The sequence below is a fragment of the Euphorbia lathyris genome, chromosome 9 (genome assembly GCF_963576675.1).
Source record: "Euphorbia lathyris chromosome 9, ddEupLath1.1, whole genome shotgun sequence".
Lineage (NCBI taxonomy): Eukaryota > Viridiplantae > Streptophyta > Magnoliopsida > Malpighiales > Euphorbiaceae > Euphorbia > Euphorbia lathyris.
This window is the reverse complement of record NC_088918.1, coordinates 77,966,903-78,111,081: the sequence shown is the minus strand read 5'-3', so window position 1 is coordinate 78,111,081 and position 144,179 is coordinate 77,966,903. Positions and strand designations below refer to the sequence as shown.

At 34.4% G+C, this 144,179-nt stretch overlaps 8 protein-coding genes across 9 annotated transcripts; 2 read left to right on the top strand and 6 right to left on the bottom strand.

Annotated features, from left to right (window-relative positions):
* Positions 1–3,502: 3,502 nt before the first annotated feature.
* On the bottom strand, positions 3,503–10,044 carry LOC136206129 (cell wall integrity protein scw1). Its single transcript, XM_065997058.1, has 9 exons — positions 9,805–10,044; positions 9,521–9,700; positions 9,362–9,437; positions 7,859–7,988; positions 7,606–7,723; positions 7,279–7,370; positions 7,113–7,182; positions 6,906–6,988; positions 3,503–6,314 (listed from the first exon to the last, which is right to left on the bottom strand). The coding sequence occupies exons 1-9, from the start codon at positions 9,961–9,963 to the stop codon at positions 6,218–6,220; spliced, it is 1,005 nt and encodes a 334-aa protein (XP_065853130.1). The 5' UTR covers positions 9,964–10,044; the 3' UTR covers positions 3,503–6,217.
* A 35,321-nt stretch (positions 10,045–45,365) lies between these two features.
* LOC136207494 (uncharacterized) lies at positions 45,366–46,275 on the bottom strand. The gene has a single exon (XM_065998744.1). It carries the CDS (start codon positions 46,150–46,152, stop codon positions 45,718–45,720), a length of 435 nt encoding a protein of 144 aa, XP_065854816.1. The 5' UTR covers positions 46,153–46,275; the 3' UTR covers positions 45,366–45,717.
* A 4,681-nt stretch (positions 46,276–50,956) lies between these two features.
* Positions 50,957–56,103, bottom strand: LOC136206318 (transcription termination factor MTERF4, chloroplastic). The gene is made up of 2 exons (XM_065997335.1): positions 55,868–56,103; positions 50,957–52,892 (listed from the first exon to the last, which is right to left on the bottom strand). The coding sequence occupies exon 2, from the start codon at positions 52,606–52,608 to the stop codon at positions 51,061–51,063; it is 1,548 nt and encodes a 515-aa protein (XP_065853407.1). The 5' UTR covers positions 52,609–52,892; positions 55,868–56,103; the 3' UTR covers positions 50,957–51,060.
* An 11,997-nt stretch (positions 56,104–68,100) lies between these two features.
* Positions 68,101–69,777, top strand: LOC136207168 (cysteine protease XCP1-like). Its single transcript, XM_065998457.1, has 3 exons — positions 68,101–68,829; positions 69,173–69,313; positions 69,406–69,777. Exons 1-3 carry the CDS (start codon positions 68,140–68,142, stop codon positions 69,619–69,621), a joined length of 1,047 nt encoding a protein of 348 aa, XP_065854529.1. The 5' UTR covers positions 68,101–68,139; the 3' UTR covers positions 69,622–69,777.
* A 1,054-nt stretch (positions 69,778–70,831) lies between these two features.
* LOC136206956 (damage-control phosphatase At2g17340) lies at positions 70,832–78,720 on the bottom strand. Its single transcript, XM_065998164.1, has 12 exons — positions 78,498–78,720; positions 78,333–78,398; positions 77,231–77,297; positions 77,037–77,105; positions 76,398–76,538; positions 75,640–75,768; positions 75,433–75,519; positions 72,873–72,947; positions 72,723–72,800; positions 72,561–72,638; positions 71,211–71,273; positions 70,832–71,090 (listed from the first exon to the last, which is right to left on the bottom strand). The coding sequence occupies exons 1-12, from the start codon at positions 78,665–78,667 to the stop codon at positions 71,010–71,012; spliced, it is 1,104 nt and encodes a 367-aa protein (XP_065854236.1). The 5' UTR covers positions 78,668–78,720; the 3' UTR covers positions 70,832–71,009.
* A 7,243-nt stretch (positions 78,721–85,963) lies between these two features.
* Positions 85,964–89,104, bottom strand: LOC136207363 (uncharacterized). The gene is made up of 2 exons (XM_065998630.1): positions 88,680–89,104; positions 85,964–86,907 (listed from the first exon to the last, which is right to left on the bottom strand). Exons 1-2 carry the CDS (start codon positions 88,857–88,859, stop codon positions 86,734–86,736), a joined length of 354 nt encoding a protein of 117 aa, XP_065854702.1. The 5' UTR covers positions 88,860–89,104; the 3' UTR covers positions 85,964–86,733.
* Positions 89,105–95,069: 5,965 nt separating this feature from the next.
* On the top strand, positions 95,070–97,223 carry LOC136205163 (pentatricopeptide repeat-containing protein At2g03880, mitochondrial). The gene has a single exon (XM_065995652.1). The coding sequence runs from the start codon at positions 95,128–95,130 to the stop codon at positions 97,021–97,023; it is 1,896 nt and encodes a 631-aa protein (XP_065851724.1). The 5' UTR covers positions 95,070–95,127; the 3' UTR covers positions 97,024–97,223.
* Positions 97,224–104,218: 6,995 nt separating this feature from the next.
* LOC136206310 (uncharacterized) lies at positions 104,219–110,094 on the bottom strand. Of its 2 annotated transcripts, none has more exons than XM_065997314.1 (5): positions 109,411–110,094; positions 108,676–108,938; positions 107,435–107,572; positions 106,251–106,499; positions 104,219–105,283 (listed from the first exon to the last, which is right to left on the bottom strand). In XM_065997314.1, the coding sequence occupies exons 1-5, from the start codon at positions 110,030–110,032 to the stop codon at positions 105,170–105,172; spliced, it is 1,386 nt and encodes a 461-aa protein (XP_065853386.1). In that variant the 5' UTR covers positions 110,033–110,094; the 3' UTR covers positions 104,219–105,169. The 2 variants fall into 2 exon arrangements, with proteins under 2 accessions (XP_065853386.1, XP_065853387.1); XM_065997315.1 differs by having other exon boundaries at positions 106,251–106,490; positions 109,411–110,093.
* Between the last annotated feature and the right edge of the window lie 34,085 nt (positions 110,095–144,179).

Genomic DNA, 144,179 nt, shown 5'->3' with positions numbered 1-144,179 from the left:
TGATAAACACACTCCTAGCAAATATTGTTTGATTATTTTTTTTAATAATAGCATTTCTATAAAATAAAATGAGAAATGTAAATCAATAGTTGTATGAAAACTTTAGTTTCATAGATTTTAAAATTACATAATTTTATATTAAAGATATTTCAAATTAACATAATTATTAATTAATAAGTTCTTCGCAAATGAATTTCATGAATAGAATCGGATATAGATTCATGAACAAGTTTAATTACAATATTTATGAACACACTAATGAGCAAGTTTAATTTGATTTTTTTTTTAATAATCATGTGAAACAATGTAGCTCCGTTGAAACTTTAATTTTATAGGTTTCAAAATATATCAATAAACATTAATTAATGAGTTGCAAACTTTATTACAATATTCATTAACATGCTCATTCTGTTTAATTATTTTTTTAATAATAATATTTCTATAAAAGGAGAAATGTAAAATAATATAGTTTATAAAAACTTTAGTTTTATAAATTTCAAAACTACGTAGTTTTATATCAAAGATATTTCAAATGAACATAACTATTAATTAATGAGTTGTTCGCAAACAAATTTCATCCGCACATTCTCGCATTTCACATTCTTTTAACACGGTTCACTTTGTTTCCACAAATTATCTAGCTTTTCAGCGCTCATCTCTGATACCCACATTCTCTGATTCTTTAGAATGCGGTTATTTCTCATTATCAAATTCATCTCCAGCATCGTTTTTTCATAAATTCCACATCTTCTATTCAAAATTCCCAAATATTTTAGTCGATTGTGTATGGATAATTCTTTACAATTTCAGATTTTTCTACATTACAATTTTCATAGTGACAGAATATCTATAGGTAATTCTTTAACACGGATCCCCTTCTCATCCTGTATTAATTCGCTCAGAAATACGATTTGGAAGTATATGCGGTTACAACTGAGATTTTGGGCTCAAATGTTACAACTTATTCTTTCCTTTTGGTGAGTTTTTACTTTTTATACTTCCTGTTTGTGTTTCTGTTTGACTCTTCCTTGAATGCAAACGGTTTATAATTCTCTGCATTTTTACAATTTCACAGTGACAGATCCCCTTTTCATCATGTATCAATGCTGCATTTCCTCAATTAATTAGACATTTGGTAAGAATGTGCGGTTACAACTGAGTTTTTGGGCTCAAATGTTACAACCAATTCTTTCCTTTTGGTGAGTTTTTACTTTTCATACTTTCTGTTTGTGTTTCTGTTTGATAGTTCTATGCATTTTAACCATTTCCGCAGCCACAGAATTCTATTGGGTGTATTATATATTTATGGGTAACTCTTTAACACAAATCCCCTTCTCATCCGGTATTCAGTGGTGAATACTGAATTACTCGGTTAGGGGGCGATTTTACACGTGCGTTCGCAAAAAAAAAAAAAAAAAAAAAAAAAAATTGCTAAATCTAACTTGCTCAATTTTTTTTTTTTTTTTATATATGCGTGTTATAATTTGAATGGTCAATGATTAACTTTTAACTATTAATATATAACTTCACAAAATTAAGTTAAATTTCGTTAAGAGTCCTAACATGTAAAAAAAATTGGATTTAAAGAGACCTAACATGTCTAGAAAAATTAGAAATTTGGATTTAGAGAGTATTTAATAGGCCTAAAAATTTGAAATTTTAAATTTTGCGCCTGCCTGTATAAAACATAATCTGTAGTTTTGTACAGGTTTTTCATCAGACATAACATTATAGTTGAGGCTTATGGATGTACTGATCATGCTAACATCAGGTATTCCGTATTTACTTTTTTTTTCGGGAAAAGTACAAAAATAAACATTGTAATTTTGATCATTTTCAAACATAGAGAGAGAAAAGAGAGAAAAATTAACAAAGACGAGAGAGAAGAGAGGAAAAAAAAGAAAAAAATAAGAAATTAAAGAGAGATGGAGAATATTGTATATTTTGATTTTTATTTTTTATTTTAAGGTTTGTTTGTAATAATTAGACAATAAAGGGGTTAATTTATAAAATAAATAAATATAATGACAAAATAACTTTTTTAACACTGTTAGTCAATTTGGTATGTGTTTGCTAACAGAATGAACCTCAAGATACATGTTTGCCAACTTTTAAACCATACAGTCTCGGTTTGAAAATAACTCAAACCACAAAATTTATTTTTGTACTTTTTTTTTTATTCCCTTTTTCCCATCACTGATTTCATAATTTTAGCTAATATATGAATGCAAATTTCGCTCATGTTTTTCCCTTTTTTGCTCATCTGTGGTGATTTTCTCTTACATGGTTTAGGAGAGCATAACATACTGATATATGAATACAACGTTTGGTATGACGTAATGCAATGTAATGTAATCAACGTTGTAATGTAATAGAATAGAATAGTGATTCTATTATCATGTTTGATTGACAAAATTTAAAAAATGATGAAATTAAATTACCGTTACAATATTTATATTTGCTTACTTAAAATGTATTCATAAAATTTTAATTATACAATTAAAATCATCAAAAAAAACATGAAAACGTGAAAAATGAGAAAAACGCAAAAAAAAACAGAAAACATGAAAAAAATGCAATAAAAAAGACAAAAAAAAAACAAAAAAAAAACTCATTAGGGGATATATTTCATCACGTTTTCTGGGTTTTCCGTTATTCGTGTTTTCCAGTTTTCACGTTTTTTTTTTCTAGTTTTTTGTTTTATCATTTAATAAGAATTGTGCATAATAAGTGAAATAGTTGTTTTGCAATACAAAATACTCCATACATAATATAAGGCTCTATTTGTTTGGGGAAAATATTGTGTTCTAGAAAATTTTATGCATAGAAAATATTGTGCATGAAAATAAAATATTTTCCTGTGTTTGGTAACAACACTAGAAAATATTTTTCGATGTTTGGCTACAACACTGGAAAATATTTTCCAACCAATAAATATAGATTTTCTGTATTTTTTTTTTCAATTGTATATATAAAACACAAAAAAGAGATTCACATGTATTAAGCACAAATTCAACACCAAAAATACACATAAACTGTAAGATGTCGTTTGGTTCGCGGAATGGAATAGAACGTTAAAAACACGAAAAATGTTTTTTCACATTTTCGGCATTTTTTGTACGTTTTCTCGTGTTATTAACGTTATTGTGTTTTTTTGCATCTTTTCTTCATTTTTTCGCGCTTTCATGTCCAGTTTTTCCCTTTTTCAAGTTTTCTTTTTTTCGTATTTTGTTACTTTTTTGTACTATTCACGTTTTTTTCATGTTTTTCGTATTTTTCACGTTTTCGTGTTTTTACATTTTCGTGTTTTGCTAGCATTTTTCGTCTTTTCATGTTTATCGCGTTTTTCACGTATTGTCACGTTTTTGTGTTTTAGCATTTTTTGCATTTTCGTGTTTTTCATATTTTTTACGTTTTCGTGAGTTTTTGTATTTTTCACGTTTTTGTATATTGTGTTTTGTCACTTTTTCGTGTTGTTCATGTTTTTGTGTTTTTTCAAGTATTTGCTTTTTTTTTTTTTGCTTTTTGTATTTTCACATTTGTTCACTTTTTCATGTTTTTTGCGGGTTTTTTTTCATATTCTCATGTTTTGTAATGTTTTCACGTTATTCATGTTTTCGTGTTTCATATTTTTTAACATTTTTCCATTTTTCTCTGAACGCGTATGTTTTGGGAAAAATGTTTCTCTTTTGAAATAGGTAAAATATTTTCCCTTATTTTTTCTTTCATTTTCCATTGACTTACCACTTATTTTCCTTTGACTTATTTTTCTACCCAAACAAACACTCGAAAATTGGATAAATATTTTCGCCCAAACAAACAGGATCTAAGTAAAATAATATTTAATTAATTTGAGAAAAACGCCATTGCTTTTGGATTGACCGAGTTCATGGAGCATAATTTTAGGCATTGTTTGTGTTTGCTTTTTATTTTGTAAATTGTCACTTATCCGGTTGAGAAACCAATATCGAACAAATGGTCCGACATGGTATTTCTCCTCTTCTCTTATTTTTTCTTCTTTTTTTTCCCTGTTGGTCATATTTTTTAAAACTCATTTACCATTCTAAACTATGGATTAATGCGATGCTCATCAGATTTCCGCTCCTGCTCTCTTTTTCCTGCTTTAAAATAATTAATGGCTTCCGCATTTTACCTATTCATTTGGTAACATGCTTCTGCATTTTTACGTTCCCGTTTCCCCTTTTAACCCAAAAACTCGGTTTACCAACTCTATACTACTTTTGCTTGGGACTGATTGATATGCAGTTTGGTTTTACTATTACCTTTCTTATTGAAGGAATTCAATTCTAATTCTAGCCCTTAGCATTCTTATTGTGCATGCAGAATTTATTAGAAAACGATCTCCTAAATCTATTACAAACCGGATTTGACTCCGGTGCAGTGTTTGAGAGAAATTACATACTTTCACTAATTGTAAGGTTGCAAAAACAATCCTTCCATTTTTTATAAATTACCGGCAGTATCCAATCTATAATTTTCAAAAAGTGTAGTTTAACCTTCAAATTTCTTATTCAATGTTTCTCAACGCTTTGTGCTTTACCATTTACCATTTAACACCTTTTCCCTGAGTTATACCTTTTCCCTGGGGACATTGACACTACCCTCCACAAGCTCAAGAGAAACAGGCCAACAGTCTCTTGATGGAAAGGATCAAAGAACATGACTAGTAGAAGGCGGCGGTTTTCACCTGACCAAGTCGTTAGATCTAAGACTTAAAATGATTTTAATCTTCCACTATAGAATTCTAATAGGCCTAGATCTAACGGTGAATGACCAAAATTGGTCAGGTGAAAACTACTGAGTAGAAGATTACGACTCAATTGGGGAAGAGATATAACGTTCCATAATAATAATAATAAAAAGGGCGGCCCGGTGCGCTACGTGTCCCCGCTGAGCGAGAGTCCGGGGAGGGGTAATAATAATAATAATAATAATAATAAAAAAATTAATAAAAAAAGCCCTTCTATATAAGCTCCTAATGGTCTAATCTCACCATTTGAGACCAATGGTGGAATTAGACAATTAGGAGCAAAGAACAAGACCAGTAGAAGGCGGTTGTTTTCACCTAGTCAGTGACTGACCAAATCGTTAGATCTAAACCTTAAGATGATTTTAATCTCCGCCATAGGATTCTAATAAGCGTAGATCTAACGGTGACGGAACAAAACTGGCCAGGTGAAAACTACCGAGTAGATGGTTACGAAATCATATTTAAGACTAAGACTGTTGAAACATGACTTGATTTGACTTCAATTCGGGAAGAGATATAACATTCCAAGAAAAAAAACTTCTGTATAAGATCCTAACTGTCTAATTCCACCATTTGAGACCAATAACCTTGACAACAACAGAAGCTGAATTTACCAGATACTAAAGCAGCTGTACCACATGAACTCCTCGAATGAAAGGAAGCTTCTCACTTTCGTATAAAACCGCCTGCATATAAATGACAAGGACATATATTTCCTGACATCCTTCAGATTATTATGATTTGAACCACCTGAATGCTTTGTTTGATCAACTAATGGAAGGGAAAGATCTGATTGAGTTCATGAACAGACTAAAGATGGAAAATGACTACAGAACAGAATTGTTCAAATGGACCCTAACTGACCAAATAAATATGGCCAGTCACGCTTATTACATCCAAGCCTTAGAATGACTTTAATCTCCACAGTAAGATTCTCATAAACCTAGATCTAACGGTGAATGACCAGATTCATTTGGTCAGTCGGGGTCCATTTGAACACTACTGGGCTACAGAAACATGATTGATGGTATGAATTGGCTTGTTAGATTTGTGTCATGATATGAAACTCCGAACTGCCTTTGCATGTCATGTTAATGTTAGGTAATGTACTATCTAACTGAGCCTAAAATGAGAAAACCACAAGTAGAATCATGTGTATTGAGACAAGCATTTCCTAATAGTAAGTAGCATAAAAGAACATAGATAGAACACAAAACTTTAACCAAAGAAAAAAAACCGTTTTTAAAACTATTTAACTTGTCAAAACATCAAATATGCTTCTGGCAAATGCATGTCCTGGAGAAATTAGTATAACATGGTCAGATGGTGCTTTCATGCACATGAGAAGAGATGCTAATGTTGATGTTGATAATGAAATGGATGCATGCAAGAGCTGCAAGATGCATCCTATCATGTATTTCAAGATCAGAATACATCCCCATCGAGCTACTGGTAATTAATTGCTGGTGGGGCTCCATTAGCACTGGGAGAAGAAACCTGATGGACTGAATCTTTCCTCTTCCCGAACGGGTTCTTTGAATACGTAAGTTACAAGTCAAGGAAAAGAAATTATGGAATAGTAAAAAAATCACGGCAAAAAGCTTTACAAGTATATCAAATCAGCAATCCTCTCCCTCGCATTCCGTAGTACAAAGATTTCCCTCGGAATGATGAAAACATGGCATTTGTAGCATAATATACTTGCTGCTGCTTCCAGAAAAATAATAAATGTCCAACTTCGAATAAATTTTCTTCCCCATATTTCAGCAACATTTTAGTTCCTAAGATGTCATTCCATGGGAAAACATATTTACTTAATCTACAAGCGTTCTCAATCTAAAACCAAATTGCAATTTAATTTTGAGATGAAGGATTAAACTAGGGTCAAATTTCAAAGTAGTACTAGTGAACTTACTATGAGGGGGAAGATAACTTCTGAATAAGCATAATAAACTACGATTTTCCAAACACATCGTAAGCACGAGAATGAAGCAAGTTAAACAGTGGACAGTTTAACTTATTATAAGAGACTTGAACCAGAAAGAAAGATAAACTAAAATCCGAATTCAGAAAGAAATAGACAATCTATAAATTTAAACTACCATGGTTTAAAGAATAAGTGCTCAAAGGATATTGTATTCGCATGCCAACAGAACCAGAACTTGGGATAACAGCACCTTGCAAATTGCGGTGCACATTGGTTGCACTGTTCATATCCTGCAAAAAATGGAAACAAAAACATAGAACTCATTGAAAAGACATAAAAGGGAAAACAAAACTTCATCTGCATGTTCAGCAATATCAAAACAAAATCATATGTGGGTGGTTGATGATAACTTACGTCAAATTCGATAAAACAAACGGTATGCCTTTCTTGTCTCAAAACTTTCATTTGCTTAAAACCAGGTTGTCTGCATGACCCAATTGCACAAGATAATCAAAACGCCCTTGATATACTGAAACTAATTAGAGAATTGCCAAGACAAGCCAGACTAAGAAATTCTTACACACTGAATAGTCCCCTCAGTTCATCCTCATTGATATTTTCTCCAAGATTACCAATAAAAAGAGTATTGCAAGGAGGATTATCTTTTGTGTTCTGCAGTAGTTGAATAAAAATAATACGAATATTAGTAAAATCTCCTAGTGAATAAGTTCATCTGCTCACTAGTGAGAAGTGTAGTCACTTTAAAGCACAAAGTGATAATACATGTTTACCATTCTGGCTGAGTTTAGATTACCAAGGCACAGTAATAAAAAAAATACAGAATACTGGTCAGCATATTTCAATGAATTATCTTGATACATTGATGAAATTGGGGTATGAACATCACCTGAACTGGTACATAACTGCTAGGAGCTGGTATTGGTGCTGGAGCTGGCATTGGCACTTGAGGAACAGGATGGTAACCTGCATATGGATCATATGGAGGTGGCGTGGGGGCCATATACCTAGAGCATGCGAGGAAGTTACAAAAAATAAGGATCAACTCATTGAAAGTGTCATACATCCACAGAGGATGTTCTATATTATTCTACCACTATTAATTTAAAATAAGATATGCAGGATAGGGGCAAAAAAGTTACCCATGTGGTCCCCAAACAGGGGCAGGAGGAGGGTGAAATGGAGATGGGCTTGTATACGCAGTGTGAGAATAGTCGCCACCGGTTCTCAATCGTTTACTCTGATCATAAGCATTTGAATCTGCCACTATTCCTGTAAAGTGGAACAGAAATTTAAAATGCATAATGATAACTATACAAACCCTGAAAATTGCAAAGATGCGAGTAAATCAGTTTATGTAGAAAAGGTTTTTCAATTTTAAAATTCCATGACGGAGTTATTTTGTGATTAATGATTAGGGAGAACTATACTTTATGGAAGCATTAAGTATCAACAAGGCAACAACTCTTTAACATTTTTCTCAATTCAATTACAGATTGTGGTTAAAAATTGGCTAGTGTAAATATTTTCTACTAATGAAAAAATTGAAAAATTGCAGCATAATAAAGCAACTACAAAGCAGACTGAGACAGCTAAATTTGGCTATAATATCAACATAAAAACCTTACATTGATGTATATTCAACAACGGGGCATACCCAACCTAATCTAAGACCTAAGTGAATGGTTTTACTGATTTAGCATTTCCATGAATGCACCCAACAACTTGCATATAGTCTATAACCAACTTTTATTGAATCCTGGCGTCATTGTTGCAAATTGAGAAATAATATTATTTTTTGTTCTCATAATTTGGCAGCTATATTAAGACATAGTTTGATGTATATGATTATTACTCTATGTTGTTGACAGTTGAATGGTGCAGAATTCATTTAGAAGATCCATCAATTTTAAGAGAAACCATCCAAGGGTACTGATTTACAAATGAAGTCATGGCCATGGACACTACTTAAATTTTCTCAACAAGTATTAAGTTATCCATATCAATGTACACATATAAAGGCCTTACTGACTAACAGAATTTTAACAGTCTTATAGTTCTATCAGTTGCCTTTTCTTGCTCTAGTGCTCCTACTTCGCATGGAATCACAAATTCGCTGTCTACTTAAGCAAAAAGACATTGTCATAAGACCTTAATGGCCCATCCCAAAAAAATTCAATGATAATAAAACAAAGCTGAAAGATGAACCCCGATTCCACATCAAAAGTGCAGAAGCAAGTCCACTCCACAGAGAAAAAAATCATTCATAATCAGTTTGTTATCTTACTAATAGCCATCATCCTTTTCAATTTTGTTTCTTTCCTCCTTGATAACAAGCACTAATTTTCTGCAACCTAGTACTGGTACAGACAAACTGCATCCAAATGTCAAATCCTCAATGCAGATCAGTTCAATATTTTATTTGAGTAAGAGTACTCAGTATCTATCTCGTAATCCTTTCTATCCCTCTTCCCTTGTTTAAGATACAAAATATACAGACATTGCATCACAGAGTTCAACAAATGGAGAGAAACACAAAAAAAAAAAAAAAAAAAAAAACAAGAACAACCTACAGATTACATCAAACAACAACCAAATAACGATGGAAGCTCCCATGTAATAATTGCAAAAAACTCAAATCTCACCTCTTTTAACAAAAAGATTCTTCTTTGCCATCTCCGTATGCAGCACAGACTTGGACTCGGTATCAAAAACCATATCCTGATAACCCCAACAAAAAGGGGGGAAAAAGTTAACAATGAAAAGGCCAAGTCTAAATAAGCAAATGGGAAGTAGAAATAAACCTGAAGAGCGTCTTTGGCAGCAATAGCAAACTGTCCAGTGGAAAAGAGAGCAAAACCCATGGGTTTTTCTCCTTTGAAATTAACTTGTGAAGCCTCATAACCGGGTAGCCATCGCAACAAATTCAACAATTCTCTCTCTTTCACGTCTTCAGGAAGTCCAGTTATAAATATCGTTCGAACCTTAAAATAAGCACTCGAATCATCACCAAGAACTCAATACATCTACGCATTCTTAAGTAGATCTAAGAGATCGTAACTCAATCACACTTAGAGACAAATATTACCTCGTCATGCGTGTGAGCGCGATTGCTATTATCAACAAGTAACGGAGGAGGATGGTGGACAGCAGGAGGAGGAGCCGCAACCGCCGCAACAGGTGGAGGGGGAGGAGCAACTGCCGGCGGCCACTGCTGGTGATATGGATGGATTCCGGCGCCGGCCATGCTGTATGAAATTCTGCTAGACCACGAACAAAACCCTAAAAAGTCACAAAAATAGAAGACAGGAGTGTTGATTTCTTCAAGCAAAAGAGACGTTGAATTCTCAAGTTACGTGTTTTACTGTTCATTTGTAGTATAACTGTTCATGGGCTGGCCTGACTTGGACTGGGCCTAGGCCTAGCAGGATTTTGGAAAAATTACCTAAAAATTCATCTTTTAACAACTATTTACAACTATGTCAAGTCGTGATTTTTCTGTAAATCAAATTACAGTAAAACCTTTATAAATTAATAACGTTGGAACCATAAAATTTTATTAATTTATTGAATACAAAATTAGGGATCTGGCCCAAGTCGGGACAAGAACAAATTATTATTTTAAAGAGGTTATTAATTTATCGAGTATTAATTTATGAAGGGTTGACTGTAGTAAAATCAGTACTTTTAATATATTTTAAGGATTAGAATTTATAAATTAGAAGTTTATAATATATTTTCTAGGATTTATGATTTATGAATTACAGTCTACAAACTATAGTATAAAATCATAATATATAGAGAATAATGGCATATTAAAAATTAAGTTTGGTGATATGACTTAGTTGTAATTTTGTACTTAATTATGATATTCATGTATTTGACCCCAGGATTTTATAGTTTTTTTTTTTTTTTTGCAAAAAGCATAATTAAGCCCTTGAACTTTACATGTTTTAAGGATCAAACCTCTGATCAATTATTTTTCTACATTGAACCTTTGATCATTGATTTTGTTATGGATTTGGTACTTGTTTAACTTTTATGTCGAGTTTGGAGGAGGAGACGATTGATTTGACAATTCTAATACTGAAAATCACAAAATGGGAGAGAAGAAGATCGAGTTTGGAAGAATCTACTGAAAATTAATTTATCTAATTTATTGTTACTTTTTACTCTCTATCTATCCTCGCCAATAAGCTATGTCCACGTTAATAAGCCGAATCGTCTTAATGATGCGCGCCGATCCAAACTCGTCGTAAAAATTAAATAAGGATCAAATCCATAACGGAATTAATGAGCAGAGGCTCAATGTGGAAAAATAATTGATCCGAAACTTAATTCTTAAAATAAGTAAAGTTCAGAAACTTGATTATACTTTTTGCCTTTTTTATAATTTATTTGATTTTACGACTTGAGGTTCGTTAGACACCCTACAGGATTTTATAGTTAATAATAATTAAGTTAATAATAGTTATAAAATTATAATAAAATCATACTGCCAAAGTTAATTATGAATATGTTATTATTTTTTATATATTGAAAATAAAATATGATTTTATATCATAATTTAAAAATTCTACATTCAATTTATAAATACTAAACCCTAAAAAGTATCATTGACTCCTAATTATAAATTATAGTTTTTAAAATATATTAAAAATAATAATTTACTTAATTTGATATTATTCAAAATATTACTTGACATAATTATAGATAACTTTTTTAAAACTGAGTTTGTTTGTAAATTTCTCTTAATTATTTTGTCAGAGTGCATCTCATACTAATAGTTCAAAATGTATAAGAGCATCCCTAATGGTTGGAGGATTGCACACCCTCCAATCATGATATCTCACCAATTTCTCACAATTCTCGTTTCAAAATATTATTTATCAAAAGTCATTTACAATGGTTATTTAGGTCACATTCTTTATTACTTAATTTCACTTCAGTTTTGTAGCTGTTAGACGAGGTGCCGCGGCCTAATATCCCGGGCGGACCGGGGGGTGGACACCTTATGGCGACGTAAGCGGTGATTGGCGCCGAAAGCAACCAATTGTGGAATCAAGCTGCTCGGCAGGACCGGAGCTCGGAGATATGGAAGAGTCGCCACCCACGAATGGAAAAATGAACACCGATCCCTTGCGGGAGACCGGTGAGGGTTCGAGAAACTTAGGTACGAGCCGAGAAGGCTAGCTCCTTTCCGGAGAAAGGCTACTAGACACCCCGACATCGCCCGGTTATGAACCACCAGCCTCCTACTCAGCATGTTAGGCGATAACGGACTAATTGTATATTAAGTTTAAAATTCATTTGAAACCTTTTCTTTCTCATTTTAAAAACCGTTTTGAGCATATATTATTGAAAAGCCACTTTAGTAAAGAATCACCCATTTACATTAGTTCAAAATACATAGGAAAGAGAGGGGGAGAAGGAAGAATTGATTTATTTACAACGTGATTTATGTTTCGTGTTACATACTAATTCTATACTAATTCACTTCCCCAAAACGAGTTCATTTACATGGTTCGCACCTTAATCGCCGTTGGAACGATTTAGGTACGTTTAAAAACCCCGTTTAATGAAGTTCACTCGAATCGCCGTTGGAACGACTCAAGCGTTTGAAAACGTTGAGATAAAAGCCTTTAATAAGAAAACGTGGTTAGGCATACAAGTCAATTTATTTGGTACAAATCACTTTAGAAAACAGTTCAAAAACTCTATAATTCATAATGAAAACGTGATGTTTTAAGAAACGATTTAAAATGTCAAGAAAACACTATTTACACTTTAAGAATATCTAGAAAACTTTAAACTTAAATGAGTAAATTAAACTCTCTTTTTTGTGATTTTATTTTCCCCTTTTCACTCAATTAACCTTTAACATTATTATAATTACATCAATAAACCAACTAACACAAAACTTCTCAATTGAAACCCAATTTAAAACCATGTCCCCAAATGCCAAAAAGAATAAGGAAAAAAAGAAAGCATATACATATATATACACATATATTTGAAAATAATGATATACATATAATTTAGAAAACTAAGTAAAGGAGGCCACTCAATATAGCTAAATATATACATTATAATGAAAATAAAAGATACTAAATATACTTTTACCTTACTTAAAAAAACATGTAAAATAATAAACAAAATTCATTGTTAATAAGAAAATAAACCTTACATCCCAAAATGACTATTGTAATAAATATATAGGAGATAACTCTCCCAAATATACATTTAAACATCAAGATAACACCTAATTATCCTCAAAACCTCTCCTAATTAATTACCCAAAATGCCCAAATAAATAACCCTCCAAAATAATACCCAATATAGTTTAAATGAATTTAAAGAAAATATATATACATATACTTATATTAGATCAAATTAATGAAAAATAATATATAAACATTCTAAATAACTATATGTACCAAATATCTAAAAATAGTTTGAAAATATATATTACATAAATATACATATATATATATATATAAAGGATCAAAAGCTTAAAAGTTAAGAAAGAGGGACCAAAACAGCATTTTTTGCATTCCAGCAGATTTACCGACGGAAAATCCGTCGGTAAACAGCAATCAGTGACAGAAAACGGAAAATTACAGAATCGCTCCAACTGTTTTCAGATTTATTCAAAAGCTTTAAATTAAGTCTAATTCAATCGTTTTGGATTTCCGAACTACCAAAAATGGATCATAACGGAAATTCCTAAAACGATGTTTTTATTTTAAAACGTTATTTGGAAATATCTTTTTTCAAAACTTATAATTACAACGATGTTAATACCCGAACTACCTTTTAATCGGATCACGGTTCGTATTGGGATATCAAAACGAGGTTTTTTACTTCAAAAAAATAACCGAACGTTTATCTAACACGAGACGGGAATTAAATAAATACGAAGAATTAAATAAAACGTGATAAATAAATAAATAGCTAAATAAATAAAATCATAACATAAAAAATAAATAAAGGAAAAGAAATAAATTAAATAAAATAAAAACGAGTCTAGTCCTCGGATAATACCTCAAGTTCGGTATCTGACAGTCGAAGCCGATCGATTCCACGAGTCGTGATTTTCGGGTTTTTTTGTGTTTTTTAGTAAAAATTTAACTTTTGGAAAATTTGGAATTTTTAGAAAAAAAAATGTTTTTTCCCAAAAAAATGGATTTTCTCTCTCTAAAAATGTCTAGAGTGAGAAGCTCCACCAAAAGATCCTCCTTCAATGCATTGGGATCCGTGTCTTAAATAGGCCACGGATCTCCGGAACTTTGGGCGACGCCCAACTAAAATTCGGCGTCGCCCAAAGGGGATTGGGCGAACGCCCAACATATGTTGGGCGAACGCCCAACTTTTGTTGGGCGGCCACCCAACAATCGTTGGGCGTACGCCCAACAGATGTTGGGCGTTCGCCCAACGAACGTCGGGCGTTCGCCCAACAATCGTCGGGCGTCCGCCCGACGCTGTTGGGCGCTCGTCCGGCGGCGGCCGAGCGCGCACGCCCGGCAGCCATCGGGCGTGCGCCTTACGCCGTCGGGCGTGTGTTCCGCGATGCTGGGCTTGCACGCCCAACGGCCGTTGAGCGTGCCCCTCGCGCTGCCGGACGTGCGTCCAACTGACGTTGAACACGCGTCGGCTGCCGCTAGACGCTTGCACGATGTCGTTGAGCACTCGCGAGCCGTCCTCTTGACGACCGCGACTCCATTAACTCTTCTCTTCTTATTACATATTTTTGTGTGTTTTAAAACTTCCGGAATCAACCGCTTCAACTGTCTTGTTTACAGGTTTTCGTCATAGGTCCTCCGACTCGGTGTCTACAGTAGCATTCAGTTTCAGCATTCAATTTCAGCATTTTGTTTCAATATTTAGTAATTTATCATTATTTGTTATAATTAGAATTAATTATATATAATTAATTATTATTATTTATCTATATTTTATCGTTATTATTATTATTATTATTTATCTATAATTTATCATTATCTATACATTAGATAAAGGTCAAGAGATGGTAGTTTATTAAAGTATACATCGTTTAATAAAAAAAAATATGCATCCATATTTGAAAATTAGAAATTGCATTTTTTTCCCTTCAATTATTAACGGACAAAACTAGACTTATGGGATAGACTTTACAATTAATTGTAGAGTTAAAATACAAAGATACCCTAACATTTTGGGTCATGAACAATTTTACCCCTAATGTCTAAAATAATGCAATTATAAAACACAGATATTTTTGTTCCTTATTCTGTACCAATTGCATATCAATTCATTCTAAAAACTGATTCAGTATTTTTATAATTTAATAATAAAATTGAACATTAATATTTATAAATTCAGTGAATGTTTTGATTTTTTTTGTCCAATTCGTACAAAAGACAATATATTTTTTTATTTTTTTCACATCCCAACATATGTTTGTCATTTGTTACTAATAAAATGACGCACGTGTGAAGTGTATATGACAAGATTCATGACTGAGAAGACAGTTTGATGAATTATTTTTCAAATTTACCCAATTTATCAACGTTAGGGGTAAAATTGCTCTTGGCCTCATATTAAAAAAGTATGGATAAGTACAAACAAAATGCATGTGGTTTACACTTTTTACAAACACGAACCTGTGGTTTTTTTTTACAAACAGATGGCAAATTGACTAACAGTTTTAAAATTCAAAGAAAAAAGAGTTAATTTGGTCCTTATATTTATTTATTTTATAAATTAACCCCCCTAATTATCTAATTATCACAAATAAATCCCAAAATCAAATATAAAAATAAAAAAATAATAAAAAGAAAATTAAAATATATAAAAAAAACCCCACCATTTTCTTCTTCTTCTTCTTCTCTTTTTTTCTTCTTCTTCTTCTCTTTTTTTCTTCTCCTTCTTCTCTTCTTCAAATATATAAAAAAACCCACCATTTTTCTTCTTCTTCTTCCTCCTCCTCCTGTACTCTCTTCTTTTTTTCTTCTTCCTCTCTCTCTCCTCTTCTTCTTCTTCTTTTTTTTTTCTTTTTTTAATTTCTGGAATCAAATTCAAAAAAAGAAGAAGAAGAAGAAGAAGAAGAAGAAGAAGAAGAAGAAGAAGAAGAAGAAGAAGAAGAAGAAGAAGGGAAATAAAAAATTAAAAAAAGATGGTGAAGATGGTATTTTTGATTTTGGGGTTTATTTGTGATAATTATATATTTAGAGGGGTTAATTTATAAAATAAATAAATATAAGGACCAAATTAACTCTTTTCTCTTTGAATTTTAACACTGTTAGTCAATTTGCCCTCTGTTTGTAAAAAAAAAAAACCACAGGTTCGTGTTTGTAAAAAGTGTAAACCACATGCATTTTGTTTGTACTTATCCATACTTTTTTAATATGAGGCCAAAAGCAATTTTACCCCTAACGTTGATAAATTGGGTAAATTTGAAAAATAATTCATCAAACTGTCTTCTCAGTCATGAATCTTGTCATATACACTTCACACGTGCGTCATTTTATTAGTAACAAATGACAAACATATATTGGGATGTGAAAAAAATAAAAAAATATATTGTCTTTTGTACGAATTGGACAAAAAAAATCAAAACATTCACTGAATTTATAAATATTAATCTTCAATTTTATTATTAAATTATAAAAATACTGAATCAGTTTTTAGAATGAATTGATATGCAATTGGTACAGAATAAGGAATAAAAATATATGTGTTTTATAATTGCATTATTTTAGACATCAGGGGTAAAATTGTTCATGACCCAAAATGTTAGAGGTCTTTTTGATGAGTTGTCAACGTAGTAAAAAATCATATTATAAATATTTAATTAATTAAAAATAACAAATTTATATTTATAATATATTAAATAATTACTAGCCTATTAATTAAAATAATAAAAGAAAGCAAGAGTTACGGGAAGATGAAAAACAGAAAGCAAAGGAAATCCAAAAGTCACAAATAAACTTCTATATAAAGCATGATAGATAGTATTCCACCATTATATTCATTAGTCGCGATAGATAGTATTATATTTCTGAAGGTAAATATTCAATTTTGTCATATGTTGTAGTTATTTTGTTCTCAATTATATTGTTGTTTTATTTTTATTAAACAATAGTTGTTATAGTTTCATATTCATTTCTATTGTTACCCAGGTTCATACCTCTCGCTATCTTATCCATGTTTTCTTTTTTATTTGTCTTTTTTTTTTCAAACTGATAGCTTCAATTGAAGAAATCCGACAGAAATAGATGCATGAACAACTAAAACCGAAAAACACAAAAGTGTCAAAAATTACAAAAAATTCTTATGTTTCTCAAGGTAATTATTCGATTTTTTTCATATGTTGTAGTTATTTTTGTTCTCAATTGTGTTGTTTTTTCTTTTTATTAAACAATAGTTGTTATAGTTTCATTTTTCAGAGATGAAATTCCATTTCTGTCGTTACCAAGGTTCCATACCTCTCGCTACCTTATCCATGTTTTCTTTTTTTATTTGTCTTTTTTTTTTCAAAATGACTAAAATAAAGATTTTGTAAATTTGTATTCTTTTTTAGTATATATTGCTAGGTGTTATCGTTTTCGCTTGCTAACTCTTAACTAAAATTTAGATTTTCGACTTTATATGAACTTAATTTTTGGCTTTCTCAATTGTGTTATTGTTTTATTTTTATTAAACAATTGTTGTTATAGTTTCATCTTTCAGAGATGAAATTCCATTTCTGTCGTTATCCAGATTCCATACCTCTCGCTACATTATCCATGTTTTCTTTTTTATTTATTTATTTTTCAAAATGACTAAAATAAAGATTTTGTATATTTGCATTCTTTTTTAGTATATGTTCCTAGGTGTTATCATTTTGATTGTTAACTCTAACTAAAATTTAGATTTTCGGTTTTTTATGAACTCAATTTTTAGTTTTAATTGAAGTTAGATTAATTTTTCTAATTCGGAACATGTTGAAATCCACTCATTTTTTTAGTTTGAGTTTAGCTAATTGATATGGATTGCATTTTTTATATTTATGCATTTTGGTACAAATGGATTTAAAGTTTCACATGATAGTTGTTCATTGAAGTTTGAGACATATTAAATAAAATATTAAAGAGATATTGGAATATTGGTGCCTTCTATGGTTACTTTGTTTTTGACAAAGTACCATTACTTTGTGTGTTTTCACCATTGGATGATGGAGTATAAAATTCATCCAATGGTAAAAACACACAAAGTAAGGTTTACTTTGTCAAAAACAAAGTAAGCATAGCCTTTACCTTGGAATATTATACTTACAATGAAGTTTATTTCAATATAAATTATTTTATATTAATATTATTATTATCAAAGTTATTTTTTCCCAATTTTCTAGACAAGAAGATTGTAAGCGTCTAATACACTTGATAAGATGTTTATTCTTGAAGAATGTGGATTACGCTAGATACGAATTTAAAATCAAGGTAAATAAAAATAAATTTTGATGCTCAAAATCCTCAAAATGTACATTAATTATGGATATTGAGATAATTGCTTTTACAACATTGACTTATATAATTTTTAACTATTATATTATGGTTCGTACAAAATTGTTAGTATTTCAAGAGTTTTGAAGAGATGAAAATGAAATATGATCATAGGACAAATTATTGAAAAATATTAATTAAGAAAATATTATTATTTGAATCTCTTCAAATTCTCAAATGTTGAGCATAATGATTCTAATTAATATAATTACTTTCATATATTAATTATAAAACGTTTTTTTTATACTGAGTGGTTACAATTGCGATTTAATTCTATTTAACTAAAATTAATTTATGGACATAATATTTCATTAAGAAAAAATAAAATATTTATATAATGCACAAAAAATATTTTCACTCTCCTCTTTATACGCTTATGTCTCGATATTCTCTCTTATTTTAAAAAAAAAAACGAGAGGAAGATGGTTCTCTCCTAATTATCTTTTTCGTCCCTTCATTTTTTTCAATTCTTTTGTTTGTTTTTCTTACTTACAAAATTCAAGAATATATAATTATTAGAAAATATTAATGAAGTCAAATAAGTGATATCTGCGAGTATAACTGATATTCTATATAGTGAAAGAATGAAGAACAAATTGATCAAATGTCTTGATGAGATATTACGAGATGAAAATAGGAGAAATCATCATTTTAACTGGTTCAAATAGATATATTGGGTTATTGTAGCAGAATGAATAATTGAATTTGAATACTTGGTGATCATGAAATTCCATCAACCAAAATAATTATCATCAAGATGAATTTGTGACTAATTCTTATGAATTTTATTTTTTTATATGTAACATATTGAATTGATAAAGTTTCTTCATATGCAACATTAGAAAAGTATTGATTGTAATAGTTTATAGAATAATATATTGATGTTGCTTCTATTTTAATATAGATTGTAATTCTTTTGTATCGTAGATATAATATTTAATTTTAATTGTAGTTTAATTCAATTTTTGTTTAACCTATATTGTAATTCTTTTGTATCGTAAATATAATATTTAATTTTAATTATAGTTTAATTCAATTTTTGGTTTTTTATTATATTCTAATATATTTCTTAATTAATCTGCTATTTTATTATTATTGTTTCACAGAATATTTGGAATACGAAAATGTATTAAAATTCCTAAAAAGTACAAATCATTGAATTTTGTAAAAATAAATAAATCATTCATCTTTAGTTAAAATTCTATAAAAAAAAAGTAGTCAGTTATTTTTAAAATTAATTTAATTTAAATTATCATTAAAAAATATATATTAATTTCAAATATACATAATATAAATTTTTTTCATAACATGATATAAAATTATTTAAAAGTAAATATGTCAATTTATTTATTTATCTAAATTATATAAAAGTTTCATACCTCGTGCATCGCACGGGTTTTCGACTGGTATATATAATTACGGAAGCATAGAGAAATGAGAAGAAATGTTTTAGAGGTCTTTTTGATTTAGTAAAAAATCAGATTAAAAATATTTAATTAATTAAAAATAAATATTTAATTAATTAAAAATAAATATTTAATTAATTAAAAATAACAAATTTATATTTATAATATATTAAAGGCCTAAACCATACGCAGCCCTCTGAACTTGTCACTTTTAGTCACTTTGCCCCCTGAACTTACGGGACGACCTATTTGCCCCTTTAACTATTTAAAATTGGTATTATCAACCCCCTATTTTTATTATAACGGAAACAAAATGAAATTCTAACATTAGTACAAGTGTTCATGGAAGTATTGGAACCCGCCTGCATATATATAACCTCATTTGCACCTTGTTTTAGTAGTGCATAATCATATATGCAATTTTTACAAGAAAACTTATATACGGTTTATACTAATCTCATTTGCAGGTTATTTTAGTAGGGCACAACCCTTTTTATTATGATATTGGTGCTTGCAATGAGAAATGTCATAATTATTTCCGTTATAATGAAAACAGGGGGTTGTTAATACCACTTTTAAATAGTTGAAGGGGTAAATGGGTCGTCCCGTAAGTTAAGAGGGCAAAATGACTAAAAGTGACAAGTTCAGGGGGCTGCGTATGGTTTAGGCCTATATTTAAATAATTACTAGACTATTAATTAAACTAATAAAAGAAAGCAAGAGTTACGGGAAGATGAAAAAACACAAAGCAAAGGAAATCCAAAAGTCACAAATAAACTTCTATATAGCATGATAGATAATATTCCACCATTATATTCATTGGTCACGAAAGATATTATTATATTTTTGAAGGTAAATATTCGATTTTTTTCATATGTTGTAGTTATTTTGTTCTCAATTATGTTGTTGTTTTACTTTTATTAAACAATAGTTGTTATAATTTCATCTTTCAAATTCATTTCTGTTGTTACCCAGGTTCTATACCTCTCGCTATCTTATCTATGTTTTCTTTTTTATTTGTGTTTTTTTTCCAAACTAATAGTTTCAATTGAAGAAATCCGACAGAAATAGAAGATGCATGAACAACTAAAACCGGAAAACACAAAAGTGTCAAAAATTACAAGAAATTCTTATGTTTCTCAAGGTAATTATTCGATTTTTTTTCATATGTTATAGTTATTTTTGTTCTCAATTGTGTTGTTGTTTTCTTTTTACTAAACAATAGTTGTTATAGTTTCATTTTTCAGAGATGAAATTTCATTTCTGTCGTTACCCAGGTTCCATACCTCTCGCTACCTTATCCATGTTTTCTTTTTTATTTGTCTTTTTTTTCAAAATGACTAAAATAACGATTTTGTAATTTGTATTCTTTTTTAGTATATGTTGCTAGGTGTTATCATTTCGATTGCTAACTCTTAACTAAAATTTAGATTTTCGGCTTTATATGAACTCAATTTTTGGTTTTCTCAATTGTGCTGTTTTATTTTTATTAAACAATTGTTGTTATAGTTTCATCTTTCAGAGATGAAATTCCATTTCTGTCGTTATCCAGATTCCATACCTCTAGCTACCTTATCCATGTTTTTATTTATTTATTTATTTTTCAAAATGACTAAAATAAAGATTTTGTATATTTGCATTCTTTTTTAGTATATGTTCCTAGGTGTTATTGTTTTGATTGTTAACTCTAACTAAAATTTAGATTTTTGGCTTTTTATGAACTCAATTTTTAGTTTTAATTGAAGTTAGATTAATTTTTCTAATTCGGAACATGTTGAAATCTGTTAAGCTATACACAACATATGAGCTCACATGGGATTTATGAGATCAGTTGTAGGGGATTATTCCTTAATTGTATATAGCATCACTTTACTTGCTTTACCAAAACTAAGTTGTATTTTTGCATTCTTACTTTTACTGAATATACTTTTCTGAAACCCTTTATCATGGTATCAGAGCCTTCAAAAAGGTTTTGAGATCTGTATCTAGAAATGGTGAGAAGAAATCAAAGAGGAAGGGAGATTCCATATGATGCTTTTTTCTCTGATGAAGAAGAACAGGTTGATGATCAAGAAAGAGGAAGATCGGAAGATCGACGTGAAAGAAATGGTGGAGGAAATCGCCGAGAACGGAATGAAGATCGCCGAGAACGAAACGAAGAAGGAAATCGCAGGAATCGAAATGAGGAGTATAATCGGGAAAGAAACGGCGGCGATCGGGAAAGGAACGATGGAGAAAGGAACGATGGTATTCCAAATTTCTTGAATCAAATGAATCTGCGAGAAAAAGATGATAATCCAGGTTTAACTATTCTGAATTTTCAACTCACTGGTGATAATTACATATCATGGAGAAGAGCTATGATTCGTGCCCTAAATGTGAAGGAGAAGAGTGATTTGATTCTGAAAGATCCAATTATACCAGAAGAAGGAACTGTTGCTCATCAAAAATGGCTAAAGGCAGATTGTCTTGTTACAGCATGGATTATAAATAGCATGGCTAAAGATATAGCTGAGGGTTTTCAGTATGTGTCATCCTCAAGAGAGCTTTGGAAGGAACTTGAACATCGCTTTGGAGCAAGTAATGGCCCAATGATGTATAAACTTCAGAGAGAAATCAGTTTATTAACACAAGGTAATCTTTCAATCTTGCATTATTATAACAAGTTGAAAAGATTGTGGGATGAAATGAGTTTTTTAACTCCTATTCCTAGTTGTCACTGTGGAGTTGCTAGGAATTGTATATGTAATGCCTTCCAGAGAATGGCTGATATTGCAGAAGAGTCTAAACTGATTCAATTTCTAATGGGGCTTAATGAGTCTTATGATCATGTGAAGAATCAGATTCTTCTGATGGATCCACTTCCGAATATTAATAAGTCATATTCGATGTTATTAAAGGTTGAAAAGAACAATGAAATATCAATTGATCAAGTGCCTGAAATAGCCAATTTTGCACATAATGATAAGAGGAGTTCCAGTTTTAGAGGTAGGCGTGATAATGACTCTAAGGCAGATAAGCATTATGATAATTGTGATATGCCTGGACATGTTCGTTCCACTTGTTTCAAGATAATAGGATATCCGGAATGGCATCCCAAATATAAACAACAGAATCAGCAGAGAAATCCGAAAGGAAGATCAGATGACCGAAATGTTTATAAAACAAATAAGGCAAATGATGTCCAAATTGGTACATCTAAAGACTCTGATTACAACAATTCAGATGAGGATGAGTCAAACAGTGAAGATATGAAATTTATGATTCAAGAAGTTTATAAAATGCTCAAGGGTAAAGGACACATTGACACACCAATTCAGAGTTCTGATTTTACAGCTTTCGCCGGCTTTTCGGGTAAGACGAACCCTTCTTCCACTGATTTATCATTTATAAATGATAGTTATTGGATTATTGATAGCGGAGCTACAACCCATATGAGTCCTTTGAAATTGTTGTTCACTGATTTGAGACATTTACCAAACAAACAACAAGTAACATTACCAAATGGTGATGTCCAGGAGGTGTGTTTTTCTGGAACAGTTAAATTGAATCAGAAATTGGAGTTAAAGGAAGTTCTACTTATGCCCAACTTCAAATATAATTTGCTTTCCATTGGCCAATTATTAAAGCAATCTAATCTTGAAGTGGTGTTTTACACACAATATTGCTGTCTGCAGGATAGAGGCACACATGAAATTTTAGCTGTTGGGTGGAAAGTTGATGGTCTTTATCTGCTGGACCACAATTCCTTTTCAGAGAGAACTATAGATAAAGTGAAACATTTTTGTTTCTTGTAAAATAATTCCAATATTGAACCAGATATTTGGCATATGCGCCTTGGACATGCTTCTTTTGATGTGCTTAATCATATTGATAGCATAAATATACATTGTAGTTCATCTTCTTGTCATATATGCCCTGTGGCTAAACAACACCGCTTCCCTTTTACAAGAAGTACAATTACTACTAAATGTGCCTTTGATTTACTACATTTGGATTTATGGGGACCATATAGAAAACCATCACTGACTGGTGCACGTTATTTTTTAACCTTGGTTGATGATTTCACAAGATATACTTGGGTTATTTTGTTACAGTCTAAGTCCCAAGTTCCTGCAGCTATCGATAATTTCTTGAAATTAGTACACTGTCAGTATAATCACAAAGTCAAGATTGTCCGGAGTGACAATGGTACCGAGTTTCTTAATCAGAAATGCAAAATATTATTTCAGAGACAGGGTATAATACATCAAACATCATGTGTATATACGCCCCAACAAAACGGGGTTGTCGAAAGGAAACATCGACATTTACTTGAGGTGGCACGAGCCTTACTTTTTCAGTCCGGTTTATCCAATGATTTTTGGGGGGAAGCAATTCTTATGGATACCTCAGTGATAAATGTATTGCCTGTTAGACTGTTAAATTGGCAGACACCACATGAGAAACTTTATGGTACTGTACCCAATTATGATATTTTTCATGTGTTTGGATGTAGTTGCTTTGTTACTAATGTCATTCCAGGAAAGGATAAATTTGGTTCTAGAGCTCAACCAGGAATTTTTGTTGGTTTCTCTCCAAATAAAAAAGGCTATAAAGTTTTTCTTACAGATAGCAGGAAAATTGTGACTAGCAGGGATGTCAAATTTTTTGAACAAGACTTCCCTTTTACACAGCAGCCCAAATTCCCCGAAATTACCCAATTTTCTACAGCTCCTGAACATTTTGAATCATCATCTTTCAACACTGTTGAACCACCTTCCTATACAAATAAATCATTTCCCAATACTACTTCTACATCCACCTTTTCAGAACACTCATATGGCCATACACCACCTATCTCTCCACCACTAATTTCGATGCACCTACCTCACACATCACATGGTGATCCCATTTCCCTAAATTCCAATTTTCCATATCCCACTAATCCAAATTCAACTTTACCAGATACATCACTTTTGAACCCATGCCAAAGACATACCCCACCACCACAAATCATTCCAAATAATTCATATTCTCCAAATCACTCCACTAACCTTCCAATTTACCTTTTGATCCTTCTACTTCACAAACTCAATCACATTTACACACTTCAACTCAACCTGTTATTCCAAGAAAATCCACTAGACCAAAATCTCAACCTTCTTGGTTACAAGATTTCATCATTGCTTCCGCCAATCACCACCCTCATCCTACTATCAATTTTTCCCCTCAACATTTAGCTTCTCTTTCTACACTTATGCTTATCCCAGAGCCAACTCACTATCATCAAGCTAAAAATAATCCCCATTGGATTGCTGCCATGGAGAAAGAGCTTGAAGCTCTTGAATCAAACCACACTTGGGATATTGTTCCTATTCCTCCTGGAAAGAAACCGTTAGCTACACGATGGGTTTTTCGAGTCAAATATCAGTCTAATGGTGAAGTGGAACGGTACAAAGCCAGGTTAGTAGCAAAGGGCTATAATCAAATCTTTGGTGTCGATTATCATGAGAGTTTTAGCCCCGTAGCACGGACAGTTACAGTTCGTATGTTTTTAGCAATTGGAGCAGCAAAGGGATGGGAGATTCATCAAATAGACGTTAATAACGCCTACTTGCACGGTCATCTTGATGAAGAAATTTATCTTCAATCTCCTTTGGGTTATAAGAAAGTTCCATCTGGCTATGGTTGCAAATTAGTTAAATCTCTGTATGGCCTTAAACAAGCAGGACGACAATGGCACAAGGAGTTATCTGAACAACTCACTACTTACGGATTGGTTAGGTCTAAAAACGATCATTGTTTGTTTACTTTACCCTCTTCTAACCCAGATTCTTTTCTAGCTATTCTTATATATGTAGATGACATATTGATCATGGGTTCTGATCCTATTCAAATTCAAGCTATCAAGGATTATCTTCATTCATTATTCACTATTAAGGATCTTGGACCAGCAAAGTACTTTCTTGGTATTGAGATTGCTAGATCAGATTCTGGTATTTTACTTACACAAGCAAAGTATATCAGAGATTTAATACAAGATGCCAAGTTAAATGATGCTATTCCAGTCTCTAGCCCACTTCCATCTGGTCTCGCCCTTGATACAAAAAACGATGATGTTGGAACCGAACTTACTGATCCTTCTCCTTATCGAAGACTAATTGGACGATTGCTGTACTTGGGCTTTTCACGACCAGATATTGCTTATGCTACAAATCAATTGAGTCAATATATGCAAAAACCATGTCAGATACATCTTCAAGCTGCATTACATGTTCTAAAGTATCTAAAAGGCACTATCACTTATGGTCTTTTCTATCCCAGTTCTTCAAATATTTCACAACTTACGGCATATTGTGATGCAGATTGGGCCAAATGTAAAAACTCTCGAAGATCATTAACCGGATTTTGCATCTCACTTGGAAAGTCACTCATTTCATGGAAGACAAAGAAACAAGTTACTGTTAGTAGATCTTCTGCCGAGGCCGAATATCGTAGTATGGCAACTACAAGCTGTGAATTGAAATGGATTAGCTATCTTCTGTCCGATTTTGGTATTTCTCTATCGCTTCCTATTCCGATGTACAGCGACAGCCAATCTGCTATTGCTATTGCACGAAATCCTGTTTTTCATGAAAAAATCAAACATGTTGATATTGACTGTCATGTCATCCGTGAACATATTGAGGTCGGGTTTTTGCAAACAACGTATATCTCTACTCATGATCAATTGGCAGACTTATTCACAAAACCTTTGAGCACTAATCACATGATTCCAGCTTTGGGCAAGATGGGTCTTATTGCTTCACCTCCATCTTGAGGGGGGACTGTTAAGCTATACACAACATATGAGCTCACATGGGATTTATGAGATCAGTTGTAGGGGATTATTCCTTAATTGTATATAGCATCACTTTACTTGCTTTACCAAAACTAAGTTGTATTTTTGCATTCTTACTTTTACTGAATATACTTTTCTGAAACCCTTTATCAAAATCCACTCATTTTTTTAGTTTGAGTTTAGCTAATTGATATGGATTGTATTTTTTTATTTTTATGCATTTTGGTACAAATAAATATAAAGTTTCACACCATAGTTGTTCATTGAAGTTTGAGACATATTAAATAAAATATTAAAGAGATATTGGAATATTATACTCACAATGAAGTTTATTTTAATATAAATTATGTTATATTATTATTATTATTATTATCAAGAAGTTATTTTTTCCCAATTTTCTAGACAAGGAGATTGTAAACGTCTAATACGCTTGATAAGATATTTATTCTTGAAGAATGTGGATTATGATAGATACGAATTCAAAATCAAGGTAAATAAAAATAAAATTTGGTGCTCAAAATCCTAAAAATGTACATTAATTATGGATATTGAGATAATTGCTTTTGCAACATTGGCTTATATAATTTTTAACTATTATATTATGATTCGTACAAAATTGTTAGTATTTCAAGAGTTTTTAACAGATGAAAATGAAATATGATCATAGGACAAATTATTGAAAAATATTAATTAAAAAAATATTATTATTTGAATCTCTTCAAATTCTCAAAAGTTGAGCATAATGATTCTAATTAATATAATTAATTTCACATATTAATTATAAAATATATTTTTTTTATACCGAGTGGTTACAATTGCGATTTAATTCTATTTAATTAAAATTAATTTATGGACTTAATACTTCATTAAAAAAATAAAATGTTTAATTAATGGGTAAAAAATATTTTCACTCTCCTCTTTATACGCTTATGTCTCGACATTCTCTCTTATTTTCAAAAAAAAAAAACCCGAGAGGAAGATGGTTCTCTCCTAATTATCTTTTTCGTCCCTTCATTTTTTTTTCAATTCTTTTGTTTGTTTTTCTTACTTACAAAATTCAAGAATATATAGTTATTAGAAAATATTAATGAAGTCAAATAAGTGATATCTGCGAGTATGACTGATATTCTATATAGTGAAAGAATGTAGAACAAATTGATCGAATGTCTTGATGAAATATTTTCGAGATGAAATAGGAGAAATCATCATCTTAAACTGATTCAATTAGATATATTGGGTTATTATAGCAGAATGAATAATTGAATTCGAATACTTGGTGATCATGAAATTCTATCAACCAAAATAATTATCATCAAGATGAATTCTGACTAATTCTTACAAATTTTATTTTTTTATATGTAACATATTGAATTGATAAAGTTTCTTCATATGCAACATTAGAAAAGTATTGATTGTAATAGTTTATAGAATAATATATTGATGTTGCTTCCATTTTAACATAGATTGTAATTCTTTTGTATCGTAGATATAATATTTAATTTTAATCGTAGTTTAATTCAATTTTTGTTTAACCTATGTTGTAATTCTTTTGTATCATAAATATAATATTTAATTTTAATTATAGTTTAATTCAATTTTTGTTTTTTATTATATTCTAATATATTTCTTAATTAATCTACTATTTTATTATTATTGTTTCACAGAATATTTGGAATATGAAAATGTATTAAAATTCCTAAAAAGTACAAATCATTGAATCTTGTAAAAATAAATAAATCATTCATCTTTAGTTAAAATTCTATAAAAAAAGTAGTCAATTATTTTTAAAATTAATTTAATTTGAATTATCATTAAAAAATATATATTAGTTTCAAATATACATAATAAATTATATAAAAATTTCATACCTCGTGCATCGCACGGGTTTTCAACTAGTTTTTATTTAATTTCATATGCTTTTATCGAGCCGAACTTTTATTTGATATTTAATTTAGTTTTATCTTTAATAATATATTTATTTATTATTGATATTATTATTATTATTAGAACCATTATTATTATTATTATTATTATTATTATAAGCTTATTAATGTCCAATATTATCATTAAAATTATTTTAAAGTCTAATATCATCATTATTGTTAAGTTTGGTTACGTTCGGTAGCATTCAGTTAAGTTCAGTAGCATTTAGTTAAATTCAATTCAGTATTCAGTAGCATTCAATTAGTTCAGTTTAATTGAGTTCAGTTTTTTTCAGCGATAAAGAACAGAGCTTTATTATCATCATTATTCAATAAATCACACATGTCATATAATATTTTATTCTCTTTATTTTTAATCAATTAACTTATTTTGTATTAATAATATAATTGATAATAATATTTAATTAAATGAAAAATATCTATTAATATGTAACAATATTTGGCAACGGATTCTTATTGGATTTTTAAGTTGTTTTTATAAGATATTACAAGAAAAAACAAAGTCAAATATATTTAGGATTAGAGCGCCCTTAAATCAGAGGTATTAAGTGAAATATATTTTGAATTGGAAATCCCCGTAAATCGGTGGCCCTAGCTCGGGGCAATATGTTGTAGTTGATTGTAGATGATCATTGCTTTGTATTCGAAGAAATTAAATTGGCGAGAAGAAGAGAATGTCAGTTAGAATTGATAAAAGCCACATCAACAAGATTTGGCTACTTGTTGTTTGTTGATAAAAGCCACATCAACAAGATTTGGCTACTTGTTGTTTGTTGTTTGTTGTTCCTGTTTGCTCCTGTTTGCTGGTTACTATTCATGTTTATTGGTTGCTTTTCCAAAAAGGGAAAAATTACAAAACTGGGTCAAATGGGAGGCCCATTTATATATTTAACCCATTTACTCATCCTACTACATATCTAGACTGATTTTGTGTGACTTTCCCATAATACCCTCAATAATTACGCGCGTCTCACCCCCTCCCGTCTTACTTCGCAAATTCAATATTATGCGAAGCCTGCGAAGCTAATGTTCATAATAATTGTTGAATTTAGTTCGCATATGCGAAGCCTGCGAAGCTAGAGTTTGATTTATTTGATGAATTTAATTCGTATATGCGAAGCCTGGATATGTTTTGTAGCTAATTCGTGAAGTGGTATATAACAAAAAAATGGCAAACAACAACAGATTCTAACATTAAAATCATAACATTATCAAAATTTACAACAAGATTGCCACAATAAACTCCTAACAAATCACCTCATAATACATGGGCTACTATTCACTAAGATTGCCACAATAAACTCCTAACACATCACTTCATTATACATAGGCTATTATTAACCACATAGGAATGGAAGTCCAGGCGTTTTTGAATGGATGTCTCTCATGGCACCCTAACACACCGGCTTCCAGGAATGAATATTACGTATTCAACCACCTTCAGAAAAATTTAATCGTGTTATTCAGAAAAAAGGAAGATTTGGCTTCGCGAAACGACGATTCGCTAAGTATGCGAACATAAATGTATAAGGAATGTGATGCTCTGACTTCGCGAAACGCTGATTTCACGGAGTATGCGAGAGAAATTTATCGAATTACTTCGCAAACTTCACGTAATCAGCGTTTCGCGAAGTGAAATCGATAAATTTCTCCCCGAAGACCTCGCGATAACCTCATATGCTAAGTGGATTTATGGGGGAAAACATAGAAAAAACAGCATATACTTACAATTTTTTTTTGATGAGCCCAATATGATAAACTGGGAAAAACGCTGAAAATAACGTAGAATCACCATTTCTTCGAACGAGCAGGAAATGGAAGATCAAGAACCATGACTTCGTTTTCTAGGATTAGGAAGTTGCAGAATCAAGAGATGAAGAGATGAAGAAGAGAAATTCATTGTGATTTGGAGAAATGAACCAGATTTCATGGAATTTAAAGGAAGATAGGAAGATCAAAAGTCTTGGAATCATTAATGGAAGAGCTGCCACCGTTTCGCGCAACCAAGGAGAAGAGGGGAGAGAACGTTCGCGTAAGGGAGGAAGTGGGAAGGTTAGGGGTATTATGGGAAAGTCACACAAAATCAGTCTAGATATGTAGTAGATTGAGTAAATGAGTTAAATATGTAAATGAGTCTCCCATTTGACCTAGTTTTGTAATTTTTCCTCCAAAAAGTATAGATTCTACGGTAAAAGGCAAACATGAGGAGTTTAACCAAACACCTAAAACGCTGCCTTTTAAAGTGAAAAAGAAAACATGGGATGAAAAGTAGGTAAACAAACACCCTCTAAGTGATTATTTGGGGAGTTAGCCGAATGTAAGTTTGATTGTTTCTTTCATGTATTGCCACGATCTATATAGTGTTGATCGTTAATGAAATATTCATTTGTCCGTCTTTCTCAATACTGGTTTATAGTTATTGTTATTGTTATTTGTTTGTTGTTATGATTAGTTGTTTAATAATTAGTGTTTGATAAAATTGTGATGAATTATTATTGTATGTAAAATGCCTAATAAGACGTGTTTTAAATTAATCAATATATAATAAAAGAAATTAATAAAAATAACCTAAATAAGTAAATAAAAATTAAAAATAATAACTTATTGAATAGGAAAACTTTGTTATTTCATCAATGGTATTAAAAAAATCGGAATAAGAAAAAACTTTGTTAAAGAAAAAACGTATTTTATGGAAATAAGAAAGATAATTTATCAAAATTAAATAAATATAGATAACTTTTCGTTAAAATCTCTAAAAAGTTGATTGCTTCTATAGAAAAAAAAAAACTAAAAAGTTGTTTTGTTATAAACCTAACCCAACACCGCATTTATGTTGTTTGTAGTAAAAAACTAAAAGTAGCTCGGAAAGCTGAAAAAAAACATCCCTTGAATCAATTTCATGCGTTTTGACAAGTTGTTTGTAAGTAATTACGTTAGTAACATAATAAATATTTTAAGTAGTTTTTTTTCATTAAGTTCTATGTGACAAATTTAATTCTTTAAAATGAAATACGTTAGTAATTACGTTAGTAACATAAACATTAACTTTCTCTCTTATAAAAAACAACACCTAAATGACTTCAAAATTTGCTTAAAATATCATTTAATTCTTTAAAATTTTATTTTGAGATCGTTATCGACCAAATTTGAAAAAATGAAAATTTTGCCAACCAAATATATCGATCTGAAAAAAATGTGAAACCACAGAGTTTTATTTGAAATTAATCTAATAATTTATTAGTCCTCTCATTTTTACCTAACACACTGTTTAGTTCTCTTGTTTTGAAAAATATATTGATCTCTATCATTCGTCATTGTTAACATTTTGGTCATTCTATCTATTTTTCTTAGATTTTTAACCATTATATTATGCATAAACACACACAGACATAAAAATAACATAGTAATATGGTCTTTTATATCGCACTATGACTTTTCTGAAAATTAAAATATGTTTGGTTAAAAAACTAAAAAAATAGACAAAAAGACAAAAAAAAAGTATGAATCTTATAATGAGTTTTCAAAATAAGGAAATAAATAATGTGTTAGGTCAAAATATAAAGACTAATAAATTTTTGGGTTAATTACAAATAGATGACATGTAGTTTCACGAATTTACAGATTGGTACATGTGATATTTCTGTTATAAACGCAATCTTGTGAATTGCAAAATTTTTATTTTTTTTGTTGACTTTGCTACATTTGGCCGATAATTACCTCAAAAAAAAAAAAATCAAGAGTTAAATCTATATCCTATTCTAAAATCATAAATGGTGATTACTTGATATGAACTGTAATGATTTCTGTGTTGGTTCAAAATGAGTTGTGGGAAAAGGGTATGAAACTATTCAACAGAATGATTTTCAATCAGGCTTCAATTGATGATTTTTGCTTAGAATGAGAACTCAATTGATGATTTTATTTAGTTCAAAGAGATATGATGATTTTAATAGGAACATGTATTGATGTACCAGATCGGCTAATACTCCCAGGTTGATGCGATGTATTCCACCAGTTGACTGAAGACTTGATTATTGGTATATCGATCGGTCCAGCACGGATTGAAATAGAAGCCAGTTCGACAGGTATTGTTACCGGGGATCGAGGCGAGAAGATCGGGACAAGGAGTAAAGCAGCTCGACCAAAGGTATGGAGGTGGGGAACTCCTAGTTCCCCGGAGTTATTTGATTTCCAAACTTACTTTGGAGAAGCAAAATAGGGGTTAAATGCTCATTGAACTTATATATATATATATATATATATATAGTTGTTTCAAAATGACCACTCAACTTCAAATTGTTTAAATAAAATCATTCAGTTTTGAGTTTTGTCTTAATTAGATCATCTGGTGATTTCAGTGATTAAAAAACATCAGAATTATGACATAGATTGACTCATCAGAACGAGTCAACTCAGGTCTCTCATCGAAACGACACATGAAATCCACGTATGTGCCATCTGGTTATCACGTGTAGTTTATTTTTAAGAAAAAAATTAGTTTTTTTTATAAACATAACTGACATGTGACTGTCACGTTTCGTTTCGGTCAAAAAGTTGAGTTGATTCATGTTGACGTGTTACACATGTCATTATTTCGATGCTTTTTAACTATTAAAATCGGCGAAATGGCCTATTTGAGATACAATTTAAAATTAAGTGACTTTATTAAAACAAATTAAAATTAAATGATTATTTTAAGACAACCATGTAAATTTAAGAATGGTACCTTTAACTAGGGGTGAGCAGAACCGAACCAAAAACTCAAAGACCGAAAAAACTGAATCGAAAAAATCGGACCAAATTACATTTTGGTTTGGTTCGGTCCTAATTTTTAAGCTAGTTTTGTTTTTAGTTCGGTTCAGTTCAAAACCGAACAAAACCAAACCGAAATACAATATGTACTACTTTTAGTTTTAAAGTTTTAAATTAATTAACTAATTATATAAAAAAAAACAATTAAATATGTTTTTTTCTCTCAACTAATTATATATACAAAAGAAAAACTAATTATATGATTATTGTCTTTATATAATTGTTTAGTTAGTTAACGCGCAAATAGTTGTAGGTCTCTAATGCTTTGTTTAGTCCAAACATGAGCCAAACCGAACCAGACTGAAATAATACGGTTCGATTCAAACTAACATTATAATTTAATCCTAAAAAATAGAGATAATTCGGTTTAATCCAATTCGGTTTTTAGACCGAACCGGACCATGCTGACCCCTTAACCAGCAAAATAGTTATTATCCTAAAAAAAATGTTATCTTCGTCGGTGACCGACAAGAAGAGGATGAGAAACGTTTTCAAAGATTCTTGGAATCTGCCGCCGACACTTTGTTATTTATTGGCTTCTAAAATACAACACTACTTTAAAGTCATTAATTCTTGTCCAATTCCACCTAGACCATACATGAAACGTCATTTTAAAAGATGGGTAAATTACACCCATGGCCTCAGAAATTTACAGATTTTAATATTATGGTTACTAAATTTTACTTAACGCCTCAAAATGACCGTTGACGGTTTCAAAATAAAAAATTGGAAGAGTTAATGATATTCTAAGGAACTTTAATTCTTGAAAATTTTCATTTTGAGGTCATTTAGGTGTCGTTTGGTTAGGATAGAGAGTGAACTTTTAGAGAGAGAAATCTCCAAAAAGTGTGGTTTTGGAAAATAAAAAATGTGGTTTTATGGTAAATGTTGTTATGAACAACTTTAATTCTTGAATATTTTTATTTTGAAGTCGTTACCTGTAATTTTGAGGAGTTAGTTAAAGTTGAGTGGTCACCAATATTGAAAAGTATAAAATTTAGTGACTATACCGTTAAGAATTGAAGTTCAATGGACACAATGTTAAAATGGATAAAGTTCAATGGCTATGGGTGTAATTTACCCTTAAAAAAGATGGATAATGTGAAAAAAATTTCTAACGTATTGGCAACCAAAATAATTTTACCTCTAACATTTATAAGTTGCTCAATTTCATATATTATTATAAAACACATATATTTTGTTCCTTATTCTTCACAAATTACATATCAATTACATATCAAGTGGTTCTAAAAAAATATTTCATATTTTATGTGATTTAATAATATAATTGGAGATTAATATTTATAAATTTGACGAAATACTTGAATTTATTTTATCAAACTCGTACAAAAAGACAATATATTTTTAATTTTTTTTTAAAATTCACGTCTAATCATATATTTGTGATCTGTTATTAACGAGTGAATAAATGGCGCACGTATGAAGCGGAGATGACAAGATTCATGACCGATAAAACAATTCGATGAATAATTTATCCCTTTAAAAGAAAGGCTTAGTACACATTTGTGTATGAATTTGTAAAAAAAAATGATTAGCCTCTTGAACTTTTAAAGTGCCTAGATAGTCCCCATCAACTTGCATAAAATGTTCAGTTAGCCCCCTAAACTTGCGTAAAATGTAATCAACTAATCATTCAGTTGCAAAAGTAAAGCTACATACAGATAATATATTGCACAAGCCTTAGAATATCATTACATGATTCATAAAATGTATTAAAAAGAAAATTCGTATTTGCTCAACGGTAAAACTTGTCTTCTCTAATATTAGAACTGCATACCTGACCTTGGTTTTTTTTTAAGACGCTTGCAATACATCTTCCACATGTAGCTACTTTTTTTTAGCAATTAGGTGATTAATTGATTATATTTTACGCAAGTTCAAGAGGTAACTGCATATTTTATGCAAGTTCAAGAAACTTTTAAAATATTTTAAAAATTTAGAGTGGGAATCAATTTTTTTTTTTTTGACAAACTCAAGAAGCAAATTATATATTAAACCTTAAAAGAAATAAGGGATAAAATGAAAAAAAATAATAAATAAATAAATACCTCCAACATTAATTAGGAGCACTTTTGTTAGAATTATTTCTAAAGTTGTAATTGGGGACTCTTTGGTTTACTTATTGTTTGCTGTTTGTCGTTACGATTTGTTGTTTGCCGTTACGATTTGTTGTTTGTTGTTGAAAAAAACTGTTTTTCTAAAAAGCAGGAATTTCATGCTTTTGTAAATACTACTTTTCAAGTATAAAAGGTCAATAGACAGTCCATAACCAAACATTTTAAACTCTGCGTTTTGAAGTGAGCAACCAAAACATTTAAAACTTTGCATTTAAGACATTGTTAAATAGTACAAATATTTTGTTCTTGTATTAATTGTTTTTAATTATATTATATTTTTATAATTTTATAATAGAATTGGAGATTAATATATTTTAAAATTTGACAAGTGTGTAGAGGTCACTCAGAGCATTAACCATTTCATTTCTGAGCAAGGGTAGTGACATTACCTCAGTTGAGTGTTCCTCATCGTCAGATGCAATGGAGGGGTCAACATGCTCAGAAGCACATGGCTCAGCAAGTTCGTCAGCCATGAAACAAATCTTTGCTGACTCAGTGGCATCAGCTTCTGATGATGAAGACTCATCACTGTCGCTCCAAGTTTCCACCATTGCCTTCTTGCTGTTCTTTCTTTCTTTCCTCAGCGTGGGACAACTTCACTTGATATAGTCAGTTTGATGACATTCAAAGCATGTAATGAGCTTTGAGCTGTCCTTCTTGTACTTGTTGTCGCTCGACTCAGCTTTGTACTTATCAAACTTCTTGTAAGGCTTCTTAGAATATTTGTCATTCTTTCTGAACAGCCTCTTCATCTTTCTAGTGAACATAGCCATTTTTTCATCGTCTGTTGAGCTCCCATCAGTGGAGTCAGCTTTCATGACGAGAGACTTTTGCTTATTGTCTTCAGACTTCTCCTTCACCTCGAAGTTCTTCATTGATATCTCGTGGGTCAGCAGCGAGCCAATGAGTTCATCATACTTGTAGGTGGTTAAGTCTTGAGCTTCCTCAACAGCAGTTTTCTTTGCTTGACAGCTTTTAGGAAGACTCCTAAGAATCTTCTTGACTTGCTCTTCCTTAGTGAAGATCTTTCCAAGTCTCTTGAGCTCGTTGATGATGTTTGTGAACCTTGTGTTCATGTTAGAGATTCCTTCATCATCATTCATTTCAAACAGCTCGTACAACCTCATGTGCTGGTTGACCTTGGATTCCTTCACCTTGTTGGTTCCTTCATAGGTGACCTCCAGCTTCTTCCAAATCTCCTGCGCTGACTCACAACCTGAAATCTTGTTGTATTCTGCAGCATCTAAAGCACAGTGAAGCATGTTTATAGCCGAAGCATGATTTTGTAGCTTCTTGAGATCATCCTCTGTCCATCTAGTCTCAGCTTTGACAACCGTTTGACCATCAATAGTTTCAACAGGAACAAATGGGCCTTGGACAATAGATAGCCATGCACTCATATTTGTTGACTGAATGAAATTTTTCATTCTATTCTTCCAAAAGGTATAGTTAGACCCGAAGAATAGAGGAGGTCGAGTTATGGACAGACCCTCAGGCAAAATCTGAGTTGTCAGATTTCCTGGGAGAAACTGAGTGCTGTTCTCAGCCATAGTGGGGATCAGCTCAAGGTAGTTAAACCTTGCATAGTGAGCTTTGAAGCTCTGATACCACTTGTTGGTCCCTTATAACGTGACAAGTTAGTTCCAAGGGGGGGGATAGGAACTATTTAAAAAAATTATCCGTTGAGGCTGACTTCTTTTCTTATGAAAAGGTTTACACAGCGTCACTAAGTAGATTCAAGACACAAGCTTAGTCAACTTGTGAATAAGTCTGCTTCTTTACTTGAGTCAGGAAATAGCACTTAGAGTCTATTCCTGAACTCAGCTTCTTAGTAAACTTAACTCAGCGTGAGTTCTTTACTTAGTCAGTTTTATAGCAAGCAATATATATTAAAGGAGTTTAAGGGTTAGAAAGATGTTACTCAGTAGACTTATCTTGGTTCGGCCTCTCCGTCTACGTCCAGTCCACGGAACTCGTTCCGAGCTTTTTGAATTCTCTACTGAGCTCTTTAAAGGTAGAGCACGAAACCTTTTACAGATAGAAGCTGAGTATAACAAGAGTACCTTCCTCTATACCTCTACTCACTCCTATATCTACGTTGAGTACTATAACTGAGTACTCAGCCCCTCCTTTCTATTCTTCTAGAAATGATAAAATGTTTGTACTAAACAACGATTGCTAAGACACTTTAGATGATTGGAAATCACTCTAGACTTTTACACAAAGATTAAGAATTGGTGTAAGGTATTTGCTTTGCTTTTCTCACAGAAACTTCAAGTATAAATTTGGTCAGCGTTTCGACTAATTGAAGATCTGCATCGATTGAAGCAAATGGATGGCCTTTATATAGTGACACTTGAGGCACCTAGTTATTTCGAATTTCAAAATAACCGTTGGAGGGAAACGACTTCCTGTCGTTGTCACTCTGGGCGTGCTCAGCGTCGTTGGCCAATAGGATTATTGCATCTTCTGTCTTCGTCAGTCTTCGGCAGAATGTTTCGACATTTAAGGAAAAGTCCACGAGATAGCTTCCTGCGCCTTCTGAACTTTTTCCAAAGTAGAAATACTTTATCTAGAAGTTGAACATTGTCTGCCGCTGTCCAGACTGCATTGTCGTCCAACTCAGCAGCTTCCACTTGAAGCTTTTGCCTCGAAGGCTTCTCGATCCTTCTCTTGCTGAGTCGTCGTTTTACTTGATACGGCTTCATTTTGAACTCTTGAGCCGAATGGTCTTGATGTGTTGATTTGGGCTTGACTTCCACTTTATGGGCCTTTGGGCTTTTTAATCTCAATGTCTTATAAACAATTAAACTCAACATTGAACAAACACATTAGTGTAATAAATCAAAGCATTTAAATTTAATGTGTTAGAATATTTTTATCATCACTTAAATAATTTTGTCAAATCAAAATCATGTGGAAAGGTGTTTCAACATTAGCTTTCCTAGGCTAATCCCGGGTTAATTTGTTGTGGTGTTTGTTTTGTCTTTACTTTCTTTTCCCTACAAAAAAAGGGGTAAATTATTAGAAGAATCCGGTTCTCCATGTCAAATGGAGGACATTCCATACATATTTTGACACATGTCCAAATGTGAATTTGAGACCCTCCGAGTGACTTGGAAGATCCGGTACTTAATATAAGAACTCCTATGTCACACATATACAAGTTAATTACATTTTTTTTGTCAATATATCTAAAATGTATATTATTAATATAGTTACAAATAACCAATAAAAAAATGTATGTCTAAAATTTTCAGTAATGTATATTTAAAATTGAGTGCCTTATATGGTTATTTTGTTTTTGATAAAGTACCATTACTTGGTGTGTTTTCATCATTGGATGATGGAATATAAAACTAATCCAATGATGAAAACACACAAAGTAAGCTTACTTTGTAAAAAAACAAAGTAAACATAGCCTTTACCTTAAAATTGATATGTTTGGAAGAATTAAGTTTAAATTTGTAAAATTCCATACGTTAAAATAAATCTATACTTCCTCGGATCAAATTTATTTATTTTATCCCAATAAATAACTATAAAACACGAGTTTAAAATAATAAATAAAGGGTTTAATACATCATTTGCCCCCTGAACTTGTCCACAATGGTTGATTGGTTCCCTGAACTTTTAAAGTGTCTCGATAGCCCCCTGAACTTATATAAAATTTTCAATTAGCTCCATGAACTTGCGTAAAATGTAATTAATTAATCATTCGGTTGTAAAAAAGTAAGTCAAATGCGGAAGATATGTTACACATGTCTTAGAATGTTATTACATATTTCACAAAATAGATTAAAACATGTTAAAAAAGAATTTCTTACTTATTCAACTATAAAACATTTTTTTCTCTAATATTATAATCGCATACCCCGATCTTGGTCGTTTTACTTTTTTTAAGAAGCGTGCAACATATCTTCCGCATTTAACTTATTTTTTTACAACTGAATGATTAATTGATTACATTTTATGCAAGTTCAGGGGGCTAACTGAACATTTTATACAAGTTCAAGGGGCTATTGAGATACTTTAAAACTTTAGGGGTCAATCAACCATTTTGGACAAGTTCAGGACACAAATGATGTATTAAACCATAAATAAAGTGGGCTGCTATATACCGCATCCAAATTCCGGTCCACCATCCATTTTTGACATATTTGCCCTCCTCACTTTTTCTAACAAAAAATTAAAATTCTCTCAAATCCTCTCTACCTTCTTAGGTTTCTCAAATTTCTCCAAATTTTTTACCTGAACGGGCAGCCTGCCCGTTTCACCATGGGTGGAAACGAGCAGCGCATACTGCCCGTTCCGTTGGTGAAATGGGTGGCTGTACCACCCATCCCGTAGGTGGAATGGGTGGCGCGTACCACCCGTTCCATCGGTGGAACGGGTGGCACATACTGCCCGTTCCCTAGGCCGAACGGGTAGTTCATCCGTTCGGCCTACGGAGCGAGAGTACGCTCTACCCGTTCAGGCAAAAACCGATTTTTAAAAAAAAAAAAAAAATTAATCAGACACATATTTAAGAATCGTAATATTATCTCGTGTTCGAAATCATTATCTTCGGGAATGCTTGGGTCCATTTTGGGTCCATTTTTGTAAAATCCGAGATTTGTGCTCGAGAGAGAAAGGGAGAGAGAGCTTTTAAGGTTTTGGATGAAATAAAATGAGAAAGACAAAAACGAGCGGTGGACCGTGGACCGGGATTTGGATGCGGTGAATAGCAATACTCTAAATAAATTATGAAATGCAAAAGTCACATGTATGAAAATGGCACATCACGTTATGTTCCTAGCTGGCATTCATTGGCTTTCCCCAATCCAACCTGTGCTTTGACAAATGCCACCAATCTTCTTTTTTATTTATTTTAATTATTTTTAATATTACAAATTAAATTGGTGATATATATATATAGTAAAACTTATTTTTTTTATTATCAATAAATAATTTTTTATTTATTTTATATTTTGAATTATACCGACTGAAAATTCTGAATAATAAATCGTTTTTATTAATTTCACTAATTTTTTCAATTTTACCCTTACTAAAAAATTTCAATGTGATAATGCATTTTTAAGGAATATAAAAAGTTTATTAGAGAATATTATATCACTTTACGAATTAATCCATTTTAATTGTATTTAGACCTATTCACTAGATACCTGTCCGACCCATGTCCCCTGACCCGGGTTTAGACATAAAAAATTATCATCCGATCCAGGTATGTTAAAGCCCGTCTATTTTTTACACGGGTTTGAAATTTATAAAAATAGCACGGCATGGTCAGTATGAGGTAAATCCTTAGTTTGTTAAAAATCATGGCGTTAACGATGTCATTATCGAAACAGACTCACATCTCCTAACAAATGATTTACATTGTCAAGATGTGCCTGCTTCTAGTTTTAGCGTGATTGTATCGGATTGTAAATCCACATTATTGGATCTTGAGAATAATAATGTATCTTTTATCAAGCGGTCTATAATCAATGTTGCTAATATGTTAGCCAAAGCGCCTTGTTCTGTGTCAGATTAGTCAACGAACAATGTTAAAAAAAATTGAGGTCGTGCTTCACAATAGTAAAAGCCAGTTTCGTGGTGCGTTTTCTAAGCTTCTCCTAGAAAACTATCGAGTCAGAGATGAAGAAGCAGTGGGTATAAAGGAAGCGATAAGTTGGTTAAAAAATAAAGGTTTAGAAAGATGTGAGATTGAATCAGATGATGCTACGGTAGTTAATCTTAGGGAATGACCTTTTAGGTCTGCTTATGGTTTTATATTAGAAGAATGCAAATCTCTGTTAAGTTCTTTAAATGACGTTAGTGTCAATTTCGTTGTGAATAGTGTAGCCTATGAGTTTACTCGGACTGTCTAGTCTATATCGGAAAACTTTCTTTTTTTTTTGGTAGAAACAGGAAAGAAAACAAACCAACACCGAGACAAAAGCTAACCTGGGATCAGTCTAGGAAAGCTAACCCCAACTCTATCCTCTAAAAGGAGAGAAGAAAGATAGATAGGAGGATCAAAAAGGGTGGAAACACCTAACATCCCCTCGTGCCCAGCCGCCGCCAAGCGATCCGCAATTCTGTAGATGTGGCTGAACTCTAAGGACTCAAAGGAGGAGCCAAGACTTCTTATTGCTTTGATAAGGTTATGGCTACTAAGACAAAAAGCATGATTATTAGAGATCATACTAATAGCCTCCATATTATCAGACTCCACAGCAAGCCTTTTAATACCCAGATTTCTGGCAAGCTTGACTCCAGAAAGAATACCCCAAAGTTCCATTGAAAAGGATGAGCCCAAACCCAGGTTATGGGTGAATCCAGACAACCAGACACCTACCGCGTTCCTGAGCACGCCTCCAGCCGCGATCTTTCCATTATTGAGACAAGAGCCATCCGTGTTCAACTTAACCACCCCATCCTTCGGCCTACACCACCCAACGAGTTGAACCTCTTTATTCTGGGTAGAATTGGCAAGGGGGTCCCATTTGAAGCTCCCCGTAATGGTAAGGAGCTTTTTAGAGAAGAACTCGGGTAAGTTCTGAATAAAAACGGTCTTCTCACCAAAGATCTCCTCGTTTCTCCACTTCCAAAGGTGGTGGCAGATAATAGCAAATAAAATGTCTCCCTGCTCCATGCTAGCCATTAACCTACCTTTAACCCCATTGGAGAACCAGTCATTCTCAGGATAGGCAATGAAGGAGGGGAGAATGTGGTGCGGAAGAACTTTCTGCCAAACCTCCTTACTCTTAGGGCAGTCTTTAAGGGCATGGCACAAAGATTCAACTTGGCCTCTGCATCTACTGTAAGCACCTGAATCCGCCAAATGACGTCTATGTCTATCCGAATTAGTCAGCAACCTGTCCTTGACTCCAAGCCACAGGAAGCTCCTCATTCAGTAAGGGATTTTCAGAGCCCAAATGGATTTTCAAGTGTCCGAAAGAGGGTCGGATCTGTCAAGAGTAAAAGCTTCAAAGGCAGACTTGCAAGAGTAAGCTCCATTTTTTGTCAGGGCCCAGCAATGCCTATCCTTGTCCTCCTCAAGGTTACTAATCTTCACTCCCCTGATTCTGAGGAGAGAATCAAGGCTCAAGAAGGAATCAAACATAGACCAAATCCAGTCCCCATCAGAGTCCACAACATCAGCAATCCTCCAGTTGCGGAAATTGCTAGGCGGGGGAGAGCAGCAAACCTCTATAAGAGGTTTATCTCCGATCCAGGTGTCATACCAGAAGCTTATGGACTTACCATTACCCACCTCCAGGCCAACCCCCGTGCAGAACTCAGCAAACACAGCACTGAGCCCTTTCCAAAGGAAAGAACAATTGCCAATCCTCTCTTTAGGGCCCCAAAGATTTTGTCCTTTCGATACTTGCCACAAAGCAATCGAACCCAAAGAGAAGAAGGGTTCTGCCACATTCTCCAGAGGAGCTTCATCAACAAAACCTTATTGTTATCTTTAGCTTGTCTGATGCCAAGAATCCCCCTGCTTTTAGGCTGGCAGACCTCCTTGCAAGGGACTAGGTGAATCTTCCTACCCTCTCTAGACTCACCCCAAAGAAAACGCCGGTTGATTTTATCAAGCTCATTGAGAACCGGCTCAGGCAACTTACATGCTTGCATGATATGATTGGGAGCTGCGCAGTTGACAGACTGAATTAAGGTTAGACGGCCAGCCAAGGAAAGAGAATTGGCCTTCCAACTAGCACACAACCCATTAGTTTTGTCCAGAGTCTCCTTAAAGGAGGCTTTGGAAACTCTGTCACTATGAAGGGGGATCCCAAGATACTTTTCCAAGGATTGGGTAAGAGGGATACTCGAAAGATCGCTAAGCTTATTACAGAGGCTTCTATCCATGTTCTTAGAGCAAAGCATCCGGGACTTGTGGACATTGATCTTCTGGCCAGAAGCAACGCAAAAGCACTCCAGGATATTCATGACCACACCAATTTGCTCCTCATTCCCTTCCACAAAGATCATCACATCGTCAGCGAAGAACAAGTGGGAAATAGGAGGGCAAAATCTGTTAATGGACACAGGATGGAGACTCCCCTTATTCACAACTTCTTGAATTATAGACACCTTCCTTCACCGAGTCCCAATGTTTATGGTAGAAACTAGCAGGGATACCATCGATCCCTGGAGCTTTAGTAGCTCCAATACTGGTGAAGGCAAGATCAATTTCTTTCTGGTCAATAGGATGAAAGGCATCAACAATTACCTCCTCCTCCAGCCTAGGAAAGGTGACCCCAGAGTGGGCTTTGTCCAGATCCACAACTTCCTCTTTAAAGAGGTTTTTATAGAACTCAAGAGCAAGGCGACGAATATCTTCTTCCTCATAAATCCAGTCACCATTAGAATCTTTAATATCGGAAAACTTTCTGATTTTATTTGTTATATATTATGACTTTTATTAATAAAAATTTCTTTTTGTTTCAAAAAAAATTATTTAATGACTTCTTAATTTATAAAATATATATTTCCTAATGGATGGAGTATTATTTAAAATAAAATTAAAAGTTAAACTATTAATAATGGGGAATTAATTGCTGTCTAACAAAGTTACAAAGACTAATTAATTAATTCATTGATTGTAATGACAATCCATCTATAATTTGTTGAAATGGTCTCATCAATAGCTTCAAATTGCATTTTCATCAAACATTCATCTTTTTACTAATTGGGTTTATTTATTATCATTTATAACAAAACTTTGAGTAAGAATTCAATCCTTATTTTATAATAAGGCATAATTTTAGACTTTAAATTTATCAAAATATTTTATTGAGGGGTGGGGTTATAAATGGACCGAGTTGTTCATGAGTTGTTCGGTATTCGGCTCGGCTAGAAAGCTCGCGAGCAGACTCGATCATAGGTTCATGAATAAATTCGATTATAATATTCATGAACGCTCTCGTAAATAAGCTTGGTTCGTGTGTAAAATTTGGTTTGTAGGTTTTAAAATTATGTAATTTTGTGTTAAATTAATTTCAAATCAATATAATTAATGAGTTATTCGCAAGGGAAGTTTTTGAACTAAAATAACGAGCTGCTCGCGAACAACCTCGTAAACAACTCATGAGCAGTTCACGAATAGAATGTAGAGCTCGATCTCGTTAATTTTCTGACAAACCGAGTTTGAGAAATTGAAAGCTCAACTCGGGTAGATTACAACCCTATTGAGGGGTAAATTACACGCATGGCCATGGAATTTTACTCATTTTCACGGTATGGCCACTAAACTTCAAAGCCTAATATAAAAGTCACTCAATTTTACGTTTTATAATATTATGGCCACTAAATTTTGACCAACGCCTCAAAATGACCGTTAACGATCCAAAATTTAAACGTAAACTTAAAAAGTAACATAAAAATCACTCAATTTTTATATATGGCCACTAAACTTCAATTTACACGTCAAAATGATCGATGACGATCCAAAATGAAAATGTTTAAGAATTAAATTTGTTTATAACTATATTTATCATTCAACTTTTTTTTTTCCAAAACTTGTCTCTGCGGACCAAACAATACCTTTATGATCTCAAAACGAAAAATATGAATAATTAAAATTACTTAAAATATCATCTATTCTTAGAATATATATCATCAACAATCATTTTAAGACGTTAAGTGAAATTTAATAACTATAATTTTAGAAAGAGTAAAATTGAATGAAATAGTTTAAAATTCTTAACAGTCGTTTTTTATTATGTTTTGAAATTTAATAATCGTATTGACAAAAAAAAAAAAAAAACAACCAATGACCCCTTTAACATATTTCATTTTGGAGTTTATAAAGTTTCCAATGACATCATTTCAAAAAAAAAAAAAAAAAGTTTCCAATGACATATTTTTGTACTTTATTCTACCATAATACTATAATATATACATGATCATACATACTATAATATATAATACTATATAATACATGATCATTGTTGATGAACCAACCAATAATTAATTAATCAGAATATTTCTTATACTCTTCACAAACTCACAGGTCACAAATAATAATACATATTAATAGCAACAAATTCTAATACATGTTCTAATACATTATAATTACATTTAATAATGGACAAACATTGGAAAATTTCCAAAAAAATACAAATACAAAAAAATAATCCCATTACAATAAAGAATCCTATAATTGCAACATCATGAACAATTTTGTTGCATTTAAGCAACATTTTTCACATCCGTTTCCGTTTTTAAATTTCCGATGAACAAATATTGAATTACAGTAAAGAATCCTACAAATTGCAACATCATGAACAACTATATTGCATATAAGCAACATTTGGTATCCGTTATCGTTTTCGATTCCGATATCTATGAACAAATACTGAATTCATCCTTGAAAATTCTTGTTATAATTGAAAGAATTATACCTGTAAGTTTGCGGCAAACCGACTTTATTATCAGATCTAACAATCTTCTTTAACTCAGATCTGACTTTGAGAAGAACATGTCTCCAACTTCCGCGATTATTCGAACCGATAATTTTAGTTTCTTCTTCATTCAACTCCAGATCTTGAGCGAAGATAGGTTTTCTAGAAAGTATCCAAGACCAGCTCCAGTCCCACCATTTTCTGAGAGAAGTACCTGCGTATTCTCCCATTGACGACACCGATTTGGATCTCTGAAACGCCCATGAGTATGTTGAAGACGAAGCTATCGGCTGGAGTTTTAGCGAGAGTGAAGAGAGCCTTCTCCGAATTCCTTGTTGTTGCTGCTGTTGTTGATCTTGTGAGACTGGAATTAGAGATGAGGAAGATCTCTTCATGGTGGAATTGGGGGAAGAAATTGAGAGTGGAGAAGAAGAAATGGAGATGGAGAAAATAAAAGGGGGGAGAGAAAGAGAGAAGAGGTGAAATGGAGTGTTCACAGCTATAACACAGGCTGTTTTATTCTTTTTCTTGTGAGGGTTTTCATTATTGATGGGTTCCACTTTTTTCTATTCACACATTTGCTTTGTTTGGACTAAATTTTTGAAGGTGTCTTTTTCAAATTATATTGTTCATGGTTGAATTGGGTCGGGTTGGGTTCGAGTTTGGTCTAACGGGTTGAATTGGTCGGGTTCGAGTTTGGTTCAACGGGTTTTTGTTTATAAGTGTTTGATTTAAACTCATCTAGTTTGTTGTTAATTAATTGGGATAAAGCGAAAACATACCTTTTTTTTTTTATGAAAATGCTTATAACTTCATTAGATAAAAACACAACAAGAAAACAAAAGTAAGAAATCAATTCTTACAAGATCTACAAAGAGACTAAAACGGCTACAGAAAGCAAAAAAGGCCATAAAGGCATAAAAAAACACAAAACAACAATAAAACATATATTTATCGTAAATCGAAATCTGCAGAAAAGTAAATGCAATCCAATCTTCAGAATTTAGGTCATTCCGAACATTCGGATCTGAGTCATTTCTTTTGATGCAACCACGTAGATATATTGATCCACGTACAAGATAAACCGTTTTCGCACTTGCTAAATTCGAAAATGATATAAATGAAAGAATAACAGAGAGCATATACAATTCAAACGGATGAAGAGATCCAATAAAATATATGAAAACTGATTAAAAAGAAAAAAACAATAAAGTAAAACACATAAAATCTAATCCGGTGTGGTAGGAAGAAGGAAGACAAACTTCCTTCCTTCTTCCTACTCAAAGTAGATCTTTAAAAGAGGACAATTTGAAACTCAACAGATGATGAAATTTGGACAAAAAATGAAAAAAGAATGGTGGAAAACAGAGAAGATTGGAGAGGAAGATTGGGAGCAGTTTTGCAGGTCTGTGAAAAAATACCTTTAATGTTTACAACAATGTGTAATTTTACCTCAAACATCTAAAATTGTGCAATTTTATCTCTGATGTCGGCAGTCAAGAGTAATTTGCAAGTTGGGTCAATTTCGGACATTATTATAAAACACAGATATTTTGTTCCGTATTCTGCATCAATTGCACATCAATTTGTTTACAAATTTTTTTTCATATTTTCTATGATTTAATAATAGAATTGAAGATTAATATTTATAAATTCGGTGAAATATTTTGATTTTTTTGTCCAACTCGTACAATAGACAACATATTTTAAAAAATTAATTTTTTTCACGTCTAATTATATTATATGTTTATTATTTGTTACTAATGCGTAATAAAATGACTCACATGTGAAGTGTAGATGACATAATTCATGATTGAGAAGACAGTTTGATGAATTATTTTTCAAATTGACCCAACTTGACAATATTAAGAGTAAAATTACACAATTTTAGATGTTAAGGATAAAATTACTTTTGACTGTAAACGTTATGGGTATTTTTGCACATTATCCCTTATTAATTTAGGTGAACTTGAATCGAGTTGGAGTTAAACTTAAAAATAGAATCATAAATTTTTAACGTTAAAGATAAAATTACTTTTGACTGTAAATGTTAGGGGTATTTTTACACATTATCCCTTAATAATTTAGTTGAACTTAAATCGAGTTGGAGTTAAACTTAAAAACAGAACCATAAATCTTAACCCGAATAAGCTAACCTAAAGTAGGGCTGAAGCTTAAATTACCGCTACTTATTTATTTTTAGATGTTTTTCCATATAATCGAAAATAGACGTCTAAAAGCCATTGGTCATCTTTTTGTTAACCGCATAAACCATATGATTTTTTTTTTGTCAAGTTTGAAACTACAGAACTATATTTGTAAGTCAGTCAAACTACAAAATTTATTTTTATATACTTTTTTGGAGAAAGTTCAAATAAAACCCCTATGGTTTCACTAATTTTCAGATAAAGGACTGTGGTTTACTTTTTGTCAAAACGAGGACTGAGGTTTCACACTTTTACTAATGCTATTAAAACTATCTTTAACGACCTGAAAATGAAAATTTTCAAGAATTAAAGTTGTTCAATGTCATATTTTCTATGGAACTACATTTTCGATTTTAGAAAATAATCTTTTTTGGAACTTTCTCTCTCTAAACATTAACTTTCTCTCTCTTTACCAAACACCATCTAATTAATCTCGAAATAAAAAAGTTGAAGAATTAAAGTTGCTTAGAATATTAGTAGTTCTTAAAATATTTCATTTTTGAAGTTGTTAATGGTGATTTTAATAGTATCAATCGAAAAAGTCCTTATTTTGCTAAAGTTGAAAACCTCAGTCCTGGTTTTGATAAAAAGTAAACCACAGTCCTTTATCTGAAAATTAGTGAAACCACATGGGTTTTATTTGAACTTTACCCTACTTTTTTCTAATAAAAATTAAAATTTATAATTAAAAACAAATATTCAATATATAAGGTAAAATACACGCAAAAAAAAAACTTGTGGTTTGCTTGATTTATAAACGCGGTCCAATGATTTAAAAAGCTTGTAAATATGGTTTAAGATTTGTGCAGTTTGTAGTTGATGGATATAAAAGTCAAATTTTCAATCAAAAAAATACTTATGGTTTAGTTAATTTGTAAAATAAAACCTTATATATGAGGTATTTTATAAAGTTGGTCTCTTCAATTGCTCTAAATTGTTAAAAGTCACAACAATAATTTTTTATAGGATTTCGGAATTACGAATTACCCCGAATCATTTCGGGAATAAGGCTTTATTGTTGTTGTTCGGAATTTACGAATTGTACAACTTACCCGCTTATATTATAAGTTTTTAAACTACGAAATTACGTTTTTTTTTACTTTACCTTAATATATAAATTTAATTAATAATATTAATAGGGAGACCGGTTCTATTTTATAAATCTCAAACTCAATCTCAAAATAGACAAGTCTAGTTTATCAAAAAAAAAAAAAAAAAAAAAGACAAGCCTAGACTGAATCAGATCAAATATTAATTTTTCGTATCCAAGCCGAGCCTGACCAATTAGACATGGCTTAGACATCCATATTTTTTTAAGAGATAAATTTACTTTTGAAAATCTATCTACAATTATATTATTTTGAATTATATTAAACTAATGAAATCAGTACTTTTTAATATATTTTAAGAATTAGAATTTATAAATTAGGAGTCTAAAATATATTTTTTAGGATTTATAATTTATGAATTGGAGTTTAGAATTTTTAAATTATAGTATAAAATTATAATATATAAAAAATAATGATATATTAAAAATTAAGTTTCCTAATACGAGTATTTGACATTTTTTTATTATTATCAAAGTCTAACTGATTGGACATGGGCCTAGTGATCAAGCCCATTAACATATCTAGTTCAAACTATTGTAGGTATTAACTTATTTTCTTTCCAAAATATTTCTCAAAAAATTATTTAATGACGAAATCCTAATAGTTTATTGTTTACAATAATAATAAAAAAAAAGACATTCACAAAAGAGACAACAAAGACACTTAATATTCAAAACCAAGACTGTTTGGATCATTTAAACACTCAAAATCCAAAATCCATCCCGATTTTTTCCGAATAATCCTTCTTACGTTTTTTTTTTTAACTCTTAGATGATTTTTAACCTCTTAGACTCTGCATATTCGTTGCCTAAACGACTATTAACAAAAGCATTATTATTATTATTATTATTTATTACATAGTTATTCGTGAATTATATTTATTATTTTTTAATATTAATTTTAATTTAATTGCGTCATCCAATTATTTTAATGATATGATTTAAGACTTATAGTGAATTATATTATTCGTGAATATATATTTGGGTAATTAATTTATTAGTCCCTATATTTTGACAAAACATACTGTTTAGTCCTTGTATTTTCAAAAACATACGGTAAGGTTCCTAATCTTTTTCTCGATGAACTGTTTAGTCCCTAGCGTTTTTCTCGGTGAACTGTTTAGTCACTGCCATTAGACTCTTATGAAGATTTTGTTAGTCAATTTGGATTAGCAGAAACATTTTTCGTCATCACTGAAGCAGTTGGCAGTAAACATGAGTTGAGAATATGGAGGAAATTAAACTCACCATTGAAAGTAAGAGGATTTCCGCCTTTAATTCTAACAGGAAGAGTAAGCGAGAGAGAATTGAGTCGATTTCTACCTTCAATTCAAACAAGAAGAGTGAGCATGAGTGATTCGATTATGGATTAGGGATTCAATAATTTCTCCATTTTTTTTGTGAGCGCGAGTTGTGAGAGAAAGACATAAATGTGTGAATTGCTTTTGACTGATAAATAGTAAAGGGTAATTTAGTCATTTCCAAATTTATAAACGGTAAAAAATCTAACAAATAGACGGAAGGACTAAACAGTTCACTGAGAAAAAGGTTAGAAACCTTACCGTATTTTTATTTATTTGAGTTATTTCAATGATATTGTTATTAAAATATCAATATTTACGTATTTTCAAAAATATATATTACAAATATACATATTTTTAAATATTATAATTCATAGTTTAATTTAATTTATATAACAATTTTATTGATTTACAAATAAAAAATATAAACATACAAATTCAATTATTCTTCAACTAATCCCCAACCCCAATTAACCCTCTAAAGTCATGTCAGTCCGACTTGCGCCTATCATTTTTTACAACCTTGTACTAAATATGTGTGACATGGTATAAAATACTACAATTGATTATCTGCTTGTTTAAATTAGTCAATAATCCATTCACAAACAAGCCTTTATACCTTAATATATAGACGTAACGGGTCAAAATATTTCAAATTTTCATAGAAAATATCTAAACTACAAATTATTAAAGCGAAACAGTCCGCCTATAAAGTACTTCCTCACCATCACTCTCATCCTCCTCATCTGAAATAACCTCAAACCCGGGTAATTCTAACTTCCCGCCCAAAAAGAACGATGGACCAACACGCTCAGGTTCGATACAATCACCTTCCAGTCTCTCCTCAAATCTCTGATCGCTACAATTCAGGAACCAGTTCAATGAACACCTGATTCCCTTACTCTGTAACCTCTGGTACCTAGGCTTGATTCGTGACTCCAGACTGTACGTAAAGTATTCCGGGAAATCCACAAGCTCTTTCAACGGTCTACCCATCTCGGTTTTATAGAAGTAATAGCTGTTTTTCATGAGCAGAACGGGCAATGCAACTAACTGCGGACATTTAACAACCATCTTCGCTACATCCTCCGATGGGATTCCTCGTGCTAAAAGGAACGAGATGGGTTTCATGATCACGTGTTGGTTTAGGCTAACAATCTGTGGCATGTGTTCTATTACCTGCGCAAACCCTTCAGGATCGATCTTGAGCTTCAGGTTGAAGAAATACTGTTGAGAAGATAGTTTAGCTTTTAAAGGTAACCCGATAATTTGCGGATACTGTGCTATAACTGAAGGAAGACTTTTCTTCGTAATTCCGAAACTAGTTAAACAATCCACATTTGGCTTAACAGTCTCTTCGAGATCGTATCCGAGTATATATGGCCGTTTCTCCAGCATCCTAGCCACTATTAGCTTTGGCAAACCCAAAGAAAGCAAATAATCAATAAGTGGCTTAATCATAGTGCCAACTCTCATCCCCAGTAAGAACGGGAATTGCGTCACCATCGGCCCTATATCTCGAGGATTTACACCGATGCTTACAAGATAACCCACAGAAGTACTTATTGTACCTTCAGGCTTAAACCCAAGAAGCTGAGGATACTTTTGAAGAACATATCCCATATCCTGTTTCTCCACATCTAGTCCGCGAAGAAACTTAATAACCGGCATAAGCTCAACAACAACACTAGCATGCAGCACTTGCGGATAACTCTTAATAAACTCACCAAGTTTAGGCCTACTGATACCAATCTTTTCCAAGTAACCCAACACAGGTATGATATTTTTCCGGACGCTACATCCTAACATTAAGGGATACTCGTTTATATCATCAATGGTTAATCCCAACTTCTGCAAAAATTCAACACGACCCCTCATCACCTCCACAGTTGACGGAAGTTCTAGATCTTCTAATTCATCAGGAATTATCCCCAAACTTTTCAGGTAATCACATATTATAACACGATTAACGAGCTTTTCTCTCTTGCCTTGGACCACGCCCCAAGTGACCGAAGGCATCTCATATTCAGGGTACTTAGAGGACTGTGTTGAAAACAAAGCACATGGCTGTAAAACCCTAAAAGAGTTATCTAATTGAGGGCTTCGAGAACATGGGTTTTGTACGGTTTTAAATACAGATGATACTGAATTAGGTTTTGTGTAGAATATTTGAAGAGCATCAAGGTTGGAATAAAAGATTAATGCTTGTCTTCTTCTAAGCAAGGATAAGCTCATATTATCAGAAATGGAGCTCAAATGAATGAGAATTACTAAAGAGAAGTTAAAGAAAGCAAGAATATGAGGTTGCTTTCTCTTTTGTAGCCAACTGAAAAGCGAAGAAGAAGAAGAAACGAGTTCACCTAATTCTTGCAGAAAGTATTCCTTGACTGGGTGTTTGTTGTTGCGATAAACGCCTTTGTTGGCTTGTGAATGTGAAAACCAGAGAAGTTTGGCTAATATAAGCAAAACGCTAATGGATCAAAATTACCCTCGTTGTCCATAGGATATAAATTGTGTACCTATAAACCAAAACCATTATGATTATCAATTTCCAAGCACAAAAAAAGTACAGAAATATAATTCAAAACTGAACCGAACAGAAATAACCGAATATCAAACTATTAAAGTAATTTAGGCAGAACCAAATAAAAAGAGAAAACTTTAATATAACTGAACGTCTGACTCGAATTGCTCAGTTTCGTTTGGTTTCAAATCGATTAAGCTGAAATAATATATAAGATCTGTTGACAATAATTCATGATAAATCATATACTACCATTCAATTTAGTGACTACACAAATCCATGATAATTCTTATACCCACCAATCTGTTGACCTATGTTACATGGACTCGTTGAAACTGGCGACGTACCGGTGTCGACACGACACGACACGGATCCGGGTACAAAATCCGTGTCGGATTCGTGAGTAACCTCTCGGATACGGCAAGCTTCGAAGCTCTGCTGCAGGCCCACCGCTGTATGTAGAAGATGTGCGCCGCCGTTGAAGTTCAAGGTCTGCGGCTGTATGAGATCTCAACGAAGAAGAATGTGCCCAGCCCTAATGGGCTGGGCACCATTTTAAAAAATAAAAATTGGGCCCAAATTGATTAATTTGAGCTTTTTTTTTATAATTAGTTCTGCACTCCAAAAAGACATAGTTTTTGAGTGCAGAACTAATGAGAAGAAATACACCGCCTCCTGCAGCAAATTAAACTAAAAAAGATCCCTAAATCCAAAAGGTTTCGCCAGAATATCCCGCGTCTTTTCTTCTCAGACTCTTCATCTCCCATCTATGCCTACCATCCTATGCTATCCTTAATTATTTGCTTCTTTCTTCCTTTCTCTAATATAAAAAACCTTCTGCATAAACAAACTATGCACTTCTCCAACTCTCAAATAAACCATTTTAATTAATCAGTTAATGGATGTTTTGGTTTTTTTGGAATTTATATATATATATATATATATATATATATATATATATATATATAAATTATTCCCGTATCCCCGTACCCGTGTCCAAATTTAGGACAGAGTCCCCGTGTCCAAAAATTTTCAACTTGCCGTACCGGATACTCGGATCCGCACCCGTGTCGGACACTTGTATCCGAGTCCATGTAACATAGCTGTTGACAACTGACATGGCCACTACCACGAACAAGATTCAAAGTCTGATCTATCTGTAATTAGATGCAAAGCAACTCTAATCATAGAACCACAGCTCAACCAAATATAAGATCTTCCATCTATCCAAACTAGGATCAGACTTTATAGCACAATGCCTTAACAGTGATTAACATTAAGTTTAATTGGCTCAACTCTCAAGTTGCATTTAATTACTATTCCTCATACTAGGGTTCAAATCAGCAGACTGAAATATGATACAGAACCAAGAAATAAACATTCGAAATGGTTTCAGTTAGAGATCTTCAATTCATAATCAATACTGAAATTCACACAAATAAAAATAAAATCAACACACACCCAAGTATTGGTTAAACAATGCTAACAAACAATTCCTCAAAGATGGAGTTCGAAAGATTAATTTCTACATTAATTAAAAGAGATAAGAATCTGATAAAGCAACTATATATCATCTCAACTTTCACATTCACTTGAGACAGCTATCTAAAAAAGCAATAATCTAATGACAGGCTAACAAGAGCTAAAAAGTTGTGCTAATTATCGGTAAATCATTACATGGTTAACTTCTTATCTAATAAGAGGAACTAAAATGTTTCGCTATTTTGTTTGTTTAGATATAAATAAAAATGAAACCAGACGTTATGTTTTTTTTTTTTTAATGCTTTATCAGACCCCTTGACGTATAATGATTTTTTGGACTAGCAAAGATTATTACATTATTTGGAATCTTAACTAATATTTTCAGAACTGGACTAATTGTGATAGCAAGTTTGCATTGATGTTAAATACTATTCACTCAGATGCCCACTGATGCAGATTTAAAAAGAATATATATATATATATATATATAGAATCAGTCCCTCACCAAATACAAAATTTGCAACCTATGTTGCACAGACACTTCTATTTAGTAGTTGTTTCTGCATTTCGTGTCCGTGTCATGTCTGTTTTTGTTTGAAGGCTATTTTATCGAGGTTATGTTTTAGAAATAACATTTCCGGTGTACATTCCGTGTCCATATCCATTTCCGTGTCCGTGCAACATGTTTTGCAACTATCCCTTTCTCTCCTAGTAAAATACAGGTAAAGACAATCAATTAAGAAAACAAAGGCACGGCTTAAAAATTGTTGTTAAGGATACTTAGTTCATTTGTGCAAATTTTGTTCACAAATAAACGTGAACAAACAGAAGTCCATCTTATTACCCTTCTTATTTCTCTCTTACATAAAGTAACAGGTTACCCGATCCAAGCCCATCTACAGTTATTAAGTTATACAGAAGTAAAGCTTGTCTGTGTTGCATTTTCAGCAACCTTTTTCTTTCCTCTAAGTACAGAGGGAAACAAAACAAAAGGTTGATTACAGAATAGCAAAAATTGACACCAAATACAATCTAACAAATCCCAAGTACATGAATCAAGCATGAAACATCTACCTTTCATTAGCTAACAACAACTGATCAAGTAACATGTAACATATTTCAGTAAACAATAAACTAGGAATACTTTTTTATAACCATCTCAATCTCAGTAAGCATCATTTTTCAGCTTCTTCCCTAATGAAGCCTCTAATTCTATTTTTATTTCAAAAAAGCTTCTCCTACAACCATAAATCCACAAAACAAGATAATTAAATAAACTACAGAGTTGCGGATTTTTGAAAGCATGGCTTCGAATTTGAACAGCAGTTTTTATACCTATATGTTCTGCTTTAGTAAATTAAGCACCTGTAACTATAGACATAAAAATCAATTACTTCAATGATTACAATCAATTGCTACAGTTAACCTAAGTACAGAGAGAAATGAGAAAGTTCAAAGACGAACTAGAATGCCAATGGCAAGAAATACCTTGACTGGAGCTGTGATTGACGAAGAACAGAGCAGATAAGCACCGATTAGTTCCAAAGGGCGGTTAAACGGCGTCAAACCCACAGAGAGATGGATATGAGAGAACCGAAGAGAATGGAAAGCGGGAAAAGAGAGAAAACAGCGGTGAAGGAGGCGCTCGACCACTCGGATAAAGAAGACGAGACGAGGCTAAACGACGTTGAAGGTGGCTAGGGCAGAGCAACGACTAGCGCCGGTGCGAGTTTCTTTATGTATATTTTTTTATTCTATTAATTATTCACTTTTTTATAAAAAAAAAAAAATTATTCACTTCAAAATTATTTTCAATAATATATTTTTATTACTATTTTTTTTTTTTATACTTGCATTATAATATGAATTAAAAAGGGATGCGGGAGCTCTGGGGCGTTCTCTCTGGGATCCAACTGGCGATTAGGCTGAGTGTTAAGAGACTTTCTGTGGAGTCAGATAATTTGGAGGCCATCAATATGATTTTGGGTAGTCATGCCATGAGTCTTCGTAGCCGCAACCTTATTAAAGCTATTAAGAGGCTTAGCCCCTCATTTGATATCCTTGAGTTCAGCCACATTTTTCGGGAGATCACTTGGCGGCGGCAGGCCATGAGGGGGTGTTAGGTGTTTCTACCCTTACCGTTCCCTCTATCGCTCGTTCTCCTCTTCTTTTAGAGGATATGATTGGGGTTAGCTTTCCTAGGTAATCCCGGTGTAATTGCTTGTTTTGCTTTGCTTTCCTTTTCTACCAAAAAAAAAACATTAAAAAGGTTTTTTCTGTTCCTACCAAAAAAATAATATGAATTAAAAAACGCATATATATAAACCAATTTGTATGTTCTTTTTTTGGATCAATCAATTTGTATGTCAATTAATTATAAAATGATAAATTTAGTATTTTATATAAAATTTGACATTGGACTAGTAGAATTATGAATAAACAAAATAAATAGTTAATTAATTATTTTATATTATATTTTTAAAAATAGAATGACAGATTAATGTAATATGTATAAATCTACAAACTAATAAAAATATTATTTTAAAAAATATTACTGAATTTTATGTTAAATATTATAAATATTGAAAAGATATAGTTAGATAAACAACAAAAATAATGTACAGAATTTAAGTAAAATTATATTAGAAAAATTATTAATTATTTTGATGTAAAAGTTTAACAAAATATATTTACAGAATATTCAAATCATTATTTATTAGTGATGGTAATATTAAATCTAAATTTAAAATGAAATATTTTGATTTATTAAAAATAGGTGATTTTTTCTCTTTAAAAAAGTGGTTTTTTTTTTCTAATCTAGATTGATTTGAGTGGTAAAGACCTCAAGTCACCTTAAATTAAAAATATCGAGTTCAAATTCTAATACATATAGTAGACTTTAATTTTAAAAAGGCACTTAAAAGTAGATCTGTCCACGGGCGCGGATACCCGTCCAGCTCATCCGGACCCGTGTCCTTTTGGTCGGGCTTGTACAATATAAATTAAGTTTAGGCCCAGTCCAGCCCAGACCTGTTAAAGCCCGTCTATTTTTTGGACGGGTTTGGGATTGATTAAAATAGCACAGTCCGACCCGCCTATTAGTATTAACTAATTAATTTATATATTTATATATTAAATATATTTTATTTTTTATAATTAAAAATTATGTATATATATTTAGGTGGGTTTATATGGACTGGGCTTGAGATTTGATTTTTAAGCCCGAACCCGTCTAAATTTATAGCGGACTAGGTTGGGCTTGAACTGCGTATTTTTACATAAAAGCCCGATAGGCCCGGTCTAGTCCGGTCCATGATCATGTCCATGATCATTGTTGCTTTCAGCTAGAGAACGGATGTGATTGATTCATGGAGCTCAGGTGTCTCGCAATGCTCCAAAAGTTTCCCACTTATTCTTTGCCGACGACATTTGCCTGTTCTTTCGGGCAAATAAAAGAGAAGCCGAGGAGGTTCAATCATGTTTGAGGTGTTACGAGCAAGCATTTGGTCAATGCGTGAATTTCCAAAAGTCGTCTATATTTTTTAGCGGCAATACGACAGTTGAGGCCCGCTCTGATGTTTGTAATGAACTCAGGGTTGGAGAATTTGAGGATATGGGTTTCTATTTGGGGGCGCCTATAGTTGTTGGTAGAAGCAAGATGCAAGCCTTTGGTTTTTTAAAAGACAGAATCTGGAAACGTATCAATAGTTGGAAAGAAAAATACTTGTCTCGAGCAGGGAAGGAGATTCTCATCAAATCTGTGCTACAATCTATTCCCACCTACATAATGAGCATTTTTCTTATGCCAAATGAGTTCTGTAATGATGTTAATAATATGTTGAACAGGTTCTGGTGGAATTCATCGGGCTCTACATCAGGTGGAATTCACTAGAAAGCTTCGGATAAGTTGTGTTGGCCAAAATCAAATGGAGGATTGGGCTTCCGTGACATTCACAAATTTAATTTTGCACCGTTGGCTAAGCAAAGTTGGCGGCTTGTTCGACATCCGAATTCATTGGTTGCTCAATTACTGAAAGCACGTTATTTTCCTAATGTTGATTTCTTACAGGCTTCCTTAGGGCATAACCCTTCTTTCATATGGCGTAGCATCATGGCGGGTCGTGATTTATGTTGGGCTTATGGAGACTAAAATATATAGGCCCAACTGAAGCGATGGGCCCAAAATTTTTTTTGGGCGATTAGGGTTTCAGACGGTTAGGGTTTCAGGAGTATAAATGTAACCTCTTTCTCTGTAATCCGCATCTCATTCATTATAGTGAAATATCCTGGCTTGGTAGTGCCCCCAGACGTAGTCATTCTAATCGAGTGGCGAACTGGGTTAACAATTCTTGTGTGTTTGCTTATTTTTCGTTTATCGTAATTTCAATTATTCCTAACAACTGGTATCAGAGCGAGGTTAATTACGATGGGAGACGGAAAAACCCCTGTGGAGAAATTCGATGGTTCGGATTTTGATTTCTGGAAGATGCAGATCGAGGATTACCTGTACGGTAAAGATCTGTACCAGCCTCTGGGTGAGCAGCCGGAGGATATGTATGATGAAGAGTGGAAGCTGTTGGATAGAAAAGCGATGAGCGTGATTCGCCTGTCGCTGTCCAGAAACGTGGCGCATCACACGGTGAAGGCAAAGACCACGAAGGAGATGTTGGAGATCTTGAGTTCGTTGTACGAGAAGCCTTCCGCGGCAAATAAAGTTCATCTGATGCGACGACTGTTTAATCTGCAGATGACAGAGAATGTAGCAGTGGCGGCGCACCTGAATGATTTTAATATGACAATCACTCAATTAAGTTCTGTAGATATTGATTTCGACGAAGAGGTATTAGTCCTAATTCTGTTATCTTCTTTACCAGAGAGTTGGAGCGGCACGGTTACTGCCATAAGTGCTTCAACAGGGAAAGAAAAACTTAGGTTTGATGATGTCAGAGACTTGATTATAAGCGAGGAGATTCGCAGGAAAGAGTCAGGTTCCACATCTGGATCAGCCTTGAATGCAGAGAATCGGGGCAGGTCAGATCGCAGGTCAAAGCAGAATCGTGGCAGGTCTAAGTCCAAAGGGAGAGGGAAACCTGTGAAGGACAAGAGCCACATCAAGTGCTGTAATTGTAATGAGAATGGTCATTACAAGAGTGAATGTAAGGCACCGCAGAAGGAGAAGTCAATGAATTCAGCCAGCGAGGATTTTGGTGATGCGTTGATTCTGAGTAATGCAACTGCAGAAACAGCAGCAGAAGCCTTGGTATTGAGTGTAAGAAGTCCTTTGGAGTCTTGGGTATTAGACTCAGGAGCTTCGTTTCATTCATGTAGTAGTGCAGATTTGATGGAAAACTATACCCCTAGGAAATTCGGAAAGGTTTATCTTGCTGATGATGAGCCTTTGGTGATTGTAGGGAAGGGAGATGTTTCGATCAAATCTCCGAATGGATCTGTGATAAAGCTGTCTAGAGTAAAGCATGTTCCTGGCCTAAAGAGAAATCTGTTGTCAATTGGGCAAATGGATGATGAAGGTTATTGTGTAATCTTTGTAGGTGGTGCTTGGAAAATGACCAAAGGAGCCATGGTGGTCGCCCGTGGTGAGAAGGTTGGATCGTTGTACTTAACAGACAACGTTTTCAATAGCATTGATGTCGTGAGGGAGAATGTCAATGCAGATTTGTGGCACTGTCGTCTTGGTCACATGAGTGAAAAGGGGATGAAAGTGCTGTATTCAAAGGGTCTGTTGCCGGGTTTGAAATCTGCTGATCTTGGGCTGTGTGAGGATTGCATCTTTGGGAAGCAGAAAAGAGTCAGTTTCTCTAAAGGTGGCAGAACTTTGAAGAAAGAAAGGTTGGAGTTAGTTCACAGCGATCTATGGGGTCCTGCACCTGTGAAATCTCTTGGTGGAGCTTTGTATTACATGACCCTTATTGACGACTCCACTAGGAAAGTGTGGATCTATTTTCTGAGAAAGAAATCTGATGCTTTTGATTCCTTTCGAAGATGGAAGGCCCTGGTTGAGAATGAGACAGGTTTGAAAGTAAAGTGTTTGAGGTCTGACAATGGTGGGGAGTATGAGCTTAAGGAATTCAAGGAATTCTGTGCTGAGAATGGAATTCGCATGGAGAAGACTTTGAAAGGAACTCCTCAGGAGAATGGAGTTGCAGAACGAATGAACAGAACTCTGTGTGAGTGTGCTAGAAGCATGAGGCTGAAGTGCGGACTTCCGAAGATGTTCTGGGCAGAAGCAGTTAATACTGCAGCATTCTTGATCAACAGAGGGCCATCGGCTCCCTTGTAGAGCGGCATTCCAGAAGAGGCTTGGAGTGGCAAGCAGGTAAATTTGTCTTTTCTGCGAGTATTTGGATGTGATTCATATGTTCATATTGCTCCCCTTGAGAGAAGTAAGTTAGATGCGAAGTCTGTTAAATGTACGTTCATTGGATACGGTGGTGATGATTTCGGATATCGGTTATGGGATAGTTAGAACAGGAAGATTATCCGCAGTCGGGATGTTTTTTTCAATGAGCAGATGATGTACAAGGATGGTCTGGGAGCATCTGATACTGCTGATTCAGAACCAGAGGTCGTGGACCTAGACATCACGAATTCTGGTGGGAGCAAGGAGGTAGTTATGGAGGAGGCAGTTGTGGAGGAGGTAGGAGAACCCCAAACTCCACCGGTTACACTACGCATATCCACCAGAGAGCGTTGAGCACCTGACATGTACACGCCTACAAGCAACTACATGCTGCTGACAGATAGTGGTGAACCAGAAAGCTACTTAGAGGCATCTCGTGGAGAGGATGCGAGCAAGTGGAGGCTTGCAATAGATGATGAGATGGATTCCTTGATGACCAATGGCACCTGGGAACTTGTTGAGCTTCCAAAGGGTAAGAAGGCTCTACAAAACAGGTGGATCTTCAGAATCAAAGAAGAGGCTGATGGTAGCAAGCGCTACAAGGCAAAGCTGGTCGTGAAAGGCTTTCAGCAGAGGTATGGTATAGATTATACTGACGTTTTTACTCCAGTGGTGAAGCTTACTACTATTCGTTTAGTGTTGAGTATGGTAGCTGCAGAAGATTTGGAGCTGCAGCAAATGGATGTAAAAACATCATTTCTTCATGGGGACTTAGATGAAGACATCTATATGAAGCAACCTCAGGGCTATGAGTCTGATAACGCTGAATTGGTGTGCAAGTTGAACAAGAGCTTGTATGGTTTGAAATAAGCTCAAAGACAGTGGTACAAGAAATTTGACGGATTCATGCACGAAATTGAGTTCATGAGGAGTGAAGCTGATCATTGCTGTTACTTTAGGAAATTGAATGAAGGCTACATAATTTTACTGTTATATGTTGATGATATGCTGATTGTAGGGTCGAGTGCTCGAGAAGTGAGAAAACTGAAGAAGCAGTTATCTGAGCGGTTTGCTATGAAAGATCTCGGAGAAGCTAAGCAGATTCTGGGCATGAGGATTGAAAGAGATAGGAAGGCTGGAAAGTTGTATCTCTCACAAGCTGAGTATATCAAGAAGGTCTTAATTAGATTCGGCATGCAAGATGCCAAACCAGCTACGGTTCTTTTGGGTAGCCATTTCAAGCTATCTAAACATGACTCACCCAAGAGCAGAGAAGAGCGAGTCCAGATGGAGAGAACTCCGTATGCCTCAGCAATTGGCAGCTTGATGTATGCAATGGTGTGCACAAGGCCGGATATTGCACATGCTGTGGGAGTTGTTAGTCGTTTCATGGGAGATCCTGGTAAGAAGCATTGGGAAGCAGTAAAGTGGATTTTGAGATACCTGAAGGGAACCACTGAACAGGCCTTATGTTTTGAGGGCAAGGAAGTTATGCTGACAGGATATGTGGATGCAGATTTGGCATCTAGTGACCTTGACAAGAGAAGAAGTACAACCGGATATGTCTTCACATTGGTTGGTACTGCTGTCTCTTGGGCTTCAAAGCTGCAAAAGGTGGTGGCTTTGTCTACTGCAGAAGCTGAGTATGTTGCAGTGACTGAGGCCAGTAAGGAGATGGTATGGTTGCAGAATTTCTTGCGTGAGTTGGGAAAGAAGCAGAAGGATCATGTTCTGTACAGCGACAGTCAGAGTGCCATTCATTTGGCAAAGAATCCCGCCTTTCACTCAAGAACAAAGCACATAGAGTTGAAGTATCACTACATACGGCATCTCTTGGACATGAAGATATTGCAGTTGATGAAGATTGCAGGCACAGAGAATCCTGCAGACATGTTAACTAAGGTTGTAACCTTAGAGAAGCTGAAGCTATGTATGGCTTCAGCTGGCCTTGGTAATTAAGTTAAAGGCATGGCACTACCATCAGATGAAGGATTTAGTCTCCAGGTGGGAGATTGTTGGGCTTATGGAGACTAAAATATATAGGCCCAACTGAAGCGATGGGCCCAAAAAATTTTTGGGCGATTAGGGTTTCAGACGGTTAGGGTTTCAGGAGTATAAATGTAACCTCTTTCTCTGTAATCCGCATCTCATTCATTATAGTGAAATATCCTGGCTTGGTAGTGCCCCCAGACGTAGTCATTCTAATCGAGTGGCGAACTGGGTTGACAATTCTTGTGTGTTTGCTTATTTTTCGTTTATCGTAATTTCAATTATTCCTAACAATTTATTGATTGAGGGGCTGAGACGGAAGATTGGCAATGGAGAGTCCAGTTCCATCTGGAATAGTCCATGGCTTCCTGACGATCAGAATTCGTATCCCACGAGTTCGGTTGCTGCATCATTACAAACAGGCCTTGTGAAAGACTTAATGAATGAGTATGGGGGATGGAATGAAGAGATCATCAGCAGTAAGTTTAATAGTCGTGATGTTGCGCTTATTCGTTCCATTCCTATCAGACGTAGGAGAGCAGAAGATGGATGGTTCTGGCCGAAGGATAAATCTGGAGCGTACACGGTAAGAAGTGGATACTTTCAAGCATTGGGACCAATACCGATGTCTCTGATAAATACAAATCGAATCAACCTGGAATTTAATTTGGAACCTGAAGGTAGCACCGAAAATTAAGAATTTTCTATGGAGAATATTTACCAACGCTAAACAACCTTGCATCCCGCCATAGCTCTCTTCCTAATTGCTGCCCCGTTTGTGGCGCATTTGGGGAAAATGAATTTCATGTTTTCATCGGGTGTCCACGGCAAATCAGGTTTGGCAAATTTTTTTCCAAGATAATCGAATGGATCAGATTACCAACTTCATTCAGTGGTTTATCAATCTCCTTGAAGATGCAACAGGCGATTGTAATCGTATCGCAATGATATGTTGGCCATTATGGAAGGTGTGAAATGACAAAGTATGGAACGATAAGCTTCACACCCCTGAGGAAATCTGTCATTCGGCAGCAACAGAACTTGTGGCTTGGTATGCTGCACATAATTGTCATCCAAGTCAGGCTACTCCATATTCAAATGCACATAGTAAATGGAAAAAGCCCAGCATCGGCAGCTTCATATGCAATGTTGACGCGGGCATTGATAGCCAAAACAGTTTTTGTTCATATGGTTTTCTTCTACGAGATCACCAAGGGCGATGTTTTGCGGCTCGTATGGGCTATCTTACAAATACAGTTAATCCTCCCTTGGCAGAGGCTATGGCGATCCGCGAAGCGTTATCATGAGTCAAGGATTTCAATCTAGGACACGTCGAATTTCAATCTGATTGTTTGGCGGTGGTTCGGGATATTCAACATCAAACCATTCGATTATCATATCTGTCTGATGTTATTTGTGAGTTTGTTATTTATTACGAGATTTGAACACTTGTTCTATCTCTTTTGTGAAACGATCAGCGAATTTAGCAGTCCATAGTCTTGCTAAGGCTGTTACTTCTAGTTATGTTCGTGGTGAGTGGGCTTGTCCACTATCGTTTATACTTGATATTCTATCTTCTAATTTAAGTTAATAATAAGTTATGTTTTATTTAAAAAAAAACGGTCATGAACAACCTTAAATCGATTAATCCGGCCTTATAACTAAAAAAGTGATTTTTCAATTTAATTTAAATTTTAGTATTACAAATAATTAAAAATAATAATCCATTAATTTTAAGTGGCAATTAAAATTATTAAACACGTTTTTTCCCATTTCAAAAATAAATTTACAAGGGTATCTGTGCTATTTTTTTTGTTACAAAAAAATTCACTGACTTTTTTTTTTGTGATGAAAAGTGGAATATATTAATCAACCATGTGAATCAAGTCATTACAAGCGAGGTCCCAAATTGAGTCGGGAACGTCCTCAATAAGAATTAAAGGCGAGACTAAAGGCGTAGCCCACATTGCTAAAGAATGAGCCACCTTATTACATTCTCTGTGAACAAAAGAAAAGGTGCATGAATTAAAAATCGAACTCCATGCTAAAACATCTTCATATAGGTATAAGAGCCGAGATTGTGGTAGGAAGCCTGTTTGTAGAGCGTCGATAACATATTTCGCGTCTGCTTCGATGATAATATCATTAAAACAGCAATTCTTGGCTAGTGAGATTCCCTCTAGTATAGCAGACAGTTCTGATTCTTCAACGGACATGCAATTTTGGATTGGAATTCCAGCAGATGCCATGATCAGTCCCAATGCATTCCTCACTACCAATCCTACCCTACACGCATGGCCATTAGCACCAAATTTGGCGTCACCATTAATCTTGATAACGCCGTTTTAGGAAGGACGCCATACTCTTGTAGGGACTGGACTAGCAGTTTGAACACATCTGGTATGTTGATCAAGGATCGGGGTGCCAGTGTCCGTGTATGTTTGGGTTAAAAGCAGTTCCTGCACTTGTTCAATTAGGCTTGAGTCAGGGATCCATTTCCATTCGTGTACCCAATGGTTCCTACAAAACCAAAGCTTCCACAACAATGACGCCCAGCATACCAGCTCCACGGTGGGAAGGATTTCCACACATTTCAGCAACCAATCGTGTACGTTTGGAGATGGTATTTTATCCACCCGCTCCGATAAGCCTGCAATTTTCCAATAGCTCCGAGCATACATGCAAAACAAAAAAACGTGAAAACTATTCTCCTCATCACAGTTGCAAACCGGACACAACAGCTGCGTGTTAATACCACGTGAATTTAACTTCACAAAATTTGGTAGTATATCATTCGAGAGTCGCCTCAGGAAATGATCAATTTCATTGTTAATGACCTCAAAATAAGAAATTCCTAAAATTGATGATATTCTATCAATTTTTATTCTTCAACTTTTTAATTTGAAATCACTTAATGATCAAGTTCATTGTTAATGTTGTTTGTTTAGGAAAGATAAAGTTAATATTGAAAGAAATAAACACTCAAGAATTACGATTTTAAAATATAAAAAACGTGATTCATGATAAGTATGACACTAAACTAATTTAATTTTTAAAATTTTCTATTTTGAAATCATTAACGGTCAATTTGACAATTTAAAAGTCATTGATTTGTAAACGGATGAGAATCTCAATCCTTTTTTTTGCAACAAAGAAAAATACAAGCACTCATCTACAAATCAACAAAAACAAAGAGGTTATTTTCAAAATTATTCCTTGTGTGGTAATGAAATTCATGATTGGAAAAAAAATCCTTATTGTCACTTTATTTGCCAAAAATATTGTGAAATAAAACTTTTTTTCTGATTTTTCGGTGTTTGTTTGTTTAGAAAAACAAGTCGGTTAGTAAACAGAAAAATTTATAAAGAAAGTGAGGAAAATGTTTTACTAAATGGGTAAGACATTTTCCTAAACCTTTTCAACTTTACTCCATTCCTTCTTATTATTTTGAAAACAGTAACCATCCATCAATTTTTTTTTTTTTCGTTTTTCAGTGTTATAGACGAACACCCCAAAATATTTTCTTTTACACAAAAAATATTTATACTTGTTTACACCTTTTAATTATTTGTATTGTTGAACTTAATGTATAATTTAATTAAATTTTTATTATATGGGTAGACTAATTAAATAACATCAATCCATTAATAATTATTTAATTAAATTAAATTTTGTTAATTGGATGGTTTTCAAACTGGCAACCTTCTAGCCTGTAAGAAAGCCGAAGTCAAGCAAGAAGGCCGAAGTCAGTCAAAAGGGTCGTTTTTCTGTTGAGGTCTCTTAGAAATTAGTGGGAAGTGACAGTTAAAAATCATGAGTAGTTATTCAAGAAATGGGCATCATAGAGGGTGGTTAACAAGATTTAGAAGCTATAAAAGCGAAGTTAATCTTTATTTTGAGAGACAACAAAAAATCTATAAAAAAATCAAACCTAAACTCTATACAAGTTTATTTTCAATCATAAATTTATGCACTTTTCTTTCTTTTAAGGCCCAATGCTCCCTCAGTCCACTTAACTTGTCCAAATTGGTCATTTTACCCTTCCAACTAATCGAATATCCTATTTACCCCATTAACATCATAAAAATGGTATTTCTCGCCCTCTTAACTTGTCCAAATCAGCCATTTTACCTATCCACTTCCCAACTCATCGAATGTCTTATTTTCCCCTTAACTTCATAAAAGTGGTATTTCTCACCTTTTATGATCTTATTTACCCCTTAACTTCATAAAAGTAGTATCACGTACCCCTTTGTAGTGCAAAATTAATATGACTTATTCAAATGAGTTTGAAAATATATTTTTTTAATATCAACTTTTTTATTTTGTTTTAATTTGATAATTATATTGATCATTCATATGTTTATTACAATAATATTGTATTACAATAATTAGATGATCAAAATTTAACTAGCCAAAAAATTAAAAAGAGAAGGAATGAATAAAAGATACAAATAACAAGAACATTAATATAAACAAGTTAAAGACATTATATGTAAGGATAATGTACCAAAATAGGCCTATGGTTATTGGGAAAGTATCAATTTAGGTTCCACGTATAAAATAGCACCAATATAGGTTTAACGTTTAAAAAAACGTATCAATTTAGGCCTCGATAACGGATTGCAAGGGGTGAAAAATACCACTTATGTGGAGTTAAGGAGGTAAATAGGACATTCTATGAGTTGGGAGGATAAATGGACAAGTTAAGGGGACGAGAAATGCCACTTTTATAGAGTTAAAGGGATAAATCGGACATTCGATGAGTTGGAGAGATAAAATGACCAATTTGGACAATCGCACTATGCCTTATTTCAACTAATTTTCTTGTAATTTTTAGTTTATTAAGCAAAGTTCTTGCACTTTTTATTTCTAGCCTTCTTACAATTTAGTGACCTTCTTGTAATTTATTATCTTGTCTTTGGCTAAACTCTTGATAATTTGGACCTTAAAGAATTATTCGGTCCCTTTTATTCATAACAATCGTTTGACAGTTAGATATGACGCATTCCGAAGTTCACAGGTACTATAAACTGCTGATACACTCTTAATTTTGTTTTCACCACAAAAGGGTCACACCAATATTTTTCAAAACACAATATTTTCCGACAGATAATCCGCTATATATCTATGTACTTTACCTTTAATTGTTTTATATTACCTTAAGACCACCTTTGAAAAACAAGTTCTAAAAATATCAATTTTCAAACTCTCCAATCAACAACATTAACATCATACTTCTAAAAAAAGCATACAGAAAAGAACCAATCTTTAAGACTCATCATTTAAATTTAAAAATTAATTAATCTACTTCACTTGAAAGCAACATATAAACCCCAAAAAAACTCTATATAAACAACTACCATTTCCTCCCCAAAATTCATCCATCCATCCATCTCTATTCATCTCAACAATGGCTTTCTCAATTTCAAAAATTACCCTCCTCGCATTTTCCGCGTCTCTCTTCATTTACTCGGTCATAGCTCACGAGTATTCGATCGTGGGTTACTCACCGGAACACCTAACTTCGACGGAAAAAGTGGTCGAATTATTCGAAACATGGATGTCTAAACATGGCAAAATCTATGAAAGCATTGAAGAGAAGTTGCATAGGTTTGAAGTTTTTATGGATAACTTGAAACATATTGATAGTAGGAACAAGGAGGTTACGACGTACTGGCTCGGATTGAACGAGTTCGCTGACTTGAGTCACGAAGAGTTCAAGAACAAGTACCTCGGATTGAACACGGAGATTCCTAGGAGGAGGAGTACCACGGAGTTCAGTTATAGAGATGTTGAAGCTCCGAAATCCGTTGACTGGAGGAAGAAAGGAGCTGTTACTGCAGTGAAAAACCAAGGCTCATGCGGCAGTTGTTGGGCGTTTTCGACTGTTGCAGCTGTTGAAGGTGTAAACCAGATAGTTACTGGAAATTTAACTTCGCTTTCGGAGCAAGAGTTGATCGATTGTGACACGGCGTTTAACAGTGGTTGTAATGGTGGTTTAATGGACTATGCATTTGAATACATAATCAACAATGGAGGACTACACAAGGAAGACGACTACCCGTATCTAATGGAGGAAGGAACTTGCGACGAAAAGAGGGTAAACATTCGAATAACAATCAAACCATTGGCTATAGTTCTTACTACTCTAAGGCCCCATATGTTTGTTAGAAAATATTGTGCAACAAAATATTTTCCCGGAAAATTTTATATTAGTCAATACAATACAAAAATATATAAAGAAAGCGAGGAAAATGTTTTACTCAAAAGAGTAAAACATTTTCCTTTACCTTTCGGAAATACCAGCCCATCACTTCTTCCCATTTTCCGATTGTATCCAAACACGAGACAAATTTTATTTTTCAACCGAACTTTTTCCCTCACCCAATATTATCCAACACACAATATTTTCCGACAAACCTAAAACTGTTTTTTTTAATCAGGGAGAGATGGAGATAGTGAAAATAAATGGTTACCATGACGTACCGGAGAACGACGAAGGAAGTCTGTTGAAGGCACTGGCTCACCAGCCTCTTAGTGTCGCTATCGATGCGTCCGGCAGAGATTTCCAGTTCTACAGTGGGGTAAGAAAACTTAAAAAAACTTATATATCAATAAAATCAGATGCAAATGGCATAGGAAATTTCGAATTTCAAACATTTTTCGGGTTTTGCAGGGAGTGTTCAACGGACCTTGTGGAACGGAACTTGATCACGGAGTTGCAGCAGTTGGATATGGAACAACAAAAGGATCAGATTACATAATTGTGAAGAACTCATGGGGACCAAAATGGGGTGAAAAAGGTTTCATAAGGATGAAGAGGAACACAGGAAAACCTGAAGGGCTTTGTGGAATCAACAAAATGGCTTCATATCCTACCAAAACCAAGTGAAACGACTAACCGAAACCACGTGAAACTGCACCATTTCTAAAAAGAATAGTTTCTTTTTTTCTTTTATTTTCTGGCAGATCCCTAGCTTGATGCAATTGCTATGTTAATCCCTTTCAATGCACTCTATCAATAAAATGAGATCAAAATTCAGATCCATCTACAGGTGTCAAAATTGATTGGCCGGTTGTAAACATGTCGTGTTGACCTAGGTGACTCGTTGAGGATAACTATGACATGAACTATTTAATAAACAGGTTGACACGACTCTATGAAATTTGAACGGGTTGCCACGATTAAGTAAACAAATTGAATGTGTAAAAAATAAAGTGATCAGCTTGACACGGTTAACCTGCTACGACACTTTTAGTCAACTAAATGGGTTACAAACCTACCAACCCATTTAACCAATTACAAAATTTATTAATAAATTAGAATTTGTAAGAAAATGAGAAGAATATATATGCTATACACTAGGATAAAATAACTTATAAACCCATAATAACATACATATTTTTACAAATATATTTAAGGTCAAAAGGATCGAGTTGACACGACCCGCTAACTCATAAAAAATTATAGTCATAACGAGTTATAAGTCGACCCGCGACATGACCCATTTAGTTTGCAGATTAAACACATAAACCTGTTTACGACCTGAAGGCATTAAGTTTTAACCTTATTTCATCTAATTTACAGATTACACGAATTTTGTTATTGTGTCATGACCCATTTTGACAACCCTGCATCCATGAGTTCCTCTAAAGCTCTAGAATGGCAACAAGTGGTAGTTTTTTTTTTTTTTGTGCGTGTCTAAATCAGAGGTATCCTTATTGAGATAAGGAGGGGATGGCAATTTCTGACACGAAAAACGATTTACAGAGACAACCCTACTGATATGAAAATCATTTTTCTATGACTTATATATAATATAACCATATGAAACATATATATAAGATACACGATTTTGATACGAAACACGAATTGCCACCCTGATTGAGGCTTAATCAGGGTTAATGCTCCTCACCTCTTCCTATGGATGTATTTAATGAGAATCGAGTCACAAATCTATTCTCACAAACTCAATCTGTGGTGCCAACTGAACTACAACCCGTAGGTAGTTGAAGCATACGAATACGCACAAACAATTGACGCATTCATAACTGGCGGATAATCAGGAAAAAAAAAGCTACATATATGGCAAAAATTCAAATGCAATAATCAGTTCTAAATCCTTTTGTTTGTTATTATTAGTAATTGAATGAACATACTTCCATAATTTAGGTTTTTTAAGCAATACATAAGTGACATAGTGATAAGACCTAAATTTGTGTATATTGAATGATTTGCTATAAATAACAAATTAACAGTACAGGTAAGAATAAAACCGATCAGTTCAAGACTTCATTGTACTTGAAAACACAGTCGTAAAGCCGTCCTCCGAGAAACTGAGCAACTTCTGTATGCTTCACCTGATTAAGAAGCAGCCAGGAAATGAAAACAAAAATGAGTTTTATCACAAGATTGAATTCATCAAATCAAGGCTTACATATACAGATAATAGTAATATAACTTGAGTCTTAAACACTTACCATTCCAATCTTCAGAGAATCACACTTAAACTGTGCATAAAGATTTGTCTCTATCCCCCGCCCCTGCCAAAAGTAAACAAAAATGATAATCGTGTCAACAGGGTCTTGTTAGGCTAAGTGTTTGTGTAAATGTTGTCATGTCAGAAATTGTGAGTCTTGGTGCAACATAGAGGAAATGCAATGTTCTTTTATATTAGGGTTAATACACATATTTGCCCCAGTGTTTTCGCGGAAAAACAGATTTGCCCTTAAATCAAATAAACCCACAAAACTATCTCTGAATTTTCCATAAACCTGCAATTATACCCTAATCTAACAGAGCTGCTAAACGGTGATGACATCAAACCTTCTTGTCTCCAAAAAAATTGGATGACGACAATCAAAATTCATTTGGTTTCTTGTTGTTTTCTATTGCTATTGCTTTTGGATTAATTAGGAGGTTTAGACGCCGTTTTATTAGGTTGATTGAGTTTTTATGAAAATAAATTTTGACCAATCTGTTCTTCTAATTTGCTTTTAATCGAAATTGAATGTGCATATTTTTTTCTGTTTGTGATTGGTTGTTCTGGAGACAAAAAGGTTTGATGTGGACGCCTTTTAACAACTCTGTTAGATTAAGGTATAATTGTATGTTTGTAAAAAATCCAAGGATAGTTTTGTGGGTTTATTTGATTTAAGGGCAAATCTGTTTTTCCGAGAAAACACAGGGGCAAATATGTGTATTAATCCATAAATATTATTATGCTGACCTAGGAAGCTCCGAGGAGGTTAACATACGTGTGTTGAACACTCCGGGGACACGCGCCCGAGACTCCAAAATAAGTGTCCCCTCTTTTTCTTTTCTTTTTTAATAGGGACACTTCAGGGACACGGATTCTAAGTTAATTAAGTAGAATATAGGGGTACTTTTTTTTAATAATTTTACATAAAAGAGGGGTTGATATATACAAAAATAAAATAAAACCCCAATAAAAAGAAGAAATTAAAATCTAATCACTTTTTTGGTAGTTTAAAGTATTAAATGTTTCTTTTGGATGAAGTAATGACTTATTATGGATGTTATTTATGGTTTATAATGACTAATGAACGTTATATATATATATAAATTTGGCATGTCCCTGCCGTTCCCGTGTCTCATATTTTTAAAAAATGCTGTTTGCCGCACCCACACCCACACCCACACCCGTACAAGTATCGTGTCAGTGCTTCCTAGTGCAGAACAGAACATTTCTTTCTCCTTTTTTTTGGGGTAGGGTTGTGGGATGACATATTTGAATGCCGCCCAAATAATTACGAATGACAATAATTCTTTCTTTCTTCACATCGATATTTATTCAAAGGTGAACTTACCATCCCTTCACATATGACTAGGTCTGCATCACTAGCTAAATAGGCCAACTCTTGTGATACTCTTGTAAGATCAATAACCTGCAGATTGTGGAAACACGAAACAGATTTATTACGGAATAGCTTCGTTATCCAATATTAAGTTTATAGCATATTTGTTCTTACTGGTAAATCATTCCCAGAATTGGCAATCAGAAGATTGGAGGTATCAACACCCACAAGCTTTCCGCTTTCATCTTTCAACTGCGAAATTGCAGTTCAGTCAGAAAACTGTGAATCCAACAGAAACATTTTAATTATCTTTCTTTGTATCACCTTTGATATGATCTCGATTAGTTCAGGGTAAGTGACATCATTAATTGATGGCAAGTCATTGGCAGCCAACACAACCTACAAAGGACAGGAAGTTAAGATGGCAGTGAAATAAAGAGAAGCAATGCTGTAAAACAAATAATATGGAAATTGATCTTTCCCGCACCCATCAGAACATATAGGAATCAAAATGAGAAGCTTCTCAAAATTTAGAGGGGGTTGATGTGGTAAGGTTATTTTAGGGGTTGACATGGCATGTTAGCAAGAAAAAAAAAAATCTAATATGGCGATCTGTGTCAAGTAACATGTTAAAACAGTGAAACAATGGCGCTATATGGTGTTTGAATCACACAGCTGACCGTCCAAGAGGGACTTAATGTGTTAAAAAAGAATTGATCAAGGGCATAATGTATCTAGTTAAAAGATTCGGAACTTAATCATTAAAAATTGAATTGATCAAGGACTTTCCCAACAAAAATCCCTAAGTGACACATATGAGTCTCAATTCAATGCTTGAGAATATTTAAGAGAAAAAGAGGATAGATTAAAACTGAAGCCCACCATCTATAAGCATCTTCCACCTTAACGAGGCAGTGGAGATTATTTGATCCAAAAATGGAGGTTGAGCTTATACATTATACAAGCTTCCCATGTCCTTAATATGGATAAATAATCCCTATTCTATATTCTTTACAAGGATACGTATCCCCAAAATTCTCCTAGTACGGAACCTTTATGCCTACACCCAAAGATTGCACAGACGAGCAAGCAACAAAGTATTTTTCTGAAGCTATTGGGAAGTATTTGTGTATATGCCTGTGAGGGATCAAGATGCTTCACAAGTAAGGGTGTCAAAAAGGGTTATTGTGTGATGTGACATATATATTGCACGTGATTATATATGATATAAATGACACAAAAATGATAATCCTGTCAAACGGGTCATGTCAAGTGAGTTGTCTTTGTAAATCGTGTTGCCGTGTCAAAAATTGACAGTCATGTTCACAAGGAGGTTTTGAACTGAATTTTTCAAACTACTGGGCATTGACCCTGGATTTTCGACAGCTATGCATTCGGAAACTAACAACAAATGGAGAGGGTCAATATTTTGGAGCTATATGTAAGGCACTCGCACTACTGAGTTAATCAATAAGATTAGGCTGAGTTGCTACATGTCGCCCGGTCATTTTATAATCTCAAAAGCAGAGAGAGTCCACATGACGAAGCATTATCATTTGGAGAGAATATAAAAAGGAATGAAAAGGGGTTGACAGAGGGAATAGCAGGAAGGGGTTGACACAGAGGGAACTCCAAGAAGATGACCTTGTGCTTGTGAAGCTATACAAGCATGCCTCAACTCAAGGTTCACATTGAGGTTGTGAAAGAAGATATGAAAGCTCATTTCTGATATAAAAAAATAAAAAATGAAAACAAGCATATGCACAGTTGAGCTTCTTAAAATTGAATCCCTTCCAGTATGTGTGAATCAACCAAATTCCTTTAAGGACAATCATGAAGATCCAAGATGAAAGGTTACACAAAGACCATTGACAAGGATTCATATAAATGATGACAGGGAAAGACGGAAAAGATATAGTCCAATTACTTGCACATTCATTGTTAGTTAAGTGGAAGGTGCTTCCAAATAATCAAGCATACAAGGAATGAATTCAAAGATTAAGTAAGTTCAAAGGCAACAAGGAGGTTGCTTGATTAAGTGGGATGATGTCACAGACCTTCCTCCTTTGCACAATTTTTGAGACACTAGAAATATTTTCTCAAGCAGCCTTGTGCAAATACATCAAGAAAATTCTAATGACATGTAGCCTTGTAAATAATAATATTCTAAGAGATATTCCACAGTAAGCGATTGTATGACTTGCACCTAGTTAAGATTTATTGTCTAACTCGTGATGAGAAACCATATTTCATGCCGAGGCATTGATGATGCAGCCGGATGAGCTTTGAGCCCTAGACGCAGCTTAAGAACTATGATTGGTAAGCTGAAACTAAGTCCACCTTTCTCTCCACATCCTTACCAAATGTGAGAAGACTAGCTATGTTAAGGTTATTTATAAGGTCTCGTAAAACATAAAGGTATATAATAGGATTGAAATAAAAAAAGTCAGTTCAAAATAAAACCAAGCAATGCTATTAGGAGGCAACCAATAGTCTTGGAAAGGACTTCCGAATATTTATACATCTTCTTTTAGAAGTAGTGAACTTTAAAAACAATTAATTTTAATCAAAACCCTTGAGGATATTTATTTTACATGACTATTTAGGACATTTTTGCAATTGAGGGGTATTCTTCCATATAAGATTGCAGCCTTAAAGGCATATTTAGCTTTTGGTTGAATTTAGATATTTTGGATCTAAGGACCTAAAATTCTACGAATGCCCTTATATTTTTGCAAGCTTATAATTAACAGAAAATATATAGGAACTTGCCCTAGGTAGAATTTGGTCAAAAACTTGTATAAACAAATCAGTATTCATCATTAAACTACAGTAAGCAATGGAAAAAAAAAAGCTCTAAGTGACATGCAAAGATAAATCAAACCTGAGTTCCCCGTCGAAGAAGCTCTCTTGCAAATGGCAAGATACCCAAAATTATATCTGCACCAGAATTGTCAACAAAGATGATGGCCTATTACAAAAGAAAAACAAAAAGGCAATCAGGACTATTTTAGCACGAGTCAAAGTGAAATGAGTATGTGAGTCTTTAAAAGGAACGAAACCATGAAAAAAAATTCCATGTGAAACTTGCCTTTTTCCAAGATTTCTTGCTCCATTTTGTTTTGAAGTTGTCCAAGTCATCAATAACCCAGGGCCTAGGAAGAAGATTTTGGCAACTAGCCAAAAAGGACATTCCATCCTTCGAGAAAACCTCAGCAAGCTTCAGGAAATTGGAAAGTGAACTGTGATTCGTCATATTTTGACATAGAAATTACCAGTAATAAGTATTCTATTTGCTAGAATTATATTATTCCTGTAAGGATTCCAGAACCTACTAGTGTACGAAATTTAGCATAAACAGAATAAAAGCTTTTTCAAAAGCGAGAAGAAGTGACAATTCAAAGAAATGACTACGAGGTGATAGGATAATCAACCAAAAATAAAAGGTGACTTCCTTGGTTACTTTTGTCTTTAACAATATGAGTTATATCAAATTGAGCCAAGTGTTATCAACACAAAGTAAAAATAAAGCAAGAAAAGAAAAGGCATGATGCAATTCACCGAAACAAACAAAACATCCAGCCATGAGACATGATATCAATGCCTAAGAAGACGCATGGAATGAATTTCAGATGTCACACTGAAGAGTAACATTAGGTGATTAAAAGTAAGGATCTGCATACAGGCATGCCAAGTAGAGCCAAAAAATAACCAAGATAAATCCCAGAAATCCAAGTATTGTAGATTTTCCAATAAATTTACTCTTGCTTATATGTACACCAGTTATGAACAGACTTGTTAAGCAAAAAAGAGAGAGATCACAAACTCTTCTATAAAATATTGACCAACCTGTGCAGATCCAAGGTCAAATATGTTTCCTGCAAATATTCCTTTAACCAGATTTTCTAGACGCTGGTTTCCATCTTCAATAGCATCGTTAAGGCGAATAACATCCGTAAATAGAGATATAGCCTTTGCGTTCTCCTCATCCTATTGCATTACAAAGAGAAACATCTTTATTTGAAGGGGAAAAGGAAGAAGCACATCAGCAATGTTCTTATGAGCAAAGGACAATTGATCAATGGCAACAAACAAAAGTGGGTGCAATCCAAGTATAAAATAGAGAATTGGTAACAAATAATGACTATTCAAAATCTAAACAGCAGTCTATCAGCAACATATGATCATCTATATCAGTGTAGGAAGTTTAAGCCAACTTTTCAAATGGTCAAGATAGGGGGTGAGTAGTCTCCTCTCCTCTAACTCATATTTCCTTCAATTCATTTCGCCCCATGGTATCAAAAAGGAAGCCGCTAGCTGACAGGGTAAAATTTGATCTCTGTCCTATGCAAACACGTAATCCCCTCACAATCCCCAACTTTCCGTCATATTAAACCTACCCTGACTCTACAACTCACTATCATTTGAACAAGTACAATACAACATCTGTATACCATATCATTGGACACTAAAAAGAATAAAACTGACCTTGACTTTTTTGAATATATCTCTAAATCCCAATTCTCTGAGGATTTGCTCCCGCAGTCTGCAGAGAAGCTACACTCCAAAAACAGTAGAGAGCGAAAAGTGAGAAGATAGTACAGAGAAGGGCACATCTTCAAATTATATACATACTCCTGAAATGGCAAGTTAAAGGGAAATAAATTTATGAAATTTCTTACAATACAATCGGGTGGACCACCATGACTCTCAGGGTCTTTCTTCAAGTCATCCAGGATTTCAGAATACCTTTAAAAATCAAGACAGCGCCAAGATTGGAATAAAAAACAGTTGACATTAAATAACAAACTCATGATGATGATAAAAAAAAAGTGTTAGGAAATGAGCAAGCATATTATATCAATGGTCTGATATCCAGGTCTGCAGTGCATTCGATGAAAATTATTCATTTGATTTGAGAGAGATTACCCACTGACACGACAACACTAGAGAGATAACACACTGACACGACCCGTTTGACAAGATAATCATTTGTGTTGCATTTGACACCCATCATGAAATGTGTAAAGGAACTCCACACTACATCCAACCATAATGAATTAGACTCACACTTCATGTTCAATTAATACAGACAAAACTGGTTTCGCTGTCAACATTTGCATCTGTTCAGCCTTCCTAGCCGAACTTTGGGGGTGTTATATTGGTTTCAAGCTTGCCTGGGACAGAGGTTATCATCGTGTTATTATTGAGCTTAATCTGCCGTGGTGGTTAGTCTTATGAAAGGCACGGTGACTTCCTGACTTATCTCTATCAGTACCGGGATCGTCAGTGGGAGTGTCGTTTTGTGTTCATAGCTACCGTGAGGGCAATAAGGTTGACCAGAAGGGCATCATGAGTTTCATGTGCCTTCTGCAGGCATCCTGGATATCCTTACTGCTGACCAGAGGGGCGATTGCAGTGATAGATTTATCTGTTCCTAGCCTTTTTTTTTTTCCTGTTTTTGTTTGCTCTCCTTTTGTTACCAAAAAAAAGAAATACAACCAAAACTCTCTCTTCATAATTGCATGTTAGTATTTCAGTACTAAAATTGCATCAAATTCATTATAAAACTAGGGTTCATAACAACCTAAACGAATTGCACATTTCTCTACTTCCTATAAACTAACTACAACAAAAAGAGATACACTTATCAACAAAGAAGAGAAATAAACTAATAAATCAATAGCACAAACAGAGGAAAAAAACAAAACGAAGTGAATAAAAAGTCGAAGTAAATTCAGAACCAAAAAATTTAGCAAAAGTTGAATTGAATCAGTAAATGACCTTTGAGCAAATTTTTCAGCTCTAGAAGGAGCATCAGGAACAGTAGTATCATCTTCAGCACGTTTCCTGTAAAAAGAAGCAAAAATTGAAGAAATGCCCAAACGAGATTAAAGAAGAAGAACAATGCATGCAGCTCAGAAGGAAAAGGAAAAGAGAAAACGAAACTTGAAAGAAGGAATTGAATTGGAGAAGAGATTGATCCATTGAAGCTCAGTAGGAGTAGGTTTTCTTGGATTATCAGATGGGAATCGGTAAGGAATAGTGCAAGCCCTGTAGTTGGATTCAATCGGCGTTGTTAGCAGCGGGAACGCCACCAGTTCTGACTCGCTCTCCATTTCTTTTTCTTACTTTTTGTTTTCGTCAGTCTGTACTAAAAAGGCTAACTGAAAATGTAGCTTTCCAAAGCATTTATATATAAAAGAAATTATATGATTTTTTATATTTCTTTATATGAAAAATATATTCGCAGCTCTGATTTTTTTTTTTTTTTATTATTATTTTTATTGAAGAGTTGCTGATATTTGTACGTATAAGGTGTAAAAATGCCCTTTACCTTGAGGGCAATTTTACCTTTAATATTTAAAATTGTACAATTTTATTCATATTATTGGCGGCTATAATTTTACTTCTAAAATTGTGAAGTTAGATCAATTTTAGAAATAATTCATCAAATTGTACTGTCATTTATACTTTATACTTCACATGTGAGTCACATCACTCATTAGTGACAGATTATAAACATATGATGAGACATAAAAAAAAATTAAAAAATATAATGTCTATTCTACGAATTGGAAAAAAAATCAAAATTTTTCGCCGAATTAATAAGTATTAACCTCCAATTCTATTATTAAATCACAGAAAATATGATTTTTTTTAAAACGAACTGATATGCAATTAGTGAAGAATAAGTAACAACATATCTGTATTTATAATAATATCTGAAACTGACCCAACTTGCCAACATTAGGGATAAAATTGCTCTTGGCTGTCAATGTTAGGGGGTAAAATTACTCCTAGCTGTAAACGTTAAAGGTATTTTTGCACTTGATCCCTTTTTTTACAACTTAACGAGCTACGAAAGACAAACAAAAAAACACAAAACTAAACACAAAATAGAGGGACACTACTAAGAGGTCACCTCTCTAGGTTAGGAAATCCACTAACGTCTTGTCAGAACTCACGACTAACACTAGGGAGACAATTTTGAAACACACGGATGCTTCTCGCAAAGTCAACGCATAGCTAGTTAGATTATCTGTCACTCTGTTACTTTCTCTAAAGACATTAAGAATTCTGACAGTGAATTACTATACTTAGCCTAGGTTTCCCACAGTTAGCCTATAGCAAAGACGCATACGCAATGGATCAAGGGAGGAGCGGTCGCGGAAAAGGACTCATGGTACGTAATTTTGTTCGAAATTTTGTTTTATTTACGGTTGTTTAGATTAAAATCGATTGTTTTTTTAGGTGGATTTTTCAGCGTCGGGGCGTATGAGTATTACGCCTCCACCACAGAGGAGGCGTATGAACAATACGCCTCTACATGTGTAGAGGCGTATTGTTCATACACCCCACTATTAATTAATTTTTAGTTAGACGAATAATATTTGTAAATGGTTTCTAATTTTATAAAATAATGTGATTAATACACGTAGAGGGGAAGTGTAGCTGGGAAATCTCTCCAGTGAGGCAGCTAGATATGGGTGATATTCTACACCACGTCATACGAAAGCGCGTGGTGTTGACATATCAGCTCGTAGGCAAAGAGCGGCTGAGATGCAGCAATTGCGCACGCCTGTGATAGATCAACATGAGTTGGAGTGGTACAGACGACATTCACATCCTCGTATGCTTCGTGCCCCTCAGGATGCGTCGTTCCACTATTCTCGCTCCAACAGTGAATATGTAAGTTTTTTTTATTTATTTTTTTATTATTGTTTTATCTATATTGTTTTTTTATCATTTAATTTTGTGCGGTGGGTTAGCCGTTTGGCAGACGTTGCTCAGCAGGTGATCGCATCCGTGCCCGCCGAGCAGGCTCCACAAGTTAGGACTCAATTAATGGATCAGATTATGAAGGAATGGAACCAGACAAATGGACTTATTGTACTTTTTTAATATTTAGAATTCTTTAGCACTTATTGTTTTTAACACATTTTAATACATATTTAGTACTTTGTGTATATTTTAACATATACGTCCGCGTTCCGTACAGAGAAAAAAAATCATTTTTGCTTCCCCAAAACAACAAAGGGCAGTTTCGTCATTTCTCCTAGGCTAAGTGTAGGAAACCATGACTAAGTATAACAAAACCATTCAGACATCCCGGTTTCTATTAATGAGCTATGTTAAATATACTCGAGTTATCATCTCTATTGTTGATCCAAGAAACTGCTAAATTAAAATCACTCTCCACGACAAGATGATCAATATTTAAACTTTATATAAACTCTAATCTTTTATAAATAGCTCACAACAGCGTTTGAATAGTTGAACAACGAATTTATAATTTAAAATGATGATACAATCTTAAATTTTTAATATAAAAGTCACTTGGATTTACTCCACCCGTCTCTTTATATAAATTATTTTAGAATGTGATTTTTTTTCTAAAATATAAATGTTTTCAATGAAACTATTTAAAAGATGAGCTCGAAGCGTAACATTCCACTTTGTAAGTCCCAATTAAGTTATACTCTTTCAATAAAGTAACATAGTAATTAATATCCATGTTTATTTTCATAGTGATTAATGGATTTTGATAATAAAATAAGAGGTTTTATATATAGAGATTAAGTACGTGGTCCAATTGTTACCGCAATATTTTTTCCACCTACCGCACTTTTTTTTTTGACAATTTTGCCCTCCTCATAATTTAAACTCAAAAAATCAAAACTCTTAAATCCTCTCTAGCTTTTTGGATTTTCAAAAAACCCGACCTAAAACGACATGCCGCCAAAGGCATGAGCGGGTAAAGGCTTCACGAATGCTCCCGTAAGGTTTTTTTTTTCTTTTAAATTACTCCGAAATCACGGGTTCCGCCTCCGAAATGGAGGCGGAATCCATATGAATTTAGCCTAAATGGACGTGACGTGCCGTTTCCACCACGGGTGGAATGGACGAACTGCCCGTTCCACCCGTGGTGGAAATGGCACGCGCCGTTCGTTCCACCGTACGGTGGAACGAATGGCGCTTCCGTTCCACCGTACGGTGGAATGGTGTGCGCTGCCCGTTTAGGCCAAATTCATTTAAAAAAAATTCAAAAAGAGAGGAAAAAAAAGTTTTGGTTTTTGAGAAAAAATTATGATAAGGGCATAAATGTCATAACAGTGCGGTAGGTAGAAAAAATATTGCGGTAAATAGCATTACCCTTATCTAATTAGGGATCAAGGTTATCAAACCCGAACTGGTCTGACCGGTTCAATCCGGTTCGATCAGAACCAGTCACAATTTCGGATTGGAGGTGGTCTGATTGTTAAATCCTTGAAAACCGTTTAAAACGACCGTTCAACCATGAACCAGTTGATCCAGTGCCGGTTAAGCGGTTTTCAACCGATTTGTTTTTAGATATGGTTATTTAAAAAAAATATAAATTTTAACAAAGGTAGGATTCAAACCTTGGACTTTTGGCTTACAGACTCTAATGCTCACCATCACACTACCATTTCACTTATGTCTAATATCAGCTATTTAAAAATAAATAATAATGTTATAAGTTAAATAATTAAAATATGATTTAGTATTATTTTTTCTATTTAAATAAATATCATTAAAAAATTATTATATTTTCTCAATATTAATAAAGTTTAATTAGCATTTAAATTTTAAATATATAAAAATAAATTTTAACAATCTAATAAATTTAAATTTAAATTGAATTATAAAATATATATCCTATTAGCATATTTACATGTTAGTTATTAATAAAAATAATCACTATTAATTTTAAAAAATATATATTTTCTTTAATTTTTATATTTATTTGTCATATTAAAGTTATTAATTTGATACCATATTTTGATATTAAATAATTGTTATTGTATTAGTATAACTTTTATGAATATATAGTTGATATTATACTATGTTATAAGATTAAATACAAATAGAAATATAATTTTCACATGATTTTTGAATACCGGTTGAACCCCGGTTGAATCCGGTTAAACCTCAAACCTTTGACTCTTTGCCTTTTCCGGTTCTTTGACCGGTCCGGTTTTGACAACCATGCAAATTATATAACTGAGAATGCAACTTTAATTAAAATACTTAGTGTGGGAGTTTTACCTTCCGAAGAAGACATACCTAACTTGAATCTGAATTAATCTGGGTTGTCGGCTAGGATACCCGATAGTTAGCCAAAAAAACATGTATATAAATCTTTTCAAAGGAAACACTATCTTACTTTAATAACACACCATACCAAAGAAAGGGTAAACAACATCAAAATGAATGTTGACTAACTCAAAACGTAATATTCTAGTTAATAATTAAAGTTGTTTAGAATCACATTTCTTATAGAATCATACTTTTTTTATTTCCAAATCATTGTTTTAGGATATTTCTTCCTAATCAATCATTTCCCTTTTATAACCAAATAAAAACTAAATGAACTCAAAAACAAAAGTTTATTAATTGAACTTGTTTAGAATATAATTTAATATGTTAACGATTAATGGGATAATAATCAAATTTGACCTTAATATTTTTCAAGAAGTGTAAATTTAGCCCTAACCTATGGAATTGTGCAAGTTAAATCCTAGCGTTTTCAAAAATTTGAAAAACTTGATTTTTTTTACTGTTATTTAACTATTACACAAAATCTTCTAAACAAGTTTATGATAAATTGGAACAATTTCATAAATTTTTTGTTGATTATTTGTAACTATATTAGTAATACAACAACAACAACAACAACAACAACAAAGCCTTAGTCCCGAAATGATTCGGGGTCGGCTAACATGAACCATCATATAAAACCGTGAAAATCAAGTCGTGTCAGCGACACAGATTCGCTCCCTCCACTCCGTCCTATCCACTACCATATTTTCCTCAATTCCCAATAAACTCATATCACTCTCGATCACCCTCCTCCAAGTTTGCTTAGGTCTTCCCCTACCCCTCACCACTACATCCCTTTGCCACTCTTCGGTTCTCCTAACCGGCACATTTAATAGCTTAAACGTAATTGATATTTGGAAGGTTCGATGTAACAGTTAAATAAGAGCTAAATCAACCTTTTCAAATTTTCGGTAGGATAAGGCTAAAATTGATTTTACTTGAAAACAATAGAATTAAATTTAGATAATCTCTTATGTTAGAGCTAAATCTGCAATTCACCGAAAATATTAGGATCAAATTTGGTCCTTATTCCAAGATTAATTTAAAAATAGTACTGTTTTAAGTTTAAGCTGTAAGTGGAAATGGTATAGTCGCTTTGTATCAAAGCCTCTTAAGATAAAGTAGTCCAATGGCTTTCAAGTGTGAGGGTATGCAAGCGATTAATATAAAATTAATTATTAATAATCAATTTAAACTTTTAGTTTAAATGGTTTATTGTTATTGTCGGTTACCTACTATTAAAATGGTCAAATTGTAACGACCCAATTTGAAGTGGATGACGCCGAGATAGAAAGTCTGAACTAGTAGCAGTCCTAAGGGATGATGATGATGGACACATTAAGGAATGAACTAATCTCAAGAGAAAAAGTGTGAGACTTATTAGTAAAATGAGAATCTGATATATGAAAACGCATTTTAAAACTATGAAATTCAATGCGTTAGATTTAAACCAAAACGGATAATATTTACATAATATTAGTACATGTTGTTATATAAATATTGGATTTTTATATTAAAAAAATAATAAGTAACTTTTATATTTGATTTCAAAGCTGCCTATGACTATCGTGTTAATAAAGAAAAATTTGAGTAACCATAAATAATTTCTCTTAAAATTTAGTTAAATGGACATTATTTATTTCATCAAAATTTTTATTTTTAACCTTTACTAGCACCATCAGTGTTCACCTTAACTTAACCCACATCAGGCGAATGCCATTTAATGAAAATCTCCCGTATATGACAAGAAGAAGACGTACTAGAAGCCACAAAAGCCCGAGCAAAGTCCTAGCAATGCGTGAAAATAAACTCCACCTTATTACCATTATAGGTTCGACCATTTCCAAAGATTTGCTCATTCCTCCATCTCCAATACCACCAAATCACCGTACAAAAAACAATAGACCTGCAAAACCCCGCATTTTGACATTCTTTTCTAGATTCATACCTACCCAATTAATATAAGATATTGCTTTCTCTATTAACAAGTTGTATCAAATCCTCCACTGTCCTAAATATTGGAAAGGAGTCAAACGCGTTCTTCGCTACATTCAAGGCACATTTGATCTTGACATTGTTTTTTCATCTAAACCAATTCGTGTTATACATTATTACTCTGATAGTGATTGGAAAGGGTACCCGAATGATCACCGTTTCACAAGTGCATTTTGTGTCTATCTAGGCAATAACCTCGTCTCCTGAGCTACTCGCAAGCAACCTATGATTTTGCTCGATCCTCCACTGAAAGCGAGTATAAAGCAATCATCAATGCTACATCTGAACTTCTTTGGATTCAATCTCTTCTTCATGAAGTACGACTCCCTATTCCTCATCCCATTCAACTATGGCGTACCAATATCAATGCTATCTACCTCACGGTTAATCCGGTTTCATGCACGCACGAAGCACATTGAATTATATTATCATTTTGTTCGGAAACAAGTAGCAAATGGTTTCTTATCTGTTCGTTATATTCTAACTAATGATCAAGTTACAGATATTTTGACCAAACCATTATATCCTTAGTTACTATAAATGACAATTCCACAAAAATAATAATAATTATACCTATATATTTCTCTTAGGCAAAAAGCATGATTAAACCCCTGATCTTTCATTTTTTTATTCATTAAGCCCTTAATCTTTTATTTAGATACATTAAGTCCTGATCATTTATTTTTGGTCTCATTAAGCTCTTAATGACCAAATTAGTAAGTTGTGAACATCCAATTCGGTTAACAGACTGTTATTCATTGCACCTGCATTTGAAATTTGTATTTTTTCACTGTTTGAAAGCAGTTTTGGATGTGTAATATCGTTGTAGGAAAACTGTAAAAACCTTAATTAAAACTGTAAAAAAAAAATTTGATAATTTCAAATACAGATGAAATTAATAACGTATTTTTAACCGAATTAGATATTCACAACTTACTAATTTGGTCATCAAGGGCTTAATGAGACCAAAAATAAATGATCAGAGGAATAAAAGATCAAGGGCTTAATAAACTAAAAAATGAAAGATCAGGGGCCTAATCATGCTTTTTGCCTTTCTCTTAATATATACTTCACAATTTACTGGTAACTAACTTTCATATCAGAGTCCATAGAAAATCTTCACTTCCTGTTTCAGCATATGATTTAAAAAAAGTTAATCATATCACTTTAAAGCAATTTTGAGAGGCTAATAAGCTAAATATATCACTTTAATGTTAACTTCGAGAGGCTTATCGGTCACTTTCAAAAATGAAAAAGTCAATAGACTTTCCCGAACAAGTTTAAGAAGCTAGAAATGTATCTGGCGAAAAAGGAAAATAAAAATAAAAATGAAAGGCAGAGCTAGTATATTTTTTTAACACATCGATAATAAACGGAGGTGGACAAACCCACTCTCCTCGCAGACATAGAACTAACAGCTCGTGCAAGATAATGAGCTACTAGATTCACTAACGACAAACATAAGAGCTTCTAGTTAATTACTTCATCATAAATCACAAACTATCTCTTTCATGTAATACTAATGCAAACCTACATCTACACATGAATGCACCTGAAACATATCAAATTTCCTATCAGCATTGGATAAAGAACGAAAATATAATTACACTTGTCATCTTTGTCGCCTCGTTTGCTGCGAGCCACGTGCAAAAGGGTAAAATACATTCATGACCTTAACACTATAGCGCTACTATAATATTACGACCCCTAAACTTCATTTTGTAAATGTAGAAAACATTGAACCTCACATTCTATAATATTAAAGTCCAAATCAACACGATGAGCTAGACAAGTTTAAGTACATCATGTCATCATCGACTTTCTTTTATCATGTCACCAAAAATTATGGCGGAATACCTAATTCACCATCATTCTTTAGTTAATTTTGTAACGATTTTTGTCGAGTTAAACTTTAATGTTATAGAATGTAAAGTTCAAGGATTTTTATGCCAAAAAATGATGTTTAGGGACCATAATGTTAGTAGCATTACAGTTTAGGAGCTACGAATGTGATTCACCCAACTGCAAAAGTACCGGTTTTTTCTTCGCAAATTCTCCCAACACTTTACTTCTTAGCTTTTGCAAACCTTAAACATCTATACTTTTCACCACTTACAGTGATTTCTAGAGCTCCATCTTGATTGTCCTGATTTGATGCAGTTCCCATCAGAACACTTTTCTCTTTCTCAAGATTTTCTTTCTCCATCTTCAACCTTGCTTCTTGCCGAGCAATCTCTGCCTGAAAAAAACATATCATGTTTCAGAAAATTATCGATCATAGGAAGACCGTTGTCATAATTGGAGCAGTTTCCTGACAGAGCAAAGTCATTTTGAAGCAGCAAATAACTTCATTAAGGAAAAGATTGTTCAACATTTGTTTGATAGAGGCATCAAGAATCACTTCACAAGAAGCATGTAATGTAGGCAAAATTATCTATTGCATGACCAACACAATTACTGACCAAGACGAACTTAGGAGTGTCAAAACGGATTTTCATGTCATAATTGTGTTATGTGATCTATGTACTCCAAATCATGATATATAATATATACACACTGAAAATGATAATCGTGTTAATGAATCGTGTCAGGCGTATAGTCTCTATAAATCGTGTTTCATGTCAGAAATTAACAGCCCTAAATGAACTTAGTTTTGATTGTTTAGTAGTGTAGCCAAATAGAGAAACAAGTAGAAATTAACTTGTACTTTCTGGACAAAGTGGCCTAAATTAACTTTTAGGGACATTAAATTTGAGTCGGAACGAATCACAGAGAGTACAGGAATTGAAAGTGTGACAATCTTTCTAGTTCACTAACATGTGGAAGACGAGAGAGATAGCATAAGAACTGAAGAATGAAATAAAAAGACAGATCCTCAAGGAGCATTAATTTAAATCATAGAACGAAATTAATTCATCAAGCTCAATCTAGATACATTCAACTTCTGTGTGTTTCAGCTGAATCCTAACATATCTATCTTTTAATGCTCTGTTATAATGGAGAGATGTAACATCCCTATCTTTCGCATTTAGTTCACTACATGTACACAAATTAGACAAACTGCTCAAATTATAATATTATCAATTCAAGTTTAAGGTTTTAACATAAAACAATGAAGAAGCAATTGCAATTTGTCTATTCCTCCATTCACATCAGTACTGGCACGAACTCTGAAAATGTTCTATAAAATTTGGTACTATTTGCTCTAGAGCATGAGACTACCAAGGTAATGTCTAAAACAAAATATGTTGCAACCAAGTGATGGTTACTTGTACAAAATGAAATGAACATGGGAGAAGTTTGAGTGCTTTTTAAGAAACATAGAAAATTATTTGTTGACTTGAGATAGATATCAGTAGCTAGATGTTTCTATCTACAAAGGGTGAGCTTTACTTAGGATTGTCAAAATGGATTATCATATTACAATCGTGTTAGGTGATCTGCATATTCCACATGATTATATATGATATAAATGCATAGTCAAATGGGTCTTGTCAAACGAGTTGTCCCTGTAAATCACGGAGTGGAGGGAGAGAATATATGTAGCTGATAAGACTTGATTTCAATGTATGACGGTTAATGTTAGCCGACCCCAAATCATTTCGGGACTAAGCCTTTGTTGTTGTTGTATACATCACTAAATGCACAAATAAACCAAAAGCAGAGGAACAGTTGCAGATTCAAAACAGTAATTAACCAAAATCTTCTGCTCAATCTCAAGCATTGACATACTAAAACCCTATCCTAATTCTAATTTCTTCTAAAATGAAATCCTCAACATTAAAATTACAGAAAAGTTCAGCATGATACACCAATAAATGCACAAAACAAACAAAAGCCGAGAAGAAGAAGAATACTTGCTGATTTCTGCCGATTCTCAGAGACTAACATACTGAAACCCTATCCTAATTTCTTCTAATTGAAATCCTCAACATCGACATTACACACACATATTCAGCATGAAACATCCCTAAATGAACAAAATAAACCAAAAGCGAAAGAAGAAAGAACCTCGCGACGAGAAAGCTCAGCCTTCCAAGCAGCTTCACGCTCAGCAACTTCCCGTTCACGCTCTTCAATATAACTTTGCATCTCTCTTTCCTTCATTATCCTGTCTTGAATATCGGCATCTAAGGCTTCCTTCAGCTCCTGCACGAACTTATCTACAACAACCTTAATCCTCAGCGACATCTTTTTATCTTTCTCTGGAAACAAGCAAGAATCCAGGAACAGAAAACCTCAACTGAATCTGTAATTCTACTAACATGAGCATTCGATGTAACTGCTAGGGATTACAATTAGCGGAAGAATAATAGTTTTACAGTCTCGAACCAGAGAGAAAGAGTTTCCAGGAAGAAAGGGGAAGAAGAATACGTGAACGGACGGGGAATGATCAATTCAATTTTCACGCCTTTCGAATTTGTGGGCGATAGTTGCCAAGGCAAATTATTATTGGGGCTTAATACATCATTTGCCCCCGAACTTATCCAAAAAGCTTGATTGCCTTTAAACTTTTAAAGTGTTCTAATAATCCCTTCAATTTGTATAAAATATTCAGTTAACCCTCTGAACTTGTGTAAAATGTAATCAATTGATCATTCGATCGCAAACAAGTAAGTTAAATGTGGAAGATGTATTACACGAATTTTAAAATAGTATTACATAATTAAAAAATAGATTAAAAATAAAGTTATTGTTTGCTCAATTATACAACTTGTCTTCTCTAATATTAGAACCATATATCCAATTTTGGTCGTTTTACTTTTTTTAAAACTCGTGCAATAAATCTTCCGCATTTAACTTATTTTTTTTGCAACCGAGTGATCAATTGATTATATTCTACGCAAGTTTAAGGGGCTAAATGAATATTTTATGCAAGTTAGGAAGGCTATTGGAACACTTTGAAAGTTCAGAGCGCCAATCAAGCTTTTTGGAGAAGTTCAAGGGGCAAATGATGTATTAAGCCTATTATTGCTTAATACATCATATGCTCCATAACTTGTACAAAAAGTTTGATTGATCCTTTGAACTTTTAAAGTGTCTTGATAGCTCCCTTAATAAAACATTCAGTTAGTCTCATGAACTTGAATAAAATGTAATCACTTGATCACTCGGTTGTAAAAAAATAAGTTAAATACGGAAGAATTATTGCATGCGTCTTAAAAAAAAGTAAAATGATCAAGATCGGAGTATGCGGCTCTAATATTAGAGAAGACAAGTTTTATAATTGAGCAAGTAATAACTTTGTTTTTAATCTATTTTTTAATTGTGTAATAACATTCTAAGATGCGTGAAATATATCTTCCACATTTAACTTTTTTTTTTGCAACCGAGTGATCAATTGACTACATTTTACGCAAGTTCAGAGGGCTAACTGGATTTTTTTATACCAGTTGAAAGAGCTATCGGAACACTTTGAAAGTATAGAGGAATCAAACTTTTTGGACAAATTGAAGGTGCAAATGATGTATTAAGCCAATTATTATTCCATATCAGCATCTTCCTTCTGAAGAGTCTGTAGAATATCCTGAGACAGTGGTGAGATGGTTAAATGTGGAGGCCATATTGAAAAACATAAGTTGTTTATCTTTTGAGGGCCTTTGATGTTTTGGCTCTGCAAAATCTTCTTCAAATGAGCTGGAAGAAGATAAAACTTTTGTGGGTGGAGTTTGAAGTTGTTCATGAATTATCTAAAAAGGAATATATTTTGACAATAGTTTTATTTTCGAATAAGCTAAAACTTTAGCATTGTGATAATAATGTAAACGCTGTTTTTTTACACTGTTGTGTAAATCGGGTTGGACCGGTCAGTTCGACTACAAACTCATCATATCTTCGATCTGGTTAATGTTGGGTTCTTGAATGCCAGATTGAATCGCTTAAATCAGCCGAATTAATCGTTAATCAACCTGATTTAAGTTTTTACTCATATTTAATTAAAATTATATATATATAAATGCAGGGTTAAAAATATATATATAAAGATGTAGGGGTGAACTTGAGCCACCAGATGACTACTACACATGTATCATCCAATGTACATTAAAAAATGGGAAAATTACACAAAAATTCATGTTTTAAAAAAACTATTTACAACTATGTCAAGTTATAATTTTGGATTATATTAAACTAGTAAAATTAGTACTTTTAATATATTTTAAGGATTAGAATTTATAAATTAGAAGTCTAGAATATATTTTCTAGATTTTATGATTTATGAATTGGAGTTTAGAAATTTTAAATTATGGTGTAAAATCATAATATATAGAGAATAATGACATATTAAGAATTAAGTTTGGTGATTTAACTTAACTGTAATTTTATACTTAATTATGATGTTTATATAATTGACCCTTAAAAAATTTGGCCGTGTCGATTTTTTCGATTTTAAATAAATTATTAAATAACCAAAAATTAAAAGAAAATACTTAAAACTATTAAGTGTTATTTTTAATAACATTAATACTATTTTTTGGCACATTTTTGTTATTAATGTTATTTTGTTAGTGTATTTTTTATTTTTTAAAGACATTAATATAATAAATATTAAATATATATGTTTTTTTATCTTAAATATTTTATATTATTATTTTTACATAATATCATATTTTAATTGTATTTATATAATAATTTATTTACTAAAAATTATAAAAATATAAAAATACAAATCCGATTAATCTCATCCTCGATTATTTTTTCGAGGGTTCTATCCGCCCAATTAGTGTCTATCATTTTTTACAACGATGGATTACTATTAAGTTAACTTTCAACTTGCGACTATTACAACAATATAAATTTATATATTATACTAATACTTACCTATTAAAAAGGTAATGTGTTTGCAAAAAGCTCAAACTTTTTTTTATATAATTACTATAATAATAATATAATCGTTAACTGTTTCATTCTATATTAATAGTCCTAATGGTTTGATCTTTATTTGATTTTCCTTGTTCAGTAAAAAATTAATTTAATTTTAATTTATAACAAAATAAAATGTAAAATTAGCAGTCTAGAGCCTCTCAAGTACTAGAGTCGCCCCTTAGTGTTATCTACCTGATTGATCATTCTAAATAAGTTTGTCGTTAAACTGAAACAATTTTGTGTGTTTTTAGTTGATGATTACTATATTAGTAATAACGTAAGCATTTTAGATATTCTGACAAAAACTTTTGTGTGATTAACTTAAATGTGTTAAACATAATTGTTAGTATTTTAATCAGTTTTTTTTTTTTTGTCTTTGTTAGTAACAAACTAAATACCTTATATACAATTAATGTTTGAAATATTCAATGTAACACTTAAATAATGGTCAAATTAACATTTTGAAATCTTCAGCGACGTGTTTTGAAATTGATCTTACTTGAAATTAACACCATTTCATATAGGCTAAATATGTTAGAATCAATAAGGTTTCTATGGAGGTTTGGATCGAGGTGAATTTGAATTTTGTTGGCATTATTTCTTTTATTCCTTGGCCTACCATTTTCTCAAATATTTTATGGTGCCTTTGGAGGTGACAGAATGACGTTGTTTTTCACCATAGGAATCGATTGGCGGGTCGGTCTCTCTTTCTTCTCTCTCAGGCTAAAGATTTCGAGTGCTCCCTTCTCTTCTCGGGTTAGCCGAACGATTTGGATCCATAGGGATCCCCCTCCTAGGGGTTGGATTAAATTAAATACTGATGGTGCGTGCCATAGTAATCCGGGTGTTGCTTCGGCCAAGGGTCTTTTAAGAGATGATTAGGCAATTGGAGAGTGGGTTTTGTGGTGAATATTGGTACTTGTACTGTGTTCATGGCGGAGCTGTGGGTTTTTTTTTATTATGGGATGGAGTTGGTTTGGAAGAAAGACTATACACGCGTAATTATGGAAATGCATGCAAAGTCTATATTTCATTTTACGGAGAACAGGGTTCCTTTACATCACCCATGATATTGGCTTATTGACAAATGTTTGGAATTGCGGGATAAATGTTGGGAGATTCAGTTCAAGCACTCCTATTGCGAAGGAACACACTGCTGACTCATGGTCTTTTTTCCTAGGGCATCACGAGTGTGATACGTCTCCCACATACATTGAGGATATTTTATTTGTAGATCGCAACGGGTCATTTTTAAATCGTTCTGTTGCTATGTAGTTTTTCTGATTTTGACCCAAGTTTGTTCCTTCCGGACCTAGTACCCTCCTTTTGAAAAAAATTGGGGCTTATCCTTTAATTTAATTTAGGGAAAATTATACAGAAATTTATCTTTTAAAAACTATTTATAACTATGTCAAATCATAATTTTGGATTATATCAAACTAGTAAAATCAGTACTTTTAATATATTTTAAGGATTAGAATTTATAAATTAGAAGTTTAAAATATATTTTTTAGGATTTATGATTTACGAATTGAAGTCTAGATTTCTTAAATTATGATGTAAAATTATAATATATAGAGAATAATAACATATTAAAAATTAAATTTGGTGATATGATTTAGTTGTAATTTTATACATATTATTTTATGTATTTGACGAGTAAATTACACCAATGGTACATAAATTTTACTATAGTTCATAGTTTGGTACTTAGATTATATTGTCCCAAAAATATATATGAAGTAACAATGACCGAACAATTTAGTATATTTTACCGGTCTATGGCCGGTCAATATGAGTTTGATGAGTAAATTACACTGATGGTACCTGAACTTTACCATAATTCACACTTTAGTATCTAGATTTTATTTTGTCCAAAAAAATACACTACAAGTAAAGATGACTCAATATTTTGGTACATTTTACTGATCAGTTGATCGTTCAACGTGATTTTGACCATTTTAAATTAAAAATTAAGCCGAACCGAGACCGAACAGGGGCAGGCTCGGCTCGGCTCGAGACATGTTAAGATCCGGCTCGGCTCGAGCTCGAAGCTCGTCGAGCTTGGAATTTTAGAGCTCGGCTCGAGCTCGATATGGGTTCGGCTCGAGCTCGAAGCTCGTCGAGCGGTTCGACGAGCGGCTCGAGCTCGAAACTCGTCGAGCGGCTCGTCGAGCGGTTCGACGAGCGGCTCGAGCTCGAAACTCGTCGAGCGGCTCGTTTCGATTTTATTAAAAAAAAACAGTTTTAAATAGACTTAATTTTGCTACAAAAGCCTTGTTGTTTATGCTCTTTGTTTTAATATATATTTCTCTCTTTGAGTCATACATCTTCTTGGTGTGCTATCAATCTTTTTCTGGAAATGAACATGAGTTTTGAAATTGATGCTACTTGAACAACTAAAATTGCATATATATACCAGCAAAAAATGAAATTGATGCTACTTGAACATGAGTTTCCGAAAGTGACTGCCTAATCTCTAAGGTTGTTAATTTTGCAACCAATAAAAGCTACTTGAACAACTAAAATTGCATATATATACCAGCAGAAAATGGAGTATTTACAGGCCTTCAAAAATGGAGTATTTACAGGCCTTCAAAAATTAACCAGACTAACAGAGTAATTTCAAGACAAAAAGCAAACATATCATGGCAGAGAGAGAAAGCCTTCTTCCTAGATCAACCGCAAGGAGAAAAAACCGAGATCGGTTGTCGGCAGAGATATAAAGCTGGAATCGGGTGTTTATGTGTATGTAGATAGAGAGAACGAGAAGAAGATGGGTGTGGTGTGGATGGCGGCTATGTGAGAAAGAAGAAGACTGCTGTAGGTTTTTTTTGAAATAATACTGCGGTAGGTTAATGAACTTTTTATTTACGTGTTCAAATACGTTTTACTTATTAGCCCAATCCAAACTAAATGGACCCTAATTATAAATTGGGCCACTCCAAATTTCAACGTTTTTTTTATAAACTAATCTAGCTTACATGTGTTTCTATTTTTGAGGGTAAATCAAAGAATTATTTTTTTACATTATAAATTAATTATTAAAATATATATAGTAGTTAAAAAATCAATCGAGCCCACTCACGAGCTTTCGAGCCGAACCTAAGGAAACTCGGCTTGTCTCATGAATGTTTCGAGCCGATCCCGAACTCGAACCGAGCTCTATCGAGTCGAGCTTTGACCGAGCTTGGACCGAGCCGAGCTCGGACAGTTTGCGAACCACATTGGCTCGCTTGCACCCATACCCATCATACACTCAATTAACATAAAATATTGTAATTTTATGTTAATTGAGTATATGGTGAGTCTCAATAAAATGGTCAAACTCACGTTATCCGGTCACTAACCGATCAAATGAACTAAATTTTTCAGTCACTTTTACTTGAATTATGTTTTTAAGATAAAATAAAATTCAAGTGCCAAAATGTAAATTATGGTAAAGTTCAAAAACCATTGGTGTAATTAATTCATTAAAATCAGGTCAATAACTGATGAGGTGTTTTAAACGTAATTAAACCCTTCTCCACAGTTCATACATTTGCTCGCCCCGGTTTCGCCGAGCTATGAAGAAAGACATTTCAAAGGTGAAACAATGCAAAGAGCCACCGGCTTTGCTATCAGAACTTTCCGTTCTCAGGCTCCGGCGGTTTCAAATTATCCGAACCCATCATCTTCCTTACTTCATGAATTCACCGAATTTTGCTACCAAAAAAACCTCCCCAAAGCTATGGAAGCCATGGAAACTCTCCACAAGCACCGCCTCTATGCTGATCCCGTCACCTATTCTCTCCTAATCAAGTGTTGCTTATCAAATGGCGCCGTTGAACATGGAAAAAGCATCCACAACCATCTCTTCTCCGCTAGGTATCACCCCGAAACGTTTCTCGTCAACATTTTACTCAATATGTATGTGAAATTCAGTATGTTAGACGAAGCACGGAAAGTGTTCGAGAAAATGCCTGAGAGAAATGTGGTTTCGTGGACTACGATGATTTCAGGTTACTCAAATGCGAAACTGAATAATCAAGCGATGGAGTATCTTGTTTCGATGTTCAGAGAAGGTGTGAAGCCGAATATGTTTACGTATTCTTCAGTTTTGAGGGCGTGCGAGGGTTTAATTACTCTCCGGCAGCTTCATGGTGGTATAATTAAGATTGGATTAGATTCTGATGTCTTTGTTAGGAGTGCTCTAATTGATGTTTACTCAAAATTGGGGGAATTAGGGAGTGGATTATGTGTTTTTAATGAAATGGTGACTGGAGATTTGGTGGTCTGGAATTCAATCATTGCAGGTTTTGCTCAGAACAGCAATGGCGATTTAGCTTTGGAGCTTTTCAAAAGCATGAAAAGGTCCGGGTTTGAAGCGAACCAGGGCGCGATTACGAGTGTTTTGAGAGCTTGTACTGGATTGACATTGTTAGAGTTAGGTAAACAAGTTCATGTTCATGTTTTCAAGCATAAGCAAGATTTAATTCTCAACAATGCTCTTTTAGATATGTATTGCAAATGTGGGAGTTTAGAGGATGCGAATAACATTTTCGTGCGGATGTTGGAGAAAGATGTGATTTCTTGGAGCACGATGATATCCGGGTTAGCGCAAAACGGGTACAGCAGAGAGGCATTGAAGTTGTTTGATGACATGAAAGCGTCAGGGATAAAACCGAACTACATAACAATACTTGGGGTGCTATTTGCTTGTAGTCATGCCGGACTTCTTGAAGATGGTTGGTACTATTTCCGATCGATGAAGAAGCTTTTCGGGGTTGATCCTGGAAGAGAACACTATGGTTGTATGATTGATCTTCTTGGAAGAGCTGGGAAGCTTGATGATGCAATTCGGTTGATAAACGAAATGGAATCCGAACCGGATGCTGTAACGTGGAGAACTCTGCTCGGTGCTTGCCGGGTGCATCACAACATGGATTTAGCTATACATGCTGCTAAACAGATCATAAAATTGGATCCTCAAGATGCAGGAACATACATATTGTTGTCTAATATTTATGCAAAAACTCAAAGATGGGATGATGTAGCCGAGATTCGGAGGACTATGAATGCAATCGGAATCAAGAAAGAACCAGGATGTAGTTGGATTGAAGTGAACAAGCAGATTCATGCTTTCACTTTAGACGACAACTCGCATCCGCAGCTGAACGAGATCAACGAACTGTTGAACGAGTTGATTCGCAAGCTTAGGGCAATGGGGTATGTTCCGGACACTAATTTTGTCTTGCGAGATGTCGAGGGAGAAGAACAAAGAGAAGACTCGTTGCGTTACCATAGCGAGAAACTTGCACTTGCATTCGGGTTGAGGAGTTTGTCCGGAGGGCAGATTATTAGGATTAGAAAGAACTTGAGGATATGTGGAGACTGTCATCTTTTTGCAAAGCTTGTATCGAAGATGGAGAATCGAGTGATCGTCATTAGAGATCCGATAAGGTACCATCATTTTCGAGACGGGGTTTGTTCTTGCGGAGATTACTGGTAACGGTATATTACCATGTGTAGTCGTACTTGCTGCATATTTCACTCGAATGTCTCGGCATAGTGTAATTTATTGAGGTTTTCAATATGGAAAACATCAGCCAGCACAAGCTGCATAACACTATAGAAAATAGGGTAATTAATTTATTACTGTTTAGTCCATGTATTTTTAAAAACACATGGTAAGGTTCCTAACATTTTTTTCGGAGAACTGTTTAATCATTCCGTCTGTTTGTTAGATTTTTTTACCGTTTATGACTTCGGAAATAACTAAATTACCCTTTACTATTTACCTTCAAACTTTAGAAGAAGAAATCCAATTTAGAAGAAGAAGTTATTTGTGTGGAGAATAAGAAAAAAACAGATCCAATGTTTACGAATTTGAACGATTAAAAAGAAAATCAAGAAGAAGAACATTCAAAGTTGATTTCAGATGCATTAGAGTTTAAAGGAAAGGAAAATAAAAGAAAAGAATAACGCAAATCCAAATTGGCTAACAAAATTTTCATGAGAGTCTAACGGCAGGGACTAAACAGTTCACCGAGAAAAACGTTAGGAATTAAACAGTTCATCGAGAAAAAGGTTAGGGATTTTATCATGTGTTTTTGAAAATACAGGGACTAAACAGTGTGTTTTGTCAAAATATAGGGACTAATAAATTAATTACCCTAGAAAATAAAGTATCCCTTTTTCCCCTGAAAAAATGGGATTAATGAACTGAAAAATGGGAGTAAAAATTTCATTAAGGGAGAAACTGAGAAATGAGTGTGTAGATATCCATTTTTGTCCAGAATCGGAATCAGAATCATTTGCAGGGCGAGGTTGCTACAGAGTGCAGTAGTAAAAATACAAGTTACATGTGAATTTATTGAGGTTTCATGTTATACTAGTGAAAAATCCATTAAACTTTGGATCTCTTTGCTTACTTAGACCGTTTGTTTTCAATTTTCTAAACTGTCGTTTGCCTTTTAAGTCTAAATAATAGACAAAAAGAGTTTAGTAAAAGTATGAAACAACTGCTTTTTATAGAACAACAGCAGCAAACAGAGCACGTAAAACAAATAGTGAATGGTTCAAATTGTGTAAAAGATAAAAGATAGCAAACTTAATCTTTAAAATCTTCTAGTTCATTAAATTTAAATACTTTTAATAGGTCTCGCTTTTGACGAGTGCGGCTAGGTCTCGCTTTTGACGAGTGCTCTCTCTGCTGGCATCCATCTTTATGTGGCGGCTGTGTCGTTTTCCTGTGCAGATTCTTACGCTGTCTCTCATTTTGTCGGTTAAAGTTATTCCTTGGATTTCTCTGTTTCCACATAATCCTCACATCTCTTCTGTGGATTTCTGATCTTTTACCAAAGATGAACCTCGAAATGGATTTTCAAAACATTGTTACGCTAGAGGAGGAAGGAGCGATGGGGCTGGAAGTTGAGGTGGATGCGGTGGTCGTCAAGCAGCGGCCTAAGTCATGGAGTCTGGTGGGATGTCTCCTTACGGAGCGCAGCTTCCGGGTCCCGATGATGAAACACACTTTTGCAGAACTTTGGAGGCCGACGAAGGGGCTGTTCATTGAAGAGGTTAGTCCTAACAGATTCCGCTTTGACTTTTATCATCCGTTAGAGCGTGATCGTGTGATTCAGGAAGGCCCTGGACCTATGAACAGAACCTCCTACTTCTCAATCATCTAGAGGATGGTGCGGATGCAGGATCTGTCCCTCTTCATACTACTGCATTCTGGATACAAGTGTTCGACCTTCCGGTTGGATTCATGTCTGTGAAAATAGATGAAAGTATTGGAAATTTTATTGGAACCTTTGTGGAGGCTGATCAAAAAATTTCAATGGTGTCGGAAGGACATATATGAGGATCCGGGTCATGCTTGATGTGCTGAAACCTTTAAAAAGGAAAATGAAAATTGGGAAGCAGGGGGATGCCTTCTCCTGGATTCAATTCAAATATGAACGATTACCGATTTTCTGTTTCTACTGTGGTAAAATTGGACATCCGGACAAATTTTGTGCGGCCTTGCTTGAACTCGAGGAGCCTGCCAGCGCGGCCAGGGTTTACGGAACATGGATGAAAGTCTAAAACCGTCCCTCGTCTCTCCCTCCACCTTCAAAGTTCCTGCTATCTTCTCCTCCACCGCTGCTGTTACAAACTGATGCACCGCCTGCTCCTGAGGGGCAGAACAATAATGCTGAGAAAATAGTGTAGACAGGTTTGGGATCCCAGAATGGACCCCAACAGGAATCAGATGAACTTATTATCACTGAGAATAAACGTAGAAGACATGATGCGGGGTCAATGAATACTGACAAAGTGATTGAAGCAATTAACCAAGTTGGTTCTGACACACAGACCCGCGGTAATGCATGAGTCTGTTAAGTTGGAACTGCCGGGGAATGGGCAATACCCGGACAGTTCGCATGCTAGCTGAGTTGATGTCTAAATTTAGGCCGATTTTTATTTTCTTAATGGAAACTAAATGTAATCGTTTGAAAATTGAAGCAATAAAAAGGAAGTTTGATTATGCTGGTCTGTTTTATGTGGATCCTATTAATTGTGGAGGAGGCTTGGCTTTATTATGGAAACACCAAATTCAGTCAATCTACTTGGCTATTCCTCCAACTTTATTGACTTAAGAGTCTCTCTTTAAGGTTTGCCGGAGTATCGAGTAACCGGTTTTTATGGTTTCCCTGAACGGGGTCGTCATGCTGATTCTTGGCAGCTATTAAAAAATCTATCTTCCCGCTGTAGCTTACCGTGGGTGGCAATTGGTGATTTTAATGATATGTTGCTTCATGCTGATAAGAGGGGTGGCCTTCGCCATCCGCCATCACTGCTCTTGGGTTTTGGCGAGGCAATTGATTTTTATGGTTTATCTGAGGTAAAGACTCTAGGGCACCATTTTACGTGGGAAAGAAGTAGAGGTTCGTGCCATTTCATTGAGGAAAAACTGGATTGGTGCTTTACGTCATCGAGTTGGCTCGATGTTTTTGCTGACGCCGTTGTTAGAGTGGAGGATGCGAGCTGTTCTGACCATGCTGTGCTATTCTTGTCTGTTGCGCACGCTAGCTCAGAATGAAATAGACGCTTTCGATTTGAATCTGCATGGCTTGGGGAGGAAGGGCTGCGACAACAGGTGATGTTTGTGTGGGAGGCACAAGACTCATCGGAGTTCTTATCGAAATTGAAAGTTTGTGGCGAATCGCTAATGCAGTGGGGGGAGCGTTTGAGGGAGCATTTTAGTGGTAAAATACAATAGTTCAGGGCTGATGTAAATAGGTGGAAGAAATCGAACCATCACAAGGCAGCGGAAGAGTTAAGAGCAGCACGACAGAAATTAGAAGAGGTGATATTACAGAAAGAATTATATTAGAAGCAGAGGTCAAGGCAATTGCGGCTTATGGCAGGGGACCTAAATACACGGTATTTCCACGCATCTGCGTCCAGAATGCGCAAAACGAACACCATTAAGCGGCTCCGGGATGAAACAGGCCGGTGGTTTGAATGGGGTTCTGGTTTGGACGTCTTGTTGAGTAACTACTTCAGGGATATCTTTACAGCAGGAGTGTCTGACGCAAGCACCATTCTTGAATGTGTTGAGCCTAAAGTAAGTTCAGAGGTTAACATCGAGCTTACCAGACCGTTATGTGCAGAAGAGATTAGAGAATCAGTATTTAGCATGAAGCCAGAGAAAAGCCCGGGACCTAACGGGTTCAACCCGTGTTTCTACCAAAATTACTGGGATGTGGTTGGTCCGGATGTGACTGCGAGTTGTCTAAGCTGGCTGAATTCTGGTACATTTCCGAATGCCATCCATGAAACAAATATTGTGTTAATCCCAAAGAAGTCGAATCCGGAGATGGTGTCCGATGTGAGGCCCATTGCGTTGTGTAACGTGATCTACAAAATTCTGGCTAAGGCCATCGCTTTAATCTCCCGTAACTAGAGTGCCTTCTTACCTGGGCGACTTATCACTGATAATGTTATGCTGGCTTTTGAAGTCAACCATTGGCAACATAGGAAGACGCAGGGTCCAACTGGGTATGCTTCGTTGAAATTAGATATGTCCAAAGCCCATGATAGGGTTAAGTGGTCGTTTCTGGAATGTATTATGAGGAGACTGGGTTTTGCTGAAAGGTGGATAGCACTGATCATGGAATGCGTCATGAAACCTGTGTATCGAATTGTACACTAGAATCCCACTGTGGGCCCGATTGTCCCTCAAAGGGGGCTCAGACAAGATGATCCTATATCCCCATATTTATTCTTACTGTGTGCAGAGGGTTTATCCGCTTACTTGACGGATCTAGAAAGAAGAGGTATGATCCATGGGTGCAGCATTGCGAGGGGTGCACCATCTATATCCCATTTATTTTTCGCCGATGACAGTTATCTTTTCTCTAGAGCCACAGCAGGTGAGTGTGAAGCTGTCAAGGAGGGCTTGTCTCATTATGAAAGGGCGTCTGGTCAACAGGTAAATTTCAACAAATCCTCAATATCCTTCAGTAAGAACTGCTCTGCTGAAAGATGTGATACTTTATGTTCAATCTTGGGTATCTCTCTGATTTCGGCGCCTGAAAGGTACATTGGCCTTCCGTCTATCATTGGTAGAAACAAGACTCCGGTCTTCAATTATCTAGAGGATTGTTTTTCAAAGAGGCTAAAGAGCTGGAAAAATAAATTTCTATCTCGGGCTGGGAAAGAAATTTTACTGAAATCTGTCATGCAGGCTCTGCCAACCTATGCTATGGGACTTTTTCTCATACCCCAGGGGCTTTGTACAAGGCTTGAGAGAATGATGAACTCATTCTGGTGGGGGAATTCTAGCCCGAGTCAGAAACGTCTAAACTGGCAATCCTGGGATAGGCTTTGCGTCCCAAAAACGAAGGGGGGAATGGGATTCAGGAGGCTTCATCAATTCAACATTGCTCTGCTTGCAAAGCAAGGCTGGAGGTTATTATCAAAACCTGACTCCCTGCTCGCGAAAGTTTACAAGGCCCGGTATTACCCGAAATCAGACTTCCTAGGTGCCTCTATGGGTAATAACCCAAGCTATGTCTGACGGAGTATCATGGTGGCAAAATGGGTGGTAACTGCATGGGCTCGAAGATCAATTGGCTCAGGGAATCAGACTAGGGTGTGGGGCTCGCCTTGGCTGCCCGACGCGAATCCGTATGTGGAATCCGAGGCTCCAGATCAATTATGAGACACTCACGTTGCAAGCCTTCGATTAACTGAGTCGACTGCTTGGGATGACGACATTCTGAGAGACCTATTTAGTGAAAGGGATCGAAGTCTGATTCGCAGAGTACTAGTACTGGTATGCTGCACTGCTGATGAATGGTTTTGGCAATGGGAAATTTCTGGCATTTACAGCGTCAAAAGTGGCTACCGACATATCTGTGATCAAGCCTTGCGTCAGAACACAAATGAAATTGACTAGAAGTTGTTATGGAGCCTGTCCATACCTCCCAAGGCTAAAAATCTAGTTTGGAGGGCTCTTTCGGGCTGTCTTCCGACACTGGTTGCGTTACGAGGCCGTGGGGTTGACGTATCCGACATCTGCCCCAGATGCGCAGCTCACCATGAAGACGTGTATCACGCGCTTGTGACATGTCAGAAAGCCAAAGAAATTTGGCATTCAATGCCTCTGGGCGATAACAACTGTGTTGCGCATAATTTTCCAAAATTTTGGTGCAAACTGCAAAGTTCAGCAAGCAGGGGTAATTTAGAGTTGGCTGCTATGACCTGCTGGTCGATTTGGAAAAGTAGAAACGATTGGGTTTGGAACCAGGTGGAGCTACCGGCTCAGAACTGCTACTGTGACGCAGTCGTGTTTTATCACAACTGGCAGCGTGCGCAAACAATCCTTCACACACCGAGTGGCCCGGCTACTAGCCCTGCGTCGGCTGTATGGGTGCCTCCGACCCCTGGTAACACCAAGGTTAATGTGGATGCTGCGCTCTTCAATAGTACTTGGCGAATTGGTTGTTGTATGGTGATGAGAAATGAGATGAGTCAGTTCTTAATTGGGAGGTGCGGAACGATGGAGGGTCCGTGGGATGGTTTTACTGCGGAGGCTATGGCTCTCCGGGAGGTGTTGGCTTGGCTGAAATGTCGGGGATGGTCGAATGTGGAAATTGAAACGGACTGTCAGCTGCTGGTCGCTGCTATGCAGAGTGACGAACCCGGTTACAACATTGTGGGGAGAATTATTTCAGATTGTCAAACGATCCTACGGGACATTAGGCTATGTAATGTTAGCTTTGTTAAACGATCAGCGAACCAGTCGGCCCATGCGTTAGCACGTGCTGTTGGTTCTATGCCTGGTTTCGGGGAATGGTGGAATGTACCGCCTCGCTTTTTGATTCCTGCCCTATTGTAATGGTCATTACATTCTATCATTTTGTTTTTATTTGTCAACCAAACATTGTAATAGAATCATCATTCCATTACATTACATTACAAATTTGATTACATTACAACTTTGATTACTTTACATTGCATTACGGCATACCAAACGGACCCATAGTGTATTTCAGCCTTTTTCTCCTGTCATCTCTGTTTACTCTAAAATGTAGTAGACAGGTAGAGATAAATAAAAAGTTATAATAAACATTGTAGGATAAGGTGTACCAACAATGTAACCGCAACGTATAAAATAACACTATTTTAATATCAATGATTGTGAAATGGTTCCAATTTGAATAACAAAACTTGACACCTCAATATTTGAGAAATTGTACCAATAAGATAAAATTTAATGGATCTCTTTGGCAAGATTATATTAGCTGTTAGTTGATTACCTTTTTAGTAAAACTTAGTTAATTGTTAATAATTGTTTGTGTAAAATGACAAACAAGGATATAGTAAAATCTTTATTATATGGGGTTAAAAGTATTAATTATGGGTAAAAATGTCACTCGAAAAAGCTCATAAAATCAGACTTTTCAAAATTAGCTTTTTAGATCCAATAAGTTATTTCAAACATCTCTTTACCAATCAGGATCAATGCAAGCATCAACACAAGTTGCACAACGTTGGCTTAAATGCACTATTGTCACGTGCCGTCAAGTCAATTAGGTGACAACCACGTGTCGTCAGCAGTAAAAGTTAACTACTTCTGACAGTCATATAACTTTTTCAGTATCTTTTTGCTTTTAAAGTCATCAGAGTGACTTAATTGAGATAAAATCTGAAGTTAGAATGATTTTATTGATATAAATTAAAGTTGCGTGACCATTTCGAAACAACAATAAAATTCAGCGAACAACAATGCATTTAACCCGCACAATTGTAGGAAATTAAGTATCCTCCTTTCTTTTCCCATAAATTGGGGGTAAATTACACCCATGGCCACTGAACTTTGCTCTTTTAATATTATGACTATTGAACTTGAAAACTTAACATTAAATTCACTAAACTTTACACTTTTTAACACTCGTGGCCACTCAACTCCTCAAAATAAAAAATTCGAAGAAACTTTATTTCTTGAAAATTTTCATTTTGAGGTCATTTAGGTGTTGTTTGGTTTGGAGTGAGAGATTGAATTTTTAGAGAGAGAAAACTCCAAAAAAGTGACTTTGGAAAATAAAAAATGTGGTTTCATGGTAAATATCGTTCTGAAAAACTTTAATTCTTGAATATTTTCATTTTGAGGTCGTTAACGATCATTTTGAGAAGTTAGTTAAAGTTGAGTGGCCACGGGTATTAAAAAGTGTAACTTTGAGTGACTTTTATGTTAAGTTTTGAAGTTCAGCGGCCATAATATTAAAATGGGTAAAGTTCAATGGCCGTGGGTATAATTTACCCAAATCTAAAGTTACAATGATTTTATAGAGACAAATTGAAGTTGAGTGACCATTTTGAAACAATCATAAAAGTCAGCGAACAACGCATTTAACCCGCACAATTGTACGAAATTAAGCATCCTCCGTTCTTTTCCCGGGAGTGAAATTTCCATCGAGAGTCGTCTGAGTAATGGAGTACACATGTTATAAAATCACTTCTGCTGAAAACTGCGAGCTGCATACTTATTTTTGATACATTCCCAAGCAGCAAAGTTATTTTTCTGAACTACCATTGTATTACTGGAGCAGAAGGTTTCATGAAGTGTTACCTTGAAGATGAAGAACAACAGTGCTCTCTTACAATTCATCTTTAGCATCTTTATTGCTTCCATGCTCGGGATAAGCTGTGTAAACTTTAATTATCGACGTGTACATATCGATTCCTCGAAGGTATTCACCTTGGTTCAGGAACTGCAAGATATAAAAGTCCATAAGCAATGTTATAAAAACCAGTTGGCTGAAATTGAATTTTTAACCAGCCGAGCATAAACAGGTCAAAGCTCAGCTGCACTCGATTACAACCCTAATTCCTACCGTTTCAATACCAATTTTTGCAGCTAAGATTGCAAAAAAGAGAATGCTACAAGCAGCAACAAGGCAACAACAACAAGCAGAGATTATTTGGCTATAAGATGAGATTCACTGTTATTAGAATGTTCAGCTCTATTTCGAGCCGAATCTAAATTATAACAGAATCTCACGAATCGCACGATTCACGATTCAGCTCTATTTCGATATAGGATGAATCAAAATTATAATAGAATCGTTTGACATACGTTGGAAATGTGCAAAAAATTCGTGATAAAAACTATAGCAGCAGATTCCAAATTATAGTTTAGGAAAACTAGAAGTCTCTAATGAAGGAAGGAAATAAATTAATGGAAAAAACTAATCAGAAATTAAAAAAATAAGAAATAAAATTAATTATAATTAATCCTTAACAAATGAAAACACATTAATATATATGACTTTCCAATTTTAAATCAATAAGTAAGTTCCATCTCATCCCATTCAGAAAACGTCTTAGACACTTTTGCTTTGCCGTGGTGCAACAATATATGATCAAAGCAAATTATCTTCATCATCGTTCATCAAAACTTCCAAATTGTTATTTATCAAGTTATCAACTCAAACTAGTTGAATTCCATCGTTACCAAGTTGACAACAAGGCAAGAAAACACTGTCAGAAACTCAAACTTCCATCTCCACTAAGTTATTAAACAAAGTCTGATTTGTGAATTAGTTTTATTACGATTGTATTTGTATTGGGTTTAAATTTTATGTACTTGGTTCGATTCAATTCACAAGTCGTGATTCACAAAATGAGGATTTCGATTCACAAGTGGAATTTGGATTTGACAACAATGATGAGATTTACCTCATTATGATCATGCAGAAGGATTGGTGTGTTTGCCATAGGGGAGAAGCCAATTGCTGGTATCCCTTGATCCCGGAAGTATCGAGAATCAGTGGCGGCAGGAAAGATCTCTGGTTTACCAAGCTTTCCATTAGCTTTTGTGACAGCTTCTTCAAGCAGTGCCCACCATGGATTAGAACTGTCAATCTTTGTAAGGAGTGGCTTCCCAAACTTGTCATGAAGAGTAGCTTTCTGCTTAAACTGCCCAAGCTACATACAATTAGAGCAAAACTTGCAAGGTAAAAAAGAACGCACTGATCATTAATACGTATGCTAATTGTCATTTTTGGTTACTGTCCAATAATTAGTCCCTGATTTAGGAGAAAACCAATTCATATATGGTTTCCAAGCATCAATTTTAAAGATTCATATAAATACGCAATATATGATAGCCCCCTGAACTTAGTGCTACTAACATTATGGTTTCCAAGCTTCAATTGACATAAAAATCTTTAAAATTTAACAGTAAATTAAAGTCCAAATCAACAAAAATTCGGAAAAAAAAAAAGGATGACTTGAACAATTTTGACTAAATCATTGACTCTTTTATTGTCCATGTCACCATAAGTTATGATCAAATACCTGTTTTACCCTCATCATTTTGTTGATTTTTGGACTTTCATGCTACCATAATGTAAAGTTCAAGGATTTTATCTCAAGAATAAAGTTTAGGGTCATAACATAATGTTAGCAGCGGCATTGTTTAGGGGGCTTGAATGTAATTTACCCTAAGAAACCTACTGCAAAACAATAAACAAAAACCAAAAATCAGTGTGTTATTGCCGTGTTCTATTTGTATATGTAATTTGCATCATAATCAAAAGTGCTGATTTTTCTTTTTGGTCTCGAAACTATGTAAACTATTGCATTTATTATCTATCTTCTTCATATCGTCCATTTCTCCAAGCTTGTAAAGAAGTGCATCCCATACACACTAAATTTCTAACAGCAAAAGAAACTTATCTACCATTACCGCAATTCTTAAAACATATGTATGAAAATCTGCAACAGTCAAGTCCGTGCGCTTGTTTAGGTTCTTCTCGCACTAGACCAAAAATTGTGATAAGAGCAAAAACAAATTGTGCCTTTCATGTTCTATTTGACTGAATTAGAGGTATTAACAGTTTCCAAGAGTTCATGAGTACCTCAAATGTCATGTTGCGTGATGCAGGAGCCCATTCTTCAGCAATTCGTCTTTCCAAAGATTCAGGATCAGCAGTTGGTGGAATCCGAATATCAAAACCTGCTTCTGCTTCAGATGGCTGCATATTCATTACAAATCCCTGGAAGAAAAAGAACATAAGTTTCATATAACCAAGAAGAAATCCATCAAGGTGAGTCAAGGCATATTGTTTAATGAGAAATAACCCGAGGGTTCTAAAGTGGTATGCTTTTCAGGCAAACATGCTCAATCACCACTGATATGTCAAAGTTAATAAATTTGATACACTTAAATTCATAACCTCTGATTCTGGCGTAAACATGCATTTAAGGCCTTGTTAAGCATATCACTTCGCTCTAGTGAAATTATAGCAACACCGATCAATAGCATTCTTTTAAGGGTTAAATTCCACTAATTTTATCTCCACATTTGATTTCAATAAAGTCATTCTAGCCAATTTGTGTACAAAAACTCACTAGTGACATGTCACGTTAACTATATGCTGGACATGTCTGAGTTCTATGCCGGCGTAGCAGAATGTGGCACATACTAATCAAAAATCAAACTCACATCATTGTTCAACGTGCCGCTTAGCTTTCATACACAAAATAGCCGGAATTACTTTATAATCAACTGTTTTTGTGTCACATCAACATTTAGGTGAGTTTTCATACACAAAATGGCCAGAATGACTTTATTGAAATCAAATATAGAGTTCAGTAATTCACGTCAACATTATGGTGAGTTTTTATACACAAATCGACCGGAATGACTTTACTAAATTCAAATATGAAGTGGAGTGACTTTCTTGAGTTTTCATATGCAAAACAGCGGGAATGACTTTATTGAAATCGAATATGGAGTTCAGTAATTCACGCCAATATTATGGTGAGTTTTTATACACAAATTGACCGAAATGATGTTACTAAAATCAAATATGAAGTTGAGTGACGAAGTTCATTGATATTCTTAAAACAACTACCAAATTTTACTGACCGTACCATACATGCAATTCACCCCTCATTTAAGTCCAAAGGAAATCAAAATCCTCGCTCATTTCTTCATCAATTATTGAAGGGTTCTACCAGCACTAAACCGGGTGGAATCAATGCTCATAAAGCCATCTATAAAACCTTAACAGGCTTGCAAACTAATTAACTGACACCTATCTGGACAGAATAAATGAAATTCGAAGTTTTTTTTTTCCTAGGAAATAGAGCTTACAGTTGGAGATGGAATGCCAGCCTTAAGAAAGACCATGTTAACAGAAATGACCTCGCCCTCAGCTTTGAAACCAGCCTTCAGCAAATCAAACTGAGAAGCCCTAAATCTCCTGACACTCTCAATGCTTTTGAAAAGATTCTCCATTGCACTATTATCATACAGCTTAGCCCCATGTCCTGGAACTCCATTTGCCTTAATCACCAGCCACCATGGACTTCTCTCCGCATAAAACGGCCTGTAGTTTTCAGTAGGCGATGCCAATCCTGTTCTCAAACACAAATTCAAGTAGGGTGTCAAAATGTTCTCAAACACAAATTCAAGTAGGGTGTCAAAATGGATTGTCAATCCTGTTTGACATGATTACATTATTGATATAAATTCAACAAAAATGATAATTGTGTCAAACAAGTTGGTTATCTATATCAATATGTCATGTCAGAAATTTACAGTTCTAAGAGCCCGTGTGGTTCTTTTTTAGCTTCGTTTTGTTTTTGTTACTCCAAACTAAACCCTAGAATAGAAGTATTGAGCAACAGTTAGTAAGAACTATTTCGGAAGCAAAATAAGCTAAATTCTATCATTACCAGCAAGCAATAACGCTAACTAAAAGTAGCTAACAGCATGCAAATATCAATAGTGAAACAAAAAAGGCCTAAATTCAAGTAATCAATTAACTAAAAAACACATGAAAACAAGAAGAAGAAGAAGAAATAAAGAAATGGAGTGGTTGGAGACCTTCATCAAGCACTACGCCGACATTCATTGACTTGAAGATTTCAGATTCAGCAAACTTCTCAGCACCATCATGGCCGCCGATTTCTTCATCAGGCGAAAAAGCGAGGTAAACAGACCTAACTGGACTAAATCTAGAAGACTTCAAGCGACGAATGGCTTCCAAATACTGCATTCCAACACACTTCATATCCTGTGAACCTCTGGCATAAATATTGCCATCGGAATCGAGATGTGCAGCAAAAGCAGGATAGGACCACTTGTGCTGCTCCACAGGGACAACATCAGTGTGAGAATAGAGGAGAATTGAAGGAAGAGAAGGGTCAGAACCAGGCCATTTGAGGAGGACAAGTGGCTTAGCTTTGACGAACTCAATAGATTGAGATTCAAGGCCGATTGAATTGGCCTGAGAAAGAAGGAAATCGGCGACTGCGTAGTAATCAGGGGTGGGCTGAGCAGTGTCGATTTGGAGATATTGTTGGAATCTTGAAATTATTGAAGAAGAATCTTCTGCTTGTGCAACTAGTGATTGATTATAAAAGATTAAGAAGACATTGATAAGGAGAAGACATCGAAGGAGAACACTATGGAAGAAAGCCGCGGCGGAGATGCGGTGGCCGGTCATTTGCTGCTTTCAGAGAAGACAATGGTGTTCTGTTCTTTTGTTCTGTTCTCAATAGATATTAATTTCTTGAGTATTCAAATTACAATTAAACCTCGATAAATGAATATTCGATAAACTAATAATTTCGTTTATATAATAAATTCTTTCAGTTCTGATTTGGACCAATGGACTAAAATAATAACCTCAGTAAATATTTTATTAATAAATTCTTTCAGTTCCGATTTGGACCAATGGACTAAAATAATAACCTCAGTAAATACATTAAGTAATAAAAATATTTAAATCTTTAAAGATCCAATGAAAATATAAATTAATAATTATTGAATTACATACAATATATATATATTCCTTCCAATCAATCAACTAGAAGTCATTTTTCCGGGATTTTATATTGGAGACCCGGTTCTCCAACTGGGAATAAATACCCTCCATTCAAATATTGACAACTGTACTACTTATCCAACTCATCAATTAAAAAAAACTAATTTAATTTTAGTTAACTAACGATTCAGTTTAATCTCATCTTCGTTCTTCCCGTTCCATTCCGCACAGCCCCCTTTCTTTCTCTTGGCACAAAAACTCAATTGCAGTTCTTGTACGGCCGTGCCGACCTCCACCAGCAACATCACCGTCCGCCAATCGTCACCCAGTGAAGTCGTCTTTCTTGCAAAGCAGCAAAGTCCTGTTTATTTTTCTTTCAAATTTAGGGTTTCAAGTTCAGTCTTTATTTGATGGCAGAACATAACACATCACTTTTGTATTGCGCAATCAGTTATTCACTCACTCACAAGTTCAAGACTTCTCGCTAATAGTCTGATTTATTTTCTTTCAATTATTAATTGATTTTTGTAAATTTCCTTGCTTCATTAGAAATTATGTAGAAAGTTCACTGTTTCAAGCTATCGATTTGACTAGCTTTTTTTACTCACTTCAATCCTATCAATTTCATTCTCTTGTAAATTGAGAGAAAATGATTTTCACAGTAGACAGCTATTTAATTTATTTGCTTTGAAAGGGAAGCTTGATGTTCATGTTCATTTAAACATTGTGTCCAGTTTCATTGTTTAGCTAAATTTTGTTGCCTGATATTGAAGATCATAAACACATGCTCACTTGTGATTTCTCAAATTAGTCCTAATCTATAGACTGTGTTTTGTATGTGGCAGGCGTTAACCCTTGCAATTTGCATATACAGTAGAAAATTAGATATGAAAATGAGAAAATGATGGTTTAATAATCTTTGGAATTAGTGATTAATAATAAAATTTAGAATGATCTGTAATTTAAAAAGTTAGAATGATAGGTGATGTCTTTTAGCATTTGTGGAGTGGCATAGATTAGAAAGTATTGTTGCTACTTTCAGTAACTATTTGTCCTATTTAAGCTAAAATACATGATAAGAGATGATGATGAATACTTCACAAACACTTGTTGATTTCTTTTTCAATTTCCAGATTTCTTACCAATGTTAAGATTTTACTTTTCTCCTCCACTTTATCAGTTATAAAATTAGTTTACATTTTCTTTATCAAATATTTGTTTGGTTGTGTAAATTGAAAAGGTACCTCCAAATTGAAAAGTTAATATAAAAATGGATGGTTTTTATAATTTGCTTATTTTGGTATGTGTTAAAATTAAAAAAAACGAAGAAGAAAATGAAAAGGTAGAGAAATCAATGGGAAAAGGCTTAATTGTGGATATTGAAGAGCTTCAAAATCAATTGTGGGTATTCCATGGGTAGTGAAACTTGGAGCTGCCTTAAGTACATTCTTGACTGGTAAGTTTTAGCTCAGGTATATGAATTGTTGTTTCTTATTGTTTCCTTTTGGTGCCTTGAGGGATTTCTTTGCATTGAACAGGTTAGTGGAGGATCAAGATAGTAATAATTCTGTAATCAAAGGGAAATACGTTCATCCCAATATTAAGACAAGCCGTGAAGAGAAAGTTGAAATACTTTTACATTTGATATTCTGGGGACCTCATTGATTTTCTTTTTCGTGCAATTCTCTATTTATTTCTCTTTTAAAATATTTTGGGAACTAATTTTGTATTCTAATGAAGTTGTCTTTATATAATATAGAAATTTATTATTTAAATCTCAAACTTTTGGTCTACTTTCCTTTGGTTTTGGAGTTTGGACTATTGTTGTAAATAGGGTTATAAATTAACTGAACCACCGTGTGTTCGGTTCGATAAAAGTTTGATCGTATTTGAATCGATTTATAAAAAAATCAAGTTTAAGCACGGCAAAACTCGGGACAAAAGCTTGCAAACTTACTCTATTATAATGATCATAGTAGTATAAGTCTTCATACGCTACCGAGATGTGTCGAAAACAATATTAAAAAGCTAACCTTTGCCATTAGCTTTTAAACTTTAAAATAAAGATTCTAAGACATATGTTTGCACGCCAAATATATAAGTTCAAACTTTAAAATGAATGATAGATTATAAGACATCATGCAGGAGGAAAACAACTTGCAGCTTCATTATGGTATTACTTTGATATATAGAGGATGAATGGAAGTATATAGAACCAAAAAAAGGAAAATTGTTTCAAAAAGTTAAGAAGTCAATATTTTTAATTAAAATTCATCGTTTATAACTACGAATAAGCTTTTGGCAATCTTTTTCAGCGTTCTTTGTTTGATGAACCACCGAGTTGAGTTTGTAAAGGTAAATCCTATTAAAAAAACACAATTAGTTTTAACAAAGATATTTTTATAAAAAATTCAAATTTAATTAAATACAATTATAGTAACTTACTTGACTCCAACGTAGTACTGGCTCAATTCCTTGTTGTTGTGTATGTGATAGATTTCTCAAATATTCCATTTGCTTTACATTTTGTAGCATGATATTAGTAGCATATGGAACATTTGAAACTTCAGCATTCCAATACTAAATAAAAAATCATTTTTAGTCCACAAAGTGATAGATTAAATAATTAAACTAAATAATAACATAAAACATACCGGTGATGGTACACCATTTGGATTCGGCACATGCATATGTGGTAACACTTGATATGGAATTTGTGTTGAACTTGAAAATTGATATTGAGGGTTATACGAAGGATAGGGGGACATATTCATAGAGAATAATACCTATAACATAAGATACAAATTATTGATTATATAATAAAATATATATATATATATGGTATGTGATAAAAAGTACTTACATTGTGTTGGTCGCTTACATCTGAATTTCTTACATTTTTATCTTTCGAAGCCCTTTTTTCCTATTGTTCAAGAAAAAATAATAAGTACATATACTTACTCTACTTATAAAAACAAACTATAAAAAGGATTAAAAATACGTACCAATAGCTTTAGCTTTTGCTCCTGCCTTAGCCATTGCCTTTCGTTTTTCAAAGTGTCCTTTCAATCTAGCATTTGAAACTCCTTTGGGTTTCACACGAGGAGGATTTAAAATAGGATCAATATCATTTATCCCTTGTAGCTCATCTTGCTCATCAATCATTCTATCTTCTGTTCCTTCATCATTTGGAGAAATATTCAATTTATCCAATGCGATTTCAACATCCTTGTATATCTTATGCAACCCATCTTGAACAATTGTTCTTGTAACTTCATTAACTTGACTCTTCAAAATTGTATCATAAGCAAAGCGAATCATGTGATTACGATACCCAATCTCAATACCATCATTACTAACTTTAGTAAATTCACCTTTCACCCATCTTTTTCTAGCTTCTTTACTCCATCTATGCAAAATATATTTCTCCGGAATAACATCAAAATTTTTAACAATCAAAATTTTCAAGGCATGACAACAAAGTAAGCCACTAGATTCAAACTTTTTACAAGAACAACTTATCTCTGTTGTGGACATATTTAATCTAACATGGCGCACTTTTGAATTCTCCCCTCCTTTCACTTCAAACATGTAATCATTGTTAACACAAGACACTTCCAACCACATCAATCCAATGGAATACTTGAATTCATCATCAAATAACTTAAAACTTTTGTGGGTATAAACATTTGCAGCATGATTTAGAATCCCACTATTTGTAATGGATAAATGAGGTTTTCCATAATTACAGTGAAAATCTTCTTCAGCCTCAATAGAACGCCATCCGGCAACCATTTTCTCAAATGCAATTAAAAATTGGGTGAGTGAAGTAGTTCTATTTGCCAATCCTCCCAAAACACTATTAGTACTTTCACTCCTTTGGGTTGATAAAATTCCAGCTGAAAAAACATCTTTAGACAAGGCCATGCTCTACTTATTGCGTATATCATACAACTTTTGCAACCACTTATGCTCTTTAAGATCAAATTTATCCAACATTCTTTCCCATGTATCTTGAAACTCATTTTCTGATTCACAACCATACAAACATTTCTTGAAAAACTTTTGAAACTCAGGATTTGAATTTAAACTGCCCAAGTGAGATGGAAAATGCTTCGACATATGCCATAAACATAAACGATGACAAGTGTCTGGAAAAACAATTTTAATTGCATTAGTCATTGCTTGATCTTGATCAGTAAATATACTCTTTGGTGTTTTCCCTCCCATCGAGTTCAAAAATGACTTGAAAAGCCAAACAAATGAATCAGTTGTTTCATCAAGTAAAAATGCACACCCAAACATTATGTTTTGGCGATGATGGTTTAGGCCAATAAATGGAGCACATATTAAGTTATATTTGTTTGTGCGGTAGGTTGTGTCAAAGATAACAACATCTCCAAAGAAATCATAATCAACTACTGATTTTCCATCCCTCCAAAAAAAGTTAGTTAATCTATTTTCTTGATCGACTTGAATATCATAGGAAAACATCGAGTCCTTAGCTTCTTGCTTCTTAAAATAATTAATTAAACTTTGTGCATCTCCGGCTTCAATTATCATCATCTTTTGCTTATTGACAAAGTTGTAGCAATCTCTCTTAATAAATCTAACATTCTCATTTCCCCCTACTTCCCCAGATATATAAGCAAAAACATCTCGTGTTCTTATACCAGCATTTACCATTGAACTAATAAGATTAGCTTTTGGTGCAGTTATTGATCTATTAGATCTCAAAAGATATGCTTTGGAAGGTGAAGCAAGCTCATGATTATGCTCAACAATAAAGTGACTGACAGTCCATAAACCATCCTCAATTGTAAATCTAATCATTGCTTTACAATCACTTTTTGTTAAGAATTTACTACGGTAAACTTTTGATGAAGAGCAACTTTCAATTTTTGAACCTGCTTTTGAACACCTGAATTCCTTATGACGAATTTCTTGTTTGTTTGATTTTCCAACGGCATATCTTGTTTTCGAGCGTCTCATACTAAAACCCTTTCTAATAGCATATTCATTATACAAATCATATGCCTCGTTTTCATTATTAACCACCCTTCCCATTAAGTTATCATTGTCAACATGACTTTGGTTAATGTATGTATTCTCTTCAATGTTGTTTTCAATATCTTCTGAATGATCAACTAAAATAAAGAAAATATTTTAATTAATTAATTTATCAAATTATAGCTAGTTAGTAAATAATTGAAAAACAAGAAAAATAAATAAACTTTACTTGAAACTTGATTTTGTTCGGCTTCAATTTCAGGCTCAACCGAACTTTGGTGGAATTGCTTGATACTCTCATCCATGTCTTCAATTCTTTATAATAACTCTAACTCGAATCTATTTGGAAAGCATATAAAAAAAATCAAATAATTTATATCATTTATAAGTGTTTCAAAAAGCCAATAAATATCACTATTCTAACATAACTAACTTCTGCATTTGCCCATCTTAGTTCTAAAGAAATGAATATATTTCATATGAAATTAATATAAAAGCCTTGAAGTTTAACCAAATTATCCAATGTATTTAAAATCAGATTTGTAGGTTTCACATGAGAAAGTAGAAACAAAGCATAATGTGGAAAGTTTATAAATTAATGGGATAAAGTATCAAAATAAGTTTATGGTTTTTGGGAAAGTATTAATTTAGGCTCTACATACAAAATAACACTAATTAACGTTTAAAAAATATATCAATTTAGACATCGATAACGGATTGGGCACGTCATTCCTATTACTCCGTTAAGTTCTGATTTCTCCCCCCACGTACAATTGACAGAACTTAACGGAGTGATATCAATGGTGTGTCTTGTTCCGTTATCGAGACCTAAATTAGTACATTTTTTAAACTATATTAGTGTTATTTTGTAACATAAATTGATACTTCTCCAAAAACCATATGACTATATTGGTACTTTATACCTAAATTAATTGACAAATTAGAACATAAATAGATGAATAAACACATAAGTGCTGCCTACTTTAATTGCTTAATTGTCTGCACTTAGATAAAAGCATAAATTCATGCAAGAAAGTAAAGAATTCCTTTGTTTAAGATATTCATTAATTTAGTGCCTTTCTAAAGGTCTAAATCGGTAAAGATCAAGAAAAAAAATTTGTGAAAGAAACAGTAATTAGGCAAGATTTATCCCTGAATAAGCATGTTTTACCGGCAGTGGTGAACAGTTTTGACGATTGGTGGTGTCGATGTTGCTCGGCTGTACTGAATTGGTGCGAGAGAAAAGAAGCTGCTAAAATAGGAACACTAAACTGCAATGCGATCCAAAGAAAAAGATGAGTAGAATAGAACAGGAGAAGGAAGATATATAAAAGAAAATACATAAATTCTTTTATGAATTGAATTAGGATTCTAAAATTAAATGGAATCGTTGGTTAACTAAAATTAAATTAGTATTTTTTTAATTGATGAGTTGGATAAGTAGTACAGTTGTCAATATTTGAATGGAGGGTATTTATTCCCAGTTGGAGAACCGGGTCTCCAATATAAAATCCCCATTTCTCCTGAAAAAAAATGTGTATTTGGAATATATCTTCCACATTTTATAGCTAAATATTAAACATTTTCATTTGCTATGTACATGAACTTAGTTTTAAATGCATTAAGTTTCACCAAAAAAATTAAAGGTCTCTAGATTCAAGTAATACTTTAATTGATGTCTTTTGATTTTTCTTACCACATACAATGTATGCATTTTACAATGAAAAATTATCTATAAAATAATAAATATTGGTTTATTGATAAATGAATAATTTATTCATTTATCGATAAATAAATAATATTGCTTAATGAATATTTTTTTTTCCAGTCCCAATGATATGCATTTATCGAGGTTTCATTGTACACCGCATGCACAAAAAATTGAACAAGTTGGATTTAGTAAAAAAAAATATATCTATATATATATATATATATATATATATATATATATATATATATATATATATCTTTTGCGTATACATGTATAAAATCGCTCCCAACCGAGTAGCTCTGTATTCTCCACTGATGGGATTGGTAATGGTAATTAAAAAATAAACAAGTAAGTGTTATAAACAACCTTTTTTAGGGTTTTTCGAGGATCGGTCAACCATCTGTGATCTTCTTTGGCTCTGCCCCTGACGTCATTTTCAGTTGGTTTGTCATTTATAATATTAACATTTTCGAAATCGAAACCTAAATTTGTCAATTTTGATCAATCATATGTCTTGCTTATGGATGTTTGAGGATAAATAATCTATAAAAGATTATTTCAAGAGGAGGTTCTCAAGAATCAATTTAAACCATCAATAATAATAAAAAATTTGAAAAGGAGCCTCTAAAATGACCTTCTGGCTTTTTATTGTGGGTTACTAAACCCACCCCATTTTCACACTTCCAGCCCCGAAAAAAGACTTAACCGTCCTTTGAACAAGAACACAAAATTTGAATCCCTCCCAAACTCTCTCAAACCCATTTTGATCCAATCAAAGATAAAAAGTTTGATGGAAGACAATCCGTTATCACCGAGAGTAGACGGGAGTGATGCTACGTCCGAAGTGGAGGTATGTTTCTGATTTAACTTCCTTGAATTTCTATAATTTGAAGTGTTAAAAAATATTCTGGTTCGGCGCGTGGGCGTATGAATATCACGCCCCACCTCATGGTGGGGCGTATGAGTATCACGCCCAACCATGTGGTGGGGCGTGATAGCCATACGCCCCACCATGAGGTGGGGCGTGATATTCATACGCCCCACCATATGGTGGGGCGTGATGTTCATACGCCCCACCATGAGGTGGGGCATGATATTCATATGCCCCACCATGTGGTGGGGCGTGATGCTCACACGCCCGAGCATATTTGTGGCTGTATCTGAGTTTAGAAACCGAAACTCTATATAAATGTGACGTTCTAATACAAAATGTTCGTTATTAATCATTTACAGGAGGTTTCGTGGGAAGAATTTGGCGGAAACGGCATAGATTACAGCTCGCATTTTTTCCCCAAACAAACATTTCATACATATCATGAAGCTGTTAACTGGGCAAAACAGACAGCAATTGGGATCGGGTTTGAGTTAACAACAGCGTCGCACAAGACGGGGCGCAAGTCAAAGTGGATATTGGTTAAATGTGCTCGTGGTGTTAAGAATTATAAAAGGAAAAAGGATATGGATGTGGATGTTATACTACGGAAGAATACAAAAACAAAGTATTGTGGGTGCAAATTCCATATAAAGGTTATGGAAATCGGCGAATTGAGCGGTTGGGTGGTGAATGGGATTCCTGGAGATAGAGGATAACACTGTCATCAGTTGGCTGTATATCGTTAGGGCTACAGACAGATGAGCGGACTAAGCCCGGCTTCCAAAAAACTCGTTCGTGAAATGAGTTCAGCTCAAGCTAAGCCTTGTGCTATTTTTGCTGCAATCAAAGAAAAACATCCGGAGGATTGCCCGACACAAAGGCATATCTACAACTACAGGGAGAAAATCAGGACTGAGAGCTTTGAGGGTCGGGATGTAATCGGTCAGTTTTATCGGCTTGCTATAGATAAGGACTATGTACATTGGATGCAAGCGGTGTCGGGCAGTAATGTCGTGACTCACTTATTTATGGCACATCCAACATCGATCACACTGTTCCGATCTTATTACTTGTTTGTTGGTATGGATTCAACATATAAAACAAACAAGTATAAGATGCCATTCTTCGAAATCATTGGTATGACGCCTTCTAACAAAAACTTTTTGATCGCCTATGCAATCATGAAGGATGAAACCGAGGGTAGTTACATGTGGGTGTTACAAAAATTGAAGCTTTTGCTCCAACCTGCTGTGCATCCGGCAGTCATTGCTACAGACCGGGAGTTAGGACTGATGTGGCCGGTTCGTGAGGTATTTCCTCATTCTCATCATTTATTGTGCACATGGCATATTAATAAAGATGTGGAGGATAGAGTTGGCAAGTTGAGTGGAATGAAGAAGTTTGGTGAAATTTTCAAAAATTCCAAATGGAAACGTATTATTGAAGCTCCGACAGAAGCTGAATATGAGGCGGCAGTGGTAGCTATGAAGAATACTACTGGCAACTGGCCTGGTGTGATTCAGTACGTGGAGACCACGTGGCTAGTGCATAAAGAGAAGTTTTGTCGAGCATGGACGAACAAGGTGTTGCACTTAGGAAACACCACAACCTGTCGAGTGGAGAGTTCACATGCACAGTTGAAACAGTGGTTGAATTCATCTACTGGTGCACTTGATACAGTGTGGGCGAAGGTGCACAAGGACATTGAGGCTCAGATCGAGGCGATCAAGTAAGACATTTATTCTGTTATTTTCTTTAATCTTTTAAGGTTTAATACATTAGTTTTATAATCCGTCATTGTATATAATCAGATACTCACTCGAGGACTCGAGAAGAAGATCCGCGGTGAATCACTGTGGAGAACCTTTCACGTATCTCGACTTACACGTTTCACATTACTGTTTGGATGTACTAAATGATGAGCTCAAGCGTATGCACGCATTGAGTATGGATGTGGTAACCGAATGCGGATGCGTGTTGCCCATGACTCATGGCATTCCGTGTGCATGTGAGCTGAAAACATATATTGACACAAATGAATCGGTCCGTGTTGACCGCATCCACCCTTTTTGGAGATCTCTTGCGTTTGAAGGGTTGAGTGACATACCAGTTACTGCTCCAGTATATGCTGACGGGTCTGAGGATCACCGATTTTTTCAATCTCTTGTGGAAAAGGTTGAAAAATTAGATCCTTCAATGGTGCGTAGCATATCGATGATGATTCATGATCAGATAAACCCGGAACAAAGTGGCTTTAAAGAACCTGAGGTCAAAGACACTGTTAAGGGTAGACCAAGGGGAAATTCATCAACAAAACGAAATCCGAGTGCATGGGAGTACAATCAGTCACCACGAGGTCGAGCACGGTCCTCGAGTTTGAGGAGTAGTCGTAGTCGAGGACGTTCTTCATCCTCATCTGTGCATAACAGCCAGATGCCAGGTATATTTTATTTTATTTATATATATGTTGAAGTTAAAGTAAATATATTTTTATTGATAAATTTCATATATTAATATTTTCAGTCGGATATGATGCGGATATCGCCAGTTACCACCATTTACATCGGGTTCAACGTCTCATCGTACCATTTATTACTGGATTCCATGATGTTGTAGCAGATGGTAACTGTGGATTTCGTGTTTTAGCCGATGCCATCATTTTTAATCAAGAGGAGTGGAAGCTGATGAGAGTGCTCATAGAGAATGAGATGCGGGCAAACCGTGGTCTGTATGTGCCAGTGTACGGGAACGGGTTTGATGCTGCCCTCACACGTATTAAATGGGCAGGAGCGGGTTGTGGCGAGTCCCACTGGATGGTGGTTCCGGATGACTTATTTGCTGCTGCATCTGTATTGAACGCAGTAATTTTCCTTTTTACTACAGAACAATTAGGATGTTGCACTATACTGCTAATGCGTTCGGACGATGGAAGACCACCTGAGCGAGAGATTGTGATTTGTCATTTGGGGAGTTATCGTCACTACATACGTCTTTATTTACATCCTTCGTTTCCAGTGCCTCCCATTGCCACCCAATGACGATTATTTTCTCATCAGAGTGTTCGTCATTTGGAGAATTTATTTGCTGAAAGGAGAGAGGCTTGGACTAGATTATATTAGTTTTATATGTTGTGATTAATAATATTTATTAATTAACTTATATTGTTTTTGGTTTTAAGTACAATTCTGTAGTTACGGGTTTAACCGCATATTTACGGGTTTAACGGACTATTTACGGGTTTAACCGCATATTTACGGGTTTAATCGCATATTTACGGGTTTAACGGACTATTTACGGGTTTAACCGCATATTTACAGGTTTTGGGAGGGGAAAAGCTATTTTTTTTTTGCGGAATCGACACGCGGGCGTGTGGCCATCACGCCTCACCACGCGGTCGGACGTGATAGCCCCACGCCTCACCGCGTGGTTGGTCGTGACAGCCACACGCCCGACGATAAGGTGGGGCGTGTGCCTGTCACGGTCGACCACGCGGTGAGGCGTGGGGCTATCACGTCTGACCGCGTGGTGAGGCGTGATGGACACACGCCCGCGTGTCGATTCCGCAAAAAAAATAGCTTTTCCCCTCCCAAAACCCATGAAAGGACATTTTCGTCCTTTCACGGGGCTAGGGGTGGGAAAATGGGGTTGGGTTTAACAACACCCTTTTTATTCGAACCGAATGTAATTTTCACTAGCTCGTAAGTACCCAAAATTGGTAGTGAAATTAGTTAGACTTTTACAGAATTAGGTTTATGAGGGAAAGAATACCCAATAGGATGCGTTGCAATTGAGTGATCAATTACGACGGCCTTTCACAATAAGCGTCGTAATTGAAATGCACAAATACACCAAATATAATATTGTCCCAATTTCTAGTTTAAATTAGTTTCAATTCTAGTTTCGTATTCAAATTGCAATTAAAAAAAATCAAAGTCTACTTGACTCGGGGTAAAGATTATGCTTACTTTGTTTTTTACAAAGTAAGTCTTACTTTGTGTGTTTTCACCATTGGATTAATTTTATACTCCATCATCCAATGGTGAAAACACACCAAGTAATGGTTCTTTGTCAAAAACAAAGTAACCATAGAAGGCACCCTTGACTCGGTGCTTATAAAAATAATTCAAAATAGCATTAAATCCCATTTAAGATTTATATCCAAAATTTGGACTAAACTTATGTAGATAAACCGGGAAGGAATTTCAAGAATAAGTAAGAAAAAAAAAATGGAAAAACCATTTACCATATAGTATTTCTAACAAAATTTAACAATTAAATTTATTATAATAATAATAATTTACAAAAGGACAAACTACATCAATTCAATGGTGCCTTCTATGATTACTTTGTTTTTGATAAAGTACCATTACTTGATGTGTTTTCACTATTGGATGATGAATTATAAAATTAATCTAATGGTGAAAATACATAAAGTAAGACTTACTTTGTTAAAAACAAAATAAGTATAGCCTTTACCCAATTCAATAACTCTTTTAATTACTAATAGCTAAACAATACAAATAAAGAAAAATAATAAATAATTAAAACCTATATCAAATAACCATAAATTTCTAATAACTAAAAAACTAAACTAAATATTACAAAAGGAGTTAATATGAAACAACTGAGCTTCCTAATTTTTTTTTTTTATGTAATTAGTAAATGAAATGCGCTTAATTAATGGTCTATTTTCTTCCTTTGGGTTTCTTATTGAAAGAATTGGCCTGCTTTAATTACAGGTAACCAATCTAGTTATAAAGTTTTAAAAGTAAAAACCAAGTTATAAATTTCTGTATTTTTTAAAATATAATAAAGACAAAACGACGACGTAGTTTTCCTAAGAAAAAAAGAAGGGGTTACATAATAATTATACCAAATATGTAGAGATTAGATTACCAAATAAAAAACAGGAGTTACCAAAAAAAAGTGGGATGGTGATAGGGTAAACCAATCAAGATAAAAATTGAATTATAATTTTATAATAATAAATCCGGATCTCACGGTTCTTTATTTGGATGGCCGAAAGCAATTCTACGAATGGATGTGTTGGAGATCCTTTATGGAATTGCGTCGGCTATCCAAGCAAAGTTCAGGGATGTGTTGAAGAATAAATTTAATATAGCTAATGAGTGTCCCCAAAATTTGGAAAACTAATGGATTATAATATATTAATTATGTATCTCATGAGAAACTAATCGACTGCATTTATCCTTCCACGATAGTTAAAACAAACTTATTGAGTCATGCATGATTAAGGCACTGTTCTTTTTAACTTAATTTCAGCATAAGTAAGTTCAATTCAGTTCAATTAAAAATTTAGTTCACTTAATTTAAGTTAAGTTAAGTTCAGTTAATTTCAGTTCAGTAATTTATCATTATTTATTGTAATTATAATTATTTATATATAATTCATCATTATTTATTATAATTATAATTATTTATATATAATTTATAATTTAGTATTATTTAAATATAATTCATCATTATTTATTATTATTTATATATAATTGATTATTATTTATTATTATTTATAATTTAGTATTATTTATATATAATTTATTATAATTATAATTATTTATATATAATTTATAATTTATTTATTATAATTTAGCATTTAGCATTATTTATATATAATTCATCATTATTTATAATAATTATTTTCATATAATTTATAGGTAATTTATAATTCAATATTATTTATATATAATTCATCATTATTTATTATAATTATAATTATTTATATATAATTTATAATTACTTATATATAATATATAATTTATATATAGTTATAATTACTTATATATAATTTATCATTTTTTATTATAATTATATTTTTTTATATATAATATATCATTTATCATTATATATATCATTTATTATTTTTTATTATAGTTATAATTATTTATGTATAAAATTTATCATTATATATATATAATTTATTGTAATTAAAATTATTTGATGCAGTTAAGTTAAGTTAAGTTAAGTTTAGTAGCATTCAGTTCAGTTAAGTTAAGTTAATTTAATTTAATTTTAGTTAAAAAGAATGGGACCTAAGTTCAACATCGATTTTTCTTTTTTCTTTTTTCTTTTTTGAAGTAATAAAAATTGAGAATATACATGAAAAGGGAATGTTAAATAGAAAGTGTATTTATGTAATTAAGTAGAGGAGAGAAATGTTATTAGAAAGAAAAAAGAATCTCCCATTGACAATCAAGTTCCACATGAAGAACATTGTTGCATTATTGAAACATTGATTTTTCACTTTAAAGCTCCATTTTAAAATGACAAGTAAAACTAGGTTAGTTATGGTTCGAAACGAGATTAAAACCACTTGTTCTTCTATTTTAAGAATCTATTCGTAACATTTTATCTTGATCGTCCTCTTTTTTAAGGAGGTTGATAACGAGTAATCCATGAAGCAAATTATGGAGGGAAAGACAACAGAAAAAACCTTATCTAAAACCCTAACCTTAAAGACATAAGAAATTGAAATTCTGTATTAACGGAGGATTATACCAAAATAATGATAATTTTATTTTAATAGGATTTTACAAACTGGAACTAGATAACATTATATATTTAAATAATATTTTAACCGGATGTTACAAATTAAATAAGAGTAGCATTGTCATTAATATTCTCTACAATACATGTAGGGGGTGTTTGGTTTCTCCTTTTCAGCCTCCTTTTGCCTTTTCACTTCAAAAAGGAGAGTTTTAGGTGTTTGGTTAGTTATCTCATGTTTGCCTTTTACAATTGAAAAGCAGCATTAGCTGTTTGGTTAGTGATCTCATGTTTGCTTTTTACACCCGAAAAGCAGCCTTTTACAAAAGCAGAGAATCTCTGCTTTTTGGAAAAGCAGCTTTTCCCAACAGCAAACAACAAACCGTAACAGCAACCGCAAACAGCAAACAGCAAACAGCAACAGTAAATAGTAGGTAAAACAAACGGGCCCGTAGTTAATTTATAATAGTAATAATTCATAAAAGGAGTGGAGAATAATTGTACCTTATGTGGGTGGAACACAACTCAATTCTACATCTACTGAAATTTTGCAACAAGGCAAATGAGGTAAGGAAATCAATTGAATGGCCAACTAAGGTGTTTAGAATTATGGGGTCAAAGTGCATTGAATGGATCGGGCTGGTACGAGGAATATTGCCAATCGTAAAATTTAGATTATTTTATGCAATAGCTTGGATGATATGGTATAATCACAATAGTATCACACAAGGGAAGAAATCCCTAACTCCACAAGCCATTGTCACAAGAGCCCAAAACTCTATACACTGAGTTCCAAAAGTCACGCCTAACCAGCTCAAGTTAACGAGTAAAGGTTGCTAGCAAGCCCTACCAAATGATTTTCTAAAAATGGACTACGATGCCACATTTTGTGCTTGTGACCAAGCTTGTACGACTGGGTTCATAGTAAGGAACAATAGAGATCACACTTTGATGGTTCCATGATATGGTATCAGGGCCTCTTAAATCAAACTGTCGAGGGTTCGAGTCATGACAACCTCATTAATTTGTGAAATTAGTGGGATGAACCTATGTTGTATACGCTACAAACCCAATGAGCGTTTACATGTGGACATGAATCTTTTTTACAGGCAAAAGAATCTGGCTTCACAAGGCTAATCGTCTCCTCCAATTGCAAAACAATGATTCAGACCATACATATAACTCAAGGCGCCTCACACTTTGACTCGATTGCACAGGGCCGGCCCTAGGCCTTGATTTTTAGGGTGCAGGCCCAGGGCCCATAAATCTAAGGGGCCCCAAAAGTAAAAATTATTCAGTATATATTATATTTTAAAAAAAATTACAATAACCTAACCTATTATACTTAAAGGAGAAGGAGACACGGAAGATGCAAGCTGCGCTTAGGAATTAAAATTCCCAAATCTTCTTCTTCTCTTCTTCTAATCGTTGTTGCCGTTCTGTTTTGCTCCCCAAATCTTCTTGTTCTTCTAATCGTTTGGCTTCTCTCTCGTTTCCTCCTTTAAATTCGGTTTTGCTCCGTTGTTCTGCTGCGTTCCGCGTTCCGTTTGCTAGTTTTCAATTTGATAGATTATTACTTTCATATTCATTATTAGTTTTGTTTTCAAGTGTGTTCCTTGTTTTCAATTTGATACTTGTTTTCAATTTGATATATTATTAATTCATATTTGTGCTTGTCTTTTGATATTGTTTTTCAATTTTGCTCATTGCTTTCAATTTGGTAAATTGGTACTTGTCTTTTGATACTGTTTTTAGATAATTTTCAATTAGCTGCTTGTTTTTTGATAATTTTGCTCAATATAGTATATGCTTATAGACAAAATTTCAATTAATCTATGGTTCAAATATGCCTTGTTATTGAATTAGATCCCTGAGATGAAAATGTAACAACATATGGTGCTAATTCATCCTTTCTTGGAGTGCTTTTGAATATTTTTGCTCTTGGTTTTCTGCAGTTTTGAAACCAGTATAAACATCTAAATCCATTTAACTATGATAGTGTTTTTGTGTGTCTGTATTTATTTACCTGCTTTTGTTGACTATTGTGAAACATAGTATCCATCATCCAAGTTCAAATATGAAGAGGGTATGAGGTTATTGTAGGCTACATCTAAGGGATATCCATCTTGCATTATGGTACCTATTCTGAAACAGTTTCTCCATTGTTTATATACTCACAAAGTACTATTTTCCCTTTTACTAACTTCTTGTTTAAGAAATCCTGCATTTTATCATGCATTAGTTTATCAAAATGTTTTAGCAATACACATAATGGAACTTGTGAGAAATTTAGGCTTAATTCTACTGTAAAAAATAGCTTAAAGCGAGATTATCTTTAAGATATTAAATTATTAATGACCTTGTGTGTGGGCAATTAAAGACGAGCTTCAAGGGTTGGAAAAGAGTTAGAAAACGAAGAATATTAACGTAGAGACCGGTTTTCAGTGGTTTAGCATATTTTGAAGTTGTATTGTTAATGATATTGATTTTGTTTAGCACGTTTTAAAACTAAATCAATTCAATAAACTCTTTTAATTCTACCAAAAAAATAAAATAAACTCTTTTAATTACTAACAACTAAAAAGGGCGGCCCGGTCGCAAAATTATCAAAAGTACTTGTCTTTTGATACTGTTTTTAGATAATTTTCAATTAGCTGCTTGTTTTTTGATAATTTTGCTCAATATAGTATATGCTTATAGACAAAATTTCAATTAATCTATGGTTCAAATATGCCTTGTTATTGAATTAGATCCCTGAGATGAAAATGTAACAACATATGGTGCTAATTCATCCTTTCTTGGAGTGCTTTTGAATATTTTTGCTCTTGGTTTTCTGCAGTTTTGAAACCAGTATAAACATCTAAATCCATTTAACTATGATAGTGTTTTTGTGTGTCTGTATTTATTTACCTGCTTTTGTTGACTATTGTGAAACATAGTATCCATCATCCAAGTTCAAATATGAAGAGGGTATGAGGTTATTGTAGGCTACATCTAAGGGATATCCATCTTGCATTATGGTACCTATTCTGAAACAGTTTCTCCATTGTTTATATACTCACAAAGTACTATTTTCCCTTTTACTAACTTCTTGTTTAAGAAATCCTGCATTTTATCATGCATTAGTTTATCAAAATGTTTTAGCAATACACATAATGGAACTTGTGAGAAATTTAGGCTTAATTCTACTGTAAAAAATAGCTTAAAGCGAGATTATCTTTAAGATATTAAATTATTAATGACCTTGTGTGTGGGCAATTAAAGACGAGCTTCAAGGGTTGGAAAAGAGTTAGAAAACGAAGAATATTAACGTAGAGACCGGTTTTCAGTGGTTTAGCATATTTTGAAGTTGTATTGTTAATGATATTGATTTTGTTTAGCACGTTTTAAAACTAAATCAATTCAATAAACTCTTTTAATTCTACCAAAAAAATAAAATAAACTCTTTTAATTACTAACAACTAAAAAGGGCGGCCCGGTCGCATTACGCGTCTCCGCTGAGCGAGGGTCCAGGGAGGGGTCCCACCACAAGGGTGTATTGGGGGCAAGCCTTCCCTTGCCAATTTAATTGGCAAGAGGCCACTCCTAAGACTCGAACCCGTGACCTCTGGTCACACGGCAACAACGTTTTACCGTTGCGCCAAGGCTCGCCCTCTTAATTACTAACAACTAAACAATAAAAATAAACAACAAAATAAGTAATTAAAACCTATATCAAATTTCCCTAAATCTCTAATAACTAAACAAGTAAACTAAAATAATCAAGGTAAATACTACAAGGGGAGTTAATATGAAAAAACTGATGTTATATGAACTTAAGTTTTGAGTATATTTTATAAGGTTTTGATTAAATTCCTTTTATAAATGTATATATGTAGCCATGTTAAGTAAAGTTGGTTTTTATAGCTGATAGTTTCTTACTGAGATTTTTGTCTCACGTTTTTAAATGTTTTAATGTTTTTAAGTGAGAAAGTATAGGATATAGAGAAAGTTACCGACCGATTAGGCAAGGTTTGGAAGTTGGCTGCTTCTTGTTAGAATTATGGTTAGAACTTTGATATTTCAATTGTAATATAATGGAGTTGGTAAATATATGTTGAGGTCCTCGAAGGACTAATGTAGGAATATGAATTATTTTAGAATATATATTGAAGAGAAAGACCAAAATAAATAAATCAATATGATATTATGGTATTTGGATAAATTGGAGACTCCTAAATTTTGATTATGATCTTTCTATTTCACGCCCGATGCCGATTAAGGTCGTCTCGGGTCGGGTGTGACACGAGCTCCCTAATTTTTTTTATGTAATTAGTAAATGAAATGGACTTCATTAATGGTCCATTTTCTTTCTTTCCATTTCTTATTGAAAGAATTGGCTTGCTTTAATTACAAGTAGCCAATCTAGTTATAATGTTTTAAAACCATTTTAAAACTAAAAACCAAGTTATAAATTTCTCTATTTTTTTAAAATATAATAAAGGCAAAATGACGTAGCTTGCCTTTGTTAAACCTAAAGGGTTTGCTTGGATTGAGGTTAGTGGAGGTTAATTAAAGGGAGGTTATTTTTCTAACCTTGTTTGGGTAGGAGTTTAAATGGTGGTTATTTTTCTAACCTTGCTTGGGAAGGAGTTTAAGTTTAAATGAAGGTTAAATGGGGTTAAATGGAGGTTCAAAAACCTTCAATTTCAGTCCCACTAAATTGGTGGGATCTGGAAGTTCTCTAACCTTCCCTCCCTTTAATTAATCTTGTGAAATCTTCGTCCAAGCGGACCCAAAAAGAAAGAAAGAAAAGACGGGGCAATAGAGCAAGCCCCAAAAAAGTGTATAATAAAAAAATTTAAAAAGAATTGAAATTGATTACATAATAATTATACCAAATATGTAGAGATTAGGTTACTAAAAAAAGAGTTTCCAAAAAAAGTGCGAGGGCGATTGGGTGAATCAACTAAGATAAAAAAAAATTGAATTATAATTTTATATATAAAAAAAGAGTAATAAAAAAAATGTAGTCTTTAAATGGAAGTAAGAAGATTGAGAAGAATATAAATCTCAAACAGAGATGAGATGTAAAAAATATACCCACTCGAGTAATGTGATGCAGGGTCATAGATAGAGGGACCTGGGGGGACCGGACCCCTCCGCCCATCGGAACCACATTGACCCTGGGTAGTTTCGGCCTCCTGTTTTTATCAAGGTGTTGAATTATCCCTCTCCAAATTTCTATTTTTAGTCACCTATTAGGTCATTTTTAAATCCAAATTATTAATTTTCTTTTTACCTGCTAAGCCCTCTCAAATCAATTCTTTTAATTTTTTTTTTACTTGTTCGGACCTCCCAAAATCCATTTTTTACATATTAGAAATCTTAAACAAAATCTAGCTTAACTTTCAGAAATCGTATATTAATACTTAAAAATTGGTTCTTGACTATTCAAATTATACCATGCATATATATACACACACAAAATTGAGCAAATTCGACTTAGCAAATTTTTTTTTTTTACGAACGCACATATAAAATCTCTCCCCCCCCCCCCCCCCAAACCGAGTAACCATGTATACCCCACTGATGGGACTTCTAAAATCTAGAATTTTAGATAAAAAAGTTGCTAAAACCCGGGTTTTTTCGATGAAAATCTCTTATTTTAGTAAATCATATATCTTATGATATTTTTTTCGAGGTAGCCCCGCCTCTAAAGCGTCGGATTGCTAATCCGTTGTACGAATTATTCGTACCGAGGGTTCGAATCCCTCTCTTGTACTGGTAATTAAAAAATAAACAAGTAAGGGTTTAGGATTGACACTAGGGTTTCTCGGAGGGTCGGTCATCGATCTGCGACCTTCTTTGGCTCTATCCCTAACGCCATTTCCAATTGGTTTGTCATTGATAATATATTAACATTTTCGAAATTAAAACCTAAATTTTTCAATTTTGATGAATCATATGTCTTGCTTAGAATCACGGTAAGATTGTTGGAAGGAATAAGCAAAAAAAAATGAAAATGCCATCTCTGCCATATTTTAGAACATATTAAATTAAATTTTCCTAAATCCCACTCTGTAAATCAATTAAATTTAAAATACAAATTTTTATTTTTTATTGGACAATTTTGAGGTTATAATTGCCAACATATTATAGTAAGGGAAAATTGTTTTTATTTTTCAATTTTTTTAGTCGCCATTGGGTAAGGTAACTTTTTTAAATTTATTATTATTTACTTATTTAATTACAATTTGGAAACCATTTTTAGGTAATGTTTCTTGTCAATTCAATGGAGGGCAAATTTATTTGGACATTCAGTCAAACTGACATGACAACACCACTACCATCTAAAATTACTCCGCGTTTAAAACATTTATGATAAAATGTTATAATTGTTTTAGTTTATTTAGTTTATTTAAAACCGTAAGAAAATAAATAAAAATTCAAACCCAGCCTAAATAGGATTCTCTTATTTTTTTGTTACTCGAGACAGTCAAACTGACATGACAACACCATTACTTTCCACAATTGCTCGGACGTTTAAAACGTTATAATTGCTTACGTTAGAAGGTATGTATGTACTTACCAAAAAAACGTTTGAAACAAATTTGAACCTTATCCTAAAAAAACAGCATTTGGTAAATCATTTAAATATAATATATAATTACCTGAATATAGAAACAATCAATAAGCTTCTCAAGGTCTCCAAGTCTAATAACATCATGGTAAACATACCTTCTCACCTGTCACAAATATATATATATATATATATATGGGATCATTAGCCATAATTAAGGATTACATCTATTGAATTATGAACATAACTCAAAATTAGGAGGCACATACTCCCTACTTTTTCTTCTTCTCCTTCACCCCTCTTTCTTGAATTCCTCTATTTTTTCGATAACCAGAGCCTCTGTTAATATGGCTCGCTCGATTTTATGGAATTTCACCGGAAATATCAAACCGAGGACGGTAACTCTGATCCTAGCTATGCAGTATGTACTTTCTGTCAATTAAAGTTTCACAGGCACGCAACTCGTCTCATGTACCATCTAGCAAAGATTGAAGGCAAGAAGATCCGTGTATGTACGACCCCGTCAAGAAACGCTTTCGAAATCGTCTGCAGAATGACAGGAAAACGAATACCTACCCCGGCTGCACCAATACCAGAAAATGTAACGGTGGACAGTGCCTTGCTTGAAATAGCCAAAATACTTCTTTCCCTTCAAGATTCTGACGAGGTTGTTGATCGGGCAGCAACACCTACATCCCCTATTGCTTGATATTCCATTAAGTCTTTCTCTGTACTTTCTTTTTCTTTTTCATGTTTCTTTTTCCATTAAATATAATTAAAATGAAGTTATTACTTCCTATATGTCATTCTAATATTAGAATCTTATACCCCAATTTTAATCGTTTGATTTTTTCAAGATATGTGTAACATACATTCCGCATACAGTTTAATTCTTTCTAACTGAATGATTAATTGACTATAGTTTAGAATTACCAATGTTTAAGCCAAACTTTTATATCCATTTTGAAGTTTAAAGACCCATACAAGAAAGTAAAGTTAAAGTTGAAGAGCATGGTTGTAAGGATTTTGCCCCAAAGTGGGGCTTAGAATGAAATTTTAACCCTATAAAGTGCCCGGTTAAACTTTATGCCCAATGTGGGGCTGGTTTAACCGAGAGCGAAACCGGAAGCGAAACCGGAAGCCAACCTTCCGATTTCGTTTTGCAAAGAAACCGGAAGGCTAGCTTCCAGTTTCTCAATTTTTATTTTTATTTTTTTTAATAAAAAATAGAAACTAGAAGGCTACCTTCCGGTTTCTATTTTTTATTTTTAAAAAATAGAGACCTATAAAAAATAGAAACCGAAAGGTAGCCTTCTGATCTCTCTGACCCCTTTGGGCAGAGTGTGGGTAAGACCATACTCTGCCCCCTAATTTTGAGAATATATTCTCACTGCTCCCATCAGGAGCAGTGAGACAACACATTCACGGAGTGAATGTGTTGTATCAAAACAATTTCTGAAACATTTTATGTTTCAGAAATTTATTCAAAAACCTTTTTTTTATTATTTTTACTCCACTTCTCTCCTCTTTCACCACTTCTATTTAAATTTATTTCTTTCACTCCCCTCTCACATTATTTAACCCCTCATTTCCATTTACAATCTTCTCTTCTTATTTTCTTTCTTCTATTCCCTTTCTTTTTCTTATTTTTTTCTACTCCACTAACCCCCTTAAATATTTTATTTTCTCTCTTAATCTCTCACAATTCACAAGATTAATCTTTCACCATATTTGAAGAGTTCAAAAAATTTAAAGGTATGTTTATGCAATGTAATTTTTTTTATATGTAATTAGTATTAATACATTGATTATTTTCTATATATTTACTTAACTTTATTTTTTTCCATGTTGGTGCATAATATAAGAAATCTACTAAAGAAAAAATATATGTAATTATTTATTTATTTCATATGTATTAAATATGTTAATATTGGAAATTAAATTAATTAAATGAAAAAACTATAAATATGTTAGAGAAATGTGTAAAAAAAATTATGTTAATTATTAGATATATAGTTATGGGTTCGAATCACATCCGGGTCTGGTGGGGATTTTTCTTTCTTCTTTAATGTAAGCGCATTGCGCAAATTTTTGAATTTTCTGACTAGTCAAGCATGAGCAGATGACCTAAGCTAGCCGCCGCCGCCGCCGCCCTGCTCTACTTTCGCCATGGATGAACCTCCTTGCTCGAGCTTCGCCATCGCGCACCTTTTCAATCGACAGTCATATGAAAAGTTCTCTAAACCCACGATCCCCGGCGCAGAAGCCCCGCATCGAGGTGGGATTTCACCGGAGCTGGTTCCACCTTCTGGAAAATCCTTCGCCGCCGCCGTTACAGGCTCGATTTCCTCTGCTGTCATCCCAGAGCCGGAGATGCCTAAAATATCCGAGGAAGGAGGATTCAAATCTATTCGCATACAACAATCGATTTATGAGGAACGAGTCCGGTCCTGCCAACATTCAGTCATTGGCCAACTGAATCTCTCAAAAGGGGATAAGCCCTGGAAGCATGCAGACCTCAAATTCAAACTGACTCAGGTATGGAATCTATCTATTGACTGGAAATTGATATCTCTGGAGAGGGGATTTTATCATATTATCATGCCTTCTGCTATGGCTTTACAATCTATCTGGAGCCTAGGCGCAATTCAGTTGAAACCTGGAATTATGCGCTTCATACCCTGGTCCCCGGGTTTTAACCCGGAATCGCACAAATCCACCTCCACACAGGTCTGGGTCCGGCTATACAATCTTCCCTGGGAATACTGGGACACCCGCATCATTGCAAGTATAGCAAGGGTTATTGGTATCCCAATCAGATTTGATCAAAACACGGTCAATGGAGAATTCGGACACTATGCCCGAGTTCTAGTGGATGTTGATCTCTCAAAGGAGATACAGATGAAGCTTCGGGTAGACACGAACTCCCTTATGCAATGGGTCTATTTAGAATATGAGCACCTTCCTGCTTTTTGCACTGTTTGCTCTTCTGTGGGTCATTCAACAGGTCAGTGCAGAAGGAATGCTAGCAACGAGAACCACATGCACACTCGGTTTGTTCAGAGAGAGGGAAAGCAAGCTTCTAAAAAGGTTGATACTCCGATCCCACAGGAGGCTACCCAGAACACAGCTGATGACACACCCTCTTCTAGCGAACCAAAATCTCCAAGGCCACAGGAAGGCACATGGCAAATGGTTCTTCACAAATCGGCTACAGCAGAAACTGAGAAGAACTGGGGGGATTACAGTGATGATGGATCCAAGGCATCCGATAATGAGGACCACAGGCAATACAGTTTGGCTGCTAATATTCCAAAACAGATCATCACAAGGGCCTATGAATGGCAACCACCCGAATCAGCTCAGAAAGAACTGGTTATAACGACAAACATGCCGCTACAGCAGGAGACAGAACCAAAATGGTCGACGGTCAAAAAGAAAAAAACTAAGCCTCATACAGCTCCAGAGGCTCGTTCCAAAAGGCTCAGCAGGCCTCCTTCTCGATATCAATGATCATTCTATACTGGAACTGTAGGGGGATCAGCAACCCCAGGACTCAGAGGGCACTAAAACTTCTCTACAATTCTAATAAACCGGATCTCCTTTGTCTGGCTGAACCCATGGTGAGTTTTGACCGAGTCACTTCTTCTTTTTGGCTTTCAATTGGTATGCAGTTGCTATTCGTAAATAACAGTAACTCGATTTGGGTTTTTGGCGCAACATCGATGATGGATGTGGATCTTATGGTGAGCCATGATCAGCATATCTCTATCTCGTTTGGACAGGCCCCCACAACCATCTCCTTTGTGTATGGCAATACCTCGGCAACTGGTCGTCAAGCTCTCTGGGTGGATTTACTGGCTCTTAGGGATACTACGGATGGTAACTGGCTGGTAATGGGCGACTTTAACGCTGTGGTGGGCGCTCACGAGAAAACGGGAGTCAGTCCGGCTGTTTCAGCTTGCAGAGATTTCAGGCAGTTTATTGACTCTGGGGGCCTATTAGAAGTGGAAACAGGTGACTATCAATTCACTTGGTCTAATGGGAGGCGTGGCAACGCACATGTCGAATGTAGGCTTGACCGAGCTCTTGTAAGCGAGACTTTTGTGGATGCCTGGACCAGAATTTCTTGTACGGCTCTACAACGGTACCGATCAGATCACTGTCCAATTCTATTGAATTGCTCTAACAGCCCTAGGCGAGTCTCCAGCTTTAGGTTCTTGAGCATGTGGACAACACACCCTTCACTGAAGGAGCTCATCGCTTCTCATTGGCGGGATACTGATATTTCGCTCCCTCTTGCGCAGCTACTGATGCATAAACTGAAAACGCTTCAGACTGCACTGAGGCACTGGAACCGTAATGTTTTCGGAAGAGTCGAAGAGAATATCAGGGTAGCTACTGATCAGTTAAAACAGGTTCAAATGCACATTGCTGCGTATGGTCACTCAGATGAATACCAGTCGCGTGAGGCGGAGGCGCAGGCTGAGCTCGACTCACAACTTTACCGACAAGAGCTCTTGGCTAGAGAGCGTAGCAGAATAACATGGCTGGAGGCAGGTGATAGGAACTCTTCCTTCTTCCACAGGGTCGCTAAAATAAAAAAGGTTCAGACAGGGCTATCAGCTTTGCAGATTGACGGTACAATTGTCAGCGACGATACGCTTATCGCTGACCATATTATTCAGTTCTACTCAGGACTGTTTACCGCCTCTTCCTCACAGTTAAACGAGAGGCCTATCAGGGAAGTTATTCCACAGCTTGTCACGGATGAGGAAAACTCGCTGCTAACCAGGAAGCCGCTGGAAGAGGAGATCCGAAGCGCGGTTTTTGCAATGAATAAGGATGGAGCACCGGGTCCTGACGGGTTTGGCGGGCTGTTCTACCAGCGGTTCTGGGAGATTGTTAAACAAGATGTGTGTAAGGTGGTCTGGAGCTTCTTTAGCAGCGGTTACATTTTACCAGGTATGAATTCTAATCTAATGACGTTGATCCCAAAAACGGAAGGGGCAAACCAAATCTCTCAATTCAGACCTATTGTAATGGGGAATTTCTCCTACAAAAACATTTCCAAGATCTTGGCAGACAGGCTAGCATCAATTGCTCCGAGAATCGTCTCCGACAATCAATTTGGGTTTATTAAGAGCAGAAGCATTCATCAGTGCATTGCCGCGGCCTCTGAGGGAGTAAACATGTTGGCAAAGTGTTGCTTCGGGGGCGCAATGGCCCTGAAAATTGACATCAAAAAAGCATTTGATACTCTGGACTGGAATTTCTTATTAGCAGTGATGGAGGCTTTCGGGTTTTCCTTGCAATTTAGGGACTGGATCTTAAACATCCTCGCCTCCGCTAGGATTTCAATCTTAATTGCGGGTCAGCCTAAAGGGTTTTTCAGTTGCTCTTGTGGGGTTCGACAGGGCGACCCCCTTTCGCCAATATTATTTGGGATAGCTGAGGATTTTTTCAGCCGTTGGATTGCAAAGCTGGAGCGAAACGGCAGCTTCACCCCTATGAGATACACTAGTATGGTGGCTTTTCCCTCACATCTTCTATATGCCGACGACATGCTGCTGTTTGGGAAAGCTTCGAAAAGGAATATGCGCACCATAAAAGCTTTGTTTCAGCTGTATGGGCAACTCTCAGGTCAGATGGTTAGCTGGGAGAAATCTGCAGTTTACTTTGGAGATCACGTTCCGTCCACCAGAGCCACACACTTGGCAGATACTTTGGGTATCCAAAGGGCAACTGCGCCGTTTATTTATCTCGGGATTCCTCTTTTTGTCGGAGCCCCCAAGGGAAAGTTCCTAAAGCCAATTGCGGATCGTTTCCTAGCCAAGTTCAGTACTTGGAAAGGAACCTCGCTTTCCTTCATGGGGAGGCTCACTTTAATTAAGTCGGCTCTAGCAGGTGCATTAATCCACTCCTTTATGCTCTACCGCTGGCCAATCATATTATTAAACAGACTGAACAGGGCTGTCCGGAACTTTTTATGGACGGGAAACAAAGACACGCGCAAACTGATCACGGTGCCATGGTCTATCTGCTGCAACGGCTTTGAGAGTGGCGGGTTAGGCATAAAAAATTTTGTTGCCTTCAACTCTTCGCTTAGAGGGAAATTCTGTTGGGAAATGATTCAGAGCAACACATTTGTCTGCAATTTGCTTCGGTTCAGAATGTTAACGCCATCAGGGCTCCCTCAGGCTTACATAACCAACTCGACCATATGGGTCTCCTGCAGGGACATTTATGCAAAAATCCGAGACAAGGTTAAATGGTGGATAGGGCCTCATTCGGATCTCAATTTCTGGACAGACGCCTGGATCACCCCCTCAGTGGCGGATCAGCTGAACATCCCTCGGCGCCTGCAGAACAGGCTTTTTAATTCAGTGGAAGATTACCTGATAGATCAGTCTTGGGCTAACATTGATGACCTCCCTTTGGATGTGCAGGAAAATATCAGGAGAACGGAGAGAGGCCTTGATGGTAGAGACCTGTGCGTCTGGACTATGGCAGACTCGGGCATTCTCACAGTCAAATTGTTATACAAGTCGATCATAGACCAGCCCATGACGGTTCCCTGGGGCCGTCTTATTTAGAGCAAACACATCCCTCCTAGCAGGTCAGCAATCTGCTGGAAGCTCCTGCACAACCGTATGGCAACACATAATGTTCTACAGTCGAGAGGTTTTTCGCTGGCCTCTAGATGCGAGCTGTGAAAATCTGATGTAGAAACGGTTGACCACCTTTTCCTCCACTGCTCACTAACCTCTGAGCTATGGACTCGAATTGCTACTATGTTTGGTTGTGTGATGCCAAATGTTGTTACCTTCTCCTCTTTCTTCTTGTCTCTGCAGGACCTAAAGCACCAAAGAGATTTACGCATCCCTTGGAAGGTAGCCATAATCACTTGCCCCTGGATCATATGGCGCACCAGAAACAAAGCAATTTTCGAGGCAGATCTCCCTTCAATCCAAATGGTTACTGCGCAACTCTGTCGATGTCTGCAGGAGATCGGCTTCCCTGCTAACAGTACGCCGTTGCGCCCTCCGCCAGCCCCAGACTACGTGTTGGTGCGTTGGGTGGCTCCTCCCGCGGGTTGGACAAAATGCAATACTGATGGATCAGCAAATGCAGACAGGGCCGGTTCAGGGGGAATTTTCCGCAACTGGAGAGGTTTTGCTAAAGGGTGCTTTGCCTTCCCAAACACAAGTACCGACGCTATGAAAGCTGAAATGTTGGCCGTAATCTTCGCAATTGAAATGGCCTGGGAGAAGGGCTGGCATCAATTGTGGATTGAAACGGACTCGGTGGTCACGATGTCGCTGCTCCGACAGCGTTCAACAGCGGTTCCTTGGTCCCTCCGTCAGCAATGGCTCCACTGTCTGGCGATTTGTTCAAATATGGAGATTCATATTTCACATATATTCAGAGAAGGAAACCGAGCAGCGGACTGCCTGGCTCGGTATGGTGCCACGGCACAGAATCTTATATGGTGGGCTTCGGCCCCTTCGTTTTGTAGGCCTTTTATTTTTGATGACATTTGTAACATTGCACACCTCCGCCACCTCTAACTCTTCATTGTAACCATTTTTTAATTTTTTATATAACGGGTTTGTCGAAGCAGGATAGGGGGTGCCGACCTAGTCGGGATGTCCGATTCCTGCTTTGACCTTCGTCCCAGCCTTTACGTAAAAAAAATGTTAAATGTTTGAAAAATGTTAGAAATATGAAAATATGTTAGAATTATGTTAAATGTGTTATATAATAGAAATGTAATAAATATTAGCAATATGTTTGATGTTAGAAATATTGAGATAACATTTATGTACTTGTATAATATGTAGGATAACGTGGAACAAATGGCTTACCAAAACAGACCTCAACAATTAATAAATCCAGGGCCGTAATTGATGATTTATTGACACAACAGAAAATACACCGTTCCCAAGGTGTTTGGTTGGAGGAGGTAATATTATCGTTTTGTCAATAGTGATCAATTTTCTGACACTAATATAAATTTTAGAAACACTTGAAGTGACTTTTTGCACATGTGTTTGAAAAATTTGTAAGACAATTACAAAGCACTGAAGCCTTCCAGAGCAGTGAAATTTGAAGGTTTTGAAAATATAAATCCAAGAGTTTTGGAAAAGTTGCAAATTGCAGGCTTTGGAGCAATTATTGATTTTGGGCTTATTAATATAGACCATGCATTGATAACAGCGTTAGTTGAAAGATGGCGGCTGGAAACATACACATTTCACCTCCCTATTGGAGAAGCAACAATGACATTGCAGGATGTGGAGGTCTTGACTGGACTTCGTGTGGACGGTGAAGCCTTCATATTTGGAAAGATAGGAATTGACTGGTGTACGATATGCCACCAGTTATTAGGTTTTCGGCCAAGAAAGGGTCATGATATTACCGGGGTTGAGTTGAAGATGTCGTGGTTGACTGAGAAATTTCCAGCACAACCTCCAATTGATGCATCTGAGTACATAATCGAGTGTCATGCACGGGCATTGATACTGCGTATATGGGGTGGATTTTTGTTTCCTATTAAGAATGTGAATAAGGTACAGTTGATGGTCCTACCTTTGTTGGAAGATTTCAATGTGGCATGAACATATGCGTGGGGTGCCGCAATGTTAGCAAATTTGTATAGAGAAATGTGCAAAGCGACAGAACCTACGTGTAAGCAAATAGGTGTCCTATGACCTCTAGTTGTCCTAGAAGAGGAACCAATATGTCTCCCACGTGAAACCTCGACCCTAGTATGACCTCCTTCATTCATTTGTCTATTTGGGCATGTCTTCTTGTTGTGTCCACTTTGCTTGCAAATGCTGCAGACATAACTAGTAAGTCCTGTCTCTATCAAGTCCATTTCATTCCTAATTCTTGTCGACTTTGGTCTTCCTTTCTTCCGCTTACATTATGGATCGACAATCAATGGTGGATAAATGAATGTCGGCCAATAGTCCTCATGAGTAAGTGGTTAAAATGGGTAGTTGTAGACCCGCAATGTTTCCGCAATGGTATGCTCTTTGCCAACATATTGCCATAAATCAATGTGAAAATACATACAAACCGCCAGTGTGTGCGAACATGGTATACAGAAATTCTGAAATTGCATACATATACAAGATCGATCGCGAAGGTTCACTATCTGCGTGTTGTTACCTTTATGCTTAATCGGATCATAAGCAGTCTTCACATGGCAAAGACCAGATTGTGTGTCAAACTCTATCACCGTATGTCCATGTGCTCTTTCACTATACTTTTGTATCAAAGCTTTGCACACTGGTGTGACCTTATCACCTGCTTCAAACATGCCTCTGAAAGTATTTCTACGAGAGTCAAAATAGTGCACCATTTTTGCAAATGTGTGTTCAACGATGCTTTGAATAGGCATTTGTCTAATGCCTTTTAAAACACCGTTTACACATTCGGCGATATTGGTCGTCATGTTCCCATATCTAGCACCATTGTCATGCGATAAGCTCCATCGATCCAAACGTCTTTCCATTGCCCAGTTGTATGAGTGTACGTCCATACCCTTTATTGCTTCCATAATCTTCAGGAACTTGCGAAGTTGTGCTTGCGCTCCTATCAAAATTGTTGATAACATGATGAAAATTAAGGTAATCATATTAAATTAGTAAAAATCACTAGTTTATTATATAACACGTACCCTCCCGATAAAGGAGTTTTTTTATGCCAGTCTTCTTGAATGCGTGATTATAGTTGCTCACAAAGTGTCCGAGGCAAAATTGATGATATGCCATGGGTTCATCCCATCCCAAGCTAGGGTGGTTCATAGCATTCAATATGCCGGCATGTCGATCTGAAATGATAGTTTCGTTGAGTGACATGAGTCCGAGTAGCATCCATGAACCAAGCCCAGCTAGACTGGTTCTCGCTTTCAACAATCGCGAATGCAATCGGAAGTATATGATTATTGCCATCAAAGGAGGTTGTTACCAATAGAGTGTGTTTGTACTTTCCATACAGGAATGTACCATCGATTAGAATGACTGGACGTCAATGTTTAAAACCCTCGATACATGGTTTGAAGCTCCAAAACACTCATTTGAAAATTGTTGTACTCTGGTCGTGTGTTTCATTGGACACAATAATAGTGACAGATCCAGGATTGTAATGTCTCATGGCGTTCAAGTATCGAGGCAACTTGTTGTATGAATCTTCCCAATTCCCGTACACCTGCTCCAAGGCCTTCTTTGTCACGTCCGTGAAAAAAATTGTTAGAATTTATATTTTAATATTAGTATATATGATAATTATTAGGTGTGTGATTTTTATTTGGTGCTATGGAAAAAGTTGGAATTAATTCGATTATTTTATGTGTAAGTTTAGGATGGTTTTAAAAGATTATATATAGATAGAGGATCAAACGGGATATTTGCCAAGTTTGATATATATATCAGATGAATTCGTAGGCGGTGATAGATATCTTCTCTTTTTCTTTTTATTTCTTTTTCCTGTTTCATCAGTTTTCTCTCCACCGTTTCTCCACCGTTTCTTTAATTTATGGAGATCCGACCGTCCGAATCATTTGAAATTGAAACCATAGCATCCTTATATATAGATCTAAGTCTTAGCCGAAGAGTTTTTGAGTTTCGGTAGTGTTTGGAGGGAAATGGCTTAGACAGAGTTTTAGAGGCGAATTGAACGGGTTTGTGGTCTTGAATTAGTAGCCAAGGTAAGTATCTATCAACTATATTTTGAGTTTTATGTATACAGATATATATATAATCAAAGAAGTTTCAGAAATTGATATGTTAGGGTGATGCAGGAATTTTATAAAATTAGGGTTTTTCCTGATTTTGCTTTTTATTGTGAAATGATGGTTCAAATGAAGCCATTCACTATGCTTTAATGTGAATTTCGGATTTTACTTGATTATGTTGATTTAAGGCTTAATTTGGTTGATTTACATATATACATATAGGTTTTTGGTTTCAATATATATCTATATTGAACAAAATGAAGTTGATGATTTCTTACGAATTGTTTTTGGATTGAGACATATGTTGCGGTTATTGTTGTTATTATTTTGGATTGAAGTCCAAATATGATTTTTATGATACAAAATGGCTAATTGAAGCCAAATGATTTTGGTTAAGAAATAGTTTGGCATTTGATTGTGAAAGGATATGTGAGCACGTTATGATTTTATGATTTTATATCCATCGAGAGCTATCTGGATCGGTGGTTCCATATTTGAAGACCATGTTCAGTGAGGGACATGGCATGTGTACATAGTTTGAAAGACCTATTGGGTATGGCAAAGAAGTGTCGGGTAAGACCATATGGGATAGGCAATGTTAAGAGACGTCTCGCTTATATATGTGGTTATGGATTGATACTTAAGGGGAGAAACTCGAGGATGGATACAATGTTTTAAGTTCATTTGGATTATGTTTTCCGTTATGATTGATTTTAATATAAGATTTTACGTTTAATTGATTACGATTTGGTTTGATAAAACGTTTATTTGATTATAATATTTTATAAGGTTTTGAACTCAAGAATCGATACAAGATTTTATATTTTTGGTTTTTGGTTTACTACTTTGACTATATTATGAACTTTGGTTTTGAATATATTTTATAAGGTTTTAATTAAATCCCTTTTTAAAGGTATATATGTAGCTATGTTCAGTAAGTTGGTTTTTATAGCTGATAGTTTCTTACTGAGATTTTTGTCTCACGTTTTTAAATGTTTTCATGTTTTTAGGTGATAAAGTACAGGATATAGAGAAGATTACCAACCGATAGGGTGAGGTTTGGACGTTGGCTGCTTATTGTTAGACTTATGGTTAGAACTTTGGTATTTCAATTGTAATATATATGATATTATGATATTGGGATAAATTGGAGACTCCTAAGTGTTGATTATGATCTTTCTATTTCACGCCCGATGCCGATTGAGGTCGTTTAGGGCCGGGTGTGACAGTTTGGTATCAGAGCTCTAGGTTAAATTCTTCGGACCTAAGGTTGATAGTAATTGAGGAATATCGATATTTGATGATAGCTAAAAAATAATCGATAGTAATTGAGGAATATGGATATTTGGTGATAGCTAAGAAATAATTTTGAATTTCTTAGCTAATGAGGGGTAGAAATGAGATTTGATGGTTAGTAAAATATTGGGTGTATGAACATCTAGAGATAATAGAGAATTGTCTATATAGGTGTTGCGGGAGAATCAGATCCGTATCTTAATCTTATGATAACTTTTCGACCAGATAGAGGCCGAATCTGTGATGGAGTCCTAAATGAAAGTTCTTTATTATTATCTTACGTTTTCAGGGGTTTTTGAATCGCCTTAATCGGACTCCGTATGAAAAATTATGTTGGAAACGACATATGTTGGCCATTTTAGATTTAAACCAGAATTTGGTTTTTCTTTTGATTTTTCTCCTTAGTATGACTTGGAATTGATATTTGAGAGTTTAATAGGTAGCTGAAAAATATACGTATCTCAGATGTGAAGTAAGGTTAGGATACTTTGAAATGACATGATGAGTTTTGAAGTTAATATATATGCGATTAAGAAAGCGAAAATGTGCAGATTTCAATTAATTGTTTTGGAGGTTGATTATAAATTGGAGATTATGATAGGAGTTTAACAAGTTGTGGAATCTTAATGATATCCGAATTCAAAGTGCAGATCTATTGTTGAACTTTATCGAGTTGAAGTTTAGAATTATTGGGAGTTATATAAATGATGCTTAGAGAGATACCAATGTCAGTAATCAATGAGAAGTAAAGTGGGAGAATATATCTGGTGTTTGAGGAAATAATTAAGAGATTAATTTTGAGGACAAATTTTGCTGATCTTAAGCACAGTTTGAGGTAGGAAATTGAGTGATAAATATGATATAAGAGGATATATATGTTGAGAATTGAAGTTTTGTAGTACATATATTGTTAATAGAAGTTATTTTTAGTTGAAGTTTGTGTGATTATGGTTTAAGTTTATATAAGGATCAAATTGAGTGTTTATAGGTCAAATAAGAAAATTGAATGATATTATAGATAGATTTATTGACTTTTATGGGTGTAAATAAATTATGTGGAGTTTGGAAAAAAAAACATATTAGCTGGATTGATTTTAAGGAGTCAAATGGAGACTTATAAAAGTG

What these genes read in the sequence shown, in the direction of transcription:
- LOC136206129 (XM_065997058.1), bottom strand. Translation starts at nt 9,963, where the DNA reads ATGGCCGGCGCCGGAATCCATCCATATCACCAGCAGTGGCCGCCGGCA. An exon ending in GAATCTTTTTGTTAAAAGAG is followed by an intron (nt 7,989 to 9,361) that starts GTGAGATTTGAG and finishes TCCACTTTACAG; the next exon opens with GAATAGTGGCAGATTCAAAT. An exon ending in TTTGTTTTATCGAATTTGAC is followed by an intron (nt 6,989 to 7,112) that starts GTAAGTTATCAT and finishes CATTTTTTGCAG; the next exon opens with GATATGAACAGTGCAACCAA.
- LOC136207494 (XM_065998744.1), bottom strand. Translation starts at nt 46,152, where the DNA reads ATGAAGAGATCTTCCTCATCTCTAATTCCAGTCTCACAAGATCAACAA.
- LOC136206318 (XM_065997335.1), bottom strand. Translation starts at nt 52,608, where the DNA reads ATGAGCTTATCCTTGCTTAGAAGAAGACAAGCATTAATCTTTTATTCC.
- LOC136207168 (XM_065998457.1), top strand. Translation starts at nt 68,140, where the DNA reads ATGGCTTTCTCAATTTCAAAAATTACCCTCCTCGCATTTTCCGCGTCT. An exon ending in GAACTTGCGACGAAAAGAGG is followed by an intron (nt 68,830 to 69,172) that starts GTAAACATTCGA and finishes TTTTTTAATCAG; the next exon opens with GGAGAGATGGAGATAGTGAA. An exon ending in ATTTCCAGTTCTACAGTGGG is followed by an intron (nt 69,314 to 69,405) that starts GTAAGAAAACTT and finishes CGGGTTTTGCAG; the next exon opens with GGAGTGTTCAACGGACCTTG.
- LOC136206956 (XM_065998164.1), bottom strand. Translation starts at nt 78,667, where the DNA reads ATGGAGAGCGAGTCAGAACTGGTGGCGTTCCCGCTGCTAACAACGCCG. An exon ending in ATATATTCAAAAAAGTCAAG is followed by an intron (nt 76,539 to 77,036) that starts GTCAGTTTTATT and finishes GTAATGCAATAG; the next exon opens with GATGAGGAGAACGCAAAGGC. An exon ending in TAATCGAGATCATATCAAAG is followed by an intron (nt 72,801 to 72,872) that starts GTGATACAAAGA and finishes GCAATTTCGCAG; the next exon opens with TTGAAAGATGAAAGCGGAAA.
- LOC136207363 (XM_065998630.1), bottom strand. Translation starts at nt 88,859, where the DNA reads ATGTCGCTGAGGATTAAGGTTGTTGTAGATAAGTTCGTGCAGGAGCTG. An exon ending in CTGAGCTTTCTCGTCGCGAG is followed by an intron (nt 86,908 to 88,679) that starts GTTCTTTCTTCT and finishes TGTTTTTTTCAG; the next exon opens with GCAGAGATTGCTCGGCAAGA.
- LOC136205163 (XM_065995652.1), top strand. Translation starts at nt 95,128, where the DNA reads ATGCAAAGAGCCACCGGCTTTGCTATCAGAACTTTCCGTTCTCAGGCT.
- LOC136206310 (XM_065997314.1), bottom strand. Translation starts at nt 110,032, where the DNA reads ATGACCGGCCACCGCATCTCCGCCGCGGCTTTCTTCCATAGTGTTCTC. An exon ending in CTGGCATTCCATCTCCAACT is followed by an intron (nt 107,573 to 108,675) that starts GTAAGCTCTATT and finishes TTTTTCTTCCAG; the next exon opens with GGATTTGTAATGAATATGCA. An exon ending in CACGCAACATGACATTTGAG is followed by an intron (nt 106,500 to 107,434) that starts GTACTCATGAAC and finishes AATTGTATGTAG; the next exon opens with CTTGGGCAGTTTAAGCAGAA.